Here is a 144,179-nt window from a genome sequence, read left to right on the forward strand (position 1 = left end):
AGATGGTTACACATTATTGAGTGTACCTATCTCTATTTTTGCATTCCAAGCAACAACCTGACATTGTTCAGTGATTCCCCGACCTCGCCACTGGAATCAGTTTTGGGAGTACATTGTTGACTTTTATATTATGGTTAATTATCATTTTCAGAAATAGATACCATATTTATTTTATTTTATTTTCCTTCCATTCTGTACTCGAATCAGTTTTACGAGTACATTGTTGACTTATATATTATGGTTACTTATCATTTTAAGAAATAGATACCATATTTATCTTATTTTCCTTCAACTCTAATTAGTTTTACTAGTAAATTGCATATTATGCTTAAATATAGATTATAAATATTTGTTTTAAGAAAAAGAGGATATTTATTTTATTTTAAATTTATAAAATAAATTTATTTATTTAGATAGTGATAATGATCACTATCTATTCAAATTGAATATTTATATTTAAATATTGTTTTAGTAAATAGAGAGGATATTTATTTGATTGCATTAAGAGATGCTTTTCAGTCTACTATCATAGAAATGTTGTAATGTTCTATCTTGTTTGTTTAACATTTTGACTCATTCAAATAATATAAAATGAAAAATAAAATTAATAATTAATAATTAATAAAATTAAAATAAAATAGTCCCTTACTGTAAGCAGTTTTGGTGTCTATATTTTGAATTTTTTGGTCTCTATATTTTGAATATAATATTTTAAAATGTAATATTTTTATTTTCAAAATAATATAATATTCTTTTAATATAATTTTTTAAAACAAAATTTTAATTTTTTAATTCAATAAAAATAAAATTAAAATTGAAAATAATCCTGTGTAAAAAAAATTACTTGGTCAAAATAAAATAAAATTAATTAAAAAAATAATGTAAAAACAAAAATAACATTATGGTATTGACCCATGGTATGAGAACCCATGATATTGACCCATTTTATTCACATGGAATATAGTTTATTTAAAGGGGGAATTAAACTTGCGTAGGCACCTAAAGGAACCAAATTTAATGAGATGCAAACTTCTTTTAGAGTGAAAAGAAAATTTGGCGTACAGTTAAAATGGATCTAGACTAATTTTAAATTGATAAAGCAAAATTATTAATTTAGATAATGATGATGGGCACTATCTATTCAAATTGAATATTGTTTAGAGGATTTTAAAATTTAAAAGATTAGTATTTATTTTTTGGAATCTTATTTTGATATTATTATTATTAATTTAGATAATGATGATGGTCACTATGTATTCAAATTGAATATTGTTTATAGAATTTTAAAATTTAAAAGATTAGTATTTATTTTTTGGAATTTTTTTTTTATATTTGTATTATTATTATCTAATTTTAAGGTTACCAACAAACCATATACTATATTGGTGTATAAGATCCCTTTGTTAAAAAAAATCTAAAACAAAACGATTAAACTTCTCCTTTGAAATTATAGTAAAAACTCTAGAGATTTTGTATATTTAATAGGGTCACATTTACATAGCAAATGCAAGTTTCTAGTGATGTATGTTGATCAGATCTATGATCTGTCCATTACAAATAGATTCCTTCCCTCATGTCATGCTTTTACACGGTCAATGTTTTTAGGATTGTTGATCTGAAATTTATCCAGGACAAAGAATTAAAGGTATTACAGACTCATGTGCATGGATGTGCCTATGTTACTTATGCAACGGATCGATAAGATTGCTAGAATACATAGACATTGAGGCAATCAGAGAAAACATAACAGTCAAACATGTAAAAAAAACAAGTTTAATAAGGAATTCACCAAATGCTCTTGGGCTACGTCTCCTGGTCTAGCCTTTCAGTGGTGGCCTCTCTATTATGTTTTCAAGCAGAGCTTTTACAACAGTGAGCTCAATTCGAGACTCACTAAACAAAATGAAGTCAGTAGGAATGGAATGCACAGACTCTCCTTACTGAAACTTCGACCTCTGAGGGTCACAGTAGTATGACAGGCTTATGCTGAGGAGTTTGCTTGAACCTCTCAAGCCTTCAATGGAGTACACAGACTCTCTGAGTCTCTTTAGCTTTGTCTGGCTCGATGCTGCCTTCAAGTCAGCTCGGCTCCTACTCTCTGTTTTTTGCTATTAGCTTCTTGCGTCTTTGTGTGTTCCTCTCTGTGTTTTCCCTCTGTATGTCCCCTGTGCTTCTGTCAGGTCATGGCTTTAAAGCCAGTCTGTTCTTTGACTGCTCGTTTCCGCTTGCCGACCTTCTGGTTTCCTTACCTCTGTCCATTCAAATTCCTCTGCTCTGCGTTATCATCACTGGGTAACGCCTCGCAGGGAGGTGGCCACCTGTTTCCCAACAAGCTGGGTGTGAGATTACTTGAATCATTTATGAATGGTCGTTAATTCCATTTGCTTCAAGATCTCCCATGAATCATGAATCGTTTGCCAACTCATCATCCACGTTGGACTTCAAATCCCCAGTCATCTTGCTTTTCGACCTATCAAGTCCGATCAGTCATTGGGACGTATCTTCGCCATTGATCTGGGCCCCCTAGATCCTACGGTCATCCTTCATATCAGGAAGACAAGTCGCGCGATGTTTACCCGCCCAATGCAGGCGGTTTTCTCTCTCATCCGCCAGACGCGTGTCACTCGATGTGTGGCATCGGGCAAGACTCAGCCAAAACTTCTTAGCACCTCGAGGCCTTCCAATATCCTACTAGTTTGTGGAATCCCACGCAACGGAACCAAAACAGTTACTTTTCTGTTTTTCATAGCAATTTCAGGGTCGGGCGCTTCGGCGCTTTCCTTCACTGAGGGGGACGCCCTGCGATATGCGATTAGCGCTAATCGCATATTAGAAACCACCCTCGTTTCTTGATTTGGCCTCTAGTTTTTCCAGTTTGCGCCAGTGCACGTTACCATGGGCCAATGATCTGCGCGCTCGACCGAGGGTCCTCGTTGCTCCGCTCTGGCCACAACTGCAACTGTTACAAGGATTCCTTCTGATAGCTTTGATCTTTTCTAGGACTTGAATCTTTTAGCATAATTTGAAACAGTCATGAAAACTTAGAGAATGTTCTAGGATCCAGTTCGGATCAATTGTACTATCAACATAATAGAAACTGTGAAGAGAAAATGGTGAAAAGAAAATGGAGGCTACCTCAAAGCTACTGACCATTGGGTTTCTGAGGAGCTACCTGTCCATCCATTTCGCTCTAGATTTTCTTTGAACTCGTTGCTGCAAACTCATCGAGGAAGGATTTGAAGGGAAGAAAATCCATGGAATTTGCAATGGAGAACGCTTTGCAAGACGTGAATGCCCCATCGATTACAAGATTATGGCCGCTAATGTAATGGGCATCGTCGCTGCACAGAAAGAGGGCAGAGTTGGCAACATCAATGGCTTCCGGAGTGACACCCTTCAGCACCATCGTCGTCTCCAACATCTCTTCCACACATTGTTTGTCGAAGGATGGGAAGCTCTTCTTCATGGCGTCGACCAACATAGGCATCGACATGCCTGCAAGTGAAACGCAGTTCACCCGGATGCCGTGTGGAGCAACATCAGTGGCTGCCAACTTCATAATCCCCAATACCGTGTGCTTCAACGCTGTGTAATAGGGGTCGTTTGGCATCGCCATCACCATCACTAATGCCATGCTCGATGTAATGAGAACTCCCCACACCCATGTTCGTCTGATTCCCAAATATTTGAGGAATCAGCAATTGACACAAAGATTCTCGAACCTCGGCATTGCTATCATCACTTGGACTGCGTGCTTCACGCACAGATGCCCCGCCCACATTCCAAATCCTCGAGAGTGACGTCTCGAATTCCACTGGTGCCTCCTCTCTGATTCCGCTAGCGCCTCCTGTGATCACGACAACCTTTCCCTGCAACCTACAAGTTACCGATGCATTGATCAGAAGATATCCATTGTTATAGATGAAGGAATGAATAGTAAGCAAAGAAAAGGAGAGAAAAGGACATAGCACGGCTCTGTAACAAAATTTATCAGTCATGGATTTCACTACTGCGAGCATTCCAACCGCATAAAGGACAACACAACAGTTGTGCAGATCAATTTTACACAGTAAAGCAAGCAACCTCGTTCAGAGACTCCATCAGGCAGTTAAATGCAGTTGGTGGTCAATTAAGACCCCTCCATACCTAAATGGTCAGGTACCATAGTAATGTAAACTTATAAATATCCAGAAGGAAGATGTAATCAAGGTTGGCATTTGATGTAAAGTTCAACTTTTGGAGACTGTAGACACTTTGTAACTTGCAGCGTCTCATCTTCATTTTCAGCAAATACAAGCTTCTTTTGCTGTTAACTGCTCATTGTCCATTTTCCTCTGTTCTAAGCTTGTGCCTGATGTGTTGTGTTCTTGATCTCTTAATGTTTAACACTAGATAACTATCATCTTGTCTCTGTGTTAAAATATTGAATGCATCATTGAATAGGTTACTCAGGTTTCTTTCTATCTAATGCAGGAGAGTTGTCATCCTATCTTTGCATTAATAGACTAGATTTGCAGGTTTTTGTACTAGTTGCAGCCGACCATCACATGGTCTTGTGTATCTGCTGGTGTGGTTAGTATTCTCCATACTCACCTAAATCTCTAAACTGTGAGGATTGGTGGTCTAAAGCCTTGTAGTCTGAGGGTGTTCATGCATGTCTGGGGTGAAATAGAGTAGAAGTGGTTATCTGGCTTGAACCAAACCATCCTTCCTTCCACTAAACCTTGCAACAATAGTTGAATTTATATGTTACCAGGCATCTTTGAGCTACAACCTAGGAGAGTTTCCTGGAATCCTAACATAATTGGCACCGCTTCCGGGGAGGGGAGATTGAAGCTCAGCTTCCCTGGGAGAATGACACAGATCTAGCTTTGATGATAGAAAAATTCTGGACACATTTTGGGTAGTAATAATCTATCTGGAGACTCTACTGGAGGCCGAACCTCTTGGGACCTCCACGTCACAGTTTTGGCTCAGTTTGTGAGGCATACTCAGAGAAACCCTCAGAAATCATCAACTGACCCAGTACCTGACCCTGAGAAGATTTTCAAGCAAAGAAAGACGTCACAAAAGGGAGCATCAAGATCAGGTAAGCCTAAACAATCTTATGTATCTCTGCCAGAAAGGCGTGTAACAGAGCATCTACATGTTGAAAATATAGCCTCTAGTACTAGCAGTGAAGCAATATTTTCAGAGAATCATAAAGCTCCCATTTCTTTAGGTCCTCCTTTGTATCTCAACCCAAAGGAAACCTCCCTTCCAGTCCATCCGTTTCCTTCAACCCTGTCATTCATTTCTCAACTTTCTATCATTCAAAATGTTAGCACCCTTCCATCCACCCCAGTCATCGTAGGTCCATAAGCACCCACCAAAATGGAAAGAATCATAGCTGCTAAGTATGGACCCCTAGTCCTGCCTATTCCTTTGAATGCCATGCTTGCAGGAGAATATCATAAATACATGCCTAAGTTCACTGGGGCAAAGGAGTAACAGCTGAAGAACATCTCGAGTCCTTTTACAGCTATGCAGATAACCTAGATATCAGTGAAGATGATGTTTGGATGAGAGTATTTGTCCAAAGCCTTGATGGAGAGGCTAGAAAGTGGTTTAGAGAGTTGACATCTAGGTCTATAGCAGACATTGAAGCATTAGATGATGTGTTTTTAAAGCATTGGGGAGATAAGAAAGACCTGATGTACTACCATACTGAGTTTGGAAACCTGAAAAGGGAAAATGGGGAGTCATTGTCTGATTTTAATAAAAGATTCAATCGTATGTATAGCAAGATACCAGCTGAAGTGAAGCCTACCCCCACCTCTACCAAACTCACCTATGTTAATGCCTTTGATTATGATTTCTGCCTACTTTTAAGAGAGATAGAAGATGTGTTTCTCTAGCTGAAATGCAAGATGCAGCCTTGGAGGTGGAATCCAATATCATGGCTGCAAAGAAACTCAAATGACATTTTGATAGAAGGAGGCAGAGAGGCAAGTCTTCCTCTTCTTCTTCATCTTCAGATCCCAAAATGGACAGAATGTCTAAAATGATAAAGTCATTGGCTGCTGAAATCTCAAAGCTGAAGGTTGAACAGAGTCCTGGGAAAGCAAGGCTTCCTAATTCATTTGCTCCAAGAAATCCAAATCCATATAGAAGAGAAAATGAACAATTTCAGATCATTTAGAGGGGCAAAGAGGCCAGTGAAGAACAAAGGGTTAAGACTCCTTTCCAAAACGTAGTCATGGAGGAGGAGAAGTTTGATGAAGAGGATGAGATTCACTGCATGGAAGACAAGGGCAGTGTTGCCTTTTTGACATTAGCTGCCTACGAGGAGTCATTACTCAGGGACTAGACCAGTCAAGAGTGGGATAGAGAAGTTGTTCTGCAGACTGAAGACCAGCAGAGATATAACTTGAGGTCAAGAACGAGTAATGTCAAAGAGAATCCTGCCCAAAGAGCTGTTGTCCCCACAGAGCAGCAGATCAACAAGTAGAAGCGACCAACAACCGATCCCATCATCCTCAAAACACCAGCTCAAGAGGTAAGAGGCCCTGACAAGTCCCCTTCCCCTTTCAGTTTTGAATCAGAAGTCCTGAAGTTAAAAATATTTGTGCCTCTGATAGAACTTGTAAAGAGTGAGGTCTTTAAGAAGCCCATCCTTGATGCCCTTGAGTTGAAAGCCACACAAGCATCCAATGACTATGTGAATTTACAAGATGATAAACCTGTAGTTGTGCTTAGCCCAATGACTGAACCCGCTGATGACAATTCCCCATCATTTTATGTCTCCTTGACCATTCATGATAAAATCCTCCACAACTGTCTGTTGGACACAGGTGCCAGCCATAATCTGATGCCCAAAGCTGTCATGGAAGAGTTAGGCCTTGATATTACCAGACCTTATCATGACTTGTTCTCCTTTGATTCAAGGAAGGTGAAATGTCTAGGGTTAATCAAAGACTTAGCCATCACCCTAACTCAGCTACCCATGAAAAGCATGATGATGGATATTGTGGTAGTAGATGTTCCCCCTAAGTTTGGTATGCTACTTTCCAGAGGGTGGATTAAGAGGTTGGGTGGGACATTGCAAAATGACTTGTCTTATGCCATCGTCCCAGTTTTTGGAGGAGAAAGCAGAAGACTATACAAGGAGGCCCAGCTGGCCTATATCATCAGTGATGAGAAGAATCCCACTAATCATGTCATTTACGCTATGGACACTGATTTTGGAGCATGTATTCTGCAAATTGAAGAATCCCAGAGGGCCTTGGTGCAGCTCAAGAAACTAGTATGCCAGGCCATGGAAGAGGAAGGGACACAGGTTTGGGATATGTTCTTTTATGGAGCTTGTTCAAAGGAAACTGTAAAAGCAGGAGTGGTGTTGGTGTCTCCAAAACAAGAAAGCACACATCTGTCTTTTAAGCTGACTTTTCAGGTCACCAACAATACAACAGAGTATGAGGCTCTGATATTGGGCTTAAACACTACCAAAGACATGGGAATCAGAGACATAAAGGTGTTTGGAGATGCTGATCTCATCATTCAACAAGTGAACAAAACGTTCCAAGCAAGGCACCGAAGGCTTGAAGTGTACAAAGATGAGGTATGGAGACTCAAATACTCTTTTGATAGCTTTTGTATCTCATATATTCCTAGAGTAAAAAATCAGCTTGCTGATTCCCTCGCTGTGTCTGCTAGCATGTTCATCCCTCCCATGCCTTCTAGATTGGCTTACGAAGTCCAGGTAAGATACAGACCATCCTTGCCTGATAATGTCCAGCACTGGAAAGTCTTTGAGGATGATGATGAAGTAAATAGGTTTCTGCAAGTCATTGATGAATTCTTTGAAATGCAAATTGATCAAGAGAATGAAACCATAAATATCCAACCAAAAGAGCTAAAGGATTCTAAAGTGGGGAAGTGCCACTTTATTTTGCATATGTGGATGAAGGGAACCCCGCTATATTTCATTATTGAGAATATGAGCCAAAAGAACTTGATATCAACTGAGGTCATCAAGATATTGAAATTTTTAACAATGTCACATCCCCAACTATACACCATTGGATGGTTGAGCCATGGATGAGACATATGCATTAGCCAGTAACACACCCTATCCCATGGCATCAAGAGTTTCAAACATGAGGAATTATGTGATGTGTCTCCACCTGAAGTTTGTGACATTATTTTTGGATAACCTTATATGTGGAAACGTCATGATGTTTATGAGTCTCATCCCCATAACACCATTTTTACTATTAGAGATTAGCTCTATAGGGAAACAAAGGTAGTTCCAACTACTACAATTTTATTTATCTTATCAAAAAATTCCAAAAGGTAATATATTAGACTACAAAGTTTTCTTCTTTTTAGTCTTGTCAGAAAGTCAAATGAAGGTCGTTGTGACCACCACAACCTCATCATAATGCCTCTCTAAATAGCCAAACTAGGTGGACACAATGTAGAGACATATAGAGATATCTTCACTCTACATGTGGGAATTCCTCTGCATTTCCATGTTCAACACTTTATTGAATTGATACATATTTACCATTTGCCCGATGGCCCAATATATAGATGCTCTCTCTTGGAGAATGAAGAAATAAAATGTCATATTCATGAGCTCCTCCAAAGGGGCAATTTCGACCGAGCTCCTCACCTTGTGGGAGTCGAGTCATGTTGGTGCTAATGAAGGATGGGACATGGATACTCTATATTGATTATAGAGCCTTGAACAAAATCACTATTAAGAACATATACCCAATCCCTAGGATTGACAATCTTCTTAACTAGCTTAAAGGCGTTGAGATCTTCAATAAGATTGATATAAATTTAGGCTACCACTAGTTTCCAATTGAACAAACTAATGTATCAAAGACAAACTTCAATCTAAAGAAATCCTTTTGAGTGGTTTTTAATGTCCTTTGGCTTGAATATTGTTCCAACAACATTCATGAGTATTATGGATGATATCCTACAATCATTCACAAACTCTTTTGGATGACATCCTCATCATCAAAAAAATCTTGGTGGAACATTTACAACACATTCAATAGGTCTTAAGCATCTTGCAACAACACAAATTAAATTCCAATCTAGGTAAATGCTAATTTGATATGCATAGAAATCAATATTTGGGATACATTATGGATGAAAATGGGATGCATGTGGACCCAACCTAGATTTGATTCATTTTGGATTAGCCAACTCGACGAATCTAATAGATCTTTGTAGCTTCTTGGGCTTTGGTAACTTCTAGTAAATTTTCATGTTGGGTTCTCTGATATAGCTTGGTCCTTAAGTCAAGTGACTAAGGGTTGAGCAAAAGCAAAGATTTACTAGCTTGAGTCATAACAAAAAGCATTCAAGGATCTAAAACACTACCTTTCCTCATCACCATTCTTCACATTGTTAGACCTACAACAACCATTTGATATTGAGACAAATGGCTCTAACAATGTTATCAGAGTAGTCCTCACTCAATAAGGACATTTAGTGGCTTATCACAGTGAAATAATCTTTGATACTATATGGAGATACCCCATATCTGACAAGGAGATGTACTCCATCATGTAGGCATGTCAATAATGGAAACATTATATTTTTGGGAAGGACATGATCATCCAAACTAATCAAAGGCCCCTGCAATTAATGTAGATAAAAGGAAAGTTATAGAATGACTTCCATAAAAAATGGTCTAAATACTTGTAACATTTCCACTTGAACATCAAATACAAGAATGGTAGTTCCAATCACATCATAGGCTACCTTAGTTTCCTCCTAGTTGTGGTGCTTACCATAGTACTTAGATATTGTGAGCATGAGACTTCTCGATGGCCACAATTATGCAACAATGCCCTCTGACTTTGCTGCCACATAATAGACATTCATCATAAGAAAAAAATTCTATAAGTTTTCCTCCAGGATGTGCTCTTATGCTACCTAGGTCGCCTTTTTATTCCTTCAAACGAGTGTTACAAGATGATCCAGGAGACACTTTGGAGATAACTAAGAAATTCCTGCCCAAATAGCACAATCTTGAATGTAGGGTGAATGCATAAACATGGGTTACACTTTTGGGCCAAATCTGGCAATGAAATTTCAAGTTTTTCCTCTTTTATCAAATTGCAACCCTCAAAATTCATTTAGGCATTGTGAATTTTGATTCGGAGTAAAAGTACAATATGTGGAGTATTAGGTTCTTGTCCTAATGATATTTTTTGCATAAAATTTTTATTGTTGTATAATCTCTCAATTTTCCATTAAATGAAATATATGTCTTTGCAAATTTTTGCAAAACATAAGAGGTATGCATGTGTTCATTTAACATAAATTAGTCTATAATATGTAATTATCTCTCAGTTTTTCATTAAGTGCAATGTATGTCCTTGTAAATTTTCTATAATGTGTAATTATCTCTCAAATTTTCATTAAATGCAATATATGTCCTTGCAAATTTTTGCAAAACTTAAGATGTATGCATTTGTTCATGTAGCATAAGTTAGTTGTAATTGTCATATATATATATATCTATATATATAAGCATGATCTACACGGAGAGAACTAAGTTCTTCATATTAAAATTTATTTTTTTTATGCAAAATTAAAAATTTTATTATTTTTCAAAGTTAACGAATTAATTTCCATTTTGGAGAAACAAGTGTTCATGTAAGCTTTTTTTCAACTCTTTAAATAAATTGAAAAACCAAGAGTACCCTTTTGAAGAGGACTAGTAAATGAAGATAGTGGTATTTTTTGAAATTTTTTCGTTGTGTATATTTTAAGTTATTGATTTTTTATTTAGCCCCTTTGAAACTGACCAAATAAAATTCAAGCATTATGTTAAAAAAAAATAGATAAAATTATCATATGAATTCAAAAATGTTAAACTCATATGCCATTAGATATGATTTTAGGCCCTCAATAGCTCGGAGTATTTGAAATTCAAATTTCAAATAGCTAGATCGAGGGTTTCTTAAAACCTCAATGGATCCCTTGACGTGGTTAAAAGAGGCTCTATCAAACTATCATAATTGTCTAAAAAAAAGCTTCCCAATACTTATCTTTAAGGGAATTATAAAATTTATTTATTCCACAAAATTAATTTTATAAATATTCAAATATTTTCCAACTCTAATTTTCCTTCATTATAAATATAAATTTTATTTTATTTTAACAAAAAAATAATTATTATACTATGTAGATAACTTTTTATAAAAAAATTTAAGTTTGCTTTTTCAAATTTGAAATTCTTAAAAATAATAATTTGTTTATTGTTTTGATTTTAAATATAACATATTTTTATACTTAATTATTTTTATATTTTTATGTAGAAATTTTCAATAAAAATAAATCAAATTATAATAAATAAATAACAACAAACTAAACAATATTATTATTTTAAAAATAATTTCATACACATATTTAAATCTAAATTACTCAAATTCAAAAATTCTATATATATTTTACACTTATGCAAAATTATGACATAATTGAGTGCAATCACATTTTATAGGTTGAGAGAGATTTATAACGGCATATACTATTGCATCCATTACAGCTATATTAATTATAACTTTTAATTATTGTAACTACGTTAATTAATATTGCACTTATTTTTTTAACTGAACAAGTATATGTGTGTGTGAGAGATTTTAATAGATATGATTATGAAAGAGGGAATCATGTTTATTAGCTCTTTAGTGATTTTTTATAAAATATATATATATACATTTCCAGCATCGTCACATTCACATTTTTGAGTTACACTTATTCATTTAAAAAAATTATAATATTTATTAAAATCAAATTGATAAATTTTCTTATGTTTAATCAATTTATTATTTAAATTATAACATTGAAAATTTAAACCATAGTAAAAACTAATTTATAAGTTACTAAATTATAAATATAAGAATATTACAATTTCAACTGCAAGTGCGATATAATATTTTTTCAAATCTCCATGTCATTATTAATTACCTATCCAAATGTAATTACTAATTAAATTTGGTTATATTTCTAAACTAACAAATACTTACAATTTGAAAGTTTGGATATCATTATTGATCTTTACATAAATTTTAAAATTTCCAGCTCGATTGACCTCATAACCTGGGGTTACATGGGAGCTCGATGGAGGGTTTTTTTAAACACCCGAGCTATTTTTAAGTGTCTCAACCGATGGATCCATGGATATCATTTTTTCACCAAAAGGCTCCTTGGTTTCGCAAAAAAGTGTAGCCCACTCCATGCTATCACCCTTCATTAAATAGGATACAAGGGATTGGATCATGGAAACCGAGATAAATGATACCTTCCAATAACATATACAACTCTAATGATGGATGGAGCGTCCAACCGAAATGTTGGTTATTTTAATCAAGATACATAATTTCTATAAAAAAAGGGGGGAAGAACAATAAGATTAGTTTCGTAAATGTGTGCTAAATTTGTTTAAATATTTTATATTTTTATTAAAAATTAGCAATTTTATTATTAATTCAATTTTAATTTTATATTATTTAAATCACAATTTTGAATATATAAATGAATATAATATTTAGAAATTTTAGAAATATATTTAAATATACAATTTCAATGAGAACATATGATTTCGATAACAAAAACTGAAATCTAAAATTCTCTAACTTTAAATTAATTTTTGACTAAAATGGAAAAAATTAAAATATATAACGTTTCATCTACAACCACATTCACTAAACAAGCTAAACAAGGAGGATAGCTAGCGTTTCCTGATGCTTACTTTAATTATTGAACTTCCAAATGTATGAACCAAGTCCCACATTTAAACAAGGGTTATAGATGATATATATGGTATAAATGGTCAATTCACTTTGTAAAATGCATCACGAAAGGTTTTTGTGCCTATCAACCATATTATACATATGTTATGATGAAACAATTGAATTTGTATACTTATATTATGGTCATTATTAATTTAGTTTAATTACTTGAAATTATTATATTTAATTTTATATATATGTATGTATGTATGTATGTATTGAATACAATTGGAGCCTAGGTATACATTGATAAGAGCAATGAAGAAGTTGAATGTAATGACATACACGATTAAGATGAAGAAAAGTACTCTGTCAATATCAATGACAAGTGGTAGCAGGATTGTGTCATGAATTGTGTTAATATATAAAATCACATAAAAATAATTGTATAAAAATAATGTTTAAATATAATATATTTTAAAACCCTAATTATGTAAATGCAAATCACAAACTATAATAATATAAACACTAATATTTTATTATACAAACTATTGGAAAAAAAACAAACTACTAACTTTGAAAATTTACATATCCACATGAAAAATAACATGACTAATTTTGAAAATTTTCATATCCACACATTATATCATATATGTACCTGAATAAAACTGTAATAATTAAATTATGGAGGACTAAGGAAATATTTCAATAGTTTATTGTACAAACTATTGGAAAGAAAACAAACTACTAACTTTGAAAATTTACATATCCACATGAAAAATAACATGACTAATTTAAAAAAAATTCATATCCACATATTATATCATATATGTACTTGAATAAAACTGTAATAATTAAATTATGGAGGACTAAGGAAATATTTCAGAAGACTAAATTTAGATTTGGATTGACAAGGTTAAATGTAGCTTGATTAATTAAAAGTCAATGCATTATTTGAATTTTAAATGTTGAAAATGTATAGTTGTTGAAAATGTATAGTTTAAACACTTTGGTATTTTAACTTCAGGAATCTAGTTTTATATTAAATTAAGTAAATTTTTAGTGAAAAATAAAAAAATAGATTATATTTTGTAATGTTTCATATTAGATATTAATATTATTATTATTATTATTATTTAATTGAAAAATATAAAATAATAATTTTGATATAAAAAATTTGAGAGCAAAATTTTTAATTCATTTTATAAATTAGAGAAAGCCTTTTTATTATTTATTTATATTTATTTGATTTTAATAGAAATGATATATGAATATTTTTTCTTTCTCATTTATTTATATTTATTTATTTTTGTTTTAGCAAAAAAGATATTTATTATATTGATGTTTGCAATATAGATTTGTGGTAAATATTTTATTATACAATTATATTTATTTCTTAATATTCTAATTACATAAAATTTAATGATTTGTATTTTAATGGTTCATTTCAGATTGTTTAAACATAAAATATAATTTTGTTTGATATTACTATGATAATTTTAAAATTAATTTGTAATTATTATTTCTTTCTTAAAAATATATAATAATAGGAGTGTTTATTGATGATGATGATGGTGGTTAACGTCACTGAGACCAAACAATGATCTATCGTACACAAATTATTTATTTTGATTTAAGATTTTATTCCTATGCTCAAAAAGCTTGGAGAGAAGCCTCCCAAGCTCACTATAATTTTGACATTGTAAAAGGCTCGGAAGGTCAGTATTGTAACAAAGATTGTGAAACTGATATCTAATGTGGTTGTACGCAAGGCACTCTGAGAGGAAGTGGTTTTCATCCTCAATGCTCCTATTCTCACATATATGGCAGATCCTTTCCATCTATGGTGTTTTAGGAACTGCCCAACGACCTGTTTCACTATGGAGCTCATTAGAATTCGTTCTAATCTTTGCTATATTAATTTTCTTCTTTGAGCTAGTTAAAATAGAGAGATACTTTTGATCTTCTAGGGTGGGGTTGATGACCTTCTTATAATAAATTTTCTTTTAACCGCTAAATCTTTCTCACACCACAATTTTTCTTTGAACTTAGAAGTAACAATATCTTTAATGTTATTTATGTTTTGCAATGCATCATTCTCGTTGATCTCCCAATAGTTTAACCAGGCCCTTGTGTCTTTATGCCACCCTCGATTGAGCCTTAGGTGGTTTTGGCTGGAATTTAAAGCTAGCTTAGGAAGTCTATGATCGTCTATGTTATTGAGTTTGTGCTTGTACAACAGAAACCTAAGCATAGCTAGGCTCTTAATAGGGGAAAGACCTGCTTCTATAAGGAGAATAGGATAGGGTGTATTACTTTTAATTTTCAGGTTATAAGTTATAAAACGCTTCTAGATTTGCTCAATCTTTCTCCATGATTCTCTGGAGATGCTACAACCCCAAACCTCACAACCATATAAGATAACAGGAGTGACTAAAGTTTCAAAGAGGAACTTCTTTTTATCCCACATTACGAGGTTTGTTGTTTTACAATTATTTTCAAGGCCAAAATAAGCTTTCCACCCCCCATTAATCTTTTTCTCAATGTTATAGTTCTAGTTGAGCTTGTGATGGATATCAATTCCTAGGTACTTGTAAGAATACACTTCCTCCAAGTTATTATTGTCATACATAAAATTAGCGTAAGTTTCCTTCTTGGATTTCATAATCATAACTTTTGTTTTTTCAGTGTTAACAGTCATACCCATGGTAGAGCAAAAATCCTTAAGAAGCTTGAGTTGCTTATCAAGATCAGATGGGCACCTTGCCAAAAGAACAATATCGTCAGCATAGAGAAGAAGGATAACGACTATCCCAGCTAAGATCGTGCCATCACATCCTACTTCCTCTAAATAGCCTTCGACCTTATCGATGTAAATGCCAAATAGGGTAGGGGAGAGGGGACAACCTTTTTTAACTCCGATGTTACACTTAATATCTTTCGACCACCCCTCATTGCTCTTTAGCTTGGCAATTACATTCTCGTATAACCTTATAGCAGCAGCTCTCAACTCAAGAGGAACCTTTAGCTCTTCTAACCTATTCCAAAGGTTGTATCTAGGAACCATATCGAAAGCCTTTCTAAAGTCCACAAAGCAACAAAAAAAATTGGATTTATCATTACGACATTCCTCCGCAATGATCCTAAGCGTAACAAGGTGGTCTGTTGTTGAGTGATGCCTTCTGAAACCTGCTTGGCCTTTAGCCCGCTTACCTTCACTTTCAAGCCATATGTTTAACTTCTTTTCCAGAATACTACCATATAACTTGGCTAAGAGAGGGTTGATCATAATTTTCCAATAATTAGAGATGTTATTTGTATCCCCACTTTTAAAAATAGGGATAATGAGGCTCTCAGTCCAAGGTTTAGGGAACCCTTGCTTGACTGCTTGATTGAAAAGCTTGTGGATGTGGGGGATGAGGACAGGACCTCCAATTTTTAAGATTTCTTTCTGGTAACCTTCAATGTCCTTAGCTCTCCCATTAGCAAGGAGATTAACCCCAAACTTAATGTCTTCTAAAGAGAAAACTTCTTTCGTTGTGAGTAGGGTTTCCAAATTATCCATGATATTTGGAGATTCATAAAGCTTTTTAAGATAGGAATTCCAATCGTGAAGAGCAATTTTATTATTATCCTTAGTCTTCCTAGTCAGAATATGCCTCCAAAATTTCTTAAGAGCTACCCTAGAGAGGTGTAAGAGATTCTCTTGTCTTTGACGAATGTACTGCCTCTTTTTCCTATTAGTTAGCGCTTTGTATATTTTTATCTTGTCCATTTTAAGAGATTCATCAACAACTTCCTTAATTGCTCTCCTCACACTTTTACAATCTTTGTCATACCATGGATTGGTTTTGCCATTTATTTTATTATTTGAAACTTCAAGTGAGAACTTGTTAAGAGAATATGAGAGGGTTGTAGTAAAATTATGATAGAGGTCTTCTATGTTGTGTATACTAGATAAAGGAAGCAAATTAGTTTTTAATTCATTTAGAAAGAGATCATTTTTATTTCTATCAAATATTAAGTTCTTTTGGCTGTAACTATTATTTTCTATGGGAACTCTATGCATGACAAAATTGAGAGTTATAAGTAAAGGCCTATGATCAGAGTCAGGTTTGTGGTCGTTTAAGATGTCAAAATTTATTATTTCGTTGTATAATGGGAGATCGGAAATAACGTAGTCTACCACGATGCTACCAAGTCCATGGATGCAGGTCATCTTGTTGGAATTGGGCCACCTCTTTAGACCGTTGCAAATTATGAGATCTTAAGCACTACAGAGCTTGACTAGCTCCAACCCAAACAAATTTTCCCTGAGGTCTTCAGAGCTCCTTTTGTACTTGCTAACCAGAGTAGGGTCTTCATCTAACCAAAGAGGATTAGGGTTGGAATGATTGCTTAGAATAATAGCTTGGTTGTTTGAAGTTCGAACATTAAAGTCACCTATTAAAAGGATATTACCGTCATTCCTTAGGCTAGAAATATCATTCTCTAAACCATTGTAAGGGTTAGTTTTATCTAGATATTTCTTCTTATAGAAGTTAGAATTGATGGGGGGAAATAACATATTGCTATGTAGGACTTTTTATTATTAATGTCTCTAATCTCTATCCAACTATATTGGTTGTGAGGGTCGTTTTTATAAATCCTAACATGGGGGGAGATGTTCTTCTTAATGTAACAAGCTATTCCCCCAATGCCTCTACGGGAGGATCGCTTGTTCCAGGTAGACCATAGCGTAAAGCCATCTATGTTAGGGACCTTTGATTCTTCGTGCTCCCAAGTTTCAACAAGCAAAATAATATCAACATCATTTGAAATCCAACTTAGCTTGGGGCCTTTGTTCCATGGGAAGCCCCGACAGTTCCAAGAAAGGATCCGAAGCATGTTTAATTGCTATTGATTACTATCTTTTTGGTTTCTATCTCGAATAAAGGTTTTTCTATTTCTGATTATTGCCCATTTTTCTTCCTTTCTAGCTTTTTTTACCTTTTGAACCTCCTTTCTTAATTCTGCTTGATCTTCTGGAATGAGATCTTCATTTATGAATATTCTCGTTCCTTTTAGACTTGAGGTTTTACTAAGTATGTCGTTCTTATGATTAGTGGAGCTCACTTTATGTGGATTAGTCTTCCTTTATTCTCGGTTAATTTCCCCAACCTTGTTGCTTCAGTGAGACACACTGTTTCAATTTGTAATCTATTATGTAATTCTGTTTGGGCTAAGGCTAAAGTATCCTCATCTACTTCCTCTTTTAAATCGAAGATTATAAGGTTCAAGGCCCTTTTGTTATGTTCGTGGTCTAATTCTATTAATTTTTTCATTTCATCTTTAATTGGTTTGATATCTAACTTATATACCACATTATTTAGGGTGAGGCGGTTATTAAATTTTTCTTCTAGTTCTTTAATCATGTCTTTCATTTTAAGGCTCTCTAAAGTATCAGCATCTCCTTGTTGGGATGGTTGGTTAGTATCTTGGTTTTGTTTTTCTATAATCTGCAATCTAGTCTCCATTGCCTCCATTTTATTCTCCAGTAGTTCTATTTTATTTTCTATTTGTTTTTGGATCGTGTCTTCAAGAGATGCAAATTTATTTTCCAGCATGGCTTCTAACTCTTTTTGTAGCTTGGCTTCTCTTTCTTCTCTACGTTTCTCTAAAGACTATATACTCATAAAGGCCTTGTAGAGTAACTGTGCTAGGTATGCCCTTGGTAATCTTTGTTAACTGTGGTGAAATATTCATACTTGAAATTATATGAGCAAATATGTATTAGAAAAAGAAAAAGATAAGGAATGTGTGCACCTGATATCAACAAACCTAACTGCAAACCTAACTGCAGATCACCCGTGCCCACCGCAGACCGCAGACTGAAGAATATATAGAGTACGTTTTTAATTCTTTCACCAAGCCTTAGAACTCTTTCACTGAATATGAGAAGAATATTTAAAGTACGTGTTTAACTCTTTCACCGAGCCTCAGAAATCTTTCACCGAAGTATATATAGAGTATGTGTTTAACATTTTCACCGAGCCTCAGAATTCTTTCACCAAAGAATATATGCGAAGAATATATAGAGTAAGAATATATGCAAGAATATATAGAGTACGTTTTTAATTCTTTCACCAAGCCTTAGAACTCTTTCACTGAATATGAGAAGAATATATAAAGTACGTGTTTAACTCTTTCACTGAGCCTCAGAACTCTTTCACCGAAGTATATATAGAGTATGTGTTTAACATTTTCACCGAGCCTCAGAATTCTTTCACCAAAGAATATATGCGAAGAATATATAGAGTAAGAATATATGCCAAGAATATATAGAGTATGTTTTTAACTCTTTCACCGAGCCTCAAAACTCTTTCACCGAAGAATATATGCAAAGAATATATAAAGTACGTGTTTAACTTTTTCACTGAGCCTCAGAACTCTTTCACTGAAGAATATATGCGAAGAATATATAGAGTAAGAATATATGCCAAGAATATATAGAGTATGTTTTAACTCTTTCACCGAGCCTCAGAACTCTTTCACCGAAGAAGAATATATAAAGTAAGTGTTTAACTCTTTCACCGAGTCTCAGAACTCTTATTATTTTTTAAGATCCATAAAACCACCTCATAACTCTTTCACCAAAGAATATATGCAAAGAATATAGAGAGTAAGAATATATAGAGTATGTTTTATACCTCAATTATAATTCCATAATAAAATTAAAACCAAAGTTAACCAATTAAATTTTAAATAAATAAAATTTAAATATTTTAAAAAATAAATAAATTTTGTTTTATAAAATTAAGTTGAAATAAATAAAATTTAAATATTTTAAAAAATAAATAAATTTTGTTTTATAAAATTAAGTTGGTATTTAAATTTTGAGATATAACTTGATTAATTAAAAGTCCATGCATTATCAAATGCGTAATATCCTCGCTGCAGCTGGAATAATAATATCTTCATCATTTATCGTTACCGGTCAAAAAGTGGTTTTAGTTGGGACATTGACTGTTGAAGGGGCAGGACGTATTCTGTGCGTTTTATATTATTTTTGAGGGGTTTGATTTTTCGATTTATTTTTGAGAGAGGCGTCAAAGGAATCACTGCAGTTTTATGGAATTTATAATTTCCATTTTAAACTCTTAATTACCAATACTTATAAATTTTAGTGTAAGGACAAATCATATTATATAAATATTGATGTAATGGTGCTATATATATATATATATATATATGGTCTCTATATATATAGAGCCACCAACCCACTTCGCCGCTCATTTTTGGATAGAGACCTAAAAGTGGGTAACATTGCATGCAACACGTGGGCGACCAACTATCTTCCCCATTTATGGTTACAGGCCAAAAAGTGGTTTTAGTTGGGACGCTGACTGTTGAGGGGGCAGGACGTATTCGGTGCGTTTTATGTTGCTTTTTCTTTGCTAATATTCGCACACTGCTTAATTCCAAATGAGTGGTTTTGTTCTTCTCTTAACTGAATCTTTGTTTGTTCCACGCTCCCTTCCACGTTCAAATTTTTATCTACACCCTCAATTTATATTTCATGAAGGATCTGTTAAGCAATTCAATCAATGGTTTTAATGCTTCAAATTTAGATACCCTTTGAACTATAACAGTTCCAAGAAAAGAAGTTAAGTTACACAGTTATTGATGTTGCAGAATGCATGTTTATTTTAATTTAGAATTTAATAAAATGTGATTTTTTAAAATAGTTAGAATAAAAAATGTTTTAGATTAACAGTTTGGTAAGATTATTTCTTTATTATCATGTTTAATTACTTATTCCAAATGGGGGATAGAACAAAAATTGAACTCATGATTTGGGTGAAACTTAGTTTCCAAGGCTATTACCAATTGAACTAGCCCAAGTGACCTTTTATTTCATTGTTCTCTATCAAAATTTTAATTTGCATGCATAAGCTATTAACAATAATCTATAGACCTATAAATCTAAAGAGATATAAAACTGCAATAGTGTATATTTTGACAATTTTAAGTACACTTTTATTAGATTCATTGTGGGGAACTATCCAGTGGAATATCACATAAATTTATGGATCATTATGACTCAATGGGTTTTTGCTTACATCACTAAGGATTTTTTTTTTTCTTCTCATGTCTATCTATGTCTAGGGGTGACACAACCAGCGTATTTTTATAAGTTTCTATTTACAAGATGCTCTACTTAGATGAGATCCTAGCAACCTCGAGACTTTGAATTTATGTTATTAGTGTAGTATCATAAAATTCTTGGTCTATGTAATCCTCATTTAACATAATGCAAAGTCTCTCTATATATATACAATACTTAAAGAATATTTATATTATAAACATGATTATTAAAGCTAATAATATTACTATTTAAATAATGTTATTAAAAATAACAGCTATAACATAAAAATTAACAAAAATAATTTTAATATTAATATTTCAATATTTTATCATTTAATAATTAATTAAATATTTTAATTAACCATGGTAACTTAATTAATTAAAAATATCAATAAAATTTAACTCACTAATTAATTAATTTTAACATTTTATTTCTTTAACCGAACTCTCTTTTTTATGTTTGACTTAATTGACTAAATAAATAATAATTATGTTAATAATCTTAATATCTTGTTCAACACGATTTTCAACTTGTTCAAAACATTTTATCTCTCACGTGAATAACTTTGTCATGATTTTCAACTTGTTTAAAACTTTTCTTTTTCTTTCTCACTTGAATATCATGCTCATCATGATTTTCAACTTGTTCAAAACATTTTATTTTCTCCCTCCCCTAAATATCGTCCTAAACATGATTTTCAACTTGTTCAAAACTTTTGGTTTCTCCCTCGCTTGAATAGCATGCTCATCATAATTTTCAACTTGTTCAAAACATTATGTTTTCTTCCTCACCTGAATATCTTTCTCATCATATCACACTCATCATTTTCAACTTGTTCAAAACAATATGTTTTCTCCCTCGAGTGAATATCTTGCTCATCATATCACACTCATCATGATTTTCAACTTGTTCAAAACTCAGCTTTCTCCCTCACCCCGATATCTTGTTCATCATATCACACTCATCATGATTTTCAACTTGTTCAAAAATTTCATTTTTCTTCCTGGTCTGAATACTTGCTCATCATGATTTTCAACTTGTTCAAAACTTTCTATTTTCTCCATGATTCTCTGAATTATAAAAAATTTTCCACTCGAGCTATTATACTTTGACACATAGAAGATTTGAACCAATGAACTATGGTAAAGAGTGCCTTAAGAGCCTAACAATTTACCATTGATTCAAATCCACATGGAATTTCCTTTTTTTAACCAAATCTAACTAACGAAATTCCTTTTTCCATTTTAAAACATTTAATTCTTAAATAAATTTCATTCTATTCCCCTTCAATCATTTTTTAAAATAATTTCTTATAACAATTCTATTAACCATTACCCATTATTTTTTATCTTTAATCTTTATGCAAAAAAACTAAAAATAAAAATAAAAATAACAAAACTGAGAATTGACAAGATTATATCATAAATGTGTCAAATATTGCTTTAAATGGCCTATATTTTTAGTTAAATTTAGCAATTTAATTATTGATTCAAATTCAATTTTATGTTATTTATATCAAATTTTTAAATATATAAATTAATATAATATTTATAAAATTGATAAATATAAATAACAATAATTAAAATTTCTACCATTTTAAATTAAATTTTTTATTAAAACTTATAAAAATATTAAAATATATAGTTAAAATTAAATTTTAATTATATAAAAGTACATTTGCAATAATGTAAACCAACTTAGACAAGCAAGGCACTTGTTGGATGTATCTGCAATGAAGCGTCCTTGTTATCAGTGATTCCTCCACCACGCCACTGGAATCAATTTGGGGAGTACATTGTTGACTCATTTTGGGGAGTACATTGTTGACTTACTTATATATTAGGGTTAATTCTCATTTTCAGAAATAGATACCATATTTATTTTATTTTAGTTCAATTCTGTACTCGAATTAGTTTTACGGGTACAATGTTGACTTACATATTATGGTTAATTATCATTTTAAGAAATAGATACCATATTTATTTTATTTTCATTCAATTCGCTACTCGAATTAGTTTTACTAGTAAATTGCATATTATGCTTAAATATAGATTTTTATTTTCATTCAATTCGCTACTCGAATTAGTTTTACTAGTAAATTGCATATTATGCTTAAATATAGATTTTAAATAAAAAATTTTAAGGAAAAGAGTAAAATTATTTATTTAGATAATGATAATGAACATTATCTACTCAAATTGAATATTTATGTTTAAATATTGTTTTATTGAATAGAGAGGATATTTATTTGATTGCATTAAGAGATGTTTTCCAATTTAATATCATTTGTAATATTTTATTTGTCTTGTACCGTTTATTATTTGACTTACTCAAATAATATAAAAATAAAAATAAAAATAATATTTAATAAAATTAAATTAAAATAGTCAGTTATTGTAGGCAATTTTTGGTCTCTATATTTGAATATAATATTTTATAAAAATAAAAATAATCATGTGTGAAAATATTTTTAATTGGTCAAAATAAAATAAAATTAATTAAAAAAATAATGTGAAAACAAATATAGCATTATGGTATTGACTCATGCTATGAGAATCCATGATATTGACCCATTTTATTCACTTGGAATATAGTCTATTTAAAAGGGAAATTAAGCTTGCCTAGATACCTTGAGGGATCAAATTTAGTGAGATGCAAACCTCTTTTAGAGTGAAAAGAGATTTGGTCCCTCTCAACACTTAGTAGATCTAGAGTTAAAATGGATCTAGACTAGTTTTAAAATGATAAAGCAAAATTATTAATCTAAATAATGATGATGGTCACTATCTATTCAAATTGAATATTGTTTAGAGGATTTTAAAATTTAAAAGATTAGTATCTATTTTTGGGAATTTTATTTTGATATTATTATTATTAATTTAGATAATGGTGATCGTCGCTATCTATTCAAATTGAATATTGTTTATAAGATTTTAAAATTTAAAAGATTAGTATTTATTTTTTGGAATTTTAAGGTCATGAACAAGCTAGACACCACATTGGTGTATGAGATCCCCTTGTTTGTGGGACAAGAGACCCACCTTGGTGATACAAAGTCATACATATTCTACACCTTTGATGACCTTATAAGAGGAAACACATGCTCTTAAATATTAGGTCCATTCAAATTGTAATAAAAATAAAAGTCTCATAATTTTATCACTTTTGAAATGATTATAATAAATATATAATTAAATAATAATAATAATAATAATTTTAAATTTTTTTATTAATTTTATTTGAAAAAGAGATTAAAAATATAAGACCATTTACAATGGGACACTTTGAAATGATCGTAAAAAATATATTAATGTATAATTATATTTAAATATATTATCTTTATTTCCAATAAATATTTTTATTCATTTCATTAAAAAAATACAATGTAACGGGTTTTTTGGTATATTAAACTCACAAATTCATATATATATATATATATGAAGATTAAATAATAAAAATTTAGAATGCATTCACAATTACATAGCTTGGCACCTAAAAAAATCTAAAACAAAATGATTAAACTTCTCCCTTAAAATTATCCTACAAACTCTGCAGATTTCGTGTATGGTCACACTTACATAGCAATGCATGTTAAAGTGATGTCTGCTGATCTGTCCCTTACAAATAGAGTCCTTCCATCATGTCATGCTTTTACACGGTCAATGTTTTCAGGATTGTACGGTCAAATCATAGAAACTGTGAAGAGAAAATGGTGAAAAGCAAATGGAGGCTGCCTCAAAGCTACTGACCATTGGGTGTCTGAGCAGCTACCTGTCCATCCACTTCGCACTGGATTTTCTTTGAACTCGCTTCTGCGAACCGATTGAAGAAGGACTTGATGGGAAGAAAATCCATGGAATTTGCAGTGGAAAAGGCTTTGCAAGACGTGAATGCCCCGTCGATTACAAGATTATGGCCGCTGATGTAACGGGCGTCGTCGCTGCACAGAAAGAGGGCAGAGTTGGCAACATCAATGGCTTCCAGAGTGACACCCTTCAGCTCCATCGTCGTCTCCAGCATCTCTTCCGCGCATTGTTTATCGAAGGACGGGAAGCTCTTCTTCATGGTGTCGATCAACATGGGCGTCGACACGCCTGCGGGTGAAACGCAGTTCACCCGAATGCCGTGCGGGGCAAGATCAATGGCCGCCGACTTCATAATGCCCAACACCGCGTGCTTCGACGCCGTGTAAGAGGGCCCGTTGGGCATCGCCATCACCGACGCCATGCTCGACGTCATGAGAACTGAACCTCTGGTTTTGGTGGCTATCATCACCCTGGCCGCGTGCTTCGCGCACAGATACGCCCCGCGCACATTCACTGAAATGACCCTTTCCAAATCCTCTACAGTGACGTCTTCCATGGACGAGAATAGCCCGCCCGGGATTCCGGCGTTGCTGAACACTATGTCGAGACGCCCGTGCTTCTCCAGCGCGAAGTCCAGCAGGGCGGAAACGTCCGCCTCATTGGAGACATCGCAGTGGAAAAAGCAGGCGTTGGGAGCGAGGGATTGAGCCACACGGTTTCCATGGTCGTCCTGAATGTCTGCAATCACTACTTTTGCTCCATTCTCCACGAACAACTTGGCGCTCGCCTCTCCAATTCCGCTGCCGCCTCCTGTGATCACACCAACCTTTCCCTGCAACCTGCAAATTACCAGCGTATTGATTAGAAGATATCCTTTGTTATAGATGAAGAATGAATAGCAAGCAAAGAAAAGAAATTGGGACGAATTCTTATGCCTCATATTATCTGCTACCTCTGCCTGTGGAATGAGAGACGATGGATATACAGAAAAGTGGAATATATATAGAGAGAGAGAAGTGGAAATATATACTCGCTGCCACCAACCCACTACGCTCCTCACTTTTGCTTACAAAGCTAAAAGTAGGTATCATTGCCTGCAACTAGTAGGCGACCCAACTGATCTGTTCCTCATTCTTTATTACCAGCCAAAAGGTGTCTTCGTCGGGACGTTGACGATTGCAAGGGCAGTGCGCATTCAGTGTATTTTCTGTTGTTTTGTCTTTGCAAAAATTCTAGATTGCTGACACTGCACCGGGGTAGCTATATTTGACTGCTTGCTCCATTATTGAGTGCAGTGATTGCAGCCGTTGTGAAAGCATGATACACTTTGTACGTTGCTTGAAAAAATGGCCGACCGACCAGAAAGTTGTTTATGTCTCTCTCAACTGAATCTTTGTTTGTTACACTCTCCCTTCCACGTTATATTATAGGCGTTGTCTACGACATCTACCCAATAGACTTTTCGCTGGAATTTGCTAAAAAGAAATTTAAAAAATCAGAATAGTGTTTGTTGAGTGAAAATGAATTTAGTAATATTAAAAAACTGGAACACACAAAATTCTAATATTTTAAGAGATTTTTCTTATTTTCCAAATTAATTTGTGAGATCTTTAGACTTTATATATATATATATATAAAATAGAGGATGTTGGGTCTAACCAGTAGGGATTGTAATTGCATATAGTCTCGTATTTATTTCAAGTTTGGAGAAGAACATACGTATGATTCATTGTGACAAATTTTATTATACTGGTTGGGACATGTCTTTTTATGTGTTTTCATGATGAGTTTTCATCGTTCGTTTTTATGCCTTTTTTTCAACGTTTCAGTCATTTTTTCATGTTCATGAATGTTATAAGTCGTAAATAAGATGCCTTACGATTGGGATGTGCATTAAGTTGATTGGGATGTGTTCTTTATATGTGTTTTTAATTTATTTATTTTATGTCGATGAATGTTATGAGTGGTAGATAAAATATTTTATAAATCTCAGTTTGATAGTCAACAAAACTTATTGAAGAAATTTTTTATTTTTTTTTAATTTTCATATTTAATTTTCGAATTTTTCATAGTTTTGACTTTTACTTGTCAGCACAAGAGAGTGGTATGTTTTGTCTTTTGAGAAATGAAGTTTGTGTGTCTAGTGATTGTAAGTGTCACTTGTGTCAATGGTTCTGTAGAGGGAGAGGGTGGGAGTGAGTGCCGAGTCGGCTAGGAGTAGTCACAACACAATAGGACATGTACAGTTTCTAGCGGAACATTCCCCATGAATGCGGCAGTCACAACACACAAGGTAAGATAACACGTATAACACTCAATGGATTAGTCCGCATGAGTGCAGTGGTTGTTATGGAAAGTTTAATGTGAAAGCTCTATGTGATGTCCAAGAGAGTAGTCTACATGGGTGAGACAACATTAATAGCATATACAACACATTTTCATTAACATATATGTATTACAACAAGTGAATTAGTTCAGGTGTTAAACACAAGTTAAATCAACATGCATTACAAGTGTTAACGATTAGTCTTACAACAATTACAATACATGTATGAAAACATGTTGGCCTGTGAGCAGGCTTCTAAATTAAGCGAAAGTTCCAAGATACATCATTACACCATACATCACTAACCCTGCGTGCGGGGCGTTGGAGCCACTACTTACTCCTCAAAGAAAAGATTACAAACTCTCAAGGCTATGCGGGAGGAGCTGAGGTGAAAAATTCCTTTGCATGTACAAATGAAGGGGTATTTATAGTCAAGGGTGACACTGAGCCTTGTGGCTATTCGACTACCCTCATGATTGTTTGACTTCCATGACTTTTCAACTTTACATGACTCTTCGTACAACAAGTGGGTCTCTTATGGCGACAATAGAGATTTTGATGACATGACTCGACATGACACTACTGGTACATTCGTGTTGCTGCTGGTGTGCATGTCAATCCACAGTGCTGCTGGGTGATGGATGTCCTCATTGTGTGTCACAAATTCACATCCACATGGCAAAGTGCATGGACTATTCGATGGTCATTGGTTTGTTTGATGTTGCATTCACACATTGCTCCTTGCTTGTATGTTGGTAAGCCTGACAAGTTCATCCATTCGTGAGAGGTGCATGTTCATATATCCGTTCGTTTGTGAAAAAATCTTACATGTTTGCTCGTTCGTTCGTCCGCGAACACATCTTTGCATGATCATTCATTCACGAGCACATCTCTTTGCATGCATCGTCTGTTCATCCATTGGTGAACCTGTCCTTCTACATGTGCTCCCTTTGTTCATCTCGTTCATCGTCATGCCATGTTTGTTTGTGTATCTGTGTATACAGTCACTCATGACGAGACGACATCAAATCCATAAACCTCCTAGTCTACCATGATGCATGATCATTTCGTATGCAGGTGACCGATAGAGGTGACAAGGTTGCGAGGCAGGATGGAGGCTCTAGGTACTCCTGATGAAAACTGTGCAGCAGTCACTGGGTGATGGATATGGGCAATCTAGATCGATAGTGACTATCCGCGGGGTCTGGCTCAGATGGAGGAAAAACTGCACAGTTTTTGGGAGGGACAGTCCGGGCTGCGAGAAGGCTAGGCAGGTAAAATATGCATAGTTCTGGAACGAGCGGGTAGCAGGAGCCTGGCAGCCAAAACTATGTGATTCCTGACGAGAACTGGCAGTAAGCTGTTGGGTCACTGGCAGCAAAAATTGCGCAATTCCTGAGGGGAACTAGCAGTCAGCTGTCAGGAGCTTGGCAGCAAAAAATATGCAGTTCCTGGAGAGAACTGGCAGTCAACTATGGGAGCTTGGCGACAAAAATTGTGCAATTCTTGGAGGGAACTGGCAGTCGGCTTCCGGGAGCTGCTGGTGGGAAAATCTGCGTTGATGCTGGAAGGCTGGCCTCTTGATCACCTCTACGCAGTTTTTGAGCTAAGCAGATTGTTGGGCAGCAGAGGGCTTGCTCATGAAAGCTGTGCAATTTTCCAGGTGAGCAGTCGGTCGACTGAATAGAGGGCTGACTGGAAAAACTGTGCAATTTTCTGAGGGAGACAAGGATGGGCACTTGGTGTCTTTCTGGCCTGTCCATGCAATTTTCTCATTTAGCGGAGTGGGTAAGGTCTACAGCCTCTGCGTAATTTTTGAGGGGAGTTAGTCCTGGGGTGGCTGCCGGGTCAGACTCTCCGGTTGGCCAGCATGAAGGTTGATTGATCTGCTTGTAGGTAGTGCAGCTTGAAATGGCTTGCTTGGTGCTTCTACGCTTTTCCGAGTGACAGTTTATCAAGTCGATGGTGGGGTGATGGTCTGGCTGTTAGAGGGGAATCTCGTCGTCAGAACCTCAACAAAGTGACTAAGTGTGTGAACGAACGAAAGATTCATATGTGATTTTGCAAACACAAACTTACATGACTTGACGACGAGATGACTCAAACCATCCAGACACACGTGCTCAACATGACTAAACGACAATGTAAGCGACAAACACGAAACCTCTGATTGATCATTGGTCGACCACGACACTTGCACAACAATGTATGTGACTCCGAGTGTGACTGCGACATATGTTTACATAGCAAACACAATAAGTACACATGAAGCGAAGACTTTGAGTATAACCAAAACATGGTTGCAAGTATGACTTTGACATCAACATGCAAAAACTTGGGCGAAATGATCAAGCAAGGTGGGTGCGAAGACTCACACGAGCTCACGGAGTGAACTCGAGTGTGCGCAGACATCAAGTGAAACTCTCAAGGGAGGCTCTGAAATTGGGTGTATGCAAAAATTTTGGAGGGTGGTTGTATCCGCTACAATAGTACATTATAGGAAAATCTAAGAAATGTAAAGTGGAAATAAGTACTAAGTAGTATATCTTACAATCTTTTGTATATAATTGTTTGGTCTCCTAACATCAGATACATATGGAAAACAATGATCATGATGTAGTAACCTTATTTTTTGGCCTAAGATTATCTCTCGTAACACGTTGGTTATACAACAACCCAAGTCATATTATTGTTAGTTCTTACTAGTGCCACCTAGAGTTACTGCCTTGACTGGGTCAAGGTATGAAGTCCACGAAATTTTAAGAGTTCATTAATCCACCACTACATGAACTTCTTTAAGTGGGATTAGTTGGATCCCAAACTTCCACGACCATTTTGAGGCCCTAAATGATGTTTTTGGGAAATTTAGGGGGCCAAGGTTTGTCATGGAATTCCTTGGATAGAGTCAAAATTTGTAATCCTTATATAGTTCCTTTTAACAAGATTTTTTGCACCAAATGAATATTGTATGCAAAAAAATTCCCTTATGAAGTTGATATACCAACTAACCACCTTAGGGCCCAGAAACCTTTTGGTGTTTCATCTTCTAGGGTTAGATTTATGAACCTTTAAGGTTATTTATTTATGTTAAAATGCCATTATTTTGTTCTCTTCTAATATCTTTTGTGAATGTGAGTAACCTCCATCTCTTTGCGTCGAAGGATAACTATCAACATTCTAGCCAGTTTGTGTTCTATAATATTTTGTTATTTCATTTATTAATAGATGTTTGGTTTTCAATCTATCACTAATATTTTGATTATATTTCATTGTGTATGTTTCACTTCCTTTGTTTCCTTTAATTTAATTCCTTTTACAACCCGAATCAATAGCATCAAAGCAATCTTCTCCTTGTTATTTCTTGTTGCATGTCCTCAGTAATGCCATGGTACAGAGAGTTGGGTCTCAATCTAGTTTCACTTGGGAACAATCGCTCTTTCCAACCCAAGTAGCATACCATGGGGGAAGAAAATATATGTGATATAGCAGGAAATTCTATCAATTTGTTGCTTGGGGAGGAATTCATGCAACAAAGGAATGAGATGATGAACAATTTCTCCAAAAACCTTTAAAAATTTCCAAGATTAGCCAAGTCCACTTCAAGATTTTTTTTTTTTGAGGAACAACACTATTCAAGGTACAATTTAACTTTGATATCCCCATACTCTAAGGCTAAATACATGTAAATATTTTGGGGAATGGTTAAATATATTAGAATACTATTACTCTATCCAAAAATATTCAAACCATGAAAATAATCATTTTTAAACTCCTAAAATTTGTTCCCCGTGTCAAATATTGGTGGGAAGTTTAATATGAGAGTCAAAATGAAGATGAGTCTACGATAATTAAGGCAAGACCCACTTAGAAGCTTTTGTTGATGCCCTTGAGGAGGAGTTCTACCCTATAGAGAAATATGATGAATAATACATAATAGTGACAACCATGTGATAGGAGAGAGATGAAATGATGCCAGAGTACACTAATATTCTTCATACCTTGTGTTCAAAGCTAGGTATCAACTCACTTTGAGTGGCACCTAGTTCTTAAATACAGTAGTTGTATACATAGGTACAACCAAATAGAGATGGAATTCTTCAACTCACCTCACTAGGAGTTTCTTATTGATATGCTATGAAATTTGAATAGAAAATGAAGTAGAGAAACAAGCAAGAGTTTGAATTTGAAAATACACTACAACAAAATCCTATAAAAGGTGTCTAAAACTCACAAAAAAAAGGATAGATTAAGGAGATCCAACCTCAAGACTGCCATCCCAAGTCATATACAAATAATCATAATGGGAAGTCAGAAAAAGACATCAGAAAGTGGTTTGAGGTCCAAAAAATCCCTTGGGACAACACTAATGAATGTCACTCATAATAATTTCTAGTAGAGATTAAAAAAAAAGAAATATACTTTGGTTATGATTTTGATTTATATTAGGATATAGAAAATTAGATCATTGATTCATAATTCGGTTCTACCATCACAACCATAAATATCCAACCAAAAGAACTAAAGGATACTAAAGTGGGGAAGTGCCTATTGCTTTCGCATATGTGGATGAAGGGAACCCCACTACATTTCATTATTGAGAATATGAGCCAAAAGAAATTGATATCAATTGAGGTCATCAAGATATTGAAACTTTTAACAATGCCACATCCCCAACTATACACCATTGGTTGGTTGAGCCATGGATGAGACATATGTGTTAGCCAACAATGTGTCCTATCCCATGGCATCAAGAGTTTCAAAGATGATGTATTATGTGATGTGTCTCCACTTGAAGTTTTGACATTATTTTTGGATAGCCTTATATGTGGAAACACCATGTTGTTTATGAGTCTCATCCCCTTATCACCATTGTTACTATTAAAGATTAGCTCTATAGGGAACCAAAGGTAGTTCCAACTACTGCAATTTTATTTATCTTAGAAAAAAATGCCAAAAGGTAATGTCTTAGATTACAAAGTTTGTCTTATTTTTGTTATTGTCATAAAGTCAAAGGAAGGTCATTGTGACCACCACAACCTCAACATAATGCCTCTCTACATAACAAAAGTAGGTCGACACAATGTAGAGACATATAGAGATATCTTCACTACACATGTGGGAATGCCTCTGCATTTCCATGTTCAACACTTTATTGAATTGATACATATTTCTCGTTTACCTGATGACCCAATATATAGATGCTCTCTCTTGGAGAATGAAGAAATTAAATGCCATATTCATGAGCTCCTCCAAAGGGGACACATTTGACCGAGCTCCTCACCTTGTGGGAGTCGAGTCATGTTGATGAAGACGAAGGATGGTATATGGAGACTCTATATTGATTATAGAGCCCTGAACAAAATCACTATTAAGAACATATACCCAATCCCTAAGATTGACAATCTTCTTAACTAACTTAAAGGTGTCAAGATCTTCAATAATATTGATCTAAATTTAGGCTACCACTAGGTTCCAATTGAAAAAACTAATGTATCAAAGACAACCTTCAATATAAAGAAGTCATTTTGAGTAGTTTTTAATGTCATTTGTATTGAATACTGTTCCAACAACATTCATGAGGATTCTGGATGATATCCCACAGTCATTCACAAACACTTTTGGATGACATCCTTATCATCAACAAAATCTTGGTGGAACATTTGCAACACATTCAATAGGTCTTGAGCACCTTGCAACAACACAAATTAAATTCCAATGTAGATAAATTCTCATTTGGCATGCATAGAACTCAATAATTGGGATACATTATGGATGAAAATTGGATGCATGTGGACCTAGCCTAGATTTGATTCATTTTAGATTATCCAGGTTTGATGACTCTAACATATTTTTGTAGCTTCTTGGGCTTTGCTAACTTCTAGTAAATTTTCATGGTGGGGTTCTTTGATATAGCTTGGTCCTTAAGTCAACTGACTGAAGGTTGAGAAAAAACAAATATTTCCTAGCTTGAGTCATAACAAAAAGCATTCAAGGATCTAAAACACTACCTTTTCTCATCACCATTCCTCACCCTGTCATACCTACAACAACCATTTTATTTTGAGACAAATAATTCTAACTATGCTATTAGAGTAGTCCTCACTCAATAAGGACATTTAGTGGCTTATCACAACGAAATACTCTTTGATATTATCTAGAGATACCCCATCTTTGACAAGGAGATGTACTCCATCATGTAGGCATGCCAATAATGGAAACATTATATTTTTTGGAAGGAGATTATCATCCAAACTAATAACAGGCCCCTGCAATTAATGTAGATAAAAGGAAAGTTATAGAATGAATTCCATAAAAAATGGTCCAAATACCTGTAATATTTCCACTTCAACATCAAATACAAGAATTGTAGTTCTAATCACATCATAGGCTACCTTAGTTGCCCCTTAGTTGTGGTGCTAACCATAGTACATAAATATTGTGGGCATGAGACTTCTGGGTGGCCATAATTATGCAACATTGACTCTGACTTTGCTGCCACATAATAGACATTGATCATAAGAAAAAAAATCTATAATTTTTCCTTTGGGATGTTCTCTTATACTACCTAGGTCGCCTTTTTATTCCTTCAAGTGAGAGTTCGAAGATGATCTAGGAGATACATTATAGTTGAGTGGCAGGGAAATTTGGTGTGGAGAAGAAAGTTGTAGTACTTCAGAAGTATTTACTAGCCAAAGCTTTGACAAGATTTACTCTAGTATATGAAATCATGTACTTCTTATACCATTTCTAAACCATCTATCAAGAAGTAGGGTTGTAAACTCCTCTACCTACCCTAAACAAGTCCTGGAGTCAGTCTCCATGGATTACATTTTATGTTTACCATCCATCAAACATGGTAACGATTGTGTGGTTGTGGTTGTCAACTAGTTCTCTATGGTAGCCATTTTGGCATCATGGAAGAAGAGTATCACAACTAAATCCATTGCTAAAATGTTCTTTAAACCTGTCCGGTTTCATTTTTGGCTATCTCATACCATTATTTAATATAGGAATATAAGGTTCCTCAAAACATTTTGGTCCAAACTATGGTCTTTTATGGATACAAAGTTGACCAAATTTATCCTCTTTCATCCCAAATTATATGGAAAAATAGAAATGTTCAACATGATGATTGTGCATATATTGCATATGTACAACTCCAAGAATCTCCATACATGCAAAAAAATCCTTCCATTTGTTTAACATAGGTATAACAGAGCCCTTCATGACTCTAATTCCAAAATCATTTTCAAGTATGCTTGGGGTTCCAACCATTGATCCAAATTGACGTAGCTATGCCCATTACATCTTTATCGGTAGGGACCTCCCATGCTCAAATCAAGGTAGATAGAGTGGCCATGTTTGTTAAACAAATACAACACCTCCAATAATAGGTTCATGATATCATGTCGAAATCCAATTCCAAGTACAAGTAGTGACATGATCAACACAAGGTTTCACATTAGTTTTACACTGGTGATAAGGTGTGGTTACATTTATAGAAAGGGTTCATCAAAAACCCCCATAGGAAGCTCATAAAACTCTAATATAGACCTTACATAATGATAATAGTTATGGGTGAAAATGATTTTGACTTGAGTATTCCCCATTCCCCTGGCTTGCACCTACGATTTAATATGGAGTTGCTTCAACCATGTTTTTTACCTTTGTTGGACACTTTGGAGATCGCTGAGAAATTCCCCCCCAAATAGCGTAATCTTGAATGCAGGGTGAATGCATAAAGATGGTTACACTTTTGGGCTAAATGTGGCGATGAAATTTCAAGTTTTTCCTCTTCTATCGAATTGCAACCCTCAAAATTCATATAAGCATTGTGAATTTTGATTCAGAGTAAAAATACAATATGTGGAGAATTATGTTGTTGTCCTAATGATATTTTTTGCATAAAATTTTTAGTGTTGTATAATCTCTCAATTTTCCATTAAATGCAATATATGTCTTTGCAATTTTTTGCAAAACTTAAGAGGTATGCGTGTATTCACGTAACATAACTTAGTCTATAATGTGTAATTATCTCTCAATTTTCATTAAGTGCAATATATGTTCTTGCAAATTGTCTATAATGTGTAATTATTTCTCAATTTTTCATTAAATGCAATACATGTCCTTGCAATTTTTTGCAAAATTTAAGATGTATGCATTTGTTCACGTAGCATAACTTAGTCTATACTGTGTAATTTAATATATATATATATATATATATATATATATATATATATATATATATATATATATATATATATATATCTATATATATATATATGAGCATGATCTACATGGAGAGAACTAAGTTCTTCATATTAAAAAATTATTTTTTAATTATTTTTCAAAGTTGGCGAATTAATATTTCGATTGCATTTTGGAGAAACATGTGTTATTGATTCAATTTTAATTTTATATTATTTAAATCACAATTTTGAATATATAGTTTAATATAATATTTAGAAATTTTAGAAATATATTTAAGTATACAATTTCAATGAGAACATATGATTTCAATAATAAAAACTGAAATCTAAAATTCCACAACTTTAAATTAAAATTTGATTAATAGGGAAAAAATTAAAATATATAATGTTTAAACTACAACGACATGCAATAAATAAGTACATTTGAAATAATGTTGACAAGCAAGGCACTTGTTCGATGTGCCGGGGTGGTAGGGTCAGGAGTAGGGAAAGCCTTATTTACTATGCTATAGGTTATTTAATGCTCTAAGAGAACCTATTTGGCATTTAATACACCGAGAGTACTTGTGACCCAGACTACATCTTCATCTTGTCCAACTTCTCTTGTGACCCGGACTACATCTTCCGAACTATATCTTCATAATGTCCAACTTCTCTTGTGATCCAGACTACATCTTCATCATGTCCACTTGGACTACATCTTTCGGACTACATCTTCATCATGTCCAACTTCTCTTGTGACCCGGACTACATCTTCCAGACTATATCTTCATAATGTCCAACTTCTCTTGTGACCCGGACTACATATTCTGGACTACATCTTCATCATGTCCAACTTCTCACCAGATCCAGGATTTCTTAATTTTTTTTTGTAAGCTTGGTAGGACTATATCTTAATCATGTCCAACTTCTCACCACGATCGGGGGATAACACAAGATTTGAACCCAAAACTTCAAGTTCAATGATACTTCATTTCCACTGTCATTACCAATTAAGCTACCCCGAACACGCAATTGAACACTTTAAAAAAATTATAAAAAATATAATAATATATAATTAAAATTTAATATTTTATTTTTTTAATTTATTTGTTTAAAAAAATAAATACAATATAATAGCAATTTTAAATATTAAACTCACTTATATATTAAAATGTAATTTAAATAATAAAAATTTGGAATGCATTCACAATTACATAGTTTGGCACGAAAAAACTAAAGGAAAATAATTAAACTTATCCCTTGAAATTACCATAGAAACTCTGGAAATTTTGTATATTTAATATCGTCACACTTACATAACAATGCATATCGTGATATCTGCTGATGCATAATCAGTCCATGATCTTTACATATATAACAAAAAGGGAAGGCGCTCTTTGATTCGACCTACCTTTGATTCTCCAAATTATTTTCTGGAGGGGTTTGATTTTTCGAATTACTTTTGAGAGATGTGTCAGAGGAATCACTACAGTTTTATGGAATTTATAATTTCCATCTTGAAATTTTTAATTACGGATTTGAAAAGTTTACCAAAACTTACAAATTAATTTGGATGTAATGACAGATCATATTATAAATTTTGATGTAATGGCAAACCATATTATTTACTCTAGTTGGTCTATATATATAGAGCCACCAACCCACCACCAACCCACTGCGCCGCTCATTTTTGGTTAGAGACCTAAAAGTGGGTAACATTGCCCGCAGCACGTTGGCGACCAACTATCTTCCCCATTTATGGTTACCGGCCAAAAAGTGGTTTTAGTGTAATGACATTGACTACAGTTGAGGGGCAGGACGTATTCAGTGCGTTTTGTGTTGCTTTTTCTTTGCTAATATTCGCACACTGCTTAATTCCATTGCGGTGATTTATTCAAACTTTTTTATCTACAATTTGTCTCAATTTATATTTCTTTAAGGATCGGTTAAGCATTTCAATCAATGGTTTTATTTTTTCCAAATTTAGATAATTTAGATATAGATGAGCGAGTTTGACAGTTTGATAAGACTATATCTTTATCATCTGATTACTTATTCTGATTTGGGAATAGAACAAAATACTTCTAGTGCAGTGAGACTTCTTTTCCACAGCCATTGCCAATTGAGCTACCCCAAGCTGACACTTAACATTATATTTTAAATTATGTAATAAATTTTATTTGGTTGACAAGGAGTTTGTCCGTGTTTTAGAATTTTAATTTAATTAATTATTAGGTAGATGGTAAGGATTTAATTTTTATGGAATATTTTATGATAATCTTTGGACTAGCTACAGATCAAAAGTTGAGATTTATCTTATGAGTAGTTATGTCTTTCCTTCCCTTTTAATTAAATTAATTAATTAAAACAAAATGTCATATGAGTCATATGAATATGAGTAATGAATTTTTGGACAAGTGGTATTAAAAAAGCATGGGATTGGCCCATGATTTTGTAACAAAGTCTATTTATAGGTTAAGGATTCCTAGTAAAGTAAGGGTGAATCTCCATGGCTAAAAATATTTTTACATGTTTTTTTTAAATTTATATATGTTCAACTCATATATTAAGTGTTTTTATAATTGATAATAATCATAATAATAATTTAAAATAAGGTTACAATTTAGTTATTTTTATACCTTTTTAATCTTTGACAATGTGAGATGTATCATGAGGTAACAGTTTTGATGAATATCAATGTTTATTCGCTATAAATCCATCAAGCAACTAGAGGAATCAAATATCTTAAGGTGTAAACTTAGAATACAAAAATTAAGAAATCTCAAAACTTGATAGATGCAGGGTTAAGATAGATATGTGTGTGTGTCCACTCCATGCTAAGCATGGAAGAAATTACACATCACTAATAAATTGTTTTAACCATTTATCACTAAGAAAAAGAAAGGGTTGAGGAGATTTATTAGGGCACACATTCTTTGTCATCTATAGATGCCATCACACATGAAGATGATAGTAGTGTGAAGTCTATTATCATTGGTTAGAATACCGCTTCACATATTTCTTCTACATGAATTTCAAATGATAATCACAAACAGAATACTCATGAAGAGATTAACAATCTTACAAAAGGTCTTTTAGCAATAAAGGAGAGAACTCGTATGCTGAAGGACGAAATATTACAACAAGATAGAGAGCTTAAATCCTTGGGAGTTAAGTGTGCTAAGACAACTTCCAATCTTGCCATTGTTAAGGAACAATTGGAGTTGTTGACGGGGAAGCAGCATAAACCTACTCTTAAGTTGTAGAGTAACCATCTTCAATAATACATAGACAAGACTTGCAACAACATAAGTCCACATGAGGAGTTTTACACATGGTTTTTCAACCCACATATAGATGATTTGATGACATATAAGAGTGGGATGGATGGATGATATGAGGAAGAAAGAACACAATCTTGTAGGTTTCTTCTATAGGATAGTGAGAATTATTGGATATAGGATTAGGAGGTAGAGCTTTGGCATATTAGTATTCCAATTGTAATCAAAGTAGTGCAACACCAACATGGTGGTTCATTATTTATTGTGTTAGTACTTGTACACAAGGTATTTTTTATGGGTTATTGATGGCTAGTGGGATAGATATTCTTTGAGGGGTATTGGACTCCAGAAGTAATATTGTTGCTATTGACACCTACTATTCTAGAAGACCATGTCATTTGGACTAGAGAGAGATTATGAGTTGGCATCCTATTGAGTGGGTAATTTTCGGAAATACATTTCTAGCCAGGGGTATAACACAACAGGAGTCCTTCAACATTTGGGATGATAGATTCGAAATTTGGAAATGTGATCCAGGTGAATCACTTCTTCATGCAATAAAGCTTGGTAGAGTGGTGGAGCTCAAGGTGGAGTTTATGGCAGGAGAAGAAGGAATTGTGGCAGAGACTCTTTCCAAGGAGAGTATGATCGTGGATTTGAGTTGATGGTCATAAATATGACCTAATTATTTTTTAATGATTATGGACCATTAATTTCTATTTAATAATAACAACAATATCAATAATCACATTAATATAAATCATATATAAATATTAAAAATATTACTTCTCCCAAGGAGGTTGCTCACAAGTTGGAGGTCCCCCTACTTTGATATGATGCCAACTCACACAAAAGGGGGATGCAACTCCCACTATACTTACACAGTGCATGTGCTCTTATCACTTTATCAATCATGGCATGAAGCAGACACTATGTTAAGCACCATTTGAATATTGTAGGTGGTATAGGGAGGTACAAGAAGATTTAGTAGGAAAATTCTATCAGAATGACAGAGCTAAAAGAAATTTTTGACATTATAGACCACAAGTTGACCATTATATCTAGGATATTAGCCAACATGTCCTTCTCCTTGGATGAGGGTAGTGACAAGCCAATGCGGATGCTTGGAGATCCTGCCTAATAGTTGTCATGTGATCTAGATTAGATCATTATATTTTTTTCCCATCTCGATACTCTTAGAGTGGAAAAAGCAGAGGACTCAACTCCTAGGACCATTTTCACTAACAAGACCCATTTTTGCAAAACTGATACTGAAACCTTCTCGGCGCATTTTGAGGCACTAAATGGCATTTTTTGAGGGTTAAAACTTTGTCACTTTAGAGCATGCATTTTTTTTCCTATTATACACATGGAGACCTTGCAAAGGATACAAGAATAACGCGAATCAAAGTCTGTATGCAAAATTTATGCCACTAAATAATTGACCTTCCTAATTTCACCACCATAATTCAATAGGATGCCACGTCAACCCCCATTATTCATGGAAAAGAGGCTAGCCACATGATTATGGTGATTATGATTAAGTTGCCTCATAACTCTCATAAAGGTGTAGTTGGCAAGTTGGATTCCCGAGTTCGACTCCTGAACTCCTAAATCAAGGACCTCCCAAAGTCAATTACTTAACAACATCCCAAGCCGTCACATAACCTCATTAAAAGACCACTCCCACATCTTCAACGAATGAGGGATTCTTCCCAAGATCCACAACTACCGTACTATCTGGACAACCATCCATGTTGAGCCTTTTCACTGAGTTGTTCTAAAAAAGTTTAAGAGGTTAAAATTCTTCATTGAATTCATCATCATAATTCAATGGATATTCATCTGTGGCTATATTCGCTGATTCTTTCTCTTTTAACAGATCACTGGCACAACTTTTGCAATTCCACGATGTGGGCCCAATTTTCCTGCGATAGTAGTATTCAATTTCACTTTTGTTTGCATTTTTCTTTTTCATCCTTGTCTTTGTAAACAATGTGTTTACTATTGGAGAGTTATCTTATGTATCCTCCAGTTTTAGTCTCTTTTCTTCTGCGAGAAGTGCTGCAATTGTCTCATGTAATTTTTGTGAAGACATTTGATTGACAGTGAAGATAACATTACTATAACTTGAAGGAAGACTATTTAGTAATATTGCTTTAGCATCTTCATCGTCCACCTTGGCACCTACTTCATCTAATGTTCTTATAAGAGGCATTAAATTGTTTACATGAGTGGACATAAATGTCTCTTCATTCATTTTCAGTCTAAATAATTGCAATTTTATGGAAAATTTTGCATTTGTCGCTTTTACACCAAATAGCTGAGTCAAATGTTCCCATATTTCGTTAGATGGTTTAGTGAGATCTAGAAGATGTAATTGCAAATTTGAAAGAGCCAAGCCCAATAATGGACTTAGCTTTGCCATCTCTATTTTTCCATTCAATTAATTGTTTAGCATCTGTAGGTGCTACTTCTGAACCATTCACTATACCCCACACTTTTTCTTCATTAATTGCATTTGAATTTTTACTTTCCATGAAGGGAAATTTGCATCGCTGAATTTTTCTAAAACTGTAAACTCCATGATGAAAGAAGAAAACGAAAGATCTTTTAAACTTCAACAATGATGTACCTTTCTAAAATTAAAAAAATGCTTCAACGGTTTTGTGAAAATCGCACACCACTTTCCTTTTTCCTTTACAGTGAGTTGCTCCTCAAACAACAGATACGCCACATGTCTAATCTAACTCCAGCTCACTCCTCCTGACAACACTTGAGCTCACCGCATGTAAACTCTTTAATGTTGACCGCCAGGCACGCTGGGAGACGAGCGAATATAACTTCTTATACCCGCGATAATCATTTCACCGATTGTTGCATTTGTTCTGTGTTCCATCAAACTGCGGGTCCGTTTGATTTGCCCTGGGATAGACCTCGAACTTGGAACAAAAACAAAAGTCTTACATAGGTATACTGAAATGTGCAGTGAACTTGTGAAGAAAAAAAGTCAATGTTTCGTTGTTCTACGCTCGACAACTTAAATCTAATGATTACAGTGCATCACTCTCAACATGGCTCATTTTCTATGGAAGCATCCACCTAGCCGTCGCGTTACACCTTCAATATTCTACAGCTAATAGCATCGGCCTCAGATTTCTTTTACACCACTCACCGCAGCAGCTCTCAAGCAATATAGTCGCTCCAAAGCACAATCTCCTCTCACTGATTCACATTGCAAACATCAATGTTCACACATCTCGAAAGGTCGTACAAGTCCCCAACTTCAGTCAATTCACACTCCAGTGCTGAATAAAAAACACATAGCTAAAAGCTTCTACAATCACTCTCTAGGCTACATACGTTTAAACCCTCTCGACTCAGGCTCTGACACCATGTTCAAAAATGGCTGAAAGCATTAATATATTTTACACAAAGGTGTATGCGCTCAAGACACACACACTTACATTCAAAGATTACTCTAATATATAGAGTTTCTCAAATCTAACTTATTCCTAACTTAGAAGTAGAGGTCCACCTCTACTGAGTACGAAGGCATACATACTCTACCCCTACTCTACACCTCTCATTTGAACTCGCTGCTGCGAACCAATCGAAAGACTGGATGGGAAGAAAATCCATGGAATTTGCATTGGAGAACGCTTTGCAAGACGTGAATGCCCCGTCAATTACAAGACCGCTAATGTAGTGGGCGTCGTCGCTGCACAGAAAGAGGGCAGAGTTGGCAACATCAATGGCTTCCAGAGTGACACCCTTCAGCTCCATCGTCGTCTCCAGCATCTCTTCCACGCATTTTTTGTCGAAGGACGGGAAGCTCTTCTTCATGGCGTCGATCAACATGGGCGTAGACACGCCTGCGGGTGAAACTCAGTTCACCCGGACGCTGTGCGGAGCAAGATCCGTGGCCGCCGACTTCATAATCCCCAACACCGCGTGCTTTGACGCCGTGTAAGAAGGCCCGTTGGGCATCGCCATCACGGACGCCATGCTCGATGTCATGAGAACTGAACCTCTGGTTTTGGTGGCTATCATCACCCGGGCCGCGTGCTTCCCGCACAGATACGCCCCGCGCAAATTCACTGAAATGACCCTTTCCAAATCCTCGACAGTAACGTCTGCCATGGACGAGAATAACCCTTCCGGGATTCCGGCATGGCTGAACACTATGTCGAGACGCCCGTGCTTCTCCAGCGCGAAGTACAGCAGGGAGGAAGTCTGCCTCTCTGGAGACATCGTACTGAAAATGGTCGGCATCAGGACTCCAATAGTGATCAAATTTGAAAGGTGGGTTTTAATTTTATTTGGAAGGGCATTTATTTATTGTCGGGACTCCAGTAGTGATCAAATTTGAAAGGTGGGTTTTAATTTTATTTGGAAGGGCATTTATTTATTTAACTTTTAAAGATGAAAGGTTATAAAAAAAATTGTACTTCTATTAACAAGTGTATATTAAATAAACTTTTTATAAAAAATGCCAAAATGAAATAGTGTCTTAAATTTTTAAAATTTAAAAAGTGGCTACATTAAAACACTATAAAATTTCAATAAAATTTAGTAATAGGCAAACATTTTTCTCAAATTTTATTAAAAAAAAAGAGTAAACATATATTTCTTCTATTCATTAGATAATTTTCAAAAGTATTTGAATTTACATCATTGAAAATATAAATCTATTTGCACAATGGAAATTTTTTATTTAGTTTTCATTTGTTTCTAATTTATACTATATGTTTTTTTAGCTTGAAACAATTTAAAACAAACCCAAAAAATAAATATATACCTTCAACAACCAAGTGAATTGAACTTTTCTTTTAACATTGCTCAATCAAAGAACACTATCAATAGACTTTCATCAACATTAAAAACTTCAAGCTTTATAGATTCAAAAAATTATGTAATTAAAAGGAATTTTTCTATATCTAATAGGGAAATATTGTATAATGTAATACACATATGTAGTGTTGTTGTTGTATGGCTTGGTTGGTCGGTATTTTTTGTTTAAGAATGGTTTTCAAATTTGGTCCTTACAATGAATTCAAGTTTGGTTGATATTTTTTTATAATAATGTTTTTTGTTTAAGAATGGTTTTCAAATTTTGTCCTTACAATGAATTCAAGTTTGGTTGATATCTTTTTCTAATAATGTCTTTTCATTTCGTTGATGTCTTTTTCTAATAATATAGTTTCTTTTCATTAACAATGTCGTTTAATTTTTCTATGATTTCAACATCTCTTTAAAAACCCTTCATAGCAGTAGCTACATGGACAACACCCACATGCACAATTTATTTCTTAGATGTCAAATGGAGAGAATGAAGCAGGAGACACAATAGTAGTTGTATGGATAACTATTAGCTATTCTATATCTTTTGGGAAGACCAATCGGAAAAACAAAAATAAGTTGTAGCCCTGTAGGCAGACCAATCTTAGGTTGTGTGGTTATTAATAGAGCCCTAGAGTTTCATTTTAACACTTCTCTCTGGTTCAAAACTCTACATAATTTTATGGGAAGCACACTTATTATTTCTCAATTTTTTTTATAGCATTAATTTCTACGTTTTCAACAACTAGAGAGTTAATAAAGAAAAAGGCTTTTTAAGATAAGAGAAGAAATACGAGGTTTTAAATAAAGTTTGATTTTACAAATGCTAGCCTTAATAGTAGGCTTGATTACAATAGGTTCAAATGGCAGCAACGCTAGGATTTTGTAAGCATTATGGTTGTCAATCACAGAATCATCTAAAAATAGAAAAGAGATGGTAGTAGTTATTTACAAGAACATAAAAAACTTTAGAATCACTAAGCGTAGTTACCACTATCTAAAGGGTAATTTCATAATTGAACAATCTTGTCTGAATGGTTGCCAAAATTGAAAAATCTTGTGTGAATGGTTGGTTGACAAGAAAGAAAGAAAAGTTTGCAAATTAGGAAAGAAAATGAAGATACAACAGAAAATTTTGATTATGATGTAAAAATGTCATTATTATCACTTTAATCTATTTTTAAACACGATAAAATTACATCTTTAACTAATTTATTTCATTTATTACTCTAAAATGAAAAATTATTCATTTATTACTATAAAATGAGAATGCATTAATTTATCACTATAAAATAAGAATTCAAATTAATAAAGAGATTACTCTGTCTATATATCAATGTTTTCTAAAAAGAAACCCTAAATAAATAACCCTATGGGCCTTATTATGTTATCTCAAGATTTCCATGTCGAACATGAGAGTTTCAAAGTAATGATGTCTTCATGGAAAATGTAAGGAACCCTATCGACCTTATTATACTATGTCAAGATATCTATGTGGAACATCAAAGTAATGTCATGAATATGTCCTCATAATTAAGGTAGGATGGAAGATGTTTTCATAGCGGTAGGATGACCAGTACTCGAATATATTCGGGATGATCAGTGCTCGAATATATTTGGCATCCTCGAAGATGTAGTAGATGGTAGTAGTTATTCACAAGATGAAAAAAAAGGTTTGTGTATTAGTAAGCGTAGTTATCACCATCTAGTGGGGTAATCTCATAATTGAACAATCTTGTGTTAATAGTGGGTTAACAAGAAAGAATAAAATTTTATAAATTAAGGAAAATGGAGATACCACAGAAAATGTAATATGTGGTTATGATGTAAAAATGTCAACACTGTCACATTAATCTATTTTTAAGCGCTTCACAAATATGAAAAATATCGCTTCAAATGTTGAATTGCATACCTATTAAAGGCCATTGATTGGGACCGTGAAATTGCTTTCCTTTATTGGCACTTCAGAAGCTTCATAACTCCCTTTCCAATCCCTTTGAAAAACGAATATATGAAAAAATATGAAGTAAAATACTTCAATGGATTGGTTTTTTAGACTTGAGCAGAGCAAGGTGTAATTACAAGTAGAAGTAAATATAAGAAGACATAATTCCACATCAAACCTTCGGGTTGAATGGAAAGATTAAGAGATTCTGCTTGATACGGAATGTAATCTTGATGGTTCTCATTCCTACACATGACTATATAAAGATCAATCAACCATTCCATACATGATAATTTTAATCGGTTCTACCTAAATCAATGAACTAAATGAAACGCCAGGGAAATGAAAGTTGAAAATTAAAACTGAGAGTTAAAATACCTTGTGAACTTCTGCTGCACTCGCCGTAAGGTTGGGATTGGAAAAATCAATGCAGGAAAGATTCACGAGCTTAGAATAATCTACTTCAGTCATCGTTAATTCTGTCTTTTGTCATTTGTTTCTTCTAAATCTCTGATACCTTCAAGTTCATGGATACCAATACATAGCTACTTCTCCTCTCATATCAATGAATGCGAAAAGAAACCTCTGTTATCCGAACATAAACCTCATATCATGACTGCTAACTCTATCAGTGCTTCCATACCTTCAAAATATGCCCTATTCATGGATACCAATACATAGCTATTTCTTCTATGTTATCAATGAATGTGAAAAGAAACCTCTGTTATCCGAACATAAACCTCATATCATAACTGCTAACTCTATCAGCGATTCCATTATGGCTGATGGCTTGGGAATGGATGAACAACCTCCATTACATTCCATTGCACTTTCTTGAGTGTTGCTAGAACCTCCTGCAGACTTTAGAGTGTTACATTAGTCAGAGAACTGGAATTTTTGGAAATGTCCTATGGACGGACAACCCTTCATATGGCATTTTATAATATATATATATATATATATATATATTTAACTTGTAAAAATCAAAATTTAAATTTCTTGATTGGTAAATTTGGCTAAGCACTTCTCTGACGTGATAGAGGGCTTCAGAAGGGTTGTGATGTGTTCAAATTTGAACACTGCTCGGGAGCGAGGGATTGAGTCATGTTCATGAATGTTATAAGTTGTAAACAAAATGCCTTATGAATGGGATGCGCATTAAATTGATTAGGATGTGTGTTTTTATATGTGTTTTTAATTTATTTATTTTATGTTAATGAATGTTATGAGTGGTAAATAAAATATTTTATAAATGTAAATTTGAGCAATTAAAATTTATTTAAAAGATTTATTCCAATTTTACTTAATTTTCATATTTTATTTTCAAATTTTACATATATAAAAGTTAATTTATTTAAATTTTACATATATATAGATATATATACATAGTTACTTTTGTTTAACACAAATTTTTTTTTCCTATGGTTGAGGATATTTAACTCCAACACCTTTTCACCCTTTAACACCTTATATCTTTCCATATAAACTTTTACGCTTGATTTTCCCAATAAGGGGTTGTCTTCTTTTTTTTTTTAAATTAAAGAGTATTTATTTTTAACAATATGCAACCCTATATCACTTGGTAACCTCTTAGATACACTTTTGTGCTTGTTTTATTTATATTTTTCTTATTTTTGTGTGCTTTCTAATAGTTTTTTTCATGGGAGAGACCATCCTTCAATTACTATTGGTTCTCTATCATGTATGGAATTTCTTCAAACTCTTTTTCTCAATATCTTCTAGAATTTAAATAAAATTTAATGTTATTTGGTTGTCTAATTTCCTTTATTCTTTTATTATTCATATATAAAATTATTATTTGTTTTTATTGGCATTTGTAATGTCTTCTTTAAATTATTTTATTCATTCTTTTGCTTTTATTTCTCTTGTATATTTGACAAAAAATATTCAAAAACCTCTCACTTTAAACTCAAACCTTACATAGATTCACATATGGTTGATAGTTTGTTTGATTTCTCATATATGAATTGTTCTCCCCAAGTTGAACTACGAACATTGGACCATGTAAGAAATACTTTGTAACACCCTCCTCCCACACCTACCCAAGAAACTGGTCAGCTGGGGTAAACATGCGACGAGGGGCCACTATGATACAATTCAACCTCCCAAGTCATGTTAAGGGAGTGGAATCTACGAAAACACACCATATAGACATTAATTATCAGCTATAGGACCCTCAGGAACCAATCCAATACTTTAGACAACATTCCTTGGGGTCCCACTGAGCTTTTGGAGAATTTGAGGCTCAGTCGCTCCCATGCTATAGGCATGAGTGTGGCCAAGAACTCAAAGTCACTCTCACAGACTTGTCTGCCAGTCACTAGAGATGAAAACAATTAGTGTTATGCCAACGAGTCCGGTATTTGAGTCACTTTTTCAGGCCCAGAGCCCAGGTCACTGCCTAGAATTGAACAATCTCTTCAAATCAGTAAATTAACATGGAAATGGCAATACTAAAGCAAATACTTGTTCAAGGTCTTGATTGGACCCCTACTAGCCATGAGAGGCATTTCGTCAAACATATTGCAAATGTGTAATCTACAAGTGTAATTAACAGTTTTCAGCAAATGGATCTCATACTTAGCTGAGAATCACTAAGAACCATTGATGTCTCAACACATCAACTGCCATTCCATCCATTAGGTCATAGATACATTGTTTATTCAATTACAAGTAAAAACATGAGGAAATCCATACATGGTTGCTGTCATAAAACACATACATAACTAGCATATTAGGGACAAAAATAGTCATGAAAGTACAACCATATAGACCACGTACAATCCATCAAAATTCTCATAGAAATACAAGGAGAAATAACCTTTCATTGATGATGCAAAATCCAAACCTGAGATGGGACTTCCACGTTGAACCTGACCGTAAAATGGATAAGCCAAATATCTCTTCAACCATTCACCCCCGCGCCATATTCAAAGCATGAATGTGGGATCTCATAGAACACATCAATCAAAACTCATGCAGGGATTCCAGAGGCCACCCACCACAACCCATCAAACAGTGATTCCACCTCACGGTTAGGCATCACAAACCATCATTAGATTGGTATCCATCCAAGGCTTCCAGGGCTTCCAGAGCATTTGTTTAACCAAGGCTTCCAGAAATAGTAACTCAACCCACAACTTATAGAGGGCTTTCATAGCATTTTTCCAACTAAGGCTCCTAGGACTAGTAACTCAACCCACCAAGGGCTTCCAGAGCATTTTTCCAACCAAGGCTTCTTGGACTAGTAACTTAACTCAAGTTGTTATAGGGTTTCTAGAGCGTTTGTTCAACCAGGGCTTCCAAGACTAATAACTCAACCCAAGCTAAGGAAACATGAGAACCAACCAAAAAAAAAATGAAAGTAAACCCACAATCACCATGGCTATTCGGGAAATGACAAGGCTAGGCAATCCATTGTCAATCCTGACCATCCTTGAGGCCAATGGCATATCACAACCAAGAAACCACATGCATATGCCATGCATGCCAAAACTAGTGAAGAAAGCATGCATGCAACTCGGTACCTGCAAAAAAATCTGATGTAGTTGCTGGTGTCGATGCCTTCTTCCGCTTTCCTACTCTTCCTTTACCTTCTTGCTCCAAGAATCCAAGTATGCCACACCTCCAAGGGTGCTCCAAGAAAAATATAAGTATCCAAGAGTATGAGAGAGAGAGAGAGAATAATGAGAGAGTTCCAACACAATAAAAAAATGTTACCAATTGATCCTCAGAAACCTTTTTATGGATGAAGCCTCTATTTTCTTCATTTTCCATTACTTTCCTTCATTTGCCTCCTCACATGCAACTTGTGACCTTTCACCTCCTTTTTCTCCTAATTTCCATTATTTTCATAAATAAATGTGCCAAAAATGCCTTTTTTCCTTTTAATGCCTTAGCCATTGCCTTTCCCAATTTCCTTAACCATAAAAAACCAAATGAACACCCCCTAGGTTGTCTTGCCCAACATTCAACTTATAATAAGTGTCGCATCAACCGTGATTATTGTTTATAGCTTTTATTAAATGAAATTTTCACCAGGGTTGTTACAAAATCCTCCCCCTTGGGGGACACTGTCCTTGGTATTCAATCACACATATACCTCAACAACATGCTAAAAGAAGACATACTTCTCATGGAGCTTTATAACATAGATCAAAGCATTATTTACAATGAAATATATGCTCAAGAGAAAAACATCATGACAACATACCGCATAGTGGAGCTTTATAACAAAGCTCATTACAATATTTATAATGAGATTCTTGTTGCCTTGAGATTCTTATTCATCACCTGCATCTCATGTTCCAAGTTTGCCAACATATTTGGTCCAATCAATACCCTACTAACTAGATCACTCCAACTGATAGGATTGTTACAACTCTGTCCTTTCAATGCCTCAAAAGGACTCATCCTTAGTGACTCCCAATAAACATTGTTGTATGCGAACTCTACCAAAGGGAGATGCCCTTCCCTCTTCCACTGCTGATGCATCACATACATCCTCAACATGTCCTCTAATATCTTGTTGACCCTCTATGTCTGTCCATATGTCTGTGGATGATAAGTTGTGCTAAAGGCCAGCTCTGTGCCCAAACCTATAAATAACTCCTTCCAAAACTTGGAAGTGAACTTCATATCCCTATCTGACACAATCTTCTTCGGAACACCATGTAGTCTAACCACATCTCCGATGAACACTTGTGCCACATCACTAGCTAAGAACTTAGACTTCACCAGAATGAAGTATGCAACCTTTGTTAACTTATCCACAATGACCATGATGCAATCATGTTACTTTACTGTCTTCGAAAATCCTGTGATGAAATCCATTGAAATGACCTCCCATTTCCATTCTCGAATCACAATCGGTTGTAGCAGTCCACCTAGATGTTTACGTTCTACCTTCACTCATTGAAAATCAAAGAATCTAGCCACAAACTCTGCTACATCCCTCTTCAAATTCAGCCAATAGTAACATCTCTTCACTGTTGTCAGTGTCTTTTGATAACCCGGGTGACCTGAATATGGTTTCACATGAAACTCCCTCAAGATGACCTTCTCGATCTCACTTTTATCTCGTACATATATCCGGTCTAAGAACCTGACCAATCCATCTATTGTAAGGCGATAGTCGATGCCCTGTGCACTTGCACTTGTACCTATACTGTCACATGTACCTGTAACACTAAATGTACATGTGTTAGGTGTGGAGCCTGATTATCTTTTGCATTCAAAGGTATCGCCACATTGGACCCCAGTTTGTAATAGGTGGCAACGCCACCCATAAAATATTCGTTGCAGGGGGTCTAGGGGGGGCGACTGCGACCTTTGGGAGCTCCCCCGCAGGGGCAGTGTCACCGAAGTTAAAAATAGATGTAAAATTGCCTTGTAAAATGTTGTAATTTCGTAGTCAATCTAGGCCATTCATTAGGCAGATATCTGACAGTAGAAGTTATGTTTAATTTAGGGTTTTTTCCCCTAGAAGGCAACCCCTCGCTATATATGAGTGAATCGTATTGCGTTTATGTATATATGTATTCTGAGTGAGGAAGAGAGAGGAGATTGAGAGTGAAGAGGGAATTACAGCGGATCTGTTGTAGGATATATCTCTTCAGTTTGCTGGATAATATACAAGGAAGGACTCGCTGTTTCTCTATGGACGGAGCCCAAATTGGGTGAACCACATATATTTGTGTCTCTCTTGTTTTATGCGTTTTCTGTGTTTATATTTCTGCAATATTTTATGTGTTCCATTGCTTTGTAATATATAATTTTCTAACAACTGGTATCAGAGTCGAAGGTCTATTTGGTTGATAAAATCCCAGGAGAGAAGGGTTCTTGGGTTGAGTGGGAGCAATGGCGGAGGATGGTAGGTTTAGGGTCGAAAAATTTAATGGCCAAAACCACCAGCTGTGGAAGATGAAGATGTAAGATTATCTGTATCAGAGAGATCTGTACCAACCATTGAGTGGAAAGGCAAAGAAGCCGATGAGTATGATAGACATAGAATGGGATATTCTCAACAGAAAGGAACTTGGAACAATACGGTTGTGCTTAGCGGCGTCGGTAGTGTTTAATATTTCAAAGGAAACAACAATAGAAGGTTTAATGTCAAAATTGGCCAAACTATATGAAAAACCCTTGGCCTCAAATAAGGTATTTCTTATGAAGCGTTTATTTAATATGAAAACGTCAGAAGGTGGATCTGTTGTTGATCATTTAAATGAATTTAAAACAGTTACCAGTCAGTTAAGTTCTATAGGGGTAACTTTTGATGATGAAGTTATGGCTCTGTTATTTTTGTGCTCATTGCTAGAAAGTTGGAATAGTTTAGTTATGGCCATTAGTAACTCTATCTCTGGATCTAGTACTTTAAATTTTGATGATGTTGTCGGTGCAATCCTTAGTGAGGAAATTTGATGGAAAAGCTCTGGTGAGACATCAGGTAATGCTTTGACTATAGAGACTAGGGGAAGAAAAACGGAAAGAGGAAAGAGCCCTAGATATCACAATAAGTCAAGAAAAGGTAGATCCAAGTCCATATCGGGGATAGTGTGCTAGAAATGTGGGAAGAAAGGACACCTGAAGAAATACTGCAAGTCTCAGAAGGGAAAAGAAGGAGACGCGCAACAAGAAAATAATCATGAATCGAATGTAACAAGTGATGTGTTGCATGATGCTTTGATTCTTTCTTTAGAAAATATTATTGATGCCTGGGTGGTAGATTCAGTGGCCTCATTCCATGCCACACCTGATAGGAAACATTTTCATGATTATGTTCAAGGAGATTTTGGACAGGTTCGATTGAGTGATGATAAGCCTTGTAAAATCATTGGAATGGGTACAGTTTTCATAAAAAAGTAGAATGGAAATCAATGGCTATTGAAGGAGGTAAGGCATGTTCCAGATCTGAAGAAAAATATTATTTCAACAGGGCAGTTGGGAGGTGAAGGCTATGTGACTACTTTTACAGATAAAACCTGAAATGTCACTAAAGGATCCCTGGTAATGGCAAAAGGAGAAAAGGTTGGTACATTGTATTTATGCAATGGTATTTATAATTTTGTTAATGCTTTAACCTCTACAGGAGAAGATATGACATTGTGGCATCATAGGCTCAGGCACATGAGTGAGAAGGGGATGAAAATTCTTTACTCAAGAAATTTGTTGCCAGATTTGAAGCATGCTGATTTAAAATTCTGTGATAATTGTGTTTATGGAGAACATAAGAGATTCATATTCCTCAGAGTTGGGAAAGAAAAGAAGAGCGAAAAATTAGAGCTTGTGCATATAGATGTATGGGGACATGCTTAGGTATCATTTCTTGGTGGCTCTCGTTATTATGTTACTTTTATTGATGATGCAACTAGAAAAACCTGGATTTATTGTATTCAAAATAAATCTGATGTATTTTATACTTTCAAGAAATGGAAAGATTTGGTTGAAAATGAGACATGAAAAAGGTTGAAGTGTCTCGGATCAGACAATGGAGGTGAATATTGCAACAAAGATTTTGATAGGTACTGTTCAGAGAATGGAATTCACAGAGAGAAGACATATCCAGGAACACCACAAGAGAATGGTGTGTCAGAAAGTATGAACAGGACAATCATGGAGCGTGCAAGGTGCATGAGATTGGCCTTTACAATTTTGGGTAGATGCTATAGATATTGTTGTTTATCTAATAAACAAAGGGCCTTCAAGTTCCTTGGATGGTGGTATTTCAGAGGAGGCATGGACATGTAAAAAGGTAAACTACTCTTTTTTAAAGACTTTTGGTTGTGAAGCCTTTGTCCACATTAATAAAGAAAATAGAAAAAAGCTTAAGGAAAAATCAAAGAAATGTACTTTTATTGGATACGATGTTAATGATTTTGGTTCGCTTTTATGATTATGGAAAACACAAAATCATTTGGAGTAGAGATGTCATATTCAATGTAAAGGTTTTATATAAGGATCAACTTCAGGAAAAGAAACAAGAAAAAGAAAACAAAGAATACACAGTGCTTGATGAGATCACAAAAAAAGTGATGGTGCCTAAAAATCATAATGATCACGGCCATAACAACAATCACAACAGCAACAAGCACCTCAAACACCTGAAAGTGGTGTTAGAAGATCTACCCGGATAAGTAGACCCCTTGAACGATACTCTCTTTCATTATATTTTTTACTCTTGACTGATTCTGGTGAACCAGAATGTTATGAAGAAGTAGTGTAGATAGAAACCAGGAAGAAGTGGGAGAAAACCATGAAAGAAGAGATGAACTCCTTAGCAGATAACCAAACTTAGGACTTAATCAGGTTGCTTGTAGGTAAAAAAACATTGCAGAATAAATGGGTTTACAAGTTGAAGGAAGAATATGGAAGTAGAAAAAGGTATAAAGCTAGACTTGTGGTGAAAGGGTTTGCACAAAAAAAGGGTATAGACTTTGATGAGATATTTTCTCCTGTTATTGAAATGACTTCAATCAAAACTATTTTAAGTCTAGTAGCAGTTGAAGATTTGCATCTTGAGTAGTTAGATGTAAAGACAACCTTTCTCCATGGGGATTTGGAGGAAGAGATTTGTATGCAGCAGCCACAAGGATATGAGGTAAAAGGGAAGGATAAACTAGTGTGTAGGCTGAAGAAGAGATTGTATGGCTTAAAACAGGCTCGAAGGCAGTGTTATCTAAAATTTGACAGGTTTATGTCTGAACAAGGTTATACTAGATGTCACTCTGATCATTGTGTTTATCTCAAAAGGAAAAATGATGGCAGCTATATTATATTGTTATTGTATGTAGATGACATGCTTGTTGCAGGTTCTGACATGCAGGAAATAAATGTTCTCAAAAGAAAATTGTTGAACTCATTTGCAATAAAAGATTTGGGTGCTGCAAAACAAATCCTTGGTATGAGAATAACTAGAGACAGGAAGAATCACAAATTAACATTGTCTCAAAGTGAGTACATAGAAAAGGTCTTGAAAAGGTTATGCAGAATGAAAACCAGTTAGTATACCTGTGGCTAGCCATTTCAAATTAAGTAAGGAGGAGTGTCCCAAGACTCAGGAAGAAATGGCTCATATGCCTAAAGTTCCATATGCATCAACAATTGGAAGCTTAATGTATGCAATGGTCTACACAAGGCCTAATATTCACATGCAGTGGAAGCTGTAAGAAAGTACATGAGCAATACATGAAAAGAACATTGGATGGCAATAAAGTGGATTCTCAGGTATTTGAGAGGTACCACAAATCAAGCATTATGCTTTGGTGGTTCAAACATTACTCTACAGGGATATGTTGATGCAGATATGGTGGATGATAGAGATAATAGGAGGAGCACAACAAGGTATGTGTTTACTGTAGGTGGAACCGCTGTCAGTTGGGTCTCAAAACTGCAGTGTTGTTGCACTCTCAACAACAAAAGCAAAGTATGTTTCTGCTATGGAGGCTAGTAAATAAATGATTTGGTTACAAAGGTTTATGGATGAATTGGGTAAGAAGTAGGAGTTGGGCAGGTTATACAGTGACAACCAGAGTGCCATGCATCTTGCAAAGAACTCTGCATTTCATTCCAAGACTAAACATATACAACTCAAGTACCATTTCATATAGTCAGCATTGGAAGATGGACAGTTGAAGCTGGAAAAGAAACACACTAGCCAGAATCCTGTAGATATGTTAACAAAAGTTGTAACCAGGGAGAAACTAAGAATCTACTCAGTTTCAATTGGTCTTCAAGTATGATGAATAATATGAGATGCAACCAAGTCCAAAGTGGAGTCATTTTCCAACAAATGAAGCGGCGATGGAGTTGCTATAATCAGTCTCTAAGTGGGAGATTGTTGGGTGTGGAGCCTGATTATATTTTGTATTCAAAGGTATCGCCGCATTGGACCCCAGTTCGTAATGGGGCGCCAACGCCGCCCATAAAATATTCGCTACAGGGAGGGTCCAGGGGGGCGACTACGACCTTTGGGAGGCTCCCCCCTGGTGGGGGGATGAGGGGCAGCGCCCCCGAAGCTAAAAATAGATGTAAAATTCCTTGTAAAATGTTGTAATTTCGTAGTCAATTTGGGCCATTCATTAGGTGGAGATCTAACAGTAGAAGTTATGTTTAATTTAGGGTTTTTTTCCCTAGAAGGCAACTCCTTGCTATATATGAGGGAATTGTATTGCGTCTATGTATATATGTATTCTGAGTGAGGAAGGGAGAGGAGATTGAGAGAGAAGAGGGAATTACAGCAGATTTGTTGTAGGTTGTATCTCTTCAATTTGCTAGATAATATAAAAGGAAGGACTGGTTGTTTCTTCATGGACGTAGCCCAAACTGGGTGAACCACGTATATTTTTGTCTCTCTTGTTTTATGTGTTTTCTATGTTTATATTTCTGCAGTATTTTATGTGTTCCATTGCTCTGTAATATATAATTTTCTAACAACATGTGCCTACACCTATACATGTACCTATACCATGACATGTACATGTACCTATAATATTACCATGCTGGAACCTATGCACAATCTCCATATACCTGACATCCTGCTGCCCCGCCTGCAAAATCCTATCCTGTAAATCTCTCTCATATGAGCTCATAGCTACCAAGTGGTGTACTTGTATCCATCTACTAAGAGCATCTGCCACCTTGTTTTCCTTAACTTTGATGTACCTGATCTCGAAATCAAACTAGCTAATCGTGGCCAACCATATAGCCTGCCTGACATTCAGATTCCACTGGTCAAACAAATACCTCAACCCAATGTGATCACTCATAAGTACAAATTTCCTTCCAAGAAGATAGTGCCTCCACATCTTCAGTACATGTATAATCGCTGCTAACTGAAGATCATGTTCCAGGTAGTTCTGCTTGTGCTCGTTTAGTTTCCGGGACTCATAACATACCACTTTCCCATCCTGAATAAGGACTCCACCAAGCCCTCTCTTGTAAGCATATGTTCATACCAAAAACCCTTTGTCCAGATCTGGAACCTGTAGTACTAGTGCATGCGTCAACAACTACTTAAGATGCTCAAAGCTAGCCTCACACTCCTCATTCCATTCAAACTTCTTACCTTTCCTCTGTAAGGATGTGATGGGATAAGAAATTTTCCAGAAGTTCTTGATGAACCTCCTGTAATATCTTGCCAGAGCCATGAAATATCTCACCTCGTCCATACTCTTAAGAGCTACCCACTCCATGGTGGCCCTTATATTCTCTAGATCTATTGCAATGCCTTCCTTGGAGACAACATCTTCCAAGTAGTGCACCTAAGTCTAAAAGAAACTACACTTGCTAAGCTTAGCATACAACTTATGCTCCCTCAACAACCTCAATACTGTTGTTAAGTGCTCAACGTGCTCTTCCTCGTTTTTAGAATATACTAGTATATCATCAATGAACATAATAACAAACTTATCCAAATATGGATGCAACACACTATTCATCAAACACATGAATGTAGCTGGAGCATTAGTTAATCCAAATGGAATGACAACAAACTCATAATGCCCATACCTGGTCCTGAACACAGTCTTGTAAATGTCCTCCTCTTTGATGCATACATGATGATATCCGGATCTCAAGTCAATCTTTGAGAACAATGTTTCTCCCTTCATCTGATCGAACAAGTCATCAATCCTCGATAAATGGTACATATTCTTGATAGTCACTTTGTTCAACTACCTGTAATCAATGCATAATCTGAGAGTACCATCTTTCTTCCTCACAAAAAAGAGAGGTGCGCCCCAAGGTGATACACTTGGCCTAATGTATTCCTTGTCCAAAATTTCCTTCAACTGCAATTTTAACTCAACCAACTTAGTTGTGCTCATCCTGGAAGGTGCTTTAGATTTTGGAGCTACCCTTGGCACTAACTCAATAGAAAATTCTATCTCCCTGTGAGTTGGAAACTCTATAATTTCCTCAGGAAATACATCTTGAAACTACTGCAAAAGTGGGTACCTGTTCAACACATCCGTATCCTTAGCCTCCTTACCCTTATCACTAGATGTGTACTACAAATATCTTGCATCCCTTCCTGTGGCTACACTTTTCTTACATAGCTCTCACCATCCTAAATGATGTGGATTTCTTCTTACCTTGCAATAATCTTGGTTCTCCATTTTCATCAACACACTCAATATCTTTATCATAACAGTCTACCTTGGTTATATGTAGATATAACCAATCCATGCCCAATAACATACTGTATGAACCCAACGGTAATACATTTAAATGTGCTGCTATAGGCATACTAGTCAAGTCAAATATACAAGATCTTACCCAATGATGCACTCGCTTCTTTGTACCTGTCGCCAACTTCATTAACCAAGACTCTACATGCAACTCCTTATTCAAACCACACTTATCCACCAAGTTAGTACTAACATAGCTATAATTAGATCCAGGGTCAATCAAAATAGAAATAACTTAATCACAAATCTTACCGTCCATCTCAATGATAGATGCCTGATGTTCTGCATGCATGTTGTCCACGACTACATAGATACGAGGAATACTTTGGCCTACATATCCAACAGTCTACACCTCCTGTGCACTATATATTTGAGGTCTACCACCCTGATTCTGCAGACAATCTCTCCTGCGATGATAATTGCTACAAGTCCAACACTCTATAGTTGTCCAACCTCCGTCCTTATTATTTTCTTTAGATCGATGTTCGTGTCTTATATCTAATGCATTGAACCTCTTAGGTGGTGCAACATTCTCCTTGTTATCTGTACCCTATGGCCTTGCTCACTTTTTATCCCATTTTCCTTTGTTCTTTACATTACCTCCCCAGCTTAGCTTAGTTTCATTGTTGTACTTCGATTATGGCCTCCTCCAACGATCTAGGCTCATCCTATTCAATCATGTCTTTGAATGCAGATGGTAGTCCACTAATGAATCTCTGAATCTTAGCCTTCTCCTCCTTGAGGTAAGGCACATACCTCAACGGTTCCAAGAACATACTGGTGTACTCATCATGTGTCATGGATCCCATCTTTAGTTCATAGAACTCCTTTTCCCTGTCATCAAAGTATCTCTATGACATATAATTTTTCTTGAATAGCCACTCAAATTCACTCCAAGTCAAATATTCCTCATTTATGTCCTTGACATTCTTCACATCTTCCCACCAGATGTCTGCTTTACCTTTAAGATTGAAAGTAGCCACTCTAGCTTTCATGTTCTCTGAGTAGTCATGCAACCTAAAGAACTTCTTCATACTAAGTAGCCAAGCCTCTACATCATGTGATCTCCTTACCTCCCCATCAAAATTATGTGGCTTTGCTTTCTTAAACTGATCCGAAAAATATCCCATATCACTCTTCCTGTAAGGATGATAACGGTGACGATCACAGTGCTTATCTGAATCAAAACTAGAGTCATACCTATGTCTATCCCTTCTCCTCTCCAAAGTGTCCAACAATCTTCCATCCCAGATTGTGTCCTCTTTATTTGACCGGTGATCACCATGCGATCTACTGCCATATGCCCCATTAGTTTTGTTCTCCTGCTCATGACTGATCCGAAGGGGTCCCTGTCGCTACAAATCTAACAAGCTCTGAAGTATGACTGCATTTACCTATGCTAACTTTTCCTAAGACTCTATGATTCTGTCATTATCTGCCTTACAACTCCTTATCTCTTCCTTTAAGCTTCTCAATGTCACTTCCAGGGCAGAAGAGTTCCCAACACCATACTACTCTTCGAATTCATAGGGAGAATCTTTGTAGTCAACCATCTTGCTAGTTCCTGCAAGGTATATCACGTCAGCTAAACCAAATCACAATAAACCATCGTACCTTAGTATAGCTCGAGGAGGATACCTTGTCTACAAGATCAACAAATCAACTTGATACATGTATAACATAATCATGACAGCATATAGAAACATAAAACATAAGCATATGACCATGAAACCATCATTCCAGCTAGGGTCCAATCATCAATTCACGACCTCAACAACAACACACACCACAACCTCATTCATGAAAACCACCATCATTACATCACTATACACTTGACCACATGCAAACATGAACATGCATCAATTATGCATAACCATCCAGACATATTCATAAACACGTGTGATCAAGCATGAATGAAAAATTCTTGAAATCAAACATGCAAGAATGATACATGTAACTAAGCATACAAGAATGTAACCAAACATGCAAGAATGTAACCAAGCATACTACAACAATACATGTAAATGACATAAATCGACATGGAACCAGTCATACGCTCACAACTATGCATTCCATAAGAACACCTCAAATCTCACATGAGGACATCACTGCAATCATGAACAACATCATGCAAATACCACAAGCACATGGAATGTAAGGGAGAGAGACACACATGAAATATGCATGCATGACCAATACATAACCCATCCAGTCTTAGGGGTGAATTCATGCTTTGATACCACTCTATAACACCCTCCTCCCACATCTACCCAAGCAATCGGCCAGCTGGGGAAAACATGCAATGAGAGGCCACTATGATATGATTCTACCTCCCAAGTCACGTTAAGGAAGTGGAATAGAAGGAAACACACCATACAAACATTAATTATTACCTACAAAACACTTAACAACCAATCTAATACTTTAGACAACTTGCCTTGGGGTCGTACTGAGCTTTTGGACAATTTGAGGCTTAGTCACTCCCATGCTATAGGCATGACTGTGGCTAGAAACTCAAAGTTGCTCTCACCAGCTTTCTTGCCAGCAATCAGATACCAAAACAGTAAGTGCTATACCAGCGACTCTGGGATTTGAGCTACTTTTTCAAGCCCAGAGCCCAGGTCACTACCAAGAATTAAACCATCTCTTCAGATCAGTAAATTAACATGGAAATGACAGTACTAAAGAAAATACTTGTTCAATACCTTGACTAGACCCATACTAGCCATGACAAGCATTCCGTCAAACATATTGCAAATGTTTAATATACACATGTAATTAACAGTTCTGAGCATAGGGGTCTCATACTTAGCTGAGAATTGCTAAGAACCATTGATGCCTCAACACATCAACTTCCATTCCATCCATTAGTTCATAGATGCATTGATTATTCAATTACAAGTAAAAACATGAGGAAATTTGTACATGGTTGTTGTCATAAAACAAATACATAACCATCATAATATGGACAAAAATACTCATGAAAGTACAACCATATAGACCACGTACAATCCATCAAAATTCTCATAGAAATACAAGGAGAAATAACCTTTCATTAATGATGTAAAATCCAAACCCAGGATGGGACTTCCACATTCCATCCAACCATAGAATGACTAAGAACAATGTAAACTTTGAAACGGGAACTATAAATTCAAAACAGGAACTCTGGCCAAAAAACCCCGAAAAAACATCAAAAACAGTGCTAAAAACGAAAAGTGTTGATGCTGGAATAACACATATTTTTTTTTTGGTAAATTTTCAACATGTTTTAAAAATGGCGGTCAAAATCAAATTTTTGCGCAAAAATTATCTAAAAAACACCCTCAAAACGAAAAGTGTTAATGTTGGGAGAACACTTTTTTTATCATGACCCCAAAAAACATTAAATTTAAAAAAATAATGAAAACATAAAATAAATAAAATTAAAACAATGAAAAAACACTTAAAAAAAAGTTAAAAAAAAATACAAAACATAAATTAAAATATATACTAAAAACAAAACATAAAATAAAAATGAAAAATGAAAAAAAAATCAAATATATATAAAAAAAGAAAATCAATCATAAAAATGTAAAAAAAGAAAACAAAATTAATGATAAGAATTAAAAAACTAAAAAAAAAAAGAAAAAAACATTAAACAAATAAATAGTAAAAAAAAAGAGGTTATCTTCTAAACCATAAAAAAAAAATTGGCAAAAGAAAAAAAAAATAAAAAAAAATGGAATATAAAAAAAAACAAACATTAAAAAAAATTAAAAATTAAGTAAAAATAGAAAAATTAAGAAAAAAAAATACTAAAAATAAAAATTAAAAACAAACTAGATAAAAAAAAAAATAGAAAAATTAACAAAAAAAAAAAATTAAAAACTGCTAAAATTAAGATTAAAATGTTGATTATTTAAAAAACAAATATAAAAATATATACAAAAGACAAAAATAAAAAGACAAAAAATGTTAAAAAAAAATTATCTCACAAACCATAAAAGAAATTGGGAAAAAAAAAAAACAAAATTAAAAATATATATTTATATATAAAATTAAGTAAAAATAGAGAAATTTAAAAAAAACACTAGAAAAAACTGGGAAAAAAAATAAAAACAAACTAATTTAAAAAAAAAAAAATAGAAAATTAACGAAAAAATTTAAAAAACAGATAAAATTAATATTAAAAAAAAAACAAAAATAAATTTAAATTATAAAAAAAAAACCAAAAAAATGTGTATTTTATATTAAAAAAAAAAAGTGTAATTATTTTTTTGTTAAACATACATATTTTATTTACAAATAAAAAATAAAAAATTAAAATCTATTTTTTTTTTTCAACAAGCTTTTTTTTTATTAAAAAAAATTATGATTTTTTTTAAACAATTATTATTATTATTTTTATTTTTATTTAAAAATACAAATGATTAAAGTTACATTTTATACTTTTAAAAAAAATAAAAAAAAATAAACCTAAATTTTATACTTTTAAAAAAAATAAAAAATTAAAATTAAAAGTTACATTTTTTTTAACAAATTTTTATTATTAAAAAAAAATTATTATAAAAAAAAATTATTATAAAATCACAAACCAATTTAAAACAAACTTATTTTTTTTTAAATTTAAAATTAAAAAAATTATTATAAAAAAAATTTAAAAGTTAATATTTTTTTTTGTTTTTTTTTTTTTTTAATTTAAAAAAAAAAAAAAATCGGTGGCCATTTGCCCCCCGGCCGCCCGTGGTGGCGCGGCGGTGGGCGGAGTGGCCTGCATGCAGCAGGGATGCGAGTTTTTGATGTCTTTATACAGGAGGATAAGATTCTTTCTGAGCTTGACATTTATGCTCGGGTTGGTTCAAACACTCCACTTGTTCTGATGGATGCCCCGGCACATGTTATCGATGGGGGAACTCTAACTGTTAGATTTGAAGCAGTCACTGGTAGCCCTATTGTCTGTGCCATCATCATTAGAAAAGCACAATCTTTGGGTCATAAAGGGAGTAAACATCCTATCGTGATTGCAGAAGAAGCTGATTTGAAGCAAACGAACCAGGCACTAGCAGTAGGTGAAGAGGGCTATAATCAGAAGAGTAGAGGCAGGAGTTGTAAGTCTGTTTTGGAGTATGAAAAGAAAATAGAAGAGCTGCGTAAAGATTATGAATTGAAGAAGAAAGAATGTCATGAGGCATGGATGTCCCTGGAAGATTCCAACCACCAACTTGAGAAACTCAGGAATGAACTTATGCGCAAGTCTTTGCATGTTGGCTCTTTAGCTCATGCTGTGGAGGGCCAAGTGAATGAGTTAAGAGACCTTCAGGACCAGCACGAGAGGGAAAAGAAATTGTGGGCCTCATCAGTCAACCATTTAAATGACAAAATCAAGGTACTGAAGAGTGAATATGTTAAACTTTTGGAGGAGGCAAATTGCTATGCTTCTGCGCTACCTGATATCAGTGAAATGACTTCCTCTGTGCAAGCTCTGGTTAATCAGCACGAGGAACTAAAACTCCAGTACACTGAACTGAAAACAAAGTTTGTAGAAGAGAGCAAGGAACGCAAACAGCTTTATAACAAACTTTTGGAGCTGAAAGGAAATATTAGAGTCTTCTGTAGGTGTCGTCCATTGAGTGCTCAAGAGGTTGCAGAAGGAGTTGTTTCTGTGGCAGAATTTGACACTGCAAAAGACTCTGAGATCAGTATCCGAACCAATGGAGCCTCCAAAAAGGTCTTCAAATTTGATTCAGTTTTTACTCCAGAAGCTGGTCAAGTGGATGTTTTTGCAGATACTGCACCTGTTGTGGTATCAGTTTTGGATGGGTACAATGTTTGTATATTTGCATATGGACAAACTGGAACTGGAAAGACATTTACAATGGAGGGAACAGAAGAAAACCGTGGTGTTAACTATCGAACATTGGAGGAGCTGTTCCGAGTAGCTAATGAAAGGAAAGGACAATTCAAATATGATATCTCTGTGAGTGTGTTAGAGGTTTACAATGAACAGATACGTGACTTGCTTGCATCTCCTCAGCCAGGACAAGCTGTAAAGAAGCTAGAGATAAAACAGATGGCTGAAGGGATTCATCACGTACCAGGTCTTGTTGAAGCACAAGTGCACAGTATGAATGAGGTTTGGGAAGTGCTGCAAACTGGAAGCAGTGCTAGGGCTGTTGGCTCCACTAATGCCAATGAGCATAGTAGTCATTCTCACTGCATACTTTATGTGATGGTAAGGGGGGAGAACTCAATTAATGGAGAATGCACTAGGAGCAAGCTTTGGTTGGTTGATCTAGCTGGAAGTGAGCGAGTAGCAAAAACTGATGTTCAAGGGGATCGTCTTAAGGAAGCACAGAACATCAACAAGTCACTCTCTGCTCTTGGGGATGTGATATCCTCTCTTGCAACTAAAAATAGTCACATTCCCTTCAGGAACTCCAAGCTGACACACTTACTACAAGATTCATTAGGAGGAGACTCAAAAACACTTATGTTTGTACAGATTAGTCCAAATGAAAATGACATAAGTGAAACACTTTGCTCACTGAATTTTGCCAGCAGAGTTCGTGGAATAGAGCTGGGTCCTGCTAGGAAACAGTTTGATTCTACAGAGCTAGTGAAGTATAAACAGATGGTCGAGAAGGCCAAACAAGATGGAAAATCAAAGGAGGGTTCAATGAAGAAAATGGAAGAAACCATACAAAATTTGGAAGCAAAACTGAAAGGAAGAGACCAGGCAAACAAACTTCTTCATGATAAGGTAAAGGAACTAGAAGGACAACTTGCAAATGAGAGAAAGGCTCGATTGAATTTGGAAAACAAACTCAAAGAACAACAGCAGCAGGCAGGAAAAGTGGCTGAAAAGCCACCCCTCCTCGTACGTCAATTTGGAGGTGTAAAGACTGTCAATGAAACAAATGTATTGTCTAAGGACTTGGTCAACCTCTCAGACGCTTTGACTGAAAATAAACAAATGCTGAATGCTATGGAATGCAATGGAAAACCACAGGAGGGTGAGCTCCTTTTGAAAAATGGCCTGATAGATCCTTACTCAAAGGGGCAGAAAGAAAATAAGTCTGAGCCATATGATGATCAAAATGTGAAGCCCATTCCAAGGAAAACAGGCAGAGCTTCATTGTGTACAACTGCTAGAAGAACATCACTAGTTCCTCTGGCTGCAAGACGAATTACCATGGTCCCTTTGCCAGTCACAAGGAATGATGGCGTATTAGATGGGAATATATCATCTTCTCAAACAAATGAGGATGAACAAGCTAACAGCAAAGAGTATAACAAAGAACCTTTTGCTGCTAATAACAAAGAGCCTTGTACTGCTAATAAAGACCCTGTCTTGTTTCCAACTGCCACACCTGTTAGCTTAAGGGGGCTAAGGAATTCTAACACACTTAATAAATTGCGACAAAGTATAAACAAGAAAGTTCACTTCAATTCTCCTGTGCTCAAAGGGCCAAATGATGGCACCTCAACGGCTGCTCCCTCCTCAACATTCGGGGGGCAAAAGCTTCCACCAATTGATACCACTAGAGTTAGGCGTGTAAACTCCACAAGAGCCTGGGGAAGGATTTCTGGGACAGGTAATATATCTGCCCAAAGAGTTTTATGTGCAAATAGAGGTGGCATAAAGCCAACTGTGCAGCTGAGAGAAAAAGAGAGGGGATGGAACAGGTAAAGCTGAGAATCAGAAAATCTTCTGCTTCATTGCAGGATCAAGTGAATTAAGTTGACTTTTCACTGCAAGTGTTTTTATGGGTTTACACTTGTATACCCTAGGACATTCATTCCTTTAAATCTGTTCACATCCCAATTTATGATGTACCATTATTCGATGCTTTCAAAATTAGTTTGTACTTATCATCTCTGCTTGGATTGATTGATATTTTTGAGGCTACATTCAGATGGTTGGAGTTCAGGAAGTTGTCACTAAGGGGGGATAGGCTCTAGTGCCTCCTTCCTTCTCCTATTGTGTCATATTTGTAAATCCTTCAATCCCATCCCAAGTTGTTCTTAAGGGGGGATGTTAGGATATTCCGACACATAGGAAATAGTTAAGTACAACTTGGTCTAGTGTAGAGTTAGGTATAGAGTTAGGTAAAGTGTGTTTCTTTACCGTTGTACATTTTGTAACTTACAATCCGACGGTCATGATATGTAGTGATCCGATGGTTCATTCTCTCCTCGGTATTACCGACACTTGATCTATGGCTTGACACCCGATTGGTCCATGAATTCTATTTAAAGCGCATGGAGGGTCATTTGTAGGGTAATCCGTGCATGAGAGAAACATATGTAAATTTTCATTCTTTTATTAATAAATTGCCTGAAGTGGCCGCGTTGGCTCAGGCCGTGGACTGTTTCCCTCTTTGAGGGTTTTAACCACGTCAAAAATGCTGGTGTATTGATCTGCGATCTGGTTGTGAGCGGTGTCCTTTGGTGTTCTGTCTGAGGAACTTACCCTGTAAATACCTACATCCCGGCCGCCCGTGGTGGCGCAGCGGTGGGCGGAGGGCCTGCATGCAGGCCACTCCGCCCACCGCCGCGCCACCACGGGTGGCAGGGGGGCAAATGGCCATCGATTTTTTATTTTTATTTTTATTTTTTAAATTAAAAAAATAAAACAAAAAAAAATATTAACTTTTAAATTTTTGATAATAATTTTTTTAATTTTAAATTAAAAAAAAAAAAAGTTTGTTTTAAATTGGTTTGTGATTTTATAATAATTTTTTTTTAATAATAAAAATTTGTTAAAAAAAAAATGTAAATTTTAATTTTAATTTTTTATTTTTTTTAAAAGTATAAAATGTAGGTTTAATTTTTTTATTATTTTTTTTAAAGTATAAAATGTAACTTTAATCATTTCTATTTTTAAATAAAAATAATAATAATAATAATAATAATAATTGTTTAAAAAAAAATCATAATTTTTTTTAATAAAAAAAAAAGCTTGTTGAAAAAAAAAATAGATTTTAATTTTTAATTTTTTATTTGTAAATAAAATATGTATGTTTAACAAAAAATAATTACACTTTTTTTTTTTGAATATAAAATGCACATTTTTTTGGTTTTTTTTTATAATTTAAATTTATTTTTGTTTTCTTTTAATATTAATTTTACCTGTTTTTTAATTTTTTCGTTAATTTTCTATTTTTTTTTTCCCAGTTTTTTTTAATTTCTCTATTTTTACTTAATTATATATATAAATATATATTTTTAAATTATTATTATTATTATTATTATTATTATTTTTTTTTTTTTTTTTTTTCCAATTTCTTTTATGGTTTGTGAGATAATTTTTTTTAACATTTTTTTGTTTTTTTTTTAAATATTAATTTTACTAGTTTTTTTTAATTTTTTTCGTTAATTTTTTTTTTTTTTTCCTAGTTTTTGCTAATGTTTTCTTTTTTAATTTCTCAATTTTTACTTACTTAATTTTATATATATATATATATATATATATATATATATATTTTTTTTTATTTTTTTTTTTTCTCCCAAATTCTTTTATGGTTTATGAGATAATTTTTTTTTTACATTTTTTATCTTTTATTTTTGCCTTTTTTATATATATTTTTATTTTTGTTTTTTAGAGACAATTATTTCATGTGGATTGAAAATTTAATTAACGATGTATAAATATGTAGAATATCGAAAATAAAAAATATCGACCTTCTTCTTTAAATATGCAAATCAATAAAAACCTCACTACAAAAGAAAAATTAAAAAAAAAATAAAAACAAGAAAATATGAAGAAGAAGATCACTTCCAAAATTATTAAATTTACAAAATAATTATTTACATTTCATACATTAGAAAATTTAAAGTCAAAAAATAGGTCTTTTAAAAAAAGGGTGTGATGCAGAATAACCACTTTTTAAAATCAGCATGAAAATCACTACCATTCACTACCATTCTAAAACGTAATGTACATAAAAAAATTAAAGTGCCAAAAACTATGCTCTAAACAAAGCATGTGTGTTCTGCATCACCCCTTTTCAAAATCGGGTCACTTTTTTGCTATCTCTACAAAACGGGTAACAGTATCAGTTCCCGTTTCAAAGTTTACATTGTTTAAGCCAAATCTCTCTTCAGTCATTCACCCCCATGCCATAATCCAAGCGTGAATGTGGGATCTCATAGAAAAAATCAATAAAAAATCATCTAGGGCTTCTAGAGGTCATCCACATCAACCCATCAAACAATGATTCCACCTCACGGCCGGACATCACAAACCATCATCAGATTGGTTTCCATCCAAGCCTTCTAGGGCTTCCAGAGTGTTTGTCCAACCAAGGTTTCTAAAACTAGTAACTCAACCCACAGCTTATAAAGGGCTTCCAAAGCGTTTGTCCAACCAAGGCTCCTAGGACTAGTAACTTAACCCACCAAGGATTTCTAGAGTGTATTTTCCAACCAAAGCTTCCAAGACTAGTAACTCAACCCAAGTTGTTACAGGGCTTCCAGAGCGTTTTCTCAACTATGGCTTCCACAACTAATAACTCAACCCAAGCTAAGGAAACATGAGAACCAATAAAAAATAAACAATGAAAGTAAACCCACAATCACCATGGCTATCTAGGAAATGGCAAGGCTAGGAAATCCACTGTCAATCCCGACCATCCTCTATGCCAATGGTATATCACAACCAAGAAATCACATGAATATGCCATGCGTGCCAAAACTAGTGAAGAAATCATACATGCAACTTGGTACCTGCAAGAAAATATGATGTAGATGTTGATTTTGATGTCTTCTTGCGCTTTCCTTCTCTTCCCTTTCCTTCTTTCTCCAATAATCCAAGTATGCCACACCCTCTAGGAGTGCTCGAAGAAAACTCTAAGTATCTAAGAGTATGAGAGAGAGAGAGAGAGAGAGAGAGAGAGAGAGAGAATAATGAGAGAGTTCCAACACTAAACTAACAAAAGGTTACAAACTTATCGTCAGAAGCCCTTTTATGGATGAAGCCTTTATTTTCTTAATTTTCATTATTTTCCTTCATTTTCCTTCTCACATGCAATATGTGATCTTTCACCTCCTTTTTTTCCTAATTTCCATTATTTTCATAAATAAATGTGCCAAAAGTGTTTTTTTTGTCTTTTAATGCCTTAACCATTGCCTTTGCCAATTTCCTTAGCCATAAAAAAGCAAATGAACACCCCCTAGGATGCCTTGCCCAATATTAAGCTTGGAATAAGTGTCCAATCGACCGTGGTTATTGTTTTTAACTTTTATTACATGGAATTTTCACCAAGGCTGTTACACACTCTAATTAGCTTCCTTCTCCAATTATTGGTTTTTCAAGTTGCAGTGAATCTAGAAAGTAGCCAAATCCTTTCTCTTTCCAAACAACTACATTCCCATTTTATCTCAATATTCTATAATTACTTCGAGTGTCCTTGATCCAGATTCTTTCAACTAGCAGAATTAACCAAGATATTTTACTTCTTTGATGTTAGTATAATTGCATGTGAAAGAGTATGAAAAACCACATGTGCATACTTTAAAGAAAAGGAAACATAAAGGCAATGATCAAATCAAAAAACACACACAAGTTGATAACGAAATTCAACCAATGTGGGTTACGTCTCCGGGCCCGGTGTCAAGATTGAGAAGGTTGCTTCATTAATTATTGCAAGATGATGATGAGTACATGATGTATTTTTTGTTAATACAAGGAAGAACTCCCTTATCTAGAGTGGCATGTCTCTCCACAAGATGTTCTTCTATAAGAATTCTCACTCATTAAATCTCCCTTTCAGGATGAAAAAGTAAGAAACTATCACATGAAGTGGCGTACAAGGATCCTCCAACAAAATGGCAAATAAGGATCTCAACATCAAATCATCATCTCAGCAAAAATTAAAAGAAGACATGGCATCAGTGCATCTTATACCTCCACTTCCAGGGTTGGCCTGAAAATGAACACCTTTGTTGAAGTAATAGACTGCAGGATTGAATTCTTGGCGAAAATTTGTGAAATTTGATTGTAAACTTGACCCCTTTCTAACTCGATCAAATTTGGGCTCCCTAGGAATCTCAATGATTCCTCAAATATTCTCTTCTGCAAGATGACTAAAATTCGGTTGCTTAGATGAAGAAATTGATGTCACCATTTATTTCCTTGTGAAAAACTGAGAAAAATGAGTATAAACTCGACATATTTCTGACACCTTCGAAATTCTACCCCTAAGGAATCTTAAAGATTCTGCAAAGATTTCTCATAGATAATATTCTTTTAAATGTTTAGTAACATATTATATGACAATATTCCTAAAATATTCTTGAGATTTGTGTCTTCACTAGTTGGCATGTGCCCTCATCTCTCATGTATTATCTATGTTTCCCTTTGAACAATTCGAATGGAATTTTACAACAAAGTGTGAGGGTGAATAAGACAAAGTATGTGGTTCACACAATGCTTGGCATAATCATATTAAATTACTTGTCGTTGGGGAGGTTTTGGATTCAAAACCCATGGATTCCAATCTTTTCTTTAATATGGTTTTAAAGCCCAATTTTTTCTTTAATATAGTTTTCAAACCATATAATATATGGAAATTGTATGTCTATATTATACCGACTCCCAAAACCATGAGAATAAGAAAAAAAAATGGAGGTTGCACCATGCCAAGGTCACTTGGGCCTAATTTGATGTGCCATGTGGCAAGTTCTCATTGGTCCACATCATATGCCACTTCTGTCACCTACTTGCTATGTGTCAACTTGTGGTGCTGCCACATCACCTACTTGTGGGTCCACCTGGTTTGATGACTAGTCTACCACATTAGCTATGCGAGTCCCACTAGGCCTGCTAACTTTGATACCATGTGTCATTTGTACGACCTATCACATGGCATAATGTTGACTTTCACTTTGACGTTTGCCTAGTTTGATAAAAAAGTTGACTGGACATAAATTTTGCATACGATGTTGGATTCAGGCATTGTTTATGTCATTGGAAAGCTTGCGATGAGATCTTTGATTTGACTCTAGTTTCATTAAAATCTAAGAAATTTTATTTTTGAGCCTTTTCAAAGCCCTCTTTAACTTCTGAGTGTTTCTGGAACCACTTGGATCATTCCTCCCCATTGAGGATCTTTTTTTCCTCCAAAAGCATGAACACTATTTGCATTATGTTGTACTCCCTTGCTTGCATAACAAGTGCCCTAACATGCCACACTTCCTTCTCCTTCACCTTTGTTCTTCAAAGCCATAAGTGTTGAAACAACACTTATACTCTTATGCAAACATGTAGTACATCTTGCAAAATTCATGTTCAAATTCAAGACCTAACATGACCCAAGCAATCCCCATACTTGCCAAGAGTTTATAAAATACTCTTTTGTCAAGTTTACATCAGAATCATAACATAAACCAATACCCAAGATATCAACTTAAAGGGCCAAAAATATCACTATGTTGTGTTCATAAGTGATGGAAATCACTTCATAGATTTTACACTAATTTCACAACACGTCATTTACAAAATGTGGCCATTAGAAGATACCATCTCTAAAAATAACATCTCTCACTCAACAAAGTGAATGGGTCATATTTCTGTAGTCATTTCGCTTGTTGAACAACTTTACCAACTAGTTCTTGCACAGGCACTTTGTCCTTGAGATGTTGCTTCAGATGGAGCTCCCAACATGTGGCTCTTTGATGTCCACCTTTGTTGTAATGGTTGCAAAAAGTATTGTTCCTCCATACCTCCTTAACATTCCTCCTTCCCTGATGTGGAGAAGGCCTTTCACGTCTCATCTTCTTTATTGCTACCATTCTTTTCCAACACTTGGAAACAACATCGTTATATAAGCCACAAAAACTACATGGTTTTCTATGCCATGATTTATGTTCATCATTAACTATCTTCTTGTAATCAAAAGGAGCATTAGCATACTGAGACATTTTATACCTCTCTTGGTTGTCTCTAGTGCAATATTGATGACGAGAGCTTTCCTTAGCTCTTCCTCTACAATGCTCATAGTCACAGGAAGATTGTGAAGTGTTTGTAGCATCCTCTTTCCTTGATGGTTTTGACAATGACTTGGATTCTTTGCCTAATTTTAAACATAGACAAGATATGAAAGGTAAATCATGAATTGCATTTACTATTATCATATATGTACATTTATAATACATTCTTGTGATTGTTGGATTCATCTTCCAATGTCTCTTGGACTCCCTTTGACTATCCAACTTCCACACCTTAACCCTTAGTGTATTAGGTGTTCAACATTCCCCCCCTTAATCCGAAGGGGTATGTATAAGTCCAAGAAGAGAGTTTTAATACAAAATGTGCAAAAATATGCATGGCAGTACTGGGCTGAATGTGCTCTCTGAAATGTTGGTACAAGGGGGTGGTTTAAGGATGACCACCAACATTGGAATGCTTAGTGCAGTTCCTGGAACTCTTCCAAATATTTCAAGAAGATGAATTCTACTAGAGGAAGTGCTCCTTAATGCTTTGATGAGGGACACCTTCAACCTAGAAGAAGGGAGGTCTACAACCTGCATAAAAAGGGAGAACCTCAACCTGAAAAGGGAGGTCTCAACCTACGGTAGTTTAAGTATGACCACCAACTCTCGAGTGCTTGATGAAATTCCTGGAACTCTTCTAAAACTAGAAAGAAGCTGAAGTCTTCTACTAGAGGAAGTCTCCCCAATTCTTTGAAGAGGGAGAATCTCAACTAAAAAGTGAGGTCTCAACCCCGTATAGATGGTTTAAGGCTGGACACCAACCAAAGGCATGCTCAAGGGCATCTTTGTCTCTCACTACAACTCTGAATCTGGTATGGCAAATTGTGGCCCAAGCTCGCTTGATGAGGCTTTGAAACTTGTAGATGACCATCATTTCCCCCCTTGTCAGATACAAGGTGAGATTATGGAGAAAAATCAATTGCAATACTGTTCAATACTCTAGAACAAATTATGTCATATGACTGAAATATCTTCTTGGTTGTTGAATCCCATTGCCAAGAAGAGATCCATCCAAGATGAATCATCTTTTATTGAATGAGGCTTGTTTCTAAAGCATCTGTTTGAAGAATGAGTGGTTTTATGACAATGCTCACATGAATGAAGATCAAAACAATGATCTTTCATATGGACAACTCTGTCACAATGTTGGCATTTAACATTCTTTTGCATCTACTGTGGAAGAGGAGGAGTATTTGAAACAACTGAAGATGAAGTGTCATAAAGAAACCCAACATTATGAAACTGGATGGGCTTTGAATAATATGGAATATGAAAGGATAATTCCTTTTCATATCCAAGACTGGTTTTGTGCTTGTTATGGAAAGTCACTTCCTAGGGTCTGATGGGCTTGGGAATTACAGGTTGAATTTTTGCATCTGCATTCAAATCTGCTCCTAAAATGGGCACATGATCTGAATCAACCTCAACATTATTGATTTGATGACTTCCTAGTTGTTGATGGGTGTATTTCTCAATGTTATGAACAAAAACATGTTCATAATGTTGCCTTTTCTATAACACGTCTTGCTATAGCTGTGATTCGTGCTGCAAAAAATCTATTTTCTCTTGAGCACTTTCCAAGTAGATTTGAATGTCAAAAATAGTGTCCTTGTTAATTTTCGCTGTACTAGACTCAACCATGGAGAGTATGAGATTATCTAAAAACTTTAATAACTCAACAATTCCATCCATTTAGATAATAGCTCACGTTCAACAAATGGGAAAAGTGATAAGAACCCGAATGCACAACATTGTTGCAAACCCGCACCAGAACAATATGCCAATCAACAATAATTTTCAACCACCAATTGTTGCAGTACAAATGATAATGTTCATAGAAATAAAATGAGAAAGTGGTGATGAATCTTTTAAGGACCTTTCTTCAATAATAGACTCAAGATAGACTTTGTTGTAGAAGATTGATAGCTTTGAAGAGAAACATTATCTCCAAGAATAATGAATAAGGACAATAACTCTAGTATGAATATGATGCCAAAGGGAATTTTAATAGCCCTCCAAGAGGCCCTAATTTATATTCTTTTCTTGGAGTAGCCCCCACTCAGCTCTGTTACCTATAATTGAATGGCTAACATTTAACAATTTTGAGAGAACACTCAGATAAATACCAATCAACAACTTCAAGAGCTAACATTTAGACATGTGATCTGGGTAGCTACAAATTCACATTGTTGAAATGAAAATAATTCACTTATAATCCAACTAAGAAAAGCATTACAGATCCAAATATAGGAAGTCAATGTGCAATTATGTAGAAATCAGGTTGTTTATGAACAATAATTGCTTCTTTGATTTACCCTTTTGGGGAACAACTTGATTGTCACAAAGAAAGACAACCAAAAGGTGTGGATTAAAAGCTAAACTGTTCCAGTGAATGTCTTTGGGCACCCTTATTATAGGTTCAACTTCAGCATTGCATATCTCATGCTATGGATTTCTTCCGTGAGAGTATTAATGTCAGTGGGTGCAAAATATCGTCTAGTGCTTGAATTGAAATGCGTGATACCCTAAATAATGCATTAATGCAGATTTTGTACACTTAGTTGATGAGAATCAGCTCACAGGCTTGGTTTGGGAACCATCCACCATCAATGTAAAAATCTACCACGGACAACGTGCAAATTCGCCATGAACACAATAAACGAGCACATAGACGCTGAAGCAAAAGGAATACCTACATTTATTATATTGAAGTCATTGTAACAACAATGAGATGGGACCTATGGTACTTGTTTGAAACCAATGTGAGAGCTTGAATATTAACAATCTCAACCACAACCCATCAATGAAGCTCAAAACACCGAAAAGATGTTGTCGTTTGCATCCTTAAATGTTGTGTCACACAACTCCTCCTCTATATTCTTTTAGACCACCACACTGTAGTGGAAGGCCATAAGGCATTCCCTTTCGATACCCAAACTTCCTTCGATTTATGATCATTGAAGGAAATATTCAATATTTTAATTATGAATACATACATAATTCTTTGATCAAACCCATACATAGTATAAAGTAGTCCACCTCCTCATGCATATAAATCTAAAGCAAATAACATTGTAACTTCTCATTCTTATAACGAAGAAGAAGGAATTAATATATCTAAAAAAGGGGGTTGATAAATGGCAAGGCGATTTAGCGTAGATTACTGTGAGCGAGTATATATGAGTTGTGGCACAGGAATGTTACTTGAATCCTCTAAAATGTATCTTACATTCATTATCAAGTTTGCAACTAAAAAGGTTCAAGTCACTCTAAGGAAATAGGTGGTTGATTATGTGCAAATTTATTCAAAGAAGAATACACACAACCACAAAGAATGGAAATACCAAAGAATAAAGCTTCCATGGAGTTGGGTCGAAGAGAAATTTCTGATATGATTTAAGAAAATCCTAGAGCATCAGTTTTATAGTGTCAATATTGAAAAATAGAGATAGAAAGAGCACCCAGAGGATAGATTCATAGACAAAAGTAACTTTTAATGCACAATATAGGGAGTGTTATCTGTGTCGGAGTACAGGGACGGTTATATGACGAGCCAAATCTCCATTAATAACATTCTTTTCTTCATGTTGAGTATGAGGAGACTATAGAGTTTTTATAAGCAGGTTCGATGAGCAGAGGAAACACTTATGATATTGAGAAAAGATAGCAGAACTGACATGTATAGAGAGGCCAAAAATCCAATGGCTCACACTTGAGAAGGGAAAGAATTTGCCTACTCTGATGCCATGTTAAACATATACAATATATGAAAGGTAAATAAAGAATTTCATTTACTATTAACATAGATGTACATTTATAATACATTCTTGTGACTATTGGATTCATCTTCCAATATCTCTTGGACTCCCTTTGACTATCCAGCTTCCACACCTTAACCCTTAGCGGATTAGGTGTCCAACACCTAAAGAACCCCTTGCTTCTGTTGCCTTTAAGCATTCTCTTTTAGTGTACCCCAATCTTGAAATGGTTACCTTAAGGCTTCCAACAGAAATAACATCATTTGAAAATGAAACTAAAGAACTATCAATAATGTTTACCTCAACTGTTGATTCTGAAGTAGGTGATGATGGTTTCACTAAGCATTTTTTGCACTTCATATTTTCCAAGGCCTCTTCCATGGCTTGTAATTGAAGCTGCAATCTCTTCTTCTTCTCTTCTACTGCTTGTAGAAGTATCTTCAATTCAACATTCTCTGCTTGAAGGCTTTCATTGATCTCTTCATCTGAATGATGAGAAGAAGATAAAGAAGAAGTATATTCTCTTGAATATTGAGATGGAGCATCATCCTCTGCTCTCTTTTTCTCTTGTTTCTCTTTTGCCATTTTCTCCTCGTAATCTGCATACATTATATCTATCGTGCTTTCAATCCTATAGAATGCCTCATAGATATTTTTGTGATCCTCCATTTTCTTTCTTTTTATACGTTCAATCTCTAATTATCATTCACACGCGCAAGTTGCATCAGCAAGAAGACCTCTCCGATACCAAACTTGATCTGAATTCTCTCAGCTACCAAAATTAACTTAGATATTTTACTTCTGTGCTATTACCAGAATTGCATGTGAAAGAGTATGAAAACCCACATGTGCATACTTTAAAGAAGAGGAAACATAAAGGCGACCATCAAATCAAAAAATACACACAAATTGATAACGGAGTTCACCTCGTGTGGATTACGTCTCTGAGCCCAGTGTCAAAATTGGGGAGGCTACTTCATTAATTGCTGCAAGATGATGATGAGTACATGATGTATTTTTTTCAATACAAGGAAAAACTGCCTTACCTAGAGTGGCATGTCTCTCCACGATACGTTCTTATATAATAACTCTCACTCATAAAAGCTGCCCTTCAGCATGACAAAATAAGAAACTCTCACATGAAGTGGCATACAAGGATTCTCCAACAAAATGGAAAACAAGGATCTCAACATTGAATCATAATCTCAAAGAAAATTGAAAGAAGACATGGCATCAGTGCATCTTATGTCTCCACTTCCAGGGATGGACTGAAAATGGACACCTCTACTACAGTAAGAGACTTCATGGTTGAATTCCTAGAAAAAAATTGCTAAACCTGACTGTAAACTTGACCCATTTCTGACTCTATCAAATTTGGGCTCCCCGAGAATCTAAAAGATTCCTCAAAGATTCTCTTCTGTGAGTTGAATGAAATTTGGCTTCTTAGATGAATAAACCGATCTTACTATCAAGTTCCTTGTGAAAATTTAACAAAAATGAGTATAAACTCGACATATTTCTGACACCTTCAAAATTCTGTCCCCAAGGAATCTTAAAGATTTTGCAAAGATTATTCACAGAGAATATTCTTTGAAATATTCCCCAACATATTCTCTGACAATATTCCTGGACTATTCTTGAGATTCATGTCTTCACTGACTTGCATGTGCCATCATCTCTCATATATTCTCCATGGTTCCCTTTGAACTATTCGAATCACATTTTATAAAAAAGTGTGAGGGTGAATAAGACAAAGTGTGCGGTTCGCACAATGCTTGGAATAGTCATATTACATTTTTCTTGTTGGTGAGATTTTGGGTTCGAAACCCATCAATTCCTAATTTTTCTTTGATATGGTTTTAAAGCCAATTTTTTCTTTAATATAGTTTTCAAACCATATAATATATGGAAATCATATCTCCATATTGTAACAACTCCCAAAACCATGAGAATAAGACAAAAATGGAGGTTGCACCATGCCAAGGCTACTTGGGTATAATTTGAGGTGCCATGTGGCAGGTTTTCATTGGTCCACATCATATGCCACTTTTGTCACCTACTTGCCATGTGTTGACAAGTGGTGCTGTCATAGCACCTACTTGTGGGTCCACCTTGTTTGCTGACTAAGCTACCACATTAGCTCTATGGGTCCCACTAGGCCTACTGAATTTGATGCCAAGTGTCATTTGTACGGCCTTCCACATGGAATAATGTTGACTTTGACTTTTGCATAATTTGAGAAAACCTTTGTCTAGCCATAACTTTTGCATACGATGTCGAATTGAGGTGTTGTTTGCACCGTTGGAAAGATTGCAACGAGATATTTGATGTGACCCTAGTTTCATTGTAATCAAAGTTTATTTTTCTATCCTTTTCAAAGCCCTCTTTGACTTCTGAGCGTTTCTAGAGCCACTTGGATCAGTCCTCTATTTTTCTCCTTCTAACTGACATATGTGTTCCGATAGAGATATTATATTTGAGGTTCCTACTTTTACATATTAAACACACTTATTGTGATTAATTCTTCCTTCTAACCTTTTGGTTCAAATTGTGTCAGGATTTTGTTCAAGTCCTATAGCACAAGGAGTCATTTCTCCAATTGTATTCTTTATTATTTCTTATTATTTTGGTTCATTCTCATGGAGTTCCTACATTGCATTGCAGAGTTCCCTTACTTGTGTTACCAATTTATGATTAATTATTCTTACAAGTATTTTGGCATTTATTAAATCATATTCTAATTTATTCCCCATATCTTTGATATTTTAAGCTAACATTTTGCAGAGTTTAAGAAAAATCACAAGATATAGTCGTATAAAACATATTACACTAGAAATTTCAAGATAAGAAAGAAGAGAGAATGAAATTGAACTCAAATAGGCTAAATAGTTGAAAGAACCAATTTGAATTAATTCATAAACCTTGTGTGTCCTTTCTTGGTATGAATACATATCTGTAACACTCCCTCGAGAGAGAACCAATACACACAAGTTTAGGGTTCCATAACACATGCATATAAAACGTAGAAAAGCACTTTACCATGTGTTTAGTAAAAGGCTCCGAGAATAGGGTTGTAATGCTTATAATAGGGTAGGAGTCAATAATATAATTGACTAAGGATAACATGAGCCAAAAATAAGTGATAAATAAAGAAAGGACTCACACATGAAACTCCTAACTAGATAATATTAAGAAAACCCTTGAAATAGAACTAAAAGTCAAAGGATAAGGTGATAAGTTCAATGGATAAGGTTATGGATAAGGAAGTTTCCCTAAATAAAAAAGGAAGTGTGTTCATGTATAATGTGATTTGATAATAAGGAATGCATGTTAATGGATAGGAAATAGACATGTCGCTACCGAATGAATATCTAGTCATTGCCACATTTTATCCTAGACTGCACTCTATACTAAAAATAGAAAAATGCTAAAAATATAAAGTGGCCCTAAAGGGTAGGGAATTCTTAGTAGGTGATGAAAAGTTGTTAATAATGGTCCTAATGTGCATGTACTCCAACAATATTTTACTTCTACTCCCTTGTCTTGCTCTTCTTCTTGCTTCTTCATTTCTTTAGCTTGCCTTTACTTCTCATCTTCCTTGTTTTCCTCCTCTTCCTAGTTCTTTTTCTCTTCTTGCTCCTTTCTTTATTCTTCCTTTCTACCTTCCTCCCTATTTTTCTTGTCTCTTCTTTCCTCTCTTCTTGGTATTCCACCATGTTCCTTTGCTTTTCTCTTTTCTTCTCTTCTTGTTTCTTCTTTTCCTAGCATTCATGTTCTTTCCTTTGTTCTTTTCTTTTACTATCCTCTTCTCCATTCTTATTTCATCTTTTCTAGGACTTCTTGGGTCCCTCATTTGGTGCTTGTGATTTAGTTATTAGAATAATCGTCCCATTCATTATAATTCCCATGTTACCCTTTTTATTTTAAATCTTTCTAATGACCCAATGCTCTTCTATTCCTTTCCTCATTTCCTTTATCTAATCTTCTGGTTTTGAATTTCTATCTTCCGTATCCATTCTTTCTTATCTTTTTTTATTTAAATTCTTCAACCCTTTTTCCTCATTTTTGTTATTTTTTATTTTTTTATTTTTTTTGTCTACTTCTATCATTCTTCTTCCCTTTTATTTTACTTTATTTCGTTTGTTGGGTCCTAATTATCTAATCAATATTGAAGCCAATTTATTTTATTCTTTAGAGTATTGATCTTGGATTATATTTCCTTCTTATCTTCTAGTATTATTATATCTCAATTTATCCTTGATTAAATATTTCAACACTTCCTCATGTCCATATTGCAGATTTGGTTTGGATATTTTCCTCAACTACTTGCATATCCTCCTGAATTCATTATTTTCTTATTCTTTTGAATTTTTCATCAACATATTTTCCTTTCCCCGTACAATGTTGGGTTCCAATACTTGAATCAAGACTATATTGATTCTTTCATTTCCTTCTACACCTTCCTTCTTTTGGCTTCCCTTTAATTAGTTAGTGTGGGTTCCTTTTTTGGCTTCCCTTCTAATTAGTTAGTGTGGGTTCCTTCTTACTCTTGATTGATGATTGATCTACATGTTTCCTCTAGTTACTTATTTTTAGCTCTAACTTCAATGCTACCTCCTTCTTTATGAAGTGCATTTCAGTTTATATTTGTCTTTCCTTCTCCTTAGTCAATAACTCTAGGCATATTGTTTGGCTATGTCTTTGAATGACTCCTTCTTCTTAACCATTTGGATTTCATTTTCTCCCTTGTCTAGGTTCTATATATTAATGTTATAACTAACATAGATTCATATTGACTCCAGATCTACCAAGCACCAAGAGGGATCAAATAATCAATATTCAAAGCTTTTTTTGAGTGAAAAACTTAAGAAAACGTTTGCACCTTGAGAGATTTTGTTCTTCTCGCACTTGGTAGATCCAAAGTTAAGATTGATCTATGCTCTAAGAAGTAAACTTCTTTTTTAGTGAAAATTTTGAGAAAATGTTTGCACCTTGAGAGATTTTATTCCTCTCGCCGCTTGGTAGATACAAAGTTAATATAGATCTATGCTTGTTCTTAATAATATTATTCATATTTATATAAATTTGACATTCTATATATATAGAGAAATTCATATTTTTAATTTTATTAAAAACATGATAATACATATAGTTACATATATAGAGAATTGTTAGATTTGAGACTTTTATGGTATTCTTTTGTAGAAGAAGAATTTAGATTATCCACAATAGTTTTCAACGTTTGTCGATGTTTTGAATCCGAAGTAAGTCCATCATCAAAACGATGCTTGAAAAAAGAAAAGCTAAAGAAGAAAGTATGAATAAATACTAAAAATAAAATAAAACAAAAAAATAAAAATAAAATCATAAATAGCAAGCTAAAAACCTAAAATACTAATCTTACCTTATTAATATTAATATTATTATTAATAATATTAATAGTATGCAACCAAATAAACCTAACATGATAGTATAATTAATAATACTTTTTAAATTTAATTTAATAATATTACTAAATTATTAAATTTGTTTAGTTATGAGTAATATTATTAATACTCTTTAGTAATTAATTCATTTTATAATAATAACGTAATACATGAATATTAAATTAATGTTATGAATATCGAAATTAATGAAAATTAATTGAATTAAAAAATGGTTGAAGTTTAATTAATGAAACCTATATTAATGATTAATTTAATGCTGTCATTATTAACATTAATTATTATTATATTGTATATTTGTTATTGTATTTTATATAGAGTATTTTTCTTTCACATGTTTTATAATTTTTTAACGTGATAAGTATATTATAGTATTGATAACATTGAGTGAAAAATTTAAGAAAAGGTTTGAACGTTGAGAGATTTTGTTCTTCTCCCACTTGGTAGATCCAAAGTTAAGATCGATTTATGCTCTAAGAAGTATACTTCCTTTTTAGTGAAAAACTTGAGAAAATGTTTTCTCTTTGAGAGATTTTATTCCTCTCCCCACTTGGTAGATTACAAAGTTAATATAGATCTATGCTTGTTCTTAATAACATTATATATAAACATTCATATTTTTAATTTTATTAAAACAATGATAATACATATAGTTACGTATATAGAATATTGTTAGATTTTAGACTTTTATAGTATTCTTTTGTAGATGAAGAATTTAGATTATCCACACTAGTTTTCAACGTTTGTTGACATTTCGAATCCTGAAGTAGATCCATCGTCAAGACGATGCTTAGGGAAAAAAAGCTAAAGCATAGAGAATATGAATAAATACTAAAAATAGAATAAAACAAAAATAAATACTAAAAATAAAATAAAACAAAAATAAATAAAAATAAAATCATAATTAATAGCCTAAAAACCTAAAATACTAATCTTATTAATAATATTATTAATAATATAATTATAAATAATTAATAATACTAATAATATACAACTAATAAACCTAACATGATAATATAATTAATAATATTAATAATATTTTAAAATTTAATTTAATAATATTACTAAATTGTTAAATTTTAATATGAAATTATTAAATTTATCTACTTAATAGTAATATTTTTAATACTCTTTAGTAATCAATTTATTTTATAATAATAACTTAATACGATGAATATTAAGTTAAGGTTATGAATATTGAATTAAGAAATTGATGAAGGTTAATTTATGAAACATATATGTAATGATGTCATTATTAATATTAATTATTATTATATTGTATTTTATATAGAGTATTTTTCTTTGACATGTTTTATAGTTTTTTAATGTGATAAACATATCATAGTATTGATAACATACACATATATATGTAATGTTTATATGTTTATTAATTAAATTATATATGAAAATTTGAAATATAATGGTTACAAATATGAATTATTATTGTTTAAATTGTTTAAATTTATATTATCATGATATGCATATTATTATTTTTTTTTGTATTTTTATTAATGAAAATAATATTACAATAAAACAAATGGATTTGATGATATTTCATATTTGAAAATATGAAATCTACGCCATGAGGGTTGATTTTTCCTTAGGTTTTTCGATTTGTTAATTACTATGCTTTGTTTATGGATGCAACAATATATAAAAATGAAATAAAACTCACAAACCACAATGAACACATGATATGATCGAGGAAAACCTTACAGGAGAAAATCTAGCTGGAAGGTGAAGCTGAACTGCTCTCTCTTTCCCTAAATAGAGATGGATGTAAGTACAATAGAGTGAGACCTGTGACCTATGGACTAATACAATACACAAAGCCTCTATTCTTTTTCTCTCTTTATACACTCTCAGTTACTCTACTCATCTATGCAACAAAATGCACTCGAATAGAATAGAACCCCTTTTCCTCCTAGTGGCCTGGTTATAAAACATCCCAATAACCTACAATGGTTAAGTTTAGCTCATTCAAATCTTAATTAGATTTATAATATTGACTCTTCTTGAACCTTATTCATCATGATAATGTTTCTAGTTTATTTTTTATGAATAATGGGGGTAGACATGGGATCCTCTTGAATCACGATGTTCAAAGTAGGAAGGTCAAATTCTAGGTCACATAACGTTTACATATGGACTCCATTTGGGGTCTTTCTTGTGCCATTAGAAAGGTACTTGAGTGTAGAATATAAATATGGGGCACACACTTAAGAAGAAAATATTTATGCTAAAAATACACCATTTGATTCCACAAATTACTTTCGAAAGGTTTGAGATCCTAATTTTCCAAACTAGGGCCCACCTATAAAAATGTTCTTGTGAGTTGATTCCTCCAATTTTTCCACTATGAAAGCATCAAGATGGATGAAAAATAATATAATGATCCAATATGGAATATTCCTCCCCATTTTGTGATGATTTTTTTCAAAAAAATATTTTACTGAATGACGTGAGGAATTTATCCTCTCCCATCTCCCTAGAGTATCATTTAGGCTTGTTTGGAAGTTTTCCTTTCAACCCAATCTACCAAATCTCATGTTGCAATTTTTTTGTAGTTATGGACCTCCTTTATAAAACTATATCCTCTATCAACTCTACCAGAGCATTTATTTCCAAATCCTCTATAGAAAGTAAGATCCATACATCTTTTTGTCTAAGATTCAAGGCTTATAGAATTTCAAATTTTCTACACTCACCATTGAGTAAAAGAACATGTATGGGAGTAGACTGAGTCTACGGGTGTTATCTCCATACTTTTCTAGTATCTCAAAGGGACAATATTTTACATCCTTGATTTACTTAGTAGGACCTTATTGCCTCTCTTTTCTCAATTTTAATAATACTATGTCTCCCACTTTGAATGGCTTCACTATTCTATGTTTATCATGCTTGGCATTGAATTTTTCTTGTGACTTCTGCATCAAATCCTATACTTTTGTTGGATCTACCTAATATTCTCAAACAATATTGTTATGCAGAATGTACGACTGCAGACAAAAGTATCTTCCCTAGGCCTGGTGGAATGACCTAGAACAACAAAAAGGCAAATGGATTAATGTTTTCCTTAAAGTAAATAGATAATGGGATGAAGCCTACCTGGAACATGTTGTATTCATCACTCCTTATTTGGTTTGAATGATCCAATCGTAGCTCTGATCACTATAATTAGAACCTCTATAATTAGATAACATAAGCGAACAATCCACTGAATCTATGTAGCATCATCTAATCACTTTATTCAATAGATCAACATGATATTAAAATATATGAAACCATAAAATCATATATAGGAAAAAAAGAACTCTTTTCATTAATAGAAATGGAGTGAGTTACAACCAAAAATAGGTGTTTATCTTGTAGAATAGCTCCTCCAAGTTGACTTGTCCTTTCCTTGACAAAAAGTGCACCTATAATCACCCTAATGCATGGAATGATATCTCTCACTTCAACGACATAAGGGTAGAATCAGTATCCAAAATCCAACCCCTTTCCTATGGATGGAAGTAAATTTATAGGTGAAGGAGGTAGTTCATGAATTCTTATCCTTTTACCAATATGGGCTTGAGATCTACTCTTGATTGAAGGATGAGCTCAAGGGATAATGGATGAAAATTCCAAGGTAGGATAGGATAGGATTTGAGATTTTTATCTGAGGTAAATAGTTACATCATATCCTGGAAGCTTCTAGAAGAGGAAGCCTCATGATCCCTTTTTGTTTTCTCGAATTTCTAAAATCACCACACCCCCAACACTAAGCAACCTGCTAGTGATCAATGTAGGTTCATAGTAGGGAAACCTAGTAGTCAACGTTGGCCAGTAAGGAGCCAGGGTTCATTGGTGTTTAAAATGACTGAAACAAGGTGCTTTTAGGCAGAAACTTAGGGTTTAGAAATAGTCATGCTTAGGAATTTGTGTAGGGAGGATTGCAAAGTGTTCAAAGGATGTGAATCATCTTTTTTGCAGGCCTATTGACCAGATGTGACAAAATTGCCTATAACAGATTGCCCCCTAAAGTGCAAATTCAAAAAATTATCACTGATGACTGAAGTGATTTACCTTGTGATAAGTCAAGATCAAGAAAAACCTATGAGATCATCACCTGTTACAATACATTTACATCATGATATCTTTGTTGAGGGAGGCATACCCATACTCAACACATAAGCTAACATTACATGTACAATGATCAAAAGACATGTCCACTGATGACAAATGGTGGACCCATGACTGGATGATTGTTTGTATGATCATAGCCATCATACATTGTGATCTTGTATTACTCCTAAAATCGCAGCCTGAATGGATGAAACTAGATCCAGGGTCTTCTATCTCATTCACACAACCAACCAATATACAATTCTAACCATGTGAATCAATGAGTTGGAGTCGAACATGGTAGACACCATCTGATTACTGGCCAATGATGTAAGTCATTAACAGATGTGAGAGAAATGATTGATGATGTTAATGGCTATCAAGGTACTCTAGTCCAATAAATATGGTGTGAATAAATGAGTTGATGTCAAACACCACACAAAATATTTCAGTCGAAGGCAAATGATGTAAGTCTGTCGTTCAGAGTGAGGAAACTTGCCATTGATGTATGCAAGTACCAAGGTACCAAGGGATGTTTCTAAGTCAACTTTCTGGATAATGAGATGATGTCGATAGGAGGCGACCTGTCGAAAGAGGGCCTTGATGTATCCCCCATGAACGACATGAAACATGTATGATGATATGAGACAGAATGATCAGAATGATGCTAATACAAAACTGGATCAGGAAAGGCATACATGGAATGAATTCTTAAGAGTATTGTAGTAGATATTGACTAAATGAATTCTCTTGAATAAAATGGCGACATTGGATGGACTTGGTAGCATTAACCCAAAATAAAAAAAAACATAGGCTTTGAAATGGTATGATAAACCGAAATTCAAACAAATTTCCCAAACCAACAGCCACAAAGATGAAGTGGAAGAGTGTTGTGTTCAAGAGAAACTTTCTTCCATTAACAAAATGGAGTACCCTCTTTTCCAAATATCCCCAACCATACTGGTCAGTACCTCTTTATTTTTTAACAAGCTTGAGGAGGATAACATATGCTTGATCTGTAAATTCATCCTTCGAATGAATCCCTCTGAGAATTTTAAACAAACCCAGAGAAGGAGTGGTTCGGTCACATCATGAACGACAATTCCATCAATGTTTGATGCTTTAATGAGTCCAACGAATTTGAAACTCGACATATTTTTTTATGTTTAGAGAGTTTGAAAAATAGGTGAAAAAGAAGACTCCAGAAGTTCCTTTTCATAGATAGTCCCCTAGGTCCAAAAAGGTAGAAAATAATACCCAAGAGAACCTGTTAGCCATGTTTGACTAAGTTATTCCTTTTTCGTAAGTAGTCTATCTCAGTTTGAAAAGGGTTAAAATTATATTGAGTATACATATTTTCATTTACTTTAACAAGTTTGAAAAGACAAGTGCTCGATAATATTTTCATATTTTGGGAGTTTGAAAAGAGATGATAGAGAACTCCATGGGGTTCCTTTTTCGTAAGCTTACGGAGGCTGGAAAAGTGATAAAAGTGTGCTCCTCAGTCAAAATAATATGTTTAAAACACGAAAATATCCGTCAAACAACTATCAACCTGCTCAGAACATCACAAAAAGGATTAAAAGTACCCTTTTCATCTTAAAAATAGGTATAACTAGGTCAAAACATTAAATATGAATAAAATAATGGAAGAAACAACCATAAATATTTAAAATGACTATTCATCTTTACCATTTCACATTTACCTTCAACAATGAGAGTTCTGAGTAGTTTTTTCCCTCAATCTTCTACAGTTGATTGCGCTCAATCTAATAGATCGTTTCAAGCACCATCACTTCTAGGTAAGAGATAAGACCTTTCTTTTTCAATTCATGGTCCCATTTTGTGTTTTCATGAAAGTTTTAGGCATTTTTTAGGACCCTAGGGTTTGAAAAACTCACCCTAGGACCAACTTAATCCCAAATGGTCGAAATGTGCATTTCCCCTAATTGAGAATATAATGTAGGGGAGGGGTGCTTTGGGCCCAAATATAAAATATGTTTGTTAGTTTCCCTTCAAAAATTTTGAATTTCTTTGCATGGAAAGGATCCTAATGAGTCTCTTCTTTTTGTTTCAAGTCTTAATTAACACAAAATGGCCTTTATCTTGAGGGAAAGAGAACATGAAGAACATGGTTTAAATGCATCTAATGATCCTACTACAATCCAAGCACTAAAAAACTATGGATTGTTGAAATTCTTCTGGCTTCCTGGTATGAGCCATAAGATAGAATTATTATCATATCTGGGTCATGCATGGGATGTGAAAGCACATGCGTTCAGGATTGGGGAACACCTGCTTGAGATAACAGTAAAGGACATATATTTTCTGGTGGGTGCCCCCATCTCTCTCATAGATTGGAGAAGGGGTGGATAAATGGTAAAATGTTATATTACTACTTACTGCAGACCTCCATCCAAGCTAACTAGAGATAGAAATATTACCATAAAAGATGTAATCCATTTTCCCTTAAGAACGATCTTATTCATCAATTGCCAATTGGAGGGTAGCTCAACACTCCATGTAGCTAGCAGATGATACATGTAGTACGGTGTGGAGTGTTTGGAGCCAACAATATTCAACTAGAGTGAGGGAGTGTTGGTCTATATGAAAGAGCAACTATCTAAAGCGAGAGAGGGAAAGTTAAAAAAAATGGCTAAATTTCCATCTTGGTATCTTTTTCTCTAGAGTGGGTTCCATTACTACAAACTCAACAGATTACACTCAAGCTTGTTGATCCGAGGGTTCCATGGATGAGGAGGTGGATAGATCATATGTCCTAACCTTCAGGTCCATTGGCGATCAGTTTCTCACCATCCTTCTTTGGATGGTTGCGAAGACAGTTTATGATGATCAATGATTATCTATACATAGGAAATAATTTTTGTGATGACCCTGAGCTCATGCTTCATGAGGGTGAGCGATGGGGTGTTACAGGGAAGATATTTTGACCATTTGAATTTTAGAAAGTTTTACAATTCTTTTTGTGTTTTGATGCTTCCGAGACTAAACTATTGATTCAATCATGCAAATATTGGGCATGTTCAACCAATAGAGGCTTCATATCCTCATCTTACATGAGAACAACCATAAGCAGCAATAGAACCAATACATGTTGTTGTAGTAGGACAAGATGCACTATAGGATTTTTATGTAGCTAAGATTCTAACTGAGGTGGAGCACCACATGGAGGGGTTGACACACAAGATAGATGAGACCGCGATAAACTAGATTCTAATGAGACTTCAACAACATACCAATGAAGTGCTTAGCCGTATTGGTCAACTATTGCACAAGATAGCTCCTATGGTGGCATGTTATCATGAGAACTTTGATTGGTATAATTAGATATTTTCATGTAGTTTTTTTATATGGGTCGTGTGGCCATATGTGTCTTGGGCACAAATTTTGTAAAACCAAACTTTATATATATCTTTAGTTTTTCCATGTTCCTATTATGCTTTCAATATATGTGATGTGTATTGAAACTTATTTACATTCGTTGAAAATTTCTATCTAAAACATGATTAGAAAGCACATTTGTCAATACGTTTAAATTTCTATAAATATGTTCATATTGTATGAAATCAAAATGTCTTTCTAGAAGGCAAGCCCTTAATAACATGTGAAGGATGGTAGGAATTCTAATCAAATAAACATTAGCGAGTTGTAGTACCAGGAGTTGTGAGTCAAGTTGATGACTAAACAATCGATACCATGTGAAATATCATCAAAAGGTAGCTCAATCGCTACAATATACTCAATGATGTTGTTGGTAGAGCTACCAATAAAAATCCATTGCAGACTCACTAACTTTCCATTTGGAGCAAAGATAGCCCACATTGCAGAGGATAGGTTCTTATTACTACGACTAGCACCATCAGCATAACCAAAATACGGTTCAAGGGATGTCAACATATTCAAACCAAAAGTAAAAGAATCAACAGAAAATATGAAGAAACACACTGCAAACAAACCCAACACACCTATACGTAGTATGTATACAATGTTACTGCGGATGAGATCAAGTATTGTATTTATTTAGATACAACCCATTTCTAGGTTACAATAGTGGAATTCCATCAAAATTGACTAAGTCATAGGTCCCTTTTGCAGGAACACGCTTGACAATATATGGACCTGATCACATAGGTTCGAACTTTCCTGATCCTAACTTATCAGATTCTTGGTCATATAGAAGAACAAGATCTCCTTCCGAGAAGACGCGAGGCTTAACACTTTTGTTGTATTGTGCCTTGATATGTCTTTTATGAGCTTCATTATCTATAACGACATCGTACCATGTATCATCTAATCAAGTCAGATGTAAAATACATTCCTCTTCTATAGAAGTGGCAGGAAGAAGTTCTACAGCTAGTTTCAGTGACAGAATCTCACATTCGATTAGAAGGATATCTTCTATACCATAGACAACTTAAAGGGTGTAAATCCAGTAGCAGTTCTTATTGAGGTTTAGTATGCCCACAAGGCAACATAAAGAAGCAAATTCTAGTGTGATTTATGGACCCCTACCATAAGTTGAAGCATATTTTTTAGAACTATATTGATAGCCTCAACCTTTCCATTAGCCCGAGGATAGTAGGGAGTAGAACTTTCATGAGAAAGTCCCATCTTAATAGTTATTTTGAACATCATATGATTCTGGAAATTATTTTCGTAATATATATATATATATGGCTTGTGAAACACCAAACTATGTCATAACGTGATTGAAAAAGAAGTATGCAGTCATTTCATCGGTGTTGTTAAATGTAGGAATCACCTTGGCCCATTTAGTAAAATAATCTACTGTGACAATGATATAAAAATCTCCCCCCGCCCCGACCGAGTGAGGGTTACATGTCATGAAGTCGATACCCCATTTCGCAAAAGGCCCGATAACAATAATGGGATGCAATGGACTAGGCGGAGGATGGGTCTTATGATCATAAATTTGGCATGCATGACACTTATATATAACGAGAATATAGTCTCAAAAAATGGTAGGCTAGAAGTAACCAACCGTAGGATCTTCTATGCAGTAACATAACCAGACAAATGACTGCCACATGCCTCAGAATGACATTTATTAAGGAATTTCTTGGCCTCCTCATGCATGAGGCACCTTCGTAGAATCGTATTAATACCACGTCGATAAAGGGTGTCACTAATAATGATGTAATTCTTGGCTTGGTATTGAATACATCATTTCTTGGAGTGAGAGGTATCAAAATAAAAATTCCGGGCCTGGAGATATATCAGAAGGTCTCCATACCATGAGTCAAATGATGAAATTAAAAAAAACAACTCATCAGGGATAGAATCATCAGATGTCGATTTAGAATACCTTGACTTGGATTTGATGAATTCCAAGTCAAAATCTTACAGGATGACGATCCATTTAGAGTATTTTCCCCGCAACAATTGATGTGACAAAATATATGTCATAGGGTTGGAATCTAAAACAATCATAGTTTTCCAGAGCAAGATGTAATGGCAAAACCTTTGAATGGATTGAATGACTGCCAAAGCCAACCTTTCTATGTGGGTATACTTGATTTCAATACTATTTAAATTCCGACTCAGATAATATATGGGATTTTCAGTCCCTACATCATATCTATGGACCAATACCATTTTACAACAACGAGATACAAGAAATAGTAACGCTGGTAATCAGGGGGATATAAGAGAGATTCTCAAACTAGTACATATTTCAGGGCATCAAATACCTTTTGAGCAACGTCACCCCAGTGGAAGGGAACCCCTTACTTAAGGAGGCAAGTGAATTCTTTGGTTAACTCAGCATAATTAGGGGCGAACCTTTGTAGGGAGTTTTCTTTCCCTTGAAGTTATTGAGGTTGAATGAGAAAAGAAGGTGTAAGAAGATTGATGATTTCCTATACTTTCAGAGGATCAATATGAATTCCATGTTTTGAAATAACAAAACAAAGAAGTCAACCAGAACTAATGCATAATACACATTTGTGTGGATTTAGTCGAATATTATGGTGTCTACACTGTAAGAAAATGGCTCTAAGATGCATCAGGTGATAAGCTTGATATTTAGAATGAGCAAGGAGATCATCCAAATAAGGCAGCATGATGTGTTTAATGTCTTGAAAATTGTAATCCATTTTCTGTTGAAATGTCGCCCCAACATTCTTTAGGCCAAATGGGAGTTAGGAAAATTTACCGTAGCGACAGATAAATGTAGTTTTAGGTTGATCCGCTGGGAGAATGTTGATTTGATTATATCCATAGAAACCATCCATGAATGAATAGATTTCACAGTCGGCGCAATCATCAACAATCTGGTCGATGAATGAGGTCAAGTAATTTTCCTTTGGACAAACGTGATTCACATCTTGATAATCGACACATACATGGATTATCCCCTGTTTCTTCATGACATGGACAATATTTTACACCCAATTGGTTAAAGGAATAAGGTAGATGAAACCAGCATGAAGGACTTTTTCAACTTCGCTCTTTATTGTGGCAACCTTATTTGGATGGACCGAACGGAGGTGCTTCTAGACTAGTTTAACATCAGGATACATCTTAATCTCATGCACCATTATATTTGGGTCAATACTTGGCTTTTCCTCGTAGTTCTAGGTAGAGACATCAGGAAAATCCTGAAATAGGACTTTATAGGTCTCGATCTCGAATGGAGAGCAAGACGCACCATCATGTACATTTTCAACAATATCATGTTTAACAAAGATATCAAGAGGTATCTTCTCTTCAATATTTGTGATATTTGTTTTAGAATCGACTTTGCGAATAGAAACAAAATTCGTAAACCACTCAAGAATATTGGGTAGATACATATCACTTAGATTATCCTCAATGGAATCTGGTAAGGAGTAATGATGGTGATGACCATCCCACAATGCATCATTTGGCATCATGATCTCCATGATGCTCTCATCGGTTGATAATATACGAGATAATGGATTAGAAGATGTGCCATAATCCAATGATCAATCCTCCCAACTGATCGAAGATAAGGTATGAGCAGCACAAGATAAATAGATGGCTTAGTAATCAAGCTCTATGGGGATAAATGACATTCGGTTGCTAAAACTGTGGATGTTAGTTCCATCTGATATAATCCATGGATCAATCAGGATAGTAGAGGATGATATCATATTGCTATACATTATCAATGATGAGATTTTGGGAAGTGGAGGAGGAGGAAGCGAAAAGGTTCCCATGAGCAAGGAATCCTTCAGCAGTCCAACCCCGACATGCTGATAAGAAAGTAGAGTTTCCCCTACAAGCGAGATACTACCAATAACATGAGAATCAGAGGCAAAAAAGGTGATTTGGTCGATGGCCATATTCTCACCCTTATGAGGAAATGTGATCATATGGAAATAAGTTGAAACGACCACAACCATGGCGTAAACCCACGTGTAACCCAGTAGAAGATTATAATCTAGAGGTCCGTCAATAACTTCCACTTATATGGATACAATTTTTCCTTCTAATTCAACTTGTAAGGAGTTAAAAATACCACAAGGTTTATACGTTCTCCTATTAAAAAGCTTTCAATGTGGTAGGTCATTGACTCAGTTAAGGATAACCAATCGTTTTCCAGCAAGACATAGACATGATACAGGTCAATGCTCCCTCATCCACACTGGAACGATGAATGTTCTTACCACACACGATGACCTAGATGATAAAGAAAATTGAGCTTGAAGGCGAGGGGTATATTTTTCATGACTAAAAACAACTATGTTGGAATACAGAGGATCCACATATCCGATAGCCGAAAGCAAATCCTTTTTCTGGATGGAGAAATTTTGCAACACCTCGAGGGTTGACATAGCTAATGGAGACTTAGCCAAGTCTTCAACTACATTATAATTTTGAGTATCCTTAATGCGAGGGTTGAAAGAATATTTATGAATAACACCCTTTGGAGGCTTAATAGTTAACTCCATAGGAATTGTGAATAGATTGGATGAAGGTGACACTGAATTGGTAGGTTGATCAATAGCCAGACCGTTTAGAGGATTCACATTATCATAGTATTTATTCTGAGTAGATACCAAAACATCATATTTAGGCTTCATGGAGGAAAGCATTAAAACTGTGATATAGGAAGAAGGGCCCCGAGCAAACATGTGGGTCTCTTGATTAGGAAACGGGTTAGGGAGGAGTGGAGGATTCCAGAAATTGATTCACTTTTCCATGGTGAGGATAGTCGCAAGTGCTCCTCATTGCAAATCAAGCATGGTTAGCGATGTTTTTTTTTCTCATCAAAGGACTGATTTATTTGTTTATCATGCGTTGAATAATATTTCTTCTTTTTTCCTTTTCCTTTCTTCTTGCTTCCTAGTTGCTGTTCAAATTTTCCTTTTTCAGATGAAACAAAATTTATCTCGGAAGAAGAAGATGTAGGAAGATTGGATGAATATTTTTGGGTAGAAGTAGTGAGAGCAACACCATATGGTTTACTTATTGTTTATGAATTGGAAAAACCAATAATTCCATTAGCAACATGAGATTCTTTACCAGGAATTGGAGGAACAACATTCAAAGGTCTCAGAGCATCTAATATATTTTCATAGAGAATTCATATTGGGTATAGATGAGGTCCAAATACTAAGCACGAGAAATCACTTCATCTTCAGTCACGAACCCGCCTTTATCTACATCCTTTGTGATAGATGGAAACAGGGATTTGATGAACCATTTTGCTAAAAATTGATCCAGAACATGGGTTTTAACCAATTGGTGACAACGTTGCAACTCATGAATGTGATCTGAGATGTGAGTGGATTTATTTTGTTTAAATTTGGTAAAAATTTTCATTCCAGATTCATACCGTATGGGAAATTGGAAATGTGTGAGGAAGGTGGTAGCTAAGGAACTAATATCATGAAACAAAGATCTAGGTAACTCAATGTACCATTTAACTATGGTACATGTAATAATATGTTAGAAAATACATAGTCATATGGAATCATCATTAAGGGAGTTAGAAGAACACCACAAACGATATGTCATGACATGGGTCGATGGGTCTTCTCTAGAATTCCCATTGAATTTTGGCAGATCAAAAGGCATTTTGGTAGGAATTATTGGCCACCAAGGCGAATGAGTGATGGGATCATTGGTGAGCCGAGTCAAGCCTGACAATTTGAGAGTCACTAAAAAAGGTATTTGCTGGTTAAAATCTGATGGAGGATAGTCTGGATAAGAAGTAATAACCTGAGCAACTGGTACTTTCATTCCCAGATAAGGAGGATTCTGATAAAGAGGAACCTGGGCACTAGAATAAGGAGGATTCTGGAAACCAACATACTTGTAACCTTGTTGACCAGCTCCAGGATAACCCTATAAAGGCTAGAATGGTTGGGTTTAGATATATTGGCCTTGAAAAGGAACTTGAGGAATATCTTGATAAGGTCTATACTGTTTCCCCATGAGATTTTTCATTATCCTAACATAAGAGGGATTCGATTGAGCCTGTGCCATGCTATACACATTTTGTCCTACTGTAATTTGAGGAGTAATGTCCAGGCCTACTGGTAGTGGAGAGACATCAGAGATAAAAACTTATACTCTGAAAATCTTCAACTCGCAAACTAAACTACCCTTCCCGGATTCGAAACACTGAGATCTAAGCTGAAATTTTGGTTGTGTTCGACTGAGTTGGCAAAGGGTGAACCATGTATGTCCATGGGGTAAGTGGGGAAACTTAACTAACCTGCATAGTGATTCAATAATTCCTAAAATACCAAGGCCCTATGCTAGCAATGAACCGAAACAGAGAAGCTATAATTCTACCAGTGTGTCACCAAGTGTTGTAGCAGCTACAAACACCCTCCAAAATTTTTTCCTGCACCAATTTTGGAGCCTCCCTTGGAGAGTTTCACTTGATGACTGCACACACTTGGGTTCACTTCGTGGCCTCGTGTCAGTCTTTACATTTTCCTTGTTTGTTTATTGCACTCAAGTCTTTGCATGTTGATGTCTAAGTCATGTTTACGACCATTTTTTGGTTATGCTCAAAGTCTTTGCTTCGTATGTGTCTGATGTGTTTGCCATGAAAGCATCTGTCACACTCACACATGGAGTCACATTCACTGTTGTGCAAGCATCGTCTCGATCATGAATGATCAATCACGAGTGTCTCTCTCATCACTTGCAGCATCAGTCAGTCATGTTTAACATGTGTATCCAGATGGTTTGGTCATTTCGTCGTCAAGTCACGCGAGTGTGTGTTTGTATGATAAACTATGCATATTTTGACTGTTCACACACTTAGTCATTTTTTCTGAAGTTCTGACGACCAGAACAACACAGAAGCACCAAGCTAGTTCTTTCAAGTTGCGCTGCCCAGAAGCATTTTAATCAACACCTATGCTGGCCACCTGGATAGTCAACTGAATGTTCATCACAGAAATTGCATAGTGCTCATAAGCAAGCCTCCCGCTGCCCATCAGTCAACTCAACTCAAAAATTGGGCAAAGATGATCAACAGGCTAGCCTCTCGGCTTTAATGTAGTTTCCCCATCTAGCATCTCCCAGCAGCAAACTTCCTGTTCCCTCCAAGAATTACACAGTTTTTGTTGTCAGTGACTGAGCAGCCAACTAGAAGTTCCCTCTGGGAATTGCGCAGATCTAGCTGCTAGTGACCCAACAGCCAACTAGAAATTCCCTCTGGGAATTGAGCAGATTTGGATGTGAGTGACCCCAATAGCCAACTAGAAGTTCCCTCTGGGAATTACGCAGATCTGGCTGCAAGTCTCCCAGGCAGTGCCCCAGAAAAATTGCACAATCCTTGCTTGCAAACCCCTCATGCAACCCGACCTATTCCTCTAGAAAATTGTGCAAATTTGGCTGTCTAGCCCCCGCTGACTGTTCATTCCAGAAAATACACAGAGCATGCCTACCTTGCCTTCCAGCAACCCATATTTTTCCATCGAAAATTTGCATAATTTTGCCTCCCAGCCGAGCTATACCTTGTAGTCAGTCACTGTCGACTCAGATCGCCTGTCTCCATATCTCAAAGACACTTGCACAATTTTCATTAGCAATTGCCTAGAGCCATCATCTTGCATCACAGCCCTACTACCTCTCCTGGTCACCCGCATCCGAATCATCATGTGTCATGGTAGACTAGAAGGTTTTGGATTTGATTTCATCTCGTCATGAATGATTGCAGGTACATGTACACCCACAAACATATCAAGGCGACGAATGGGATGAATGAAGGGAGCACATGCGGATGGACGGGTTGACTAATGGACAAACAAATGAATAATTTGAAGTAGACGAATTCAACAAACATTTACCTTCGTGAACGAGTGAGACTGTCAAGCCTTCCAACATGAAAGCAAGTAACAACATGCTAGAGCTTCATCAAGTGAACCAAGGACCATCGAAGACTCCACTCACTTCGCCATGCGGAGGTTAAGCTATGATACACCATGATGACATCCATCACTTAGCAACACTATAGCTCAACATGGAATCCAACAGCAACACAAATGTACCAATTGTCTTGTCAAGTCATGTCAAGTCAAGTCATGAGTCATGTTGCCCACATCTCCACGATGGCCTTGTTGTCAATCAATGTGATGTAACGTGGAAGCCCAAGAGACCCACTTGTTGAACATAGAGTCATGTAAGTTAGAAGTTCATGGAAGTCGAATGGTCATGAGGGTAGTCAAACAGCCACAACGGTCAGTTTCTCCCTTGGCTATAAATACCTCCCTCATTTTTATGCGAAAGGACTTTTCACCTCAGCTCCTCCCACATAGCCAAGAGAGTCTGTAACCTTTTCTTTGAGGAGTAAGTAGTTGCTCCAATGCCCCGCTGACGAGGTTAGTAATGTATGGTGTAACGATGTGTCTTGGAACTTTTGCTTAATCCAGAAGCTTGTCAACAAGCCATCACGTTTTCACACATGTATTATATTTGTTGTAAGACTAATCTTTAACACTTGTAATGCATGTTTCTTTAACCATGTGTTTTACATATAAACTAATTCATTTGTTGTAATGAATAATCTATAATTATAAATGTGCTGTATATGTTGTTAATGTTGTCCCATCCATGTCGACTGCTCTGCCGGACATCAGATAGACCTTTCACATGAACCTTGCTGTAATAACCGTGGAACTCGTCTCAGACTGATCCGTGAGTGTTTTACGTGTTATCTTACCTTGTATGTTGTGACTTCCGCGTCCGAGTGGACTGCTCCGCCAGAAGCAGTGTATGTCCTTTGTGTTGTGTGTTCCTAGCTGAGTTGGGAATGATCCCTTTCAACCAGGAACTCATGTTCATCTTTTCCTCTCATAATGAAAGAACCATTGACACAAGTAAACTTACACTCATGAGGAACACACACCTCACTTCTTGAAGACAAATTGAACCACTCTCTTGTGCTGATAAGCAAGAGTTGAGGAAAATCATTAAGACAATGGCAACTAGGCCATCATATCGGATGGGACTCCCACACCAAACGGTTTGAGGTCTAGTTGGGACTTCATACCGGGGTGATCCCTTGAATGTTGGTGGGTCCAGTATCGTCAACACTTTCTTGCAAGGAAGAAGATGACTGATCTACTTCTCAAGGAGAATGAACTCCCAGAACTTGTCAAATGGAATATCACTATCCCTGCTAAGAAGCAGACTCAAGCCTTAGCTAGGTCTAATAAGGATGAGACAAGAGCTCAAAGGATTCTGATAGAATCAATCAAAGACTCTCTCATTCCTTATGTCTCCAAGTTTGAGACATCGAAAGAAATGTATGATAAGATAGTAGAGCTATTCCCGGTATCGACAACCGAAAAATTAATATCTTTGAGGAATGAATTATACCAGATGAAGATAAAAAAGGAAGGAATAGCTCCCTACTTCACAAAAATCTCTTAAATGAGATATCAACTTCAAGATCTTGGGGAAGTCATGTCTGACATAGAGATGAAAACTATAGTGCTCAATGCTCTACCTGAGGAGTGGGGAAACTTCAAATCAAGCATATATGCTAAAAAGGAAGCAAGCACTCTCAGTAAAATGTGGTCTCTATACAGAATAGAGGAAACCAGACCTACGGCAGAATAAGATGTGGGATCAAAAGAGAAAGCATTTGCTACCATAGCCAAAAGAAAGGGTAAATTTGGAAAGTTTGGTCAATGAAAAACAAACAACAAAGACATGTCCAAGATCCAATGTTTTGGATGCCAAGAATATGGACACTACAAAAGGAATTGTCCTAATCTTAAGAAGGAAAACAATATCAAAAGGAAGAGGGAAGAAGCTCACATAACTCAAGAAATGAAAGAAGAAGGAAAGAAGAAAAAGAAGGAAGATCCTCCGAATCTGTACTATGACTAGGTCAAACTCTTTACTTTTAGACTTCTTTCAAAGTTTGAGTAAAATAGGAGAATATAGGAATAAATTAAAATTATATTGCTAGAAACACCCTCTAGAATCTAGCAGCATGATGTACAAATGCATAAGTAGAAATATCTTCTAGAATATAGGAGCATGGCAGATATAGCTCAAGAAATTCATGTAGAAGAAGCATACCTAGTATAGGACCTCATACATGATGAAAGAAAATTGATCATGATAAGAATCTTAGAAGACCTACTTCATCAAAAGAAAGGAAACATTTGCAAGGAAAGGATCTTTAAGATCCTATGATAGAATCTTCAAAAGAAGGTTCATGAACCAAGGCAGATGTCTCATTGGATATCCCATTCATGGGATTCAAGAAAAGGAATGATATACAGGAAAGCTAAGATGAAGAAAGAAGGGCCATGCCAAGGTCAATCAAATGAAGCAAGGATGATAAAAGGAGAATCAAGAAGAGGTATGTATGCATCAAAGTTTAAGTCATGTTATCATTTGTATATTATTGAGTCATGGGTATAGTTCTATAACATGATGAAGCATGAAATAACCTCTTTCACCAAGAACATGTTCAAAGTCATGCACTACAATGCGATGAAGGTCAAAAAAAGAATATGCTCACATAAGGAGCATAATATTGTTGACTAAGAAGCGAGAAGAAATGCTCCCAAGTCTAGAAAGTAAGCAATAAAGGAATGCTCTCACAAGAAGCATTATATGGTTGAGTTATCTATCTGAGAAGAAGCAAATGAAGAAAAGAGATCAAGCATGTGAAAAACACTATGATCATCGAGAATCACTATCTGACAAAGGCCTTGAAGATATCTCTCGAAAGAAGGCAGGACAACTCTAATAAAGAAAGGACCCTTCAAACCTGTGAAGGCCTTGAAGATACAAAGGTGTAGATAACTGATTCTACTCTACAGAGATGTCATGATGAAGAAGCCATCCAACAAAAGAAAAAGCAATGTTGAAGAAATATCAGGATGAAGTCATGATGGGCTACTAGGTCAAAGCATGTCACCTAGAAAGTACTATGAAGCATCCATGAGAAGAGTATTCTGAAGCATGGACAAGATGACAAAGGAGTAGCCAAGATGACAAGAAAACCTGATAGTCTCTTTCCACGAAGTAATGACATGAAAAAATAAGAAGGCAAGTGATCGATGGATGGTGCCCTACCTAGAAGAAGTTTGAACAAAGACTTCATGACATCAAGAAATAAAAAAGATCAAGCAACTAAAGGAGCCACGAAGAAGTTTTTAATGAAGGAAAGAGTCTCCATTTAAGAGGGAGCTCTAGTAGGTCCCTAATAAAGAGGGTGCTTTTGGATCACCTCTGATTACAAAAGAGTGACAACTGTGTTTTTCCATTTCATGGTTCATGCACTAGACTAGGACTAATAGTCATAAGTCTAGATGAAGGTCATGAATGGAAATGTAGACACACGATAGACACAACATTATTTTCTTCAGTTGGGATGAAAGGATGGGAGGATTAGTTAATCATCTGACATCTGATAATCTTTGAGGATGTGTAGGGCATCCAAGACAATAATAGGTAAGAGGACCGAAATTCTTTGAGGGTTGGGAACCCAAGATAAGAATAGTCCTATAAGGTCATACTCGATGAACACCCAGGTGGGTATGTGCCTTGAGAGACAATGATGAAGGTGTCTATAAATCATTGGTCTCACCAACATTGTAGCTCATGGTCTCATAAAGAGATGGAGTTGTTAGTTAAGGCCTTGCATTATGACAATGCTGATGAATATGATGCTATAATAGATGGATTGCAAATCCGATTTCTCTTATGCTAATTCTTCAAGATTGAAAATTCCAAACACCTTGTCATGTTGTATGAATACCTTCCTAGTTAAGAGGGAGTGTTGAAGGAAATGTAATTAGGCTAGTTAAGAAGGAGTGTTGAAGGAAATGTTTCTAGAAATTCAAAGTCAAAATATAATTATGATAAGACCCTTTGAGGGCATGTTACATCATGTAAAAGGTCATGCAAACATCTCCAAGCAAAGTCAAATCCTCTCCTAGCATCAACAAAGTCCCCAAGCAACAAAATGATGGATAAAAGATGAATTTTGGTTTAAAATATCATGTCGGCCTAGAGGATAGTCAAGTCGGCCTAAAGAGGAGGGACATACCTCTATTTATAAAGGTTGTCCACTCCTCATACAACACACAACTCTCTCTGGAATCCGCAAGCAGGAAGAGGGCCAAAAAGGACGAAGAAAAGACAAAGAAGAGGGCTACAAGGGTAGCGAGATAAGGAGACAGAACAACAAAGGTAAGGAGGCCATTTCTGAAGCATCTACAATCACACATGCAAATTTAAGGAAGGACTATCGGCAGTCATAGTAGTAGTCATCATATACCACTATTTTGGGTGCAAAATAGGCCTACAGGGCCTCTCTCTTTCCAAAAAAGAAGTAAATAAAAGACAACAAGGGAAATAAGATTGTTTCCAGGGTTTCTGTCCACATGTGCAAAGATTCCAAAAGTCAACTTATGCAGATTTAATAGCAGTTGAAGACAATACACTTAAAGGCCTCATTCAAATATACACCTAGGCCTACAAGGTATCCAAGAAAAGTGAAGAAGGCTCTCCCTATAATGAAGACAAGAAGCCCTAATGTTCTAGGGTTCTCCTAAGAAGAAAATAATCCTAAGCAGTAGAATGAGGATGAAGTATTGAGGAGCAGAGTGTCGGAAGACAGAGGTCCATGTGCCAAAATTTATAATGCAAAAAGAGGAAGGATTCGACTTGTTCTTGGAGGATCCTATAGTTCAGTATCTAGGGTTTGGAAATTGTTCAAATAAGAAGCTTCAATAATAGAAAACTTACAAAGGGTTTTCCTCTCAAGAGTGGAGAAGTTTTGTCTTTGGCAGAGAGCCAAACTTTGTTTTCTTGTTATTTTGTTTTGGTACTGTTTGATGAAGTACACACATATGCACTAATAATAATAAGAAGAAGAATATGATAATAAGAAAAGTAAAAAGACTCCAAAACTTTTTATCAAGTAACGAAGAATCATCACAACGCTATTTTGCCCTAGATTCTTAAACAATTTTCACTTAAGGTTCATGCATGTTCCCTTGATCATATTTATCACCTCAAGACCCATACATAGTACTAAAATATGATAATGATACATATATACATAGTTAGAGGTGAATAATTCCCTTGAGAGGTAATTTATGGTGGTTCAAATCTCATTCCTAGTGCTAGAAGCCTAGAAGCTTCCTTTTGGGGCTAACTCTTTGGTTTATTCCCTTAACCATATATAGGGTATAAAGACTCAAATTTAATATTCAAAAGCTCATAATGTTGATTATCCCCATTTGCAGGATGAGGACTCCTTGGAAAGGTTCTTCATGGTGATTCAACGTGTCATTATTGGTCCTAGATGCCTAAAAACTTCCTTTAAGACCTATGACCCAAGTTTCCTCTCTCAATCATGTCCAAGGACCTAAGATCAATAACCACTATTCAAAATCTTCTAGTGATTATAATATTCACACATAAAATCCAAAGATCCTCTCAAGAGGTCATTTATGATATTTTGAGGTATCATATATGACTAATGATCCCTAGAAGTGTGCTAAATCCTTGAGACATGAAGTGTAGTGATCTAAGGAATCATGTTTGGTCTTGGATCCATACAATATTTATACATTAGTTATTTCCTAGGTTCCCCCCCTTGACTATTTCAAGGTCACGAGATGCATACTTAATGCTCGAAACATTGTGATGGCATAAAAAAATTTCTTAGAGCCCAAGGATACCATCCAAAGGTCATGTGTGGTGCTTCAAGGTATTGGTCATTGCTCTAGATTCCTCAAATCTTTCTACAGGACATAAGGAATTTGGCCTTCTTCCCTAAAATGTTTCCTTGACCCGAGGCCACTTTCCTACTATTCAAAATCACCTAGATGAACATTCCCAACCATATGCCAAAGTAATCTTAGGATATCATGCATGAGTTTTCAAGGCATCCTAATTAGACTTGGATGGATATAAGCTCCTTTAGGGCCTAAGGTTCATGTTTCATCACTTGACCACATCTAGGGCCTAAATACCCATACCTACTGCTCAAAAATGGTATTAGTACCCACATAACTAGTTATAGGAAATGGATGCCCTTAAGAGATCTTTTTTGGTGGTTTAAGTTGTCATTCTTAGCTTAAAAGTTTATAAACTTTCTTTATGACTTAAATCTTAGGTTTTTACCGTTCACCATATTTAAGGTCTTAAGCCTCATACTTAATGTTCAAAACCTTATAATACTTTCTATCTCCATTTGGAGACATGGGATTCCATAAAAAGGTTATTTTTGTGGTTCAATATGTCATTGTTAGCCCCAAATTCCTAGAAGCTTCCTTCCATACCTAAAGCATAGGCTTCCTCACTAGATCATGTCCAAGGAACTAAACCCATAACTAATGCTTAGAATGTCACAATAATTCCCATATACCCACTTGAAGGCCAAATATACCCTTGAGATATCATCTATGGTGTTTTGAGGTGTCATTCATGACCTTTGATCTTTAGAAGCCACCTAAAACATTAGGAGGTTAGGTGTATTAGTTTGAGGTGTCATGTTTTCCCTTAGATGCATAAAAGTGTTGTACTTTAGCTAACACTTGAGACCCCCACATTAACCATATTAAGGCCTTGTGATGGCATTAACATGATTTATTAGAGGCCAAGGATACCTTCTAAAACTCATGTATGATAATTTGAGGCTTTTTTCATGGCTCTCGATGCCTTAAATATTTATGTAAGAAATAAGTCGTGGACATCTTCTTTATATTGTTTAGAGGGACTCAAGACACATATTTACTTCTCAAAACCACCTATTGACACTGACATCCTAAATCATAAACCAAGAATACCTTCGTGAGGTTATTTGTGGTAGTTTGAGGCATCTTTCTTGGCCTTGAATTGATAAAATCTTCCTTTAGAGCCTAAGTTTCATGTTTTCTCCCTTGGCCATTTTTAGGGCCCCAAGACTCATACCCAATGCTAAAAAATGATAATGGTACTTATATACCTAGTTAGATACAATGGCTACACTTAAGGGGTAATTTGGATTGGTTTAAGGTGTCATTCTTGGCCCCAAAAATCTAGAAGTATCACTATTCCATATGGTGTATAAATATGATGAGTTTCTTTGATGATATAAAATAAATAAACCATATCATTTAAAATTACTAAAATAATTATTAAATGTTTCTTATTTTTTATCCTTGTTGACCCAATGTTCATTAGAATTATGACTCAGTCTTATCTTTTTTCGACTACCAATGCACATTCGATGACTGGTTGGGACACATGGCGCCCTATTATGACCCACCAATGCCCCATCATGAGCCATTATTTCCCTATGACCTACCACCATTGTATAATATGTGGAACTACCATGTCAACAAAGTATTCATCACATGGGTGGGTTTGTCATCTTGGGACCTAATTATGGCTAATAAGGTGTAATAGGTGAGACACTAATTTGATTATTGGTTTAATTCCTTTTAATCTTCTCTACTAAAAATCACATTATTTTCATCCAATTGCTAAGATGGAAAAATATTAATATTTTTTGTAAGTACAAGTTGGCTCGCATGACATGGAAAGAACAAGAATGGATGGAGAAAAAGATTTGAAGCATACACATACAAGAGACAAATTACATAAATAGATAAGATAAGATGGTTATACATTGATGTTGATACAAAATGTGAGTGCTTGATAGAAAGTGAGAAAGTGAAGGTAACCTATAACATGAGGAAAAAAATTCCAACCTCCATTGACTGTGGAAGGGACAGGACGTATTCTGTGCGTTTTATGTTGCTTTTCTTCCCTAATATTCACACACTGCTTAATTCTATTGCTATTGAGTGTGGTAATTGCGGTAATTTTGAGAGTGACACAGAACAGTACACTCATGACGTGAATTACCCAAACTTGATAATGACCAACAAATGAGTGGTTTTGCTCTTCTCTTAACTGAATCTTTGTTTGTTCTACGCTCCCTTCCCCATTCAAATTTTTTATCTACAATTTCCCTCAATTTATATTTCTTGAAGGATCTATTAAGCATTTCAATCAATGGTTTTAATGTCTTCAAATTTATATATACTGTGAACTTACACAGTTACAAGAAAAGAAGTTAAGTTACACAGTTATTGATGTTGCAGAATGCATGTTTATTTTAATTTAGAATTTAATAAAATGTGATTTTTTTTTAAATAGTTAGAATAAAAAATGTTTTAGATTAATAGTTTGGTAAGATTATTTTTTTATTATCATGTTTAATTACTTAATCCAAATGGGGGATAGAATAAAAATTGAACCCAAGATTTTGGTGAAACTTAATTTCCGAGGCTATTACCAATTGAACTAGCCCAAGTGAGCTTTTGTTTCATTGTTCTCTATCATAATTTTAATTTGCATGCGTAAGCTATTAACAATAATCTATAGACCTATAAATCTAAAGAGATATAAAACTGCAATAGTGTATATTTTGAAATTTTCAAGTACACTTTTATTAGATTCGTTGTGGGGAAATATCACAGAAATTTATGGATCATTATGACTCACTGGTTTTTTGCTTACATCACTATGGATTTTTTTTTCTTCTCATGTCTATCTATGTCAAGGTGTGACACAATTACCAACCTATTTTTATAACTTTCTATTTACAAGACCCTCTACTTAGAGGAGATCCTAGCAACCTCAAGACTTTGAATTTATGTTCTTAGTGTAGTATCATAGAATTCTTGGTCTATGTAATCCTCATTTAACATAATGCAAAATCTCTCTCTATATATAATACTTAAAGAATATTTATATTATAAACATGATTATTAAAGCTAATAATATTACTATTTAAATAATGTTATTAAAAATAACAACTATAACATAAAAATTAACAAAAATATTTTTAATATTAATATTTCAATATTTTATCATTTAATAATTAATTAAATATTTTAATTAACCATGGTAACTTAATTAATTAAAAATATCAATAAAATTTAACTAACTAATTAACTAATTTTAACATTTTATTGCTCATCATGATTTTCAACTTGTTCAAAACATTTTGTCTCTCACGTGAATAACTTCGTCATGATTTTCAACTTGTTTAACACTTTTCGTTTTCTTTCTCACTTGAATATCATGCTCATCATGATTTTCAACTTGTTCAAAACTTTTTATTTTCTCCCTCACCTGAATATCTTGCTAAACATGATTTTCAACTTGTTCAAAACTTTTGGTTTCTCCCTCGCTTGAATATCATGCTCATCATAATTTTCAACTTCTTCAAAACATTATGTTTTCTTCCTCACCTGAATATCTTTCTCATCATATCACACTCATCATGACATTTTCAACTTGTTCAAAACACTATGTTTTCTCCCTCAGGTGAATATCTTGCTCATCATATCACACTCATCATGATTTTCAACTTGTTCAAAACTTTCATTTTTCTCCCTCACCCCGATATCTTGTTCATCATATCACACTCATCATGATTTTCAACTTGTTCAAAACTTTCATTTTTCTTCCAGGTCTGAATACTTGCTCATCGTGATTTTCAACTTGTTCAAAACTTTCTATTTTCTCCATGATTCTCTGAATTATATAATTTTTTCCACTCAAACTATTATACTTTGACACGTAGGAGATTTGAACCAATGAACTATGGCAAAGAGTGTGTCATATACCCCGAGACCAAAAAAAAATAAAAATTATATATATGTCATTTACCCAGACCCACATAATATCGATTCACCTCACGGTGATTTGCACACTTTATAAGGTTGACAATCATTCATCTAAGTACGCCTCACATGATTACAACTTCGAGGTCTGTAAGCTTTTGGTCTCATCGTTTAATTTCATTTGGTTATTGGATAAGGCCGTATCGCCTCCCACACAGGGTTATCTGTCTGACCTGACCTACGGGAGATTGTCATGAATCTCATCCGTCAATTTGTGTATTCTCTACAGATGTCCTCAGATTAACGATGCATAGTCATTAAAACTTGTTTTAGGTGATTTGTGTGTATTTACTGTCTGTCCTGCCTGGTACGTGGTGTGGGCAGGCTACAACTACCTCCTCGGGATCATTCCTGCATCTACGGCTACGCAACTCGGACGTTGATCCAACGACTGTAGCAAGGATTTACCGACTTACCCTACCCTCACGCTAATAGATAGTCTCATTTTTCGTATGGAAAGATCTGGGGAGTCGCTCCGACCCTTGTATCAACTATAGGATTGTTCTAACTCGGTTTCAGAGTTTGATTGCTGAGATGAGAGTGCATGGGGGTTCTGAAGCTACCCTTGGCTACCGAGTTGCACCACCAGGTACAGCAAGAGGGTTCATCCCATGCAGCTTATTTTCCCCTTCTATATCATTTGTTTTAGGGTGATAACCGTTTTCATGCTCAATTATTCACAGCTTTTAACCATATGGCTCTTATTCGCAGGTACTTCCGGCCAATCCTGGTTGCGGTTGGCGCTGGATGGTGAAGCACTCTCGAGCCGAAGTGCCTTCTCAGAATTCAACGGTATGCAAAAAATATTTTTTACTTGTTAAAGCTGTCTTCTATAAAAAAAAGGTTGGCTAAGTCAGCGGACCCTTCCGTTGATGTTCAGATTCCGTGGCTCGCATGGCTCACTGTTGGTGACCTGGTTTGGGTCTCGGCGTCTATACCTGCTAAGGCTGTTTACTATATGTATATTTTTTTTATAACAGAACCTTAGGGGAGAAGAGGCTTTTTAAATTCCTCGTTCTGTTTTATTGAGCCATTCGGCCATGTATGTAAATTTTTTGCTAGTTCCAGCAGGCCCTCTTTAAGAATTTCTGGGGCGACCTCATGACATGTTTCATATCTTGTTTTCTGTACAATGGCTTAACAAGAATTACTGTCTACCTAATTTGATCTCATACTTAGGCTATACATGGCAGTCTTGCTTGAATAGAACTTGACGATATCACCATGCTTTTCTTTCAATGGTTTATGCTCTTTTTTCCATTACTTAGCTGTTGATGTTGTTACCACTTCCTTTTGTTAAAAACAATGGAAATGAGTTAACTCTGCTTCCAGGAATGTTATGGTTTTGTTATTAACAGGAAGTTCTGCCTGATGTTTAGCACTGTAGTTTGTCAGGTTCTTCATGTAATTCCTAATTTACCGTATGAATGCTACTTTACAGTATGAATGTCAATTTACAGTATGAATATCAATTTACAGTATGAATGTCAATTTACAGTATGAATATCAATTTACAGTATAAATTGTCAATTTACAGTATGAATGTCGTTTAGCTGTTTTGGGAAGAGGTTGTCTTTAGGTTGAGACCCGAGTTTCATCTCAGCACTAGCGAGTGAAACGCTGTCGCCAAACAGTGATCATTTCCTTTTCCAAGTTTTCTCTGTTTGTCTATTGTCACACTCGTGACCAATATCCTGGGGCTTCCATCACCCTTCTTTTAACTAGACTTTTCATGTAAGGTGACAGAGGGTGGGTCTCACCGAGCTAACCCTTGTTGGTTCCTAATAATGAAGGTTTTCTTTCCTAAGTGGTAAAATCTACTCCAAGCCTGAGTTATCCGTTAAGCAATATCAATGGTTACTGTTATTCCCACCATCATCTCATGGCATTGAGTTTTGGTGTAATTTTCTTACTTCTCCGTTCTCTAATTTTTTGTAGTAAATATTGGTTATTTCCAAGCGTGTATTTCATAAGTGCTAGAGATGTCATTGTTATATTCGTAGGGTGAAACCCTCGTGTATAGCCGTCCATATTTGTGGCAGTCTAATTCTAACAGACCGCTATATTGTTCTACAATACCAAGGTGGTAATCACCCACCAAGAGGGTTTCAGGTATCTTTCATTGCTATTCTTTTCTTATATTCCTCTCCAGAAAGAATACATTGGTCGTATGACAGGTTGTATTTCATAGAGTTTCTTCCCCTCCCCAAAGACACAAACACTGGATACTTACAAACTCTTAGGAATTTTACAGCAAAGATAATTTAATACAGTATTCATAACATAGTTAACTGATCACAGTACTTTACAGTGAAGTAATTTTTTTATATATATCTTTTCCTACCCAAACTACTTGCAGAATGGTTAAGAGTATTCTTCACTTACCTGTACCGATGTAACTTACAAGTACTCCAGAAGTTGGACCCCCTCTGTTCCTCCGCTTCTGATTTGCCACCCAACCTTGAGATTCGTCTTTCGAGACCAGAATCTCCCCCCTAGCTCTTGCCGGACCACAGCCCTCAGCAAGTTGCTGGCACTTTCATGCTTGGCTATCTGGTCATCACCAGACTTAGCCTCTTTTCCTGCTTTTCCTCTCTCCTGCCTGTCCCAACAGCGCAGACTAACCTTTTTTTTTTCCCTAGAAACCTTTCCAGTTATGAGAGGTAGTTAGGGTTGCAGTTCACTGCAACCGTTTTTTCCCCAACTTCCCTCTCAGAAGTTGCCAACTTCCACCAAGAAAACATTTCTTGTTTATTAAAGAAATAATAAAAATATTATTAAATTCTAAACAATAAATAATGTCATATTCAGTTTTTAACCATAGTAACGTTAAATATTTACATTCTCCTGGGGCGTTACATCTCCCCCTCTTGAAATTGGACATCATCCTGATGTCTGTTATCTAAGAAAAACTCCGGATAAGTCTTCTTCATGAGCTCTTCATCTTCCCAGGTGGCCTCATCAGACCCATAGTGCTGCCATTGCACTTTAACTTGGGTAATAGCTCGCTTCCGCAGCTATACTTCTCTCCAGTCGAGGATGCTCAGCGACTCGACCAAGACTTCTCCTTCTGATTCGACCTGCACACGCAATATTCTAAATCAATTTCTTCTAAGGAAAACTTTTAGACTAGTCTACTAGAAATAATCCTTACCTATATATCTTGCCATCGAATCACATGTTTAGGATCATAAACGTATCTTTTAACACAGAGACATGGAAGACATTGTGGACCTGGATGTGACTTGGCAGGGCGAGCTAGTAAGCCACCGGCCCAATTCTTTCCAAGACTTGGAATGGTCCGCAATATCGGGGTGCTAACTTGGCACACCCGGTCCATTGCAGTGTACTCTTCCTGGCTTGGATCCTCACATAAACATGGTCACTGACTTGGTATTCTTTGAACCTCCTCTTCTAGTTAGCAAAGCTCTTTTGCCTATCCTGAGCAGCTTTTAAATTAAAGCATACCCTTTTCACCATATCCTCCATTTCCTTAAGCATTTCTGGCCCTAACCTTAATTTGTCTTCAGGTCCACCCCAGCTTGAGGGTGTACGACATTTCTGCCCATATAGGACCTCAAAGGGACTCATTTATAACGAGGTATGATACCCGTTGTTGTATGCAAATTCAACCAAGTGCAAATACTCCTCCCACTATGTTGGTTGTTGCATTACATATGCTCTTAACATGTCTTCTACCACCTGGTTCACTCGCTCTGTTTGTCCATCGGTCTGGGGGTGGTACGCTGTACTGAAGTTCAGCTGTGTCCCCAATTCTACAAATAATGTCTTCCAAAAGGCCGACATGAATTTCACGTCACGATCTGAAATTATCGTCTTCGGGAGTCCATGCAATTTAAACACATTTTGCATGAAGATATGGGCAATCTGTACAGCCCTGTAGGTGGATTGCACAGGTATAAAATGTGCTTCTTTACTCAACTTGTCTACCACCACCATAATAGAATCGTTATTATTCTTTGTCTTAGGCAGCCCTATTATAAAATCCATGGAAACGGTTTCCCACTTCCATTCCGGAATGGGTAGTGGTTGCAATAACCCCGCTGGATGTTGATGCTCCACTTTAATTTGTTAGCACTCAAAACACCATGCTAAATACCCAGCTACGTTCTTCTTCATACTTGGCCAATAATACTCTTTTTGAAGTGCAGTGATCATTTTCTAATACCCTGGGTGTCCAGCATAGTGACTGATGTGAAATTCGTCCAAAATCATATTTTTAAGACTTTTTTGACTAGGTACATATAGCCTCTTTTTATAATACAACATTCCAACATTATCTACCTCATATCCTTGCTGATTCTTCTCGCTGGTAGACCACTGTGCTTGCTATTTTATTTGCTGGTATTCAGCATCTTGTTCTGCTGCCTTTTTAATCATTTCCTCAAAGGGACTTTTCCATTCGCTGAAGGAAATTTCATACAAACATTGTACCTTTCGACTTAAGGCGCAACCACCTGATTTTCTTTCCCCTTCAAGTGTTTGATATCGAAGTCAAAACCACTTAGGAAATCTACCCACCGTGCTTGTCTCGCGTTTAAAGTGGGCTGGCTAAAATAATTGGTCAGACTGTGGTGGTCTGTTAGTAATAAAAAATTTATCCCCATGAGATAATGTTGCCACATCTTCAAGGCGTGTATGACGGCTGCCAGCTCTAAGTCATAGGCAGAATATTTCTACTCATGCTCTTTTAGTTTCCTTGACTCATAAGCTATTACTTTCCCTTCTTGCATCAACACACCTCCCACGCCCTCCTTGCTTGTGTCAGTGCACACCACATAGTCCTTATTAGGATCGGCTATGCTCAAAATGGGTGCAGTGGTGAGCAGATGCTTAAGCTGTTCAAAACTTCTTTGACATTCTGGGGTCCATTTGAATGCTCTTCCTTTTTTCTGTAGGGAGGTGATAGGATACGCTACTCTTGAGAAGCCTTCTACAAAGCATCTATAATAACTGACTAACCCCATAAAGGACTTGATGTCTACTACATCTTTCAGTACGGGCCATTCCATTATGGTCCTTATCTTTTCAAGGTCCACTGCGATCCCTTCCTTTGTGATTATATGGCCTAAATACTGTATTTCTTCCTTGAAGAAATCGCACTTGCTGAACTTAGCATATAATTGGTGTTCTCGGAGGGTTTGTAGCACCAATCTAAGGTGCTCCTTGTGCTCTTCCATGGTACGGGAGTATATCAGTATATCATTGATAAATATCAGCACAAATCTGTCCAAATATCGATGAAATATGTTGTTCATTAAGCACATGAAAGTTGCAGGGGCGTTAGTTAACCCAAAGGGTAGCACCACAAACTCGTAATGCCCATACCTTGTTCTAAAAGTTGTTTTAGCTATGTCTTCCTCCTTAATCCTGATCTGGTGGTAACCTGATCGCAAATCGATCTTGGAGAATATTGTTGCACCCTTCACTTGATCAAAAAGTTCATCAATCCGAGGTAGGGGATACTTGTTTTTGATTGTCAGTTTGTTCAGCTGACGGTAATCTATACACATGCGAAGGGTCCCGTCTTTTTTCTTAACGAATAACACTGGAGCTCCCCACGGAGATACACTAGGGCGAATATAGTTTTTGTCTAACAGTTCCTGTAGCTGCATTTTTAACTCTATCAACTCAGGTACACTCATTCTATAGGGTGCTCGAGATACCAGTGCTGCCCCCGGTATCAATTTGATGGTAAAGTCTATATCCCTCTTAGGCGGTAGTCCGGGAATCTCTTCTGGAAACACATCCGCAAACTCTTGTATTACAGGGATGTTGTCCAACGTGGTTGTTTTATCCTTCGAGTCAGCATAGCCCACCTGGATAGCGTAAATCTGACACCCTTTTCTAATGCATTTTGCTAACTGGGATGCAGTTATTGGTCGACCCTACACTGGCCGCTTAATTCCTTCCATCTCTTGCCTAGCTCCAAGTTCATCCCTATAATAAATAATCTTTGTTTTGTAGTCAACCAATGACCAGTGCTTTTCTAACCAGTCCATACCGATTAGAACATCATATGAACCAAGGGGGAGCACATTTAAATCTGCCATTACTAGTTGCCCTGCTATGGTTAAAGGGCAGTCATTGACTTTTGCCAGCGCTCGCCTCTTGGCCCCCGTAGCCAGCTATACTAGCCACGGATTCTTGAATTTAACAGGTTGCAGTTTACAATGTTCTACTACCTTTGGACTAATATAACTTAATGTGGCTCCAGGGTCAATTAAAACAGCTACAATAAGGTCTGAAATTTTACCTTCAAATTCCACCATGGTCGGCTGGTACTCCGCCTGAAGATCGTCCAGGGCTGCATTAATCCTTGGTATGCTACGTCCTACATCGCCAACTGTCGATGCTTCATGGATTTGGGATAACTGTTCGGTCCCCTTTCGCTGCGGATAATTTTTGACATGGTGAAGCCCTCCACAACCCCAACATTGTACTAGGGGTCTTGCTGTCCCTTCACTGTCCAATCTTGCAGGCTGTTCGCCAACTCTGGACTCACTGGTTGGCTTGGATTTGAATGAGTTTTTCTGTATAGTTCTGTTGTTCTGCCCCTTGCCAATTCCCTTGCTTCCACCACTGCGATTTCCTTTACTGTTTCTAGCTGACTTATTACCTCTTTTCTCATTCCATCTTTTGCCTGAAACTTCTCCTTTCTGTTTACTCTGCTGGTAACAAATCTTGGCTTTATGGATAGCTTCGTCCATTGTCTTTGGATTGTCAAACTCAATCCTTTCCTGCATATACAGTGGTAAACTGCTAACAAATCTTTGCACTTTAGCTTTTTCTTCTCTAATATAAGGCACATAACAAAGCAAGAAAGTAAAACAAGTGATAAATTCGTCCATGGTTTGCTGCCCCAACCGCAAGTCATGGAATTACCTTGCCTTTTCATCATAAAAACACTTGTTCAGGTATCTTTCTTTGAAGTACCTTTGAAATTTCTCCCAAGTTATGGTCTGTTCGCTTACTCCCTTTACGATCTTAACTTCTTCCCACCACAGGGTAGCTTTTCCCTGTAGTTGGAAAATGGCCAGCCGTGCCTTAAGGTTGTGATCATATTCGTATAACTGGAAATATTTGTTCATATTAATCAACCATGCCTCAGCTGCTTCCTCCTGTTCCCCGTCGAAGTGCGGCGGTTTAATCTTATGAAACTCTCCTTGCAACTCTATCCGTTGCCTTTTTGAGGTCTGTTGTTCAGATGCATTATCAGATCGTTCCTCCCTCTCTTCCGACCCTTCAGGTTCTGTATGGTGGTTCTGTTCTTCCGACATTCTCTGTTGTTCCGCACTGGGATTAGCTGGCAGCTGGTTCTGTCTGTCAGACAGGATTTTTATAATTCTTTCTTGTTCCATCGTTAGTCGTGCATTATCTTCACGTAACCAGGCCATTTCATTTTTCAACTCTTGCACCGTCTCCAAAATAGCCTGGTTTGTATTACGAGCTTCCAAGCTGTACCCATAGCTCGAGATTACTCTCAGGTCCAGGTACAGGTCCCTGACCCATCGCATATCTGCGTGACGCACTGTCCCCTCTTCTCATGCTGTCAGTCTTCCGGTTCCCTGCCTTTAACATGGAAAAAGTAAATCAACACTTTAACTATTTTTTTTTTAACTGCTCAAATAGGGACAAAATAAATGGTATGTGCTACTCTCTGTTTTCAAAATTTTTCATTTTTTTGTATGTACTATTTTAATTTCAATGTCACTGTCAATTTCAATTTTAATTTCAATTCCCAGAGGCCTCAGTTTTGTAACTGGGCTCTGATACCACTTGTCATATACCCCGAGACAATTTATTTATTTATTATTATTATTATTATTCTTTTTATATGTCATTTACCTAGACCCACATAATATCGATTCACCTCACGGTGATTTGCACACTTTATAAGGTTGACAATCATTCATCTAAGTACGCCTCACATGATTACAACTTCGAGGTCTGTAAGCTTTTGGTCTCATCATTTAATTTCATTTGGTTATTGGATAAGGCCGTATCGCCTCCCACATAGGGTTATCTGTCTGACCTGACCTACGAGAGATTGTCATGAATCTCATTCATCAATTTGTGTATTCTCTTCAGATGTCCTCAGATTAACGATGCATAGTCATTAAAACTTGTTTTAGGTGATTTGTGTGTATTTACTGTCTGTCCCGCCTGGTACGTGGCGTGGGCAGGCTACAACTACCTCCTCGGGATCATTCCTGCATCTACGGCTACGTGACTCGGACGTTGATCCAATGGCTGTAGCAAGGATTTACCGACTTACCCTACCCTCGCGCCAACAGATAGTCTCATTTTTCATATGGAAAGCTCTGGAGAGTCGCTCCGACCCCTGTATCGACTGCAGGCTTGTTCTGACTCGGTTTCAGAGTTTGTTTGCTGAGATGAATGTGCATGGAGGTTCTGAAGCTCCCCTTGGCTACCGAGTTGCATCACTAGGTACAGCAAGAGGGTTCATCCCATGCAGCTTATTTTCCCCTTCTATATCATTTGTTTTAGGGTGATAACTGGTTTCATGCTCAATTATTCACAGCTTTTAACCATATGGCTCTTATTCGCAGGTACTTCTGGCCAATCCTGGTTGCGGTTGGTGCTGGATGGTGAAGCACTCTCGGGCCAAAGTGCCTTCTCGGAATTCACCGATATGCAAAAAATATGTTTTGCTTGTTAAAGTTGTCTTCTGTAAAAAAAAAGGCTAGCTAAGTCAGCGGTTCCTTCCGTTAATGTTCAGATTCCGTGGCTTGCATGGCTCACTGTTGGTGACCCGGTTTGGGTCTCGGCGTCTATACCTGCTAAGACTGTTTACTACATGTATATTCTATTATATAACAGAACCTTAGGGGAGAAGAGGCTATTTAAATTCCTCGTTCTGTTTTATTGAGCCATTCGGCCATGTATGTAAATTTTCTGCTAGTTCCAGCAGGCCCTCTTTAGAATTTCTGGGGCGACCTCATGACATATTTCATATCTTGTTTTCTGTACAACGACTTAACAGGAATTACTGTCTACCTAATTTGATCTCATACTTAGGCTATACATGGCAGTCTCGCTTGAATAGAACTTGACGATATCACCATGCTTTTCTTTCAATGGTTTATGCTCTGTTTTCCATTACTTAGCTGTTGATGTTGTTACCGCTTCCTTTTGTTAAAAACAATGGAAATGAGTTAACTCTGCTTCCAGGAATGTTATGGTTTTGTTATTAACAGGAAGTTTTGCCTGATGTTTAGCGCTGTAGTTTGTCAGGTTCTTCATGTAATTCCTAATTTACCGTATGAATGCTACTTTACAGTATGAATGTCAATTTACAATATGAATATCAATTTACAGTATGAATTTCAATTTACAGTATGAATATCAATTTACAGTATGAATTGTCAATTTACAGTATGAATGTCATTTAGCTGTTTTGGGAAGAGGTTGTCTTCAGGTCTGTTAGTGTCAGTCTTTCCAACCTTCCTCCAGTGATCAAATATGCTCTTACAAAGTGGTCTCAGAGTGTCAAGGTCAAATTTTGTCATTTCAAAGAGTTTTCAAGCAAAATTTGGTCACTAGGCATTAGGTCTAGGGTTTGATCTCACTCTTTTCAAAGTTGCCCAAATTCCCATCTATGTCACCATTCAGCTGATTTTATCATCATTCATAGGGTTTTCATTATCATGCCAGTGTCTAATGAGTCATTTTACATCTTGTTCATGCTTCAGTTGCGCCTAGGTAAGGTCATTTCCCTCTCCTAGGGTTTTGAAGGCGATTTCTCGTGGACGGTCAAATCATTGGCAAAACTTGTATCCAGATGTTCATACACCTTCCCCTATCCTTCATGTACCTTATCAAATGCTTCCCATCACTGAGATCCCCCAAATTCCTCATTTTTGCACAAACCCTAGTTTCTAGCTACAACCTGGCAATTTTCTAGGTTTGGCCTGTGTTTTGCCCTTTTGAACCCCTTCCCTTTGCTCAATTTCTGAGATTCCACTTTCCCCTACTTCCTAACATCCCTCCCCACTCCCAAAAATTTCCCCAAGAATTTAGAAGCCCCCTATCCCCTTCATTTCGCTCCATTTTGACAAAATTCCTTGTTTCACACATCAAGACAAGTCGCACTCAAATGATGTTCCAGAGCAATAAAAGATGAATTTTGGAAAAATTAGAGAGGTTTTTGTCCATAACATGCCAAAGAAGAAAAATCTCCTTCACTTTTTGCACAGGTGTCATGGTTTTAGAGAAATGTCAAAATTGCAATCGTCAGATCCAAGGAGGTTGGCCAAGGCACTAAAACGACGGAAAAGGCCCGATCCACTCCAAATTTTGGCCAAAGCCTCTTTGACTGAGTATGGTACTTGATTAGGGACTCCCAGCCCAAATTTCAAGAAATTTGGAGAAAATTTTGTCAATTGTGAATTTTTTGTGCCAAACACAGGTTTTCTCCACCAATGGCGCGCGACCCTTTCGTTGGGCAACTCCATTTTGGGAAAACTCAGCATTTCTGGATTTGTCATGGAAAGTTACACTTGCTCAGCCATTGCCAAGAAATTTCACCAAGTTTTGGGCCTCCAGAAAGTCAAAAAACAAGCAAAAAATGACTTTCTGCCACATTTTTGACACACAGGAAGCAGTCTTGGGAGATTGCAATTTTGGAGGGGCAAATGACCACCAAATTTAGAAATTCCACTTGGGTTGGAAAGTAGACATCCAGAAATTTCCAACAAGCCCACTTTTGCCTCATTTGGACACCTGGAAGTACCTCAAAATCAGCTCCAAAGTAGCGCGACCTGTTCAGGAAGAGGGCGCGACCCGTTGGGCAGTTTTCACAGGATTTCATCTACAGCTCAGGAATTCGCCCAGCTTTGACTAGTTTTGACTTGTGATGGGATTTTTCACCCTCTTTGATGTAATTTATGTATTTTCATGTTGACATGACACTTATTTACCTATTCTAGAAGATTCATTCATGAAATAGCAAACATTTAATGAATGAATTGGTTTCCTAGCTTATAGAGGCAAGTTGTTTTGACTGCCTAGATTTTAGTGCTCAGTTTAGAATTGGTTGAAACAGCTCCTAGGATAGTGATCTCGACCCCTAGAGGCAAGGAAAGATGTTAGATTGCCTATATTATGTACTTTCTTGGTCATTTTCATGGTTGGACTCTTGAGGGAGAAAGCTCTATTGTATTACTCATTGTATCTCTGCAATTTTGGCAAAGGAAGAAAGACCAGGGTTTTGCAGTCCTTTTTGGGATTCCTGTGGTTACATGTATTGATGGTGTGTTTCTATTTGTACTTGTAAGTTTGTTATGTGATTCATCTTCTCACTTTTCCTTCTGCAAATTAGGCAAATGAAGTGTTAAAGTAGAATTCATGATTGTCATGCTCTGCTTTTAAGTTTGCTTAATATTTCTGTTTTCATCTGTCTAAAGAGAACTCTTGAAGGTTTCTTGCTCTCTTTAGCTCCTCACCGGTCATTCCTATCCATTCACTTAATTCAAAGGCATCAGTACAGTCTCCTACCTTGCCCCAAAGAACCCCCTACAAAAACTGTGTCCAATCCCCGCACCCAAAATTGTCTTTCCCCAACTTTCCACCAAAATCCTAAAACTTCCCAATTCAAACCTTTTTATCAGTTTACTAGCCTAAAATCATTGTTTCCTTATTGGTTATCTCGCCCTTTGAAGATCTTTATCGAGATAGACCGGAGAGAGCCCTCTCCTGCCCCGTAGGGCTAGCTACGTGGCTAAGTGGTTTGATGTTGCCTTGGAGTTTACCTTTTTCAGCCTGAGGTGAAATTTCAAGCGCTAACAAGGTCGAGACTCGAGTTTCATCTCAGCACTAGCGAGTGAAACGCCGTCACCTAACAGTCATCATTTCCTTTTCCAGGTTGTCTCCGTTTGTCTATTGTCACGCTCGTGACCAATATCCTGAGGCTTCCGTCACCCTTCTTTTAACTAGACTTTTCATGTAAGGTGCCAGAGGGTGGGTCTCACCAGGCTAACCCTCGTCGGTTCCTAATAATGAAGGTTTTCTTTCCTGAGTGGTAAAATCTACTCCAGGCCTGAGTTATCCGTTAAGCAATATCAATGGTTACTGTTATTCCCACCATCGTCTCACGGCATTGAGTTTTGGTGTAATTTTCTTACTTCTCCGTTCTCTAATTTTGTACTAAATCTTGGTTATTTCCAAGCGTGTATTTCATAAGTGCCAGAGATGTCATTGTTATATCCGTAGGGTGAAACCCTCGTGTATAGCCGTCCATATTTGCGGCAGTCTAATTCTAACAGACCGCTATATTGTTCTACAATACCAAGGTGGTAATCACCCACCAAGAGGGTTTCAAGTATCTTTCGCTGCTATTCTTTTCTTATATTCCTCTCCAGAAAGAATACATTGGTCGTATGATGGGTTATATTTCATTGAGTTTCTTCCCCTCCCAAAAGACACAAACACTGGATACTTGCAAACTCTTGGGAATTTTACAGCGAAGATAATTTAATACAGTATTCACAACATAGTTAACTGATCACAGTACTTTACAGTGAAGTAATTTTTATATAACTCTTTTTCTACCCAAATTACTTGCAGAATGGTTAAGAGTATTCTTCACTTACCTGTACCGATGTAACTTACAAGTGCTCCAGAAGCTGGACCCCCTTTGTTCCTCTGCTTCTGATTTGCCACCCAACCTTGAGATTCGTCTTTCGAGACCAGAATCTCCCCCCTAGCTCTTGCCGGACCACAGCTGTAAGCCCTCCGAGCTACGGTGCGACGGGCGCTGGGCGGGCGATCATGCACGAGGGCGTGGGCGGGCACACGGGCGCGCGGGCAAACAGGAGTGCGACGAGCTGCGACGTTGGTGCGACGATCATACGCGTTAAATGTGACGAAATGCGACGATAAGGAGCGTGTGCAAAAATGACTAAGTGTTAGTACACTTGAGCGTAAATGAGAGTTTATATGCATATTATATGAAAATAATATGAACATATTATATGCGATATGAACATATTATATTATATGCATATGTGAATAAAATATAATATAATGTAAAGGGGATATGTGAACATACGACAAAATAATGGAGCACATACGAAAGGTTTATAATAATTAAACATGACACATTAATATATACCAAGATATGACGTGAGGGCTTCATGGCACCATTTAACATGTCGGCCCAAGTTATATCCCAAGGTGTATGCGTATATATACATGAGCATGAGAGCTCATTAAGGCATCATTCATTCGCTCAAAAACCTTCGCATAAGGGGTAAAAGAAGGCGTAGTTCTCAAGGAGGTAAATGCACATACCTCATGCGCATTAGGCTTGAAGGAAGTGCGTAGTTTACCTTAGTTGGAGGTTGGCAAAGAATGCCATTGCGGGTGGAGTTTGTACACGGTCTTATGCAGGTTTTCGTAAGGAGGTTGAGTGGCTCGGGTGGGCACTCTCTCTTGGACAAGGATGCATGAAATATTGTAAAAGGCAGGTGGCCTGTCTTCTGTAAGGATATTGGTTAAGTGTGAGGCTTGGCACACTTCTTGTAAAATCTGATATTCTTGATATAAATAACATTGTTGGGCAGACTGTTCGGGGAGTTGCCCCTCCCTTCATATTGTGTATTGTTCTCGGTTTATTGTTGATGATTGATGAATGAGAATGTTCTTTGATGAAGTATAAAAGATAACATTTATTCGGTTATAAGAACACAAGTTAACTAAGTTTATGTTGAAGTAGGCGTAGTCCATAAACGTGAGTATTGTTAAAACGAAAGCGTTCGGTGGTACCGCACGTCGCCGGCACGGTTGAAAGACTACCGTAGGCTTGGGGGCGTGACAGTTGGTATCAGAGCTCGGTCGGAGTTGGTGAGCAAAGGTTGTTCATGACATGGCAGATATGGAACTCAGAGAACTTGATGATCTTCAAGAGCTCTTTGATGAAAGAGCCCGGTTGAAAGCTAAAATCAAGCAAGTTGAGGAAGAGATAAAGAAGAAGCTTCTTGGTAAGAAGGTTGAGCTTCTTCAACCCGGTTGGACAATGGAGCAAGGTGAAGTTGCAGATTGTGCCATCAAGGAAGAGGAAGCCGTGATGATTGAGGATGTTGCAGACATGACTACGATGAAGGATGAGCTTGAGGCTGATCAAGTTGAACCAGGATCGTGCAGTTTGTCAACATGTATGGATGAGGTCACTCACATGGAGGAGCCTCATGATGATGAAGTAAGTGGTGATACTTGTGTTTCATTTGGGCATTTGGGAGATGGACTATGTGCAGGAAAGGGCAAAGTCAGTTTGCCAAGGCAAGAGGACATCTTACCATGGATGACTATGATGGAACCTTGTATGGAGAAGCAAGGATTGTCAACTATTGCAGGGCTTGTTGGGGCTACTTGTGACCTTATGGTTGAAGGTGCAAGGACCCGGGACAAGGGTGGAACTTGATGATCATTGTGGAAGAATGAGTCATGCTTTAGCCACATGAATTGGCTAAGTGCCCGGCATGACTCATGGACAGATTGAGGAGGGCACACACTTGTGATGTTTTGGGTGGACTTCTCATGGCCGAGACCAAGAGGTAGTCTTGGTGGACACTTTGGTGGAGGAGCTATGGTGAAGGGACTCATGACATGATGATGATGCGATGATGGGATGGTTGGGTGACCGAGTTCACTAAACCGAAGATAGCAGCTTGAGTGAGGATGACCGATTGTTGTGGTAGGTCTACCTGGTTGGACTACCTGGACAACATAGTCATGGACATCAGGTTGGAGACTTGAGGATGGCACATTGCAGATGATGAAGAGGGCTTCATGGACCTGAATGGGGCACATCGACAGTTGATTACTTGGATGGAGTTGTGAGCAGCTATGGAGCATTCCTACTACATGGGGAGCTGAGGCATATTGTATGCTTGTTGAGGTGTGGTTGAGGGATGGCTTATGGAGCTCATGATGACATGATATTGTTGTGACTTTTAGGGACTTCATGAACGGTGGACTTAGAAGATCTGATGCATTGAGGAGCTGAGGTCAGGTGACTTTGATGCAGTATGGGATGCATACTTTCAAAGTACATGTATGGGCATGGCTTAGAAGAGTGACTTGATGTAGAGGATCGGTATGAGGAACTTTGAAGTGATGGAGTTACAACGATGATGATGATGATGATGCTTTGGTGATACACCTGAGCATGGATTATGGGTGGTGAGCTTGGTGGCAGTGGTCACTAGGCTGAGACATAGTGGAGAAAGAGTCTCTACATATGTTGCAAGGATGTTTGCCTTGTGAAGGAAGGTCGACATCCTGAATGATGATGATCTTGGTGGAGAGCTACCGAGATGGTATGTTGTCGAGGACGACAACGATTTCAGGTGGAGGAGAATGTAAGGCCTCCGAGCTACGGTGCGACGGGCGCCGGGCGGGCGATCATGCACGAGGGCGTGGGCGGGCACACGGGCGCGCGGGCAAACGGGAGTGCGACGAGCTGCGACGTTGGTGCAACGATCATACGCGTTAAATGTGACGAAATGCGACGATAAGGAGCGTGTGCAAAAATGACTAAGTGTTAGTACACTTGAGCGTAAATGAGAGTTTATATGCATATTATATGAAAATAATATGAACATATTATATGCGATATGAACATATTATATTATATGCATATGTGAATAAAATATAATATAATGTAAAAGGGATATGTGAACATACGACAAAGTAATGGAGCACATACGAAAGGTTTATAATAATTAAACATGAAACATTAATATATACCAAGATATGACGTGAGGGCTTCATGGCACCATTTAACATGTCGGCCCAAGTTATATCCCAAGGTGTATGCGTAAATATACATGAGCATGAGAGCTCATTAAGGCATCATTCATTCGCTCAAAAACCTTCGCATAAGGGGTAAAAGAAGGCGTAGTTCTCAGGGAGGTAAATGCGCATACCTCATGCGCATTAGGCTTGAAGGAAGTGTGTAGTTTACCTTAGTTGGAGGTTGGCAAAGAGTGCCATTGCGGGTGGAGTTTGTACACGGTTTTATGCAGGTTTTCGTAAGGAGGTTGAGTGGCTCGGGTGGGCACTCTCTCTTGGACAAGGATGCATGAAATATTGTAAAAGGCAGGTGGCCTGTCTTTTGTAAGGATATTGGTTAAGTGTGAGGCTTGGCACACTTCTTGTAAAATCTGATATTCTTGATATAAATAACATTGTTGGGCAGACTGTTCGGGGAGTTGCCCCTCCCTTCATATTGTGTATTGTTCTCGGTTTATTGTTGATGATTGATGAATGAGAATGTTCTTTGATGAAGTATAAAAGATAACATTTATTCGGTTATAAGAACACAAGTTAACTAAGTTTATGTTGAAGTAGGCGTAGTCCATAAACGTGAGTATTGTTAAAAAGAAAGCGTTCGGTGGTACCGCACCTCGTCGGCACGGTTTAAAGACTACTGTAGGCTTGGGGGCGTGACAACAGCCCTCAGCAAGTTGCTGGCACTTTCGTGCTTGGCTATCTGGTCATCACCAGACTTAGCCTCTTTTCCTGCTTTTCCTCTCTCCTGCCTGTCCAGACAGCGCACACTAACTTTTTTTTTTTTTCCCTGGAAACCTTTCCAGTTATGAGAGGTAGTTAAGGTTTGCAGTTCATTGCAACCGTTTTTCCCCAACTTCCCTCTCAGAGGTTCCCAACTTCCACCAAGAAAACATTTCTTGTTTATTAAAGAAATAATAAAAATATTATTAAATTCCAAACAGTAAATAATGTCATATTCAGTTTTTAACCATAGTAACATTAAATATTTACATTCTCCTGGGGCGTTACAGAGTGCCTTAAGAGTGCAACAATTTACCATTAATTCAAATCTACATGGAATTTACATTTTTTACCAAATCTAACTAACGGAATTCCTTTTTCCATTTTAAAACATTTAATCCTTAAATAAATTTCATTCTATTCCCTTCAATCATTTTTTAAAATAATTTCTTATAACAACAATTCTATTAACCATTACCCATTATTTTTTACCTCTTTAATCTTTATGCACCGAAAAAAAAAATATATATATCAAAACTGAGAATTTACAAGATTATATCATAAATGTGTAAAAATTGGTTTAAACGGCCTATATTTTTATTTAAATTTAGCAATTTAATTATTGATTCAAATTCAATTTTATATTATTTATATCAAATTTTAAATATATAAATTAATATAATATTTATAAAATTGATAAATATATTTAAATATAAATAACAATAATTAAAATTTCTACCATTTTAAATTTTTTTTTTTTTTATTAAAACTTATAAAAATATTAAAATACTTAATTAAAATTAAAATTTAATTATATGAAAGTACATTTGCAATAATGTAAACCAACTTAGACAAGCAAGGTACTTGTTGGATGTATCTGCAATGAAGCGTCATTGTTATCGGTGATTCCTCCACCTCGCTACTGGAATCAGTTTGGGGAGTACATTGTTGACTTATATATTATGGTTAATTCTCATTTTCAGAAATAGATACCATGGTTATATTTATTTTATTTTCGTTCAATTCTGTACTCGAATCAGTTTTACGAGTACAATGTTGACTTATATATGATGGTTAGTTATCATTTTAAGAAATAGATACCATATTTATTTTATTTTCCTTCCATTCGAGTAGCACTCGAATTAGTTTTACTAGTAAATTGCATATTATGCTAGATTTTAAATAATTTTTTTTTAAGAAAAAGGGTAAAATTATTTATTTAAATAATGATAATGATCATTATCTACTCAAATTAAATATTTATGTTTAAATATTGTTTTATTGAATAGAGAGGATATTTATTTGATTGTACTAAGAGATGCTTTCCAATTTAATATCATAAAAATGTTGTAATATTTTATTTGTCTTGTACCATTTATTATTTGACTTACTCAAATAATATAAAAATAAAATTAAAATTAATATTTAATAAAATTAAACTAAAATAGTCAGTTATGGTAGGGAATTTTTGGTCTCTATATTTTGAATATAATATTTTATAAAAATAAAAATAACCCTGTGTAAAAATATTTTTAATTGGTCAAAATAAAATAAAATTAATTAAAAAAAAATGTGAAAACAAAAATAGCATTATGGTATTAACCCATGCTATGAGAACCAATGATATTGACCTATTTTATTCACTTTGAATAGTCTATTTAAAGGGGAAATTAAACTTGCCTAGACACCTTGAAGGATAAAATTTAGTGAGATGCAAACCTCTTTTAGAGTGAAAAGAGATTTGGTCCCTCTCAACACTTAGTAGATCTAGAGTTAAAATGGATCTAGACTAGTTTTAAAATGATAAAGAAAAATTATTAATCTAAATAATGATGATGGTCACTATCTATTCAGATTGAATATTGTTTAGAGGATTTTAAAATTTAAAAGATTAGTATTTATTTTTTGGAATTTTATTTTGATATTATTATTATTAATTTAGATAGTGATGATCGTCATTATCTATTCAAATTGAATATTGTTTATAGGATTTTAAAACTTAAAAGATTAGTATTTATTTTTTGGAATTTTATTTTGGAATTTTTATTGTTATTATCTAATTTTAAGGTGTATGAGATCCCCTTGTTTGTGGGACAAGAGACCCACCTTGGTGATACGAAGGCATACATATTCTATCCCTACTCTACACCTTTGATGACCTTATAAAAGGAAACACATGCTCTTAAACATTAGGTCCACTCAAATTGTAATAAAAATAAAAGTCTCATAATTTTATCACTTTTGAAATGATTATAATAAATATATAATTAAAAATAAAAATAAAAAATATTTTAAATTTTTTTATTAATTTTATTTGAAAAGGAGATTAAAAATATAAGACGATTTACAATGGGACACTTTGAAATGATTGTAAAAAATATATTAATGTATAATTACTTTGAAATAATTATAAAAAATATGTTAAATATATTATTGTATAATTATATTTAAATATGTTATCTTTATTTCTAATAAATTTATTTACTCATTTCATTTAAAAAAGAATACGATGTAATGGGTTTTTTTGGTATATTAAATTCACAAATTCATATACATATAGATTAAATAATAAAAATTTAGAACGCATTCACGATTACATCGCTTGGCACCTAAAAAAATCTAAAACAAAATGATTAAACTTCTCCCTTAAAACTATCATTAAAGCTCTGGAGATTTCGTGTATGGTCACACTTACATAGCAATGCATGTTTTAGTGATGTCTGCTGATCTGTCCCTTACAAATAGATTCCTTCCATCATGTCACGCTTTTACACGGTCAATGTTTTCAGGATTGTACGGTCAAATAATAGAAACTGTGAAGAGAAAATGGTGAAATTCAAATGGAGGCTGCCTCAAAGCTACCGACCATTGGGTATCTGAGTAGCTACCTGTCCATCCACTTCGCTCTGGATTTTCTTTGAACTCGCTTCTGCGAACCGATTGAAGAAGGACTTGATGGGAAGAAAATCCATGGAATTTGCAGTGGAAAAGGCTTTGCAAGACGTGAATGCCCCGTCGATTACAAGATTATGGCCGCTGATGTAACGGGCGTCGTCGCTGCACAGAAAGAGGGCAGAGTTGGCAACATCAATGGCTTCCAGAGTGACACCCTTCAGCTCCATCGTCGTCTCCAGCATCTCTTCCGCGCATTGTTTATCGAAGGACGGGAAGCTCTTCTTCATGGCGTCGATCAACATGGGCGTCGACACGCCTGCGGGTGAAACGCAGTTCACCCGAATGCCGTGCGGAGCAAGATCAGTGGCCGCCGACTTCATAATGCCCAACACCGCGTGCTTCGACGCCGTGTAAGAGGGTCCGTTGGGCATCGCCATCACCGACGCCATGCTCGACGTCATGAGAACTGAACCTCTGGTTTTGGTGGCTATCATCACCCTGGCCGCGTGCTTCGCGCACAGATACGCCCCGCGCACATTCACTGAAATGACTCTTTCCAAATCCTCGACAGTCACGTCTTCCATGGACGAGAATAGCCCGCCCGGGATTCCGGCGTTGCTGAACACTATGTCAAGACGCCCGTGCTTCTCCAGCGCGAAGTCCAGCAGGGCGGAAATGTCCGCCTCTTTGGAGACATCGCAGTGGAAAAAGCAGGCGTTGGGAGCGAGGGATTGAGCCACACGGTTTCCATGGTCGTCCTGAATGTCTGCAATCACTACTTTTGCTCCATTCTCCACGAACAACTTGGCGCTCGCCTCTCCGATTCCGCTGCCGCCTCCTGTGATCACACCAACCTTTCCCTGCAACCTGCAAATTACCAGCGTATTGATTAGAAATATCCATTGTTATAGATGAAGAACGAATAGTAAGCAAAGAAAATAAATTGGGACGAAATCTTATGCCTCATATTATCTGCTGCCTGCGGAATGAGAGGATGGATATACAGAAAAGTGGAATATATATATAGAGAAGTGGAAATATATACTCACTCGCTGCCACCAACCCACTTACAAAGCTAAAAGTAGGTATCATTGCCTGCAACTAGTAGGCGACCAACTGATCTATTCCTCATTCTTCCTCATTCTTTATTACCGGCCAAAAGGTGTCTTCGTTGGAACGTTGACGATTGCAAGGGCAGTGCGCATTCAGTGTATTTTCTGTTGTTTTGTCTTTGCAAAAATTCTAGATTGCTGACACTGCACCGGGGTAGCTATATTTGACTGCTTGCTCCATTATTGAGTGCAGTGATTGCAGCCGTTGTGAAAGCATGATACACTTTGTACGTTGCTTGAAAAAATGGCCGACCGACCAGAAAGTTGTTTATGTCTCTCTCAACTGAATCTTTGTTTGTTACACTCTCCCTTCCACGTTATATTATAGGCGTTGTCTACGACATCTACCCAATAGACTTTTCGCTGGAATTTGCTAAAAAGAAATTTAAAAAATCAGAATAGTGTTTATTGAGTGAAAATGAATTTAGTAATATTAAAAACCTGGAACACACAAAACTCTAATATTTTAAGAGATTTTTCTTATTTTCCAAATTAATTTGTGAGATCTTTAGACTTTTATATATATATATATATATATAAAATAGAGGATGTTGGGTCTAACCAGTAGGGATTGTAATTGCATATAGTCTCGTATTTATTTCAAGTTTGGAGAAGAACATACGTATGATTCATTGTGACAAATTTTATTACACTGGTTGGGACATGTCTTTTTATGTGTTTTCATGATGAGTTTTCATCGTTCGTTTTTATGCCCTTTTTTCAACGTTTCAGTCATTTTTTTCATGTTCATGAATGTTATAAGTCGTAAATAAGATGCCTTACGATTGGGATGTGCATTAAGTTGATTGGGATGTGTTCTTTATATGTGTTTTTTAATTATTTATTTTATATTGATGAATGTTATGAGTGGTAGATAAAATATTTTATAAATGTCAATTTGATAGTCAACAAAACTTATCTAAGAATTTTTTTTTATTTTTTATTTAATTTTCGAATTTTTCATAGTTTTAACTTTTACTTGTCAGCACAAGAGAGTGGTATGTTTTGTCTTTTGAGAAATGAAGTTTGTGTGTCTAGTGATTGTAAGTGTCACTTGTGTCAATGGTTTTATAGAGAGAGAGGGTGGGAGTGAGTGCCGAGTCGGCTAGGAGTAGTCACAACACAATAGGACATGTACAGTTTCTAGTGGAACATTCCACATGAATGTGGCAGTCACAACACACAAGGTAAGATAACATGTATAACACTCAACGGATTAGTCCGCGTGAGTGCAACGGTTGTTATAGAAAGTTTTATGTGAAAGCTTTGTGTGATGTCCAAGAGAATAGTCTACATGGGTGAGACAACATTAATAGCATATACAACACATTTTCATTAACATATGTGTATTACAACAAGTGAATTAGTTCAGGTGTTAAACACAGGTTAAATCAACATGCATTACAAGTGTTAAAGATTAGTCCTACAACAATTACAATACATGTATGAAAACATGTTGGCCTGTGAGCATGCTTCTAAATTAAGCGAAAGTTCCAAGATACATCATTACACCATACATCACTAACCCCACGTGCAGGGCGTTGGATCCACTACTTACTCCTCAAAGAAAAGATTACAAACTCTCAAGGCTATGCGGAAGGAGTTGAGGTGAAAAATTCCTTTGCATGTACAAATGAGGGGGTATTTATAGTCAAGGGTGAAACTGAGCCTTGTGGCTATTCGACTACCCTCATGATTGTTTGACTTCCATGACTTTCAACTTTACATGACTCTTCGTACAACAAGTGGGTCTCTTGGACCTCCACGTTACATTACATTAATTGACAGTATGGCCCACAATAGAGATTTTGACAACATGACTCATGACATGACTCGACATGACAATGCTAGTACATTCGTGTTGCTGCTGGTGTGCATGTCGATCCACAGTGCTATTGGGTGATGGATGTCCTCATGGTGTGTCACAAATTCACATCCACATGGCAAAGTGCATGGACTGTTCGATGGTCATTGGTTTGTTTGATGTTGCATTCACACATTGCTCCTTGCTTATATGTTGGTAAGCCTGACAAGTTCATCTGTTCGTGAGAGGTGCATGTTCATCTATCCATTCGTTTGTGAAAAAATCTTGCATGTTTGCTCGTTCGTTCGTCTGCGAACACATCTTTGCATGATAATCCGTTCACGAGCACATCTCTTTGCATGCATCGTCTGTTCATCCATTGGTGAACCTGTCCTTTTTCATGTGCTCCCTTTGTTCATCTCGTTCATCATCGTGCCATGTTTGTTTGTGTACCTGTGTATATAGTCACTCATGACGAGACGACATCAAATCCATAAATCTCCTAGTCTACCATGATGCATGATCATTTCGGATGCGGGTGACCGATAGAGGTGACAAGGTTGCGAGGCAGGATGGAGGCTCTGAGTACTCTTGATGAAAACTGTGTAGCAGTCACTGGGTGATGGATATGGGTAATCTGGATCGACAGTGACTGTCCACGGGGTCTGGCTTAGATGGAGGACAAAACTGCACAGTTTTTGGGAGGGACAGTCCGGGCTGCAGGAAGGCTAGGCAGGTAAAATATGCATAGTTTTTGGAACGAGTGGGTAGCGGGAGCCTGGCAACCAAAAATATGTGATTCCTGACGGGAAATGGCAATAAGCTGTTGGGTCACTGGCAGCAAAAATTACGCAATTCCCGAGGGGAACTAGCAGTGAGCTGTCAGGAGCTTGGCCGCAAAAAATATGCAGTTCCTGGAGGGAACTGGCAGTCAACTGAGGGAGCTTGGCAACAAAAATTGCGCGATTCTTGGAGGGAATTGGCAGTCAGCTTCCGGGAGTTGCTGGTGGGAAAATCTACGTTGATGCTGGAAGGCTGGCCTGGTGATCACCTCTACGCAGTTTTTGAGCTAAGCATATTGTTGGGCAGCAGAGGGCTTGCTCATGAAAACTGTGCAGTTTTTCGGGTGAGCAGTCGGTTGACTGACTAGAGGGCTGACTGGAAAAACTACGCAATTTTCTGAGGGAGACAGGGATGGGAGCTTGGTGTCTTTCTAGCCTGTCCACACAATTTTCTTAATCAGCGGAGTGGGTAAGGTCTACAACCTCTGCGTAATTTTTGAGGGGAGTCAATCCTGGGGTGGCTGTCGGGTCAGACTCTCCGGTTAGCCAGCATGAAGGTTGATTGATCTGCTTGTAGGTAGTGCAGATTGAAATGGCTTGCCTGATGCTTCTGCGCTTTTCCAAGTGACAGTTTATCAAGTCGATGGTGGGGTGATGGTCTGGCTGTTAGAGGTGAATCCCGTCGTCAGAACCTCAAAAAAGTGACTAAGTGTGTGAACAAACGAAAGATTCATATGTGATTTTGCAAACACAAACTTACATGACTTGACGACGAGATGATTCAAACCATCCGGACACACGTGCTCAACATGACTGAACGACAATGTAAGCGACAAACATGAAACCTGTGATTGATCATTGGTCAACCACGATGCTTGCGCAACAATGTATGTGACTCCATGTGTGACTGCGACAGATGTTTACATAGCAAACACAATAAGTACACATGAAGCGAAGACTTTGAGTATAACCAAAACATGGTTGCAAGTATGGCTTTGACATCAACATGTAAAAACTTGGGTGAAATGATCAAGCAAGGTGGGTGCGAAGACTCACATGAGTTCACGGAGTGAACCCGAGTGTGCGCAGACATCAAGTGAAACTCTTAAGGGAGGCTCCGAAATTGGGTGTATGCCAAAATTTTGGAGGGTGGTTGTAGCCGCTATAACAGTACATTATAGGAAAATCTAAGAAATGTGAAGTGGAAATAAGTACTAAGTATTATATCTTACAATCTTTTGTATATTAATTGTTTGGTCTCCTAACATCAAATACATATGGAAAACAATGATCATGATGTAGTAACCTTATTTTTTGGCCTAAGAATATCTCTGGTAACACGTTGGTTATACAACAACCCAAGTCATATTATTGTTAGTTCTTACTAGTGCCACCTAGAGTTACTGCCTTGACTGGGTCAAGGTATGAAGTCCATGAAATTATAAGAGTCCATTAATCCACCACTACATGAACTTCTTTAAGTGGGATTAGTTGGATCCCAAACTTCCACGACCATTTTGAGGCCCTAAATGATGTTTTTTGGAAATTTAGGGGGCCAAGGTTTGTCATGGAATTCCTTGGATAGAGTCAAAATTTGTAATCCTTATATAGTTCCTTTTAACAAGATTTTTTGCACCAAATGAATATTGTATGCAAAAAAATTCCCCTAGGAAGTTGATATACCAACTAACCATCTTGGGGCCCAGAAACCTTTTGGTGTTTCATCTTCTAGGGTTAGATTTATGAACCTTTAAGGTTATTTATTTATGTTAAAATGCCATTATTTTGTTCTCTTCTAATATATTTTGTGAATGTGAGTAACCTCCATCTCTCTGCGTCGAAGGATAACTATCAGCATTCTAGCCAGTTTGTGTTCTATAATATTTTGTTATTTCATTTATTAATAGATGTTTGGTTTTCAATCTATCACTAATATTTTTATTATATTTCATTGTGTATGTTTCGCTTCCTTTGTTTCCTTTAATTTAATTCCTTTTACAACCCAAATCAATAGCATCAGAGCAATCTTCTCCTTGTTATTTCTTGTTGCATGTCCTCAGTAATGCCATGGTACAGAGAGTTGGGTCTCAATCTAGTTTCACTTGGGAACAATCGCTCTTTCCAACCCAAGTAGCATACCATGGGGGAAGAAAATATATGTGATATAGTAGGAAATCCTATCAATTTGTTGCTTGGGGAGGAATTCATGCAGCAAAGGAATGAGATGATGAACAATTTCTCCCAAAACCTTTAAAAATTTCCAAGATTAGCCAAGTCCACTTCAAGATTTTTTTTTTTGGAGGAACAACACTATTCAAGGTACAAGTTAACTTTGATATCCCCATACTATAAGGCTAAATACATGTAAATATTTTGGGGAAATGTTTAAATATATTAGAATACTATTACTCTATCCAAAAATATTCAAACCATGAAAATAATCATTTTTAAACTCCTAAAATTTGTTCCCCGTGTCAAATATTGGTGGGAAGTTTAATATGAGAGTCAAAATGAAGATGAGTCTGTGATAATTAAGGCAAGACCCACTTAGAAGCTTTTGTTGATGCCCTTGAGGAGGAGTTCTACCCTATAGAGAAATATGATGAATAATACATAATAATGACAACCATGTGATAGGAGAGAGATGAAATGATGCCAGAGTACACTAATATTCTTCATACCTTGTGTTCAAAGCTAGGTATCAACTCACTTTGAGTGGCACCTAGTTCTTAAATACAATAGTTGTATACATACGTACAACCAAATAGAGATGGAATTCTTCAACATCACCTCACTAGGAGTTTCTTATTGATATGCTATGAAATTTGAATAGAAAATGAAGTAGAGAAACAAGCAAGAGTTTGAATTTGAAAATACACTACAACAAAATCCTATAAAAGGTGTCTAAAACTCACAAAAAAAGGGATAGATTAAGGAGATCCAACCTCAAGGCTACCATCCCAAGTCATATACAAATAATCATAATGGGAAGTCAGAAAAGGACATCAGAAAGTGGTTTGAGGTCCACAAAATCCCTTGGGACAAAACTAATGAATGTCACTCATAATAATTTTTGGTAGAGATTAAAAAAGAAAGAAATAGACTTTGGTTATGATTTTGATTTATATTAGGATATAGAAAATTATATCATTGATTCATAATTCGGTTCTACCATCACAACCATAAATATCCAACCAAAAGAACTAAAGGATACTAAAGTGGGGAAGTGCCTCTTGCTTTCGCATATGTGGATGAAGGGAACCCCACTACATTTCATTATTTAGAATATGAGCCAAAAGAAATTTATACCAATTGAGGTCATGAAGATATTGAAATTTTTAATAATGCCACATTCCCAACTATACACCATTGGTTGGTTGAGCCATGGATGAGACATATGTGTTAGCGAACAATGTGTCCTATCCCATGGCATCAAGAGTTTCAAAGATGATGTATTATGTGATGTGTCTCCACTTGAAGTTTTTGACATTATTTTTGGATAGCCTTATATGTGGAAACATCATGTTGTTTATGAGTCTCATCCCCATAGCACCATTGTTACTATTAAAGATTAGCTCTATAGGGAACCAAAGGTAGTTCCAACTACTGCAATTTTATTTATCTTAGAAAAAAATGCCAAAAGGTAATGTCTTAGATTACAAAGTTTGTCTTATTTTTGTTATTGTCATAAAGTCAAAGAAAGGTCATTGTGACCACCACAACCTCAACATAATGCCTCTCTACATAACAAAAGTAGGTCGACACAATGTAGAGACATATAGAGATATCTTCACTACACATGTGGGAATGCCTCTGCATTTCCATGTCCAACACTTTATTGAATTGATACATATTTCTCGTTTACCTGATGTCCCAATATATAGATGCTCTCTCTTGGAGAATGAAGAAATTAAATTTCATATTCATGAGCTCCTCCAAAGGGGACACATTTGACTGAGCTCCTCACCTTGTGGGAGTCGAGTCATGTTGATGAAGACGAAGGATGGGACATGGAGACTCTATATTGATTATAGAGCCCTGGACAAAATCACTATTAAGAACATATACCCAATCCCTAGGATTGACAATCTTCTTAACTAACTTAAAGGTGTCGAGATCTTCAATAATATTGATCTAAATTTAGGATACCACTAGGTTCCAATTGAACAAACTAATGTATCAAAGACAACCTTCAATATAAAGAAGTCATTTTGAGTTGTTTTTAATGTCCTTTGTATTGAATACTGTTCCAACAACATTCATGAGGATTCTGGATGATATCCCACAGTCATTCACAAACACTTTTGGATGACATCCTTATCATCAACAAAACCTTGGTGGAACATTTGCAACACATTCAATAGGTCTTGAGCACCTTGAAACAACACAAATTAAATTCCAATCTAGATAAATTCTCATTTGGTATGCATAGAACTCAATATTTGGGATACATTATGGATGAAAATTGGATGCATGTGGACCCAACCTAGATTTGATTCATTTTAGATTATCCAGGTTTGACGACTCTAACATATCTTTGTAGCTTCTTGGGCTTTGCTAACTTCTAGTAAATTTTCATAGTGGGGTTCTCTGATATAGCTTGGTCCTTAAGTCAACCGACTGAAGGTTGAGAAAAAAAAAAGATTTCCTAGCTTGAGTCATAACAAAAAGCATTCAAGGATCTAAAACACTACCTTTTCTCATCACCATTCCTCACCCTGTCATACCTACAACAACCATTTTATTTTGAGACACATAATTCTAACTATGCTATTAGAGTAGTCCTCACTTAATAAGGACATTTAGTGGCTTATCATAGCGAAATACTCTTTAATACTATCTAGAGATACCCCATCTTTGACAAGGAGATGTAGTCCATCATGTAGGCATGCCAATAATGGAAACATTATATTTTTGGGAAGGAGATTATCATCCAAACTAATAATAGGCCCCTGCAATTAATGTATATAAAAGGAAAGTTATAGAATGACTTCCATAAAAAATGGTCCAAATACCTGTAATATTTCCACTTCAACATCAAATACAAGAATTGTAGTTCTAATCACATCATAGGCTACCTTAGTTGCCCCCTAGTTGTGGTGCTAACCATAGTACTTAAATATTGTGGGCATGAGACTTTTGGGTGGACACAATTATGTAACATTGACTCTGACTTTGCTGCCACATAATAGACATTGATCATAAGAAAAAAAAACTATAATTTTTCCTTCGGGATGTTCTCTTATACTACCTAGGTTGCCTTTTTATTCCTTCAAGTGAGAGTTCAAAGATGATCTAGGAGATACATGATAGTTGAGTGGCAGGGAAATTTGGTGTGGAGAAGAATGTTGTAGTACTTTAGAAGTATTTACTAGCCAAAGCTTTGACATGATTTACACTAGTATATGAAATCATGTACTTCTTATGCCATTTCTAAACGGTCTATCAAGAAGTAGGGTTGTAAACTCCTCTACCTACCCTAAACAAGTCCCAGAGTCAGTCTCCATGGATTACATTTTATGTTTACCATCCATCAAACATGGTAACGATTGTGTGGTTGTGGTTGTCATCTAGTTCTCTATGGTAGCCATTTTGGCATCATGGAAGAAGAGTATCACAACTAAATCCACTACTAAAATATTCTTTAAACCTGTCCGGTTTCATTTTTGGCTATCTCATACCATTATTTAATATAGGGATATAAGGTTCCTCAAAACATTTGGTCCAAACTATGGTCTTTGATGGATACAAAGTTGACCAAATTTATCCTCTTTCATCCCAAATTATATGGAAAAATAGAAGTGTTCAACACGATGATTGTGCATATATTGCATATGTACAACTCCAAGAATCTCCATACATGCAAAAATATCCTTCCATATGTTTAACATAGGTATAACAGAGCCCTTCACGACTCTACTTCCAAAAATCATTTTCAAGTATGCTTGGGGTTCCAACCATTGATCCAAATTGATGTAGCTATGCCCATTTCATCTTTATCGGTAGGGACCTCCCATGCTAAAATCAAGGTTGATAGAGTGGCCATGTTTGTTAAACAAATACAACACCTCCAATAATAGGTTCATGATATCATGTCGAAATCCAATTCCAAGTACAAGTACTGACATGATCAACACAATGTTTAACATTAGTTTTACGCTGGTGATAAGGTGTGGTTACATTTATAGAAAGGGTTCATCAAAAACCCCCATAGGAAGCTCATAAAACTCTAATATAGACCTTACATAATGATAGTAGTTATGGGTGAAAATAATTTTGACTTGAGTATTCCCCATTCCCCTGGCTTGCACCTACGATTTAATATGGAGTTGCTTCAACCATATTTTTTACCTTTGTTGGACACTTTGGAGATAGCTGAGAAATTCCCCCCCAAATAGCGCAATCTTGAATACAAGGTGAATGCTTAAAGATGGTTACACTTTTGGGCTAAATGTGGCAATGAAATTTCAAGTTTTTCCTCTTTTATCGAATTGCAACCCTCAAAATTCATATAAGCATTGTGAATTTTGATTTAGAGTAAAAATACAATATGTGGAGAATTATGTTGTTGTCCTAATGATATTTTTTGCATAAAATTTTTAGTGTTGTATAATCTCTCAATTTTCCATTAAATGCAATATATGTCTTTGCAATTTTTTGCAAAACTTAAGAGGTATGCGTGTATTCACGTAACATAAATTAGTCTATAATGTGTAATTATCTCTCAATTTTTCATTAAGTGCAATATATGTTCTTGCAAATTGTCTATAATGTGTAATTATCTCTCAATTTTTCATTAAATGCAATAAATGTCCTTGCAATTTTTTGCAAAATTTAAGATGTATGCATTTGTTCATGTAGCATAACTTAGTCTCTAATGTGTAATTTAAAAAAGATATATATATATATATATATATATATATAGCATGATCTACACAGAGAGAACTAAGTTCTTCATATTAAAAAATTATTTTTTAATTATTTTTCAAAGTTGGCGAATTAATATTTCGATTGCATTTTGGAGAAACATGTGTTATTAATTCAATTTTAATTTTATATTATTTAAATCACAATTTTGAATATATAGATTAATATAATATTTAGAAATTTTAGAAATATATTTAAATATACCATTTCAATGAGAACATATGATTTCAATAATAAAAACTGAAATCTAAAATTCCACAATTTTAAATTAAAATTTGATTAATAGGGAAAAAATTAAAATATATAATGTTTAAACTACAATGACATGCAGTAATAAGTACATTTGAAATAATGTTGACAAGCAAGGCACTTGTTCGATGTGCCGGGGTGGTAGGGAAAGCCTTATTTACTATGCTATAGGTTATTTAATGCTCTAAGAGAACCTATTTGGCATTTAATACACCAAGAGTACTTGTGACCTGGACTACATCTTCATCATGTCCAACTTCTCTTGTGACCCAGACTACATCTTCTGAACTATATCTTCATAATGTCCAACTTCTCTTGTGATCCGGATTACATCTTCATCATGTCCACCTGGACTACATCTTTCGGACTACATCTTCATCATGTCCAACTTCTCTTGTGACCCGGACTACATCTTCCAGACTATATCTGCATAACATCCAACTTCTCTTGTGACCCGGACTACATCTTCATCATGTCCAACTTCTCTTGTGACCCAGACTACATCTTCATCATGTCCAACTTCTCACCAGATCCGGGGTTTCTTAATTATTTTTTTTTGTAAACTTGGTAGGACTATATCTTCATCATGTCCAACTTCTCACCACGATCGGGAGATAGCACAAGATTTGAACCCAAGACTTCAAGTTCAATGATACTTCATTTCCACTGTGATTACCAATTAAGCTACCTTGAATAGACAATCAGACACTTTAAAAATACTATAAAAAATATATTAATGTATACTTAAAATTTAATATTTTATTTTTTAAAATTTTAAAATTTATTTGATTAAAAAAATAAGTACAATATAATAACAATTTTAAATATTAAACTCACTTATATATTAAAAAGTAATTTAAATAATAAAAATTTGGAATGCATTCACAATTACATAGTTTGGCACGAAAAAACTAAAGGAAAATTATTAAACTTATCCCTTGAAATTACCATAGAAACTCTGGAAATTTTGTATATTTAATATCGTCACACTTACCTAACAATGCATATCGTGATATCTGCTGATGCATAATCAGTCCATGATCTTTACATATATAACAAAAAAGGAAGGCGCTGTTTGATTCGACCTAGCTTTGATTCTCCAAATTATGTTTTAGAGGGGTTTGATTTTTCGAATTACTTTTGAGACATGTGTCAGAGGAATCACTACAGTTTTATGGAATTTATAATTTCCATCTTGAAATTTTTAATTACGGATTTGAAAAGTTTTCCAACACTTACAAATTAATTTGGGTGTAATGACCAATCATATTATAAATATTGATGTAATGGCCAACCATATTATTTGCTTCATATATAGTTGATCTCTCTCTATATATATAGCCACCAACACACTCCGCCCCTCATTTTTGGTTAGAGACCTAAAAGTGGCGACCAACTATCTTCCCCATTTATGGTTACCGGCCAAAAAGTGGTTTTAGTTGGGACATTGACTACAGTTGAGGGGCAGGACTTATTCAGTGCGTTTTATGTTGCTTTTTCTTTGCTAATATTCGCACACTGCTTAATTCCATTGCGGTGATTTATTCAAAATTTTTTATCTACAATTTGTCTCACTTTATAGTTCTTTAAGGATCGGTTAAGCATTTCAATCAATGGTTTTATTTTTTCCAAATTTAGATAATTTAGATATAGATGAGCGAGTTTCACAGTTTGGTAAGACTATATTTTTATTATTATGTCTGATTACTTATCTTGATTTGGGGATAGAACAAAATACTTCTAGTGCAGTGAGACTTCTTTTCCACAACCATTGCCAATTGAGCTACCCCAAGCTAACACTTAACATTATATTTTAAATTATGTAATAAATTTTATTTGGTTGACAAGGAGTTTGTCAGTGTTTTAGAATTTTAATTTAATTCATTATTAGGTAGATGGTAAGGATTTAATGTTTATGGAATATTTTATGATAATCTTTGGACTAGCTACAGATCAAAAGTTGAGATTTATCTTACAAGTAGTTATGCCTTTCCTTCCCTTTTAATTAAATTAATTAATTAAAACAAAATGTCATATGAGTCATATGAATATGAGTAATGAATTTTTAGACAAGTGGTATTAAAAAAGCATGGGATTGGCCCATGATTTTGTAACAAAGTCTATTTATAGGTTAAGGATTCCTAGTAAAGTAAGGGTGAATCTCCATGGCTAAAAATATTTTTACATGTTTTTTTTAAATTTATATATGTTCAACTCATATATTAAGTGTTTTTATAATTGATAATAATCATAATAATAATTTAAAATAAGGTTACAATTTAGTTATTTTTATACTTTTTTAATCTTTGACAATGTGAGATGTATCATGAGGTAACAGCTTTGATGAATATCAATGTTTATTCGCTATAAATCCATCAAGTAACTAGAGGAATCAAATATCTTAAGGTGTAAACTTAGAATACAAAAATTAAGAAATCTCAAAACTTGATAGATGAAGGGTGAAGATAGATATGAGTGTGTGTCCACTCCATGCTAAGCATGGAAGAAATTACACATCACTAATAAATTGTTTTAACCATTTATCACTAAGAAAAAGAAAGGGTTGAGGAGATTTGTTAGGGCACACATTCTTTGTCATCTATAGATGCCATCACACATGAAGATGATAGTAGTGTGAAGTCTATTATCATTGGTTAGAATACCACTTCACATATTCTTCTACATGAATTTCAAATGATAATCACAAACAGAATACTCATGAAGAGATTAACAATCTTACAAAAGGTCTTTTATTAATAAAGGAGAGAACTCGTATGCTAAAGGATGAAATATTACAACACGACAGAGAGCTTAAATCCTTGGGAGTTAAGTGTGCTAAGACAACTTCCAATCTTGCCATTGTTAAGGAACAATTGGAGTTGTTGACGGGGAAGCAACATAAACCTACTCTTAAGTTGTAGAGTAACCATCTTCAATAATACATAGACAAGACTTGCAACACCATAAGTCCACATGAGGAGCTTTTCACATGGTTTTTCAACCCACATATAGATGATTTGATGACATATAAGAGTGGGATGGATGGATGGTATGAGGAAGAAAGAACACAATCTTGTTGGTTTCTTCTATAGGATAGTGAGAATTATTGGATATAGGATTAGGAGGTAGAGCTTTGGCATATTAGTATTCCAATTGTAATCAAAGTAGTGCAACATCAACATGGTGGTTCATTATTTATTGTGTTAGTACTTGTACACAAGGTATTTTTTATGGGTTATTGACGGCTAGTGGGAGAAACATTCTTTGAGGGGTATTGGACTCCAGAAGTAATATTGTTGTTATTGACACCTACTATTCTAGAAGACCATGTCATTTGGACTAGAGAGAGATTATGGGTTGGCATCCTATTGAGCGGGTAATTTTTGGAAATACATTTCTAGCCAGGGGTATAACATAGCAGGAGTCCTTCAACATTTGGGATGATAGATTCCAAATTTAGAAATGTGATCCAGGTGAATCATTTCTTCATGCAATAAAGCTTGGTAGAGTGGTGGAGCTCAAGGTGGAGTTTATGGTGGGAGAAGAAGAAATTGTGGCAGTGACTCTTTCCAATGAGAGTATGATCGTGGATTTGAGTTGATGGTCATAAATATGACCTAATTATTTTTTAATGATTATGGACCATTAATTTATATTTAATAATAACAACAATATCAATAATCACATTAATATAAATCATATATAAATATTAAAAATATTACTTCTCCCAAGGAGGTTGCTCACAAGCTAGAGTTCCCCCTACTTTGATATGATGCCAACTCACACAAAAGGGGGATGCAACTCCCACTATACTTACACAGTGCATGTGGTCTTATCACTTTATCAATCATGGCATGAAGCAGACACTATGTTAAACACCATTTGAATATTGTAGGTGGTATAGGGAGGTACAAGAAGATTTAATATGAAAATTCTATCAGAATGACAAAGCTAAAAGAAAATTTTGACATTATAGACCACAAGTTGACCATTATATCTAGGATATTAGCCAACATGTCCTTCTCCTTGGTTGAGGGTAGTGACAAGCCAATGCGGATGCTTGGAGATCCTGCCTAATAGTTGTTATGTGATCCAGATTAGATCATTATAATTTTTCTTTTCCATCTCGATACTCTTAGAGTGGAAAAAGCAGAGGACTCAACTCCTAGGACAATTTTCACTGACAAGTCTCATTTTTGCAAAACTGATACCGTAACCTTCTCGACGCATTTTGAGGCACTAAATGGCATTTTTTGAGGGGTAAAACTTTGTCACTTTAGAGCATGCCTTTTTTTCCTATTATACACATGGAGACCTTGCAAAGGATGCAAGAATCGCACGAATCAAAGTCTATATGCAAAATTTATGCCACTAAATAATTGACCTTCCTAATTTCACCACCATAATTCAATAGGATGCCATGTCAGCCCCCATTATTCATGGAAAAGAGGCTAGCCACATGATTATGATGATTATGATTAAGTTGCCTCATAACCCTCATAAAGGTGTAGTCGGCAAGTTGGATTCCCGAATTCGACTCCTGAACTCCTAAATCAAGGACCTCCCAAAGTCAATTACTTAACAACGTCCCAAGCCGTCGCATAACCTCATTAAAAGACCACTCCCACATCTTCAATGAATGAAGGATTCTTCCCAAGATCCGCAACTACCGTACTATCTGGACAACCATCCATGTTGAGCCTTTTCACTGAGTTGTTCTAAAAAAGTTTAAGAGGTTAAAATTCTTCATTGAATTCATCATCATAAATCAATGGATATTCATCTATGGCTATCTTCGTTGATTCTTTCCCTTTTAACAGATCACTGGCACGACTTCTACAATTTCACGATGTGGGCCCAATTTTCCTACGATAGTAGTATTCAACTTCACTTTTGTTTGCAGTTTTCTTTTTCATCATTGTCTTTGTAAACAATGTGTTTACTATTGGAGAGTTCTCTTATGTATCCTCCAGTTTTAGTCTCTTTTCTTCTGCGAGAAGTGCTGCAATTGTCTCATGTAATTTTTGTGAAGACATTTGATTGAAAGTGAAGATAACATTACTATAACTTGAAGGAAGACTATTTAGTAATATTGCTTTAGCATCTTCATCGTCCACCTTGGCACCTACTTCATCTAATGTTCTTATAAGAGACATTAAATTGTTTACTTGAGTGGACATAAATGTCTCTTCATTCATTTTCAGTCTAAATAATTGCAATTTTATGGAAAATTTTGCATTTGTAGCTTTTACACCAAATAGCTGAGTCAAATGTTCCCATATTTTGTTAGATGGTTTAGTGAGATCTAGAAGATGTAATTGCAAATCTGAAAGAGCCAAGTCCAATAATGGACTTAGCTTTGCCATCTCTATTTTTCCATTCAATTAACTGTTTAGCATCTGTACTTCTGAACCATTCACTATACCCCACACTTTTTTCTTCATCAATTACATTTGAATTTTTACTTTCCATGAAAGGAAGTTTGCATCGTTGAATTTTTCTAAAACCGTAAACTCCATGATGAAAGAAGAAAACGAAATACCTTTTAAACTTCAACACTGATGTACCTTTCTGCAATTAAAAAAATGCTTCAACGGTTTTGTGAAAATCACACACCACTTTCCTTTTTCCTTTACAGTGAGTTGCTCCTCAAACAACAGATACGCCACATGACTAATCTAACTCCAGCTCACTCCTCCTGACAACACTTGAGCTCACAGCATGTAAACTCTTTAATGTTCACCGCCATGCATGCTAGGTGACGAGCGAATATAACTTCTTATACCCACGACAATCATTTCACCGATTGTTGCCTTTGTTCTGTGTTCCATCAAACTGCGGGTCCATTCGATCTGCCCTGGGATAGACCTCGAATGTCACACCTCTGTTACTAAATACATAAATAATTTTTTTTTTTATCGTAGGTCAAACCCATATCATCATTAAGCACATCGAGTTCATATTCACCTTGACATTTAACACTTTATGGCACACATTATATCTATTCGGCATTCGACCCATATGGCACATATTATAATTACGTTTTCCACATTCGTGTGCCATGTGTAAAGGTAAACTTGCGGTGTCATATGGTTGTAGGCATATATAGTTGGTTCTTTTCACGGTTTATATCAACAGTCACTTGCTATACATTTGTGTTAATGTGGCGTGGCCTGTGATGGTCCGACCACAGTACTTACAACCACCGCTGCACTATCAACTTAAAGACACCAGTCCGGAGAGGGTTAGGTGGCAGTCTCAGGCTTCTCCGTCCATGTGACACCTTGGGCGGGGATCTCGGTTTTGACGATCCCTAAACCCGCCTTAACTCTACGGCCCAGATCTAAACCCGCAATCCAACGGACAATATTTGGTCAAGGGTTTATGGGGATATTTATGCCCCTTCCTATGCTTCCGGGTTCATTTACCTGTTCATTTGTATTCGGCTCCGGCTCTGCACACCAGTCAAGGGTTTCCTCTACCAGCAACACCGCTTTGCTCAGCGAATGTCCAGAAGATGTTCAATTCCGCCCACTGATCTCTACAGGTATATGTTTCCAGTTTAGTGGCGATGGTTCCAAGGTTCATAATGCTCCTTTGAGTTACAGAATTTACCAATTTGTTACAGTAACGTTTAGTTTTCCATTTCTTTGCTTCAGCCAGCGTGCGCATGCTTTTCCATGGAACGAAGCTGGTTTCCCACGATGGTTCAACCCTCCGGTTGCCAGGTAAGCAAAGTTTTATATCACTGTCTGTCATATACTCGCAGAAGTCTTTAGATATTAAGACAAGGTGTTTGGATGTGCAGGCCTCCGCTTCCACGCGGGCCTTCTTGTATTATCTGCTGAGGTACTCTCTGTCGAGAACCCTCCTGGTTGCATTCTCCTGCCCTTAGGTTATTTAACAGGGCATTATGGATATCTGGTTGTTTTCGAAGACTTTCGTTCAGCTCCAATGTTTATATTTGCTAGATTTACAGAGATATTTATATAGTTTCGACTTTAGTTGAGGGTTGAGCCTCCGCGCTCAAACCCTGCAACCGGCTTACTGAAGCCTATACTTGCCATGACTTTTCGTTCTTTATAGTTCAGGGTTTTCTCTCTATGTTATTCGGATTTTGCCTTTGCGGCCGAGGAGATGGCCAAGTTATCCCTCGGTGATGTATAAATAGAGTAATAGACTTATACAGTCTCATAGCATGAACATTGCTCTATTCTCGTTTTTATTTAATATCATGATTGTTCATAGGATTTGTTCATTTCAGCTATGATTACATGTTTCAAAGGGCGGCGAACCCCCACTGTTCTTATGCTATCAATATTTATAACTTTACTCTGTGCAACTTAATTTGTATCGGTTACAATGCATGCATTCCGGCACTGCTCGTTTACTGTTCTTTCGTTCTCTAGAAATGCACACATAACTTTTACCATTATTCTGGGTTTTGTACCATTCGGTTGCATGCATAGTTCTGCATATGGTTTATGGGTTCTTTCGCAGTTATACAAATAGTTATCCACATAACTGTGTTCTTTTGGTTATAATCTCATGCACAGGGTAAATATATTACTTGCATATTTATCACAGGTTTATATAAATGCATGGACTGTAATATAACCATAAGCCCTTAATAGATTTACATATACGGGACTTACAAGAAATACATGCTATTTTCTTTCTGTATTGAAGTTAGAGCTAGCTACCCTCTGCTATGCGCTCATGTCTCACCTCTGACCGCAGTCGAGGAATAATGGCGTATCCTTACTTCTACCATACAGTTTATTGCTACCCGTGATTATTTAAACATTTACAGGTTCTGTCACGACATTCTCGTGCTTAATTTCGGTAGGGTCTCACGGTTCTTTATGTCGATAATTTCAATTCATTCCTCAATGGTACCGCTA

General features: G+C 35.7%; 1 protein-coding gene and 4 pseudogenes across 1 annotated transcript; 1 reads left to right on the forward strand and 4 right to left on the reverse strand.

Moving 5' to 3' along the window:
- Positions 1–3,190: 3,190 nt before the first annotated feature.
- On the reverse strand, positions 3,191–3,634 carry LOC149220782 (short chain aldehyde dehydrogenase 1-like). The gene has a single exon (XM_089387206.1). It carries the CDS (start codon positions 3,632–3,634, stop codon positions 3,191–3,193), a length of 444 nt encoding a protein of 147 aa, XP_089243332.1.
- Positions 3,635–24,384: 20,750 nt separating this feature from the next.
- On the reverse strand, positions 24,385–25,625 carry LOC149220783 ((+)-borneol dehydrogenase 1 pseudogene; annotated as a pseudogene).
- A 16,391-nt stretch (positions 25,626–42,016) lies between these two features.
- LOC149220784 (short-chain dehydrogenase reductase 4 pseudogene) lies at positions 42,017–42,730 on the reverse strand (annotated as a pseudogene).
- Positions 42,731–62,216: 19,486 nt separating this feature from the next.
- On the forward strand, positions 62,217–65,333 carry LOC149220785 (kinesin-like protein KIN-14R pseudogene; annotated as a pseudogene).
- Positions 65,334–125,136: 59,803 nt separating this feature from the next.
- On the reverse strand, positions 125,137–126,288 carry LOC149220786 ((+)-borneol dehydrogenase 1 pseudogene; annotated as a pseudogene).
- Between the last annotated feature and the right edge of the window lie 17,891 nt (positions 126,289–144,179).

This window comes from Pinus tabuliformis, chromosome Q (genome assembly GCF_031772625.1).
Source record: "Pinus tabuliformis cultivar Carrire ecotype Pingquan chromosome Q, CPIR1, whole genome shotgun sequence".
Taxonomy (NCBI): Eukaryota; Viridiplantae; Streptophyta; class Pinopsida; order Pinales; family Pinaceae; genus Pinus; species Pinus tabuliformis.

Bases quoted from the DNA above. Each gene is read 5' to 3' on its own strand.
- LOC149220782 (XM_089387206.1), bottom strand. From the start codon at position 3,634: ATGGCATTAGTGATGGTGATGGCGATGCCAAACGACCCCTATTACACA.